The following is a 144179-nucleotide window of genomic DNA, read 5'->3' as shown; positions in this document are numbered from 1 at the left end:
CATTAACATAATATAAAGTGATAAATATCTTGGGTTGGCTATTTTGTCTGAGGTTTTCTCTGGGAAACTGTATTTTCTTACACGACAGTGTCAGAACTGCCATATGTATTGGGACCAAGAATCTGTTGAGCTTGGTTTCCAACAGAGACATGCAGAGAAAAGTAAAAACTAACCCAAGCATTTATACTTGCCCTGGGTAGGTTGCCAGCCACCACATCTGCTCTGTCACACTGAGGACTGACCCCTTCCTACTGATGTGACTGGAGGCTGTGACAATGGGAAGGAAGCTCGAGGGAGGGGTCACCTGCGCCATATGATTTACAATGGGGGCATTTTCCTACCGGGGTGATCCACCGTACGAGGTATGCCTCTTACTTCCCCTCCTGAAACGCTCACCCGAGTGCACTGACGGGGACAGCCAAGGACTGGGCAAAGCCCAGAAGGAGTTTACGTCCCAGCGGTCAGAGCTGGGCTGGGTTTTCACAGCCAGTGGGCATTTGAAGCAAAGAACTTGGAAATCACAGTTCAAGGACAGTGATATTTATGGCTACGCTAACTAATCTCTGTGCCAGGGACCTGACAACTATATCCAAAAAACATTGGCAAATACTTCTTTTGTCTTGTTTTGTTTTGTTTTGGTAAGAATTATAGCTGTTCCTGTTGCCATCTCACCTGGAACTAGTACCTGAAGAACCTTCATGAACTTCACTTCATGACATTTAGCAATGTCAGTGCTGTTATTGGACAGATGTACCAGTGAGTGAAATGAAAGCAAAGGAGGAAAAAATGAGTGGCCAAGATTTTCCATATTCTCATCAATATTTGTTTCTTGTTGTGGAGAGATTTTGCAAGTGGCAGGTATCAGTATTAAGTATTGAATTCTTCATTTTCCTTTTGGTGTCTTTATAAACAGGGATATTTTTTATAAAAATAGGTATTTTTCATCACTTCTTTTTAGGGTCATGCCTCTGTAAGGCTCACAGATGCTGAATTTGGACAGGACCTTTTAGCCGTAATATATGAAGCTCCAAAATTTCAGAGGCTCCATTAAAAATATTGTGCAGAAATTGGGATCTTTGCCATTGCTTTGACTGGCTCCAAGATTACATACTTGCTGATCCTTGGAAGTCGTCTTTGATTTGGAAATCATCTTGACAAATACTGCGATACATTGCTCTCCAAGGAGATTCCTGCTACTTCATCGTTTCGACGAGGCTGTAAATAACATAAGAGTCTTACTCGTCAAGTGCTCCTCCAGTCCCGGCTCAACTCGGACTACTCAGGAATGGGCAACAGCAAAATGTTAATCAAATTCCTTCAAATCTCAAAAGAAATGTTGAGTAGAGCTTCTCTGAGACTGAGAAAACTCTCCATGGGAAACTATCAACATTTCTATTTAACATATTGTGTCAACATTTGGCATCTGTGAATCGACTTGTGAAGTGTTCGGAAAAAACAGGAAAAGACAATTTTATGGATATGGGGACTATGTATCTATGTGAGTATACACACACATAAAACAAATATAGCTTTCTATCTAAAATTTACATACTACCTATATACAAATTTTTCCAGTTGCCGACTATGTGTGTATATGTGTTTAAGTGATATTTATATATGACAAAAGGAAAATTTTCAGCTCCAGTTTTGAGCCAGTCACTTTGAAGGCTTTGTTTGTTTAACAACACCCATTTTGACAAATGGCCTCTCCTAGCTGGGACCTGGGTACCCCGAAAGCCATTCTGGATGGGCTTTGGGACGGGACATCACTGTTGGTGCTTTCAGTCCTCTGGACTTCTCCCTGAGCCGTTGTAACTCACAGCTGCACTGCCCTCCACTCTGGCGGCTGCCGAGTCCTGTGCAAACATTTAGGGGAGAGCCTTGGCCCCATGGCCACCCGTGGCAAAAATCCCATTGACTTCCGTGAACCTGGATTCCACCCCTAGTCCCTGGAAGATTTTTACAGATGTCCAAATAACACACTGTGTACATCCCGTAATCAAAGCCTCCCCTATTGAGTTTATTTACTTTTACACTGTGCATGATATTAAACTCAAGCTCTTTAAATTCCTGCTCTTATTCTGGGCCTAGTGGAAGGACCCCCCCTCCTTTTTTCATTGGAATTCATCAAGGTTGGTGGAAGTACCTCGCTGAAGGTCCCTCACGTAGATTGCTTCCTACAGTAAGTTCAAAGGGATAAGACATCTCACAATTGGCTTGTATAACCCTATGAAAAAAATAGTCTGGCTCAAAAGCTGCCGACTTTTTCTCTAGAGGAGGCCGAGCTGCTAAGAGATCTGTAGCACTCCCCCTCAGTGAGCCAAACCCTGCAACTCAAAGCAGGGAAAAGTGTCGTAAATCCTTCCAAACAAGAGGCACCGCTATCTAGCTGCACGCTGATGTCCCAGCCATCGCTTTTGGAGCCAACATCTCATCAGCAAAGGTGACATTATCGCTGCCATGAAGGCAACCCGGAGCCCTACAATGAATTCAGGTCCCCTGTGTGACCTTGGACAAGGTGCGTACGCTCCTTGCCTTCACTTCCCCATCTAGAAGATGGAGCTAGTAACACTTGATTTGCTCATCATGTTTATTTAAATTATAAACACCTCCAGGCAGAGACAATCTCTTACAACGTGTCTATACAATGTCTAATAGAAGGCCCTTGTCTCAGCTCAACCTCTAGGTACTACATGAAGGCAAATAATAGTACTTGGCAGAGCGCAGATTTCAAATTAGAAATCTAATACCAAATAGTTCTCATTCTCTCCTGCTTTTGGCACTTGGCCCTGTTCAGGATGATTTTGTTTTGGTTTGGGTTTTTTTAAGAAGGTACAAGACCAAATCCTGAGGGCCCTCTCTCTCCGATTCCCATTAAAGTTTACATTACACTCACTGGCAGTTTGTCTCAGAAAAAGTGTCCTAGGATTTCCCCCTTAGATTTTTAAACAGCCGTATGGCAGAACGCAAGAAAGCATGAACTCTATCTGGTCCTGGAGCTGCAGCTGTAATCAGAAGCTTTATGATGAAGTTCAGCTGGAAGAGCAAAGGAGAAAAAAAAAAAAAAAAGAAAACACAAAACAAAACAAGGGAATGCCATCAAAGTCTTTCAAAGACAGAAATTCATTTTACCTTTGTCAATGACTGTGGTTTTCAAGGATAAAGATCAAAGCGATGACCGTGGGCAGAGCTATGACAAATGCCGAGATCAGTCTGTTAAACCCTAGCATTAGCGCCACAGTTAGACTGGTGTCTAGACTAGCAGTGGGTACTCGTGCCAGGTTTGGCAAACACGGCAGCGGAGCGCTTGCATCAGAGCTGCAGCACGAAGAGTGAGGCATCCACACTGCAGAGGGGAGGCAGCAATCAGACTCCAGCAGAGTGGAACTGGAAAAAGGAAGTTTAGAAAAAAAAAAAACCCAAAACAATCAACTAAAAAAAAAAAAAAAAAACAAACCACCGGGAGATTATTGCCTGCGCTCAGGGAAGACAGCTGAGAAGACGCATCCCCCCTCCCGGTTTTTGCATTGTGATTAATGTACACAGAAAGCTTAGATAACTGGGGGAAAGTAATGCCAAATTCTTATCAATACAGATGAGCTGGCTTCATATTCCTCCAGCCCTTTCATGTGGAAATGAGACTGCATTTGATGAGGCCAAGCCCATGTTTGAAATAGCTCAGCTGGGATGTGCGCGTGGTGAGGGTTCAGGTGCCTGCACGGAGAATCGCTACAGCTGGACTGAAAAAGGGAGACCTTTCCTGAGGGCAGAGAGCACCTTCAGCTTCCTCGCTTTTTCTCTTCCCCATGGGGAGGACAGAAAGCCCTTGCTCTGCGGGATAAATGCACGCTGAAGTCTGAGCTGATGGACTGTACGAGGAGGCAAGGTGGTTTTGGCTGGTGAGGGTCTCCTCATTCCTCCAGAGACCTCTTGCACGGACCCTTTAAAATAACACCCTGCCACATCCCAAAGGAGGAAGGTGGGTAAATGAGGGGAGTACGCACATGCTTACAGCGGCTTGTGTTAGTACGCTTGGGGCCAGCCCCGCTCTCACACGGCTGCCCTGGGGCACCTGCTCGCTCCAGGGCTTGGACGGAGGAGAGAGGAGCGACGGCGTCAATCTCCGTGTGTGGCACCCTGTGCCTGGCCGAGCCTGGGGCTCTCCGGGCCTGAGGATGGGTACAGGGATCAACTCCAGAATAATTGCGTCCTGCTGGACGGCCACCATCACCAGAGTATCTCAAAACTCCGCAGATACTTTAAACCAACCATTTCTCATCCTAGTTACGTTGTGTCCCGCCAGTCACAATGAGTTCAAAAGCAGCTGCAAACTAATGTGGGCAAATGCGATCTCCAGTGGATGAAGACAGACCGGAGGAAATATCCTCAAAAATCCAGCTGGTTTCAGCATGCTTCACGCAGGGGCTTGCATTGCCCGTTGCCAGGAATATGGCGTAGTACTTGCTAGAAACAATTAGTTAAGGCTTAGACTGGTCATACGCTATTCTCAGCTCTGCTACTGACTCACCTGCGTGGCCTCAGGCGAGTTGCTTGCATATTTGTGCCTTAGTTTACCCACTGGTAATAGCAGAGATAGTAACACTCTCACGGAGTGATGTGAGAATTAGTTAATTAATATTTGGAAAACACTTTGTGCCTTGACGTCTTTGTGCCTTTGTTTACCCATCAGTAATATCAGAGATAATAACTGTCTCATGGAGAGGTACAAGGATTAATTAATTATTTGAAAAGCAGTTCGAGATCCTTGGATGAAAGATGCTATGTGAGTAAAACATATCATTAAAAACATCTCCCAGTCCTCTGTGAAGTTAAAATAAAGCTGGAGCTTCTTAGTCATTCAAATAATTAAACCATAAATACTGTTTATTTTAATCTTCCTTTTAAAAAATAATCTAATCTAGGCAGTGATACCAGCCAAAGAATGAAAAATGTTTCAAATTCAGGAGACCTATCAATTTGAAGAGCTTGATTCTTAATTGCTTTTTGATTTCTATCAATGGAAAGTGAGAGCAATTGTATTTACAAATGCCTGCAAAAGCAGAGGGCAGCTGGGAGGACACCCACAGTTCCTCTGCAGGGTTTCAGCCTGCACATTCACATGGATGCAGCAGCTGCACACTGGCTTTCTCACACTATCGAGCAGATGATCCTATTTGACTTGTTAACCAAGAGGGAGGTGTAGACTAGCCTATCCTAAAGGCACGTCAAAGCCAGCTTAGCCCCCCAAACGTGGGTGCAACTTCTGCCCCCAGGGATGGCGCGAAGGGACAACTCGACCAAGCAAAGAGGCGGGTCATCACTCATTGATCCATTCGGCCTTTTGCATCCCGGGCAGCTTGTGCTGCTCCTCTCCTCTAAAACTCGGCACTGACTGTGTGCCGTGAGCCAGTGCTGCCCTGCCTGCTCTGCCCGGGCCCACAGGGAGAGAAATCCCAGCGCGGTACTGACTGGCACTGGAAAGGAACAGCAGGAGAATGGATGGACTCTATATTTAAAATCATCTTTTATTCAGAGGTGCACATGCCAAACATGCACATGGAAAGCCCTCTCAGTCACTTCCCTGGGGACTTACTGTATATTGGGGCATCAAATACATGCAAATTGGCCTGTGCTTTGTCTCTTTCTTTCTCTCTAGCTTTTGTGCATGTTTTCGTTTTACAAACTACATACGTGGAGAAGAGGTTTGCAGAACCAAGGTCACTGTTTTTAATTGAACTCTTTTAAGGTGCAACTCCTGCTGGGAACCCGCTGGCATAACAATCTGCTGTGCTGGGCACCCAAACCAACCCCCCACCCCCCCGATCCTTCCACCAGCTCCCAGGGCCTTGTCTCAGCCTTTTCTCGGCCTCCCACTCCTCTCTGCCCGTAGAAGATTTTGCAGCAATCGCCAAGTAACCTGTGTGGGAATGTGGGGAGGAAGAAAGGATGTAATTGCCTTCCTGAGCTCCAGCGATTTTCATTAGTTAAATGTCCTCCTGTCTTTTCCACGCTAGTCCAGCTTCTACTGAATTTTCATCAGACCAAAAGAGGCCTTTAGGGCCATTTGAAAGTAACCATCAGATAAAAACAATTGTCATCCTCCTTATGCGGCAGGCAAGGAAGCAGACACAGGTAGACTGGTCACACAGGAAGGAGGGGAGGGACCTGGTGACTCAGAGCTTTTGACTCCCAGCTGTCAGCTTTAGACGCCATTCCAGCCAAGTATAAAAGCACATGGTTATCTCTGAACTCATGAATAATCCCATTGATTTAAGCCATAAACTTCAGCATCAGGGCCTTAACCGCCTGACTGTGCTCACCAAGAGCGGATAAACAGGAGTGCAGGTCTACAGAGACCCAAGATATTCCTCTTGACATAGAGGAATAGCAGCAAACAGTAGTTTCCCCAGCACAGGTTTCTGTCTAAGAGAACCACCAATGGGGATGAAAAGGTGGCTTGGTCCCTGGCTCCTGTGCCAGCCCCAGGACCTCTCTCCACGCTGGACACCAGTGGACTCGTCCACCTCCCTCACAGTCGCCCTGTTGGATACATGCTCCTTAGCAGACTGCAGTGCCATTGACCTTGGCGGTGATTCCCCAGAGCACGATGCCCAGATGATGTGATCCCAGTCCCCAGGCTTTGCTGGAAGGGAACCAGGTTCCCCTGGGAGGAAAAAGGGGCATTTGCATATGTGATGACACCAACTGTCCTCTCCTGACTGTGATTTAGTGAGTTCCATATGCCTTTGCTCACACAGAATCGGGAAATGACCTGGTTGTGAAGGAGTCTCACCTACAAGGAGAGGCATCCCTCCAAACTCGGCAACCCAGTTCAGGATACAGTTTCCTCCCCCACAGCTGCTTTTGACCTTGCATTTCTAGCAAAGGGCTAAGAGATCAAGGGAAACAAGAAGGAAGCAATGTTCCTGTTGTTGATGGGAGAGTGAGTGAAGCAACCTAAATTATACATGGCGTTGCCTACCAGATGGTCGGAGCATCTCTCCCTTCTATTATGCAAAGTAATAGTTTCACAGACAAAGTAGAGGGGACTGGAGATACCAGACCATTTGGGAAACACGTCCCGTAGCTGACTGAAAAGCGTGTTTCACTTCTAGCTGGTAACATGGGATTTGAGCTGGATGCCTGGCGTTCAACCCTTCCCCAGGGGTAAAAGGTGTCAGCTCTGCCTCTGAGAGGGAGCAGAAAGACTGTGAACCCAACCAGAATTGGAGTAGTAATTTATAATGGCAGCGTTTAGGTTTTGCAGACCAGGACGAGAGGCGGTGGTTTAAATAAAATGTTCAATAAACCTGGGCAAAGCCCATTTTGCGTCTCACTTGTGAAAAACTTTCGGTTTGGTCCTTTGTCGCTGTGGAGACTTGAGTCGAGATCTCTCAGCTGCAGTAACGGCGGGGGTGTGTGAGCTAAATGAACTGATCCCCATTGCCTAATATGTCCAAATATTCTTCCCGGTCTGCATCCATCTGCTGCCTCATGTCATTATGGCATGTCGACATGAAAACTGAAGGTGTGAATGGAAAGCTACTTCTGCTGGCTTTAATTTACGACAGTTCAGATATGGGCGCAATGCTTCCCCGGGAGCGTGAAGCTCAGCATGTGCTGAAGCAGCGCTGGACCAGATTTTGGGGCTGAGGTTTCCAGGGGGCCTCCGCTGCCGGCTGGCTGCCCGCCCGCTCAATCTCGAGTTTGTTTGCAGTACAGACCCGGACATACCCATCCTGAGGGTGGGGACGAGAATATTTTCTCCACTTCATGATCGTACAGTTATTTCGCACAATAGTCCTAGTCCCTGAGCAGAGCTCCCCAGCACAGCATTAACACCTATTGAGAGCATGTAGAGGAATGAAAATTTTTCTTATAAGCCTTGCCAGATTGGCCCCCCACATGCCCGTTGTGCAAGCCCACCAACAGGCAGGTTGCATAGACTGAATTTCACTGATAATGGCATCGATACACACATAACATAACCAAGCCACTCACAGCTTTGGTTTCTGCATTAATGTGATGATCCAAAGGCTTTTAAAAGGGTTTTGCATAGATCTCATACCCACGTATAATTCCTGTCTTCTCTCAGATGCAGCTTTCGCTGGAGTCACGCAAGATATAAAAATATGCCAGGCTTCCCTTATGGCTTTTCGATAACCGAAATTCAACCGATTGAATCTCAGATTAGGAACGGTGGCCCTTGTTCTCACCCAGAGCAGTTCACTCTGCGATAAGAAGTTCTTTAAGAATCAGTGGCCAATGCTGGACCAAATTCAGCCACCTTTCACTTGGCTGCAGATTCTCCTAGCACAGATGCTGGAGTTTATAACACACCCTTATTTCCCCATCTCTCATTTTTCCCTAGGAACACAAAGGGAAACAAAACCAGGAAAGGCCGGAAGGGATGGAGAAAGCCTGCTTGTGCCTGGCACACTGCTTGGAGACTTGACAGTTTGACTCCAGCTTCAAGCCCTGCCTTCAGACTACTGCCTGACCTCAGGTAAATTGCGTCACAGCTTCCCCATCACTCAAATATAGTTAAATACAGCATTGATTCTACAGCATTTATGATCCGACAGGTGGAAAATGTTACCTTGGAGCTAGGCACTTGTAATATTGCTTTTTAAGGCATATACTCCAAAATTCAAGGCATGGGAAAACCAAGGGTTTCATAACAAAGCGTGGAAAAACCCCAACAAATATTGGCTCAAACCCTCCCTTTTCAGGCCACACCTAAAAAGCAGGTGAGACTATAATGGACAAATCCTCCTCTGGCAGCGGGCCGATCAGCCAGCACGCCATTCGCTGCGTCCCAACCTATTTCACACCATGCAAAATCACTGCGGGAAAAGGCTGACAAGGTTCAGACAATTCATAGCGCTGTACCTTTGCTCATGACGGTAACGCCAGCCAATTGCTAGCGTCTCGGTGTCTGGCCAAAGCGGATGGCAGACGGCTGTCTGAAGCTGGGACCTGGGAAAATGGGGATAACATCAGGAAAAAACAAAAACATCTGACATACCTACTGCTCCCATCTCATCCTGCTCTGGGGAGATGCCTGCTTGCTGTGGACTGAGTCAGTGCATGGTCTTGTGGTCCTTCAGTACTCCACGGAGCTACCGTGTGCTTGCAGACTCGGGGCTGTTGGCACATCTCGTCCTATCTGCTGTGTGCAAGGACTTTTCAGCCAACGCCGCAAACAGCGGCTTGGCTATTTTCACCCTGTTTTGGCTGTTTCGGCCTACCCGCGTGTGTGAACAAACACACAGCTTCCCCAGTGGGTCAGCAGGTCAGGATGGAGCAACAGCACCTACCCAGAGCATTTGGTGGCTCCTTTGAAAAATATCCCTAGATTTTTATTGGATCTTAGGATACCACGAAGTATCTCCCTGGATCTGGGCTTTGATTCTAGCGCCTTTCCCTCAGAGACCACAACTGACAGCTCTCTTCTCAGGGAGAGGGAGAAATGGGGCAGCGGTTGCGTTTTGAGAGTAGGGAGAGAGAAAGGCTGTTTGAGGCTACCATCTGCATGGGGAAGCTGCAGGGCTGGTGAGGACGATCAGGAATCACCTTATTTCTCCTTCTTTGCTAATTCTAAGGTTGCTAATTCCGTCTGGGGGACCACCACTCCTGGCTCTTCCATTGCTCCCCTCCCCAGGTCCCACATTCCTGGCTCTCCCCACCCAGCTGTGCCGTCCCAGCTCCACCCCAACCTCCCCGCCGCTCTCCAGGCAAGTCGTGGCCCTTCAGCTGCCGTGTGGCAAAATTCAGTTTTGCCTATGTGGCTGAGAAGTGCTGGCCCTTCATAAAAATACCAGCCCGCCTGCAGGGAACGAGGTGGAAGGTAGGCCGACGTTGAGGCCTTTTATTTCCTGCAGAGGAGCGTTCGCAAGACGCTCGTGGAGAGGACCGTGCAGATGAGTGATAATGTGAAAGGCAGGGCCAGCTCCCCAGTGGGGGGAAAACGGGGGTAGAACAAATAGTTATCCAGCTTTCCATCAGCTGTGGGGCTGGCCAGGTGACAGTTAGGTAGGCCTGCCATTTTGCATGGATGGCTCACCTCTTTGCCAGCCGCAATAAACATGGGCGCTGGATGCCAACAGGGCTGGGCTGAGCTTCACCAACAGATGAGTTTTCTTCCCCACCTGCTCCGTTGGTGCGAGTGGCCTCATCTCTGCAAAATAAGCCCATGAAGAGAAGCTGGAATTACCAAGTGGGAATCCGGTTTGTGTGCATGCTGAGAGCTGGCCAAAGAAGGAGAAAACATCAATCTCAAAAGGGGTTTCAAGATCTGGACATTTGGCTTCATCTTTCACTATGTTCAAACATGATCTGTCAAGTCCCATCAAGAAAAACAAGAGGGAGAATAGCCTAGCCTTTAAACGCCAGTGCTGCCACGGCTAGAAAGTTCGTGAAGAACATGGGAGAAAAATGATCCATGACTTGAACACAAATCTACACCCTGTAACCGAATGTTGTGGGGTTTCTTTCTCTCTTGTGGTGCTAAGAAATTTTGGCCAGAATATTAGAAAGTGAAATGCAAAAAAAAGCTCGTAAAAGTAGTAATAGTCCTCCCGCCAAAATTAAAGCTGGAACTGCCACGTTCCTCAGCTGCGTATGCTTTGTGTTTGAGAAAATTCATGGTAGAGCGTAAAGATTTTACCTATCTGAGCTTTGGATGGTTTCATTATTAGCAGGCCACAAATGAATTAGGTGGATGATGCAAAAATGACTGCCAATAAAATATTTATACCGATTTTTCATTCTGTGTGAAACGTCTTTTATATATATGTATATGCGTATATACTATAAATAATAGAAATGATGCTCATATTTTATACTAGGGATGTAAACACTGGTCCCAACAGCAGTGGCAAATGAACCACTCACATTTTCTGATTGCATAATTTGCCTAGAGGATGGATACATAATTACACTATAATTAAGTATAATAAACAGAGAAAATGATTTGAGAAGGAAAAATTATCACAGCCTCAACCACATCAGCCAGAAGCTCTCTTCTAATTAAGTTATTTTATTAAACAAAATGTTTTTAAGGTGGGTCCCCTTTGAAAATGTACATTATAGCCCATGTAATGTAATTTACTTTATAAGTAAAACATGGCTTGTGTATGGACAGATCGTATCTGATAGGACTCATGAAATACACAGCCACTGGGTCCAGTCCAGCCAGGTGCTGAGTCCCTCACACCCCCGCCTGGTCCAAGCAGCAAACCCTGAGTCCTGCTCCGGGAAATTGCGGCAGCATATAGAGCAGCCTTTTATTTGCACTCACTGATGGGCTCTTTTTATGTTACTTGTTTTTTTTCCTGATTTAAAGGGAGAAATGCTAGCAGGTAATTCTGACGTTGTCATCCTGTAATGACAGAGTAGAGGCAAAGGACAAGAAAAGAGATAGTTCAAGCTAGCCCAAATAGCTCATGCTATTTGGATTGCGAGAGTCTTCAAACACTATTCCCTTTCAAAGGCTTTTACCCTCCCTAATTCTGCTCGGTGTTTGCCAAGATATGAAGATGGAGTTATCTTTTACCTTACTGTGGCTGAAGAAATGCAAAACACTGGTTCGCGAACTATAGGACTCAGGAAGACGACATAATCTGGTACCTCGTGAGGCAAAGGCCATCAGAGACCCTCCAATTTCATTCCTCTTAGAACTACAGTTTATTTTCTTAAACACCTGCCCCCATCCGCTCAGGAACCACAGGAGCTATTACAGGAGCCTTGGAGCACTACTCTGAAGTTAGTTACCGCTCCTGTTCCCCCTCCCTAGAAAAAGTAAAAAATGTTCAGCTTTAAGTTTCAGCCATAAGATTTCTGTATATATATACATCTGCCTCTTTTCCACATTTCTCTTCCTCTTGTGAGTTCTTAAAGATTGTGATCAAGCCACCCCTTAGCCTCTCTTCCGAAAGCTCATTAGGTCACGCTGCCTGATACAAATCTCTGCTGGTTTCCTGGCTCTTCAAGGCTCGTACAGCCCTGCAGTGTTCTTTGGGAAGATCTCTGTATATCAGTGACCTGTCTTCTTAACTATTTACTCTCTTCTTCAGTTCCCAAGTCACTTGTAAGGTTTGTTTGCAATGGCTTATGTTTTCTTTCACGTCATTATGAAAAATAGCATAATCTCGGTAACACATCCCTTTGGTACCTGCTAGGAATGAGATACAAGAACGGACTTACATCCAGCGTAGGAGAAAACATCCCTGGCCAAGGAAAATCCAGGGGAAAAAGAAACGGTGTCCTAAAATACCAGTTGTCCACAGCAGCACAAGGTCCTTGAATTCAAAATGTTGAACAGTACGTTGTGAGAACATCTCCAAACGCCCAACGGAGATATGTCTCTCTATCTCTGTCTACTGCATGCACAGCTTATTGGGTAATGGAGAGATCAGTGTGCTGGTCAAGAGGAATCTTCTCCTGCTTAGAGTTTTCCCCTCTTAAATTCCGCTCTGCAGACCTTTGAACCATAAAATCCTGTAGGTTATTGACAAGATTATTGATGTGTGTATTGCAGGGTGCCCCAGGCAGGACGTTTAGGTCATCATGGGTCTGTATACTCCTAATGACTACTTCAGTTTCTGTCCTAATCCCATGCATTTGCAGTTGTATAGTGACCTGATTTCAACCAGGAGCTTCCATGAGAAATCACGTGGCAATCACAGACACTGTAAACTCAAGCCAAAGAGTCATTTTCAAATGCTTGGCAAATGCTAGACCACAGAAACTCAATGTGTCGTAAGATTCCACTTGGTCCCATCATCTGGGTGGGAAAAAGGAGGAGGATTATCCGTAGACCTCAAAGTGTTTTACGAAGGGAGGCAAATGCTGCTATTCCCATTTATTGGATAGGGCAACGGCAAGTCAAGACTTGCACAAAGTCACCCAATTAATCAGCCAGAAAACTGCCACTGAAACCCATATTCTGGTCTAAACAGGTTCTCAGACTGCCCTCATCACTGTAATATCTGAGTACCCTCCAGTAGTACATTAGGAGAACTTGGGCATGTCTACACTGGCCGATGCAAACAGCTGCCTGTCAATCCAGCCCCCCTCTCAGCCAACTGGACAAAAGCCATCTCCAGACTGAAGCTGTGTAGCCACGTCAACACCCTCCTGAGCCCAGATGTATGAACCCCACCACAAGTCAGGGTGAAAGCTCAACCCACCACCACTCTAACTCAACTCTGTGGCTTCCAGGCGTAGCTTGCTTATGGGGCACGAACAAAGCAGATGCAAGACTATCTTTGAGAGCAGATAGACCGTTCTTTATTCTAAACCCAGTTTCATCATCTGTAGTGCCCCTCAGAGTATTTCCTCATGCTTCAGTTCTCACTGAGCCACAGAGACAGGGCACAAACACGATGGTTATCTGGTTACAGCCTTATAGCTCCTTTGAAGAGAGATCTGGAAGATCACAATTTGAACGGAGATATTTGGATACACTGCCATAAAGAAAGAAAATCTCCAAAATATATTTAGTAAGTCAGGAAAAAGGAAAGTGAAGGAAAGCATCTCTTTCAACTCAGGATCTACTTGTCATGTGCAACAGTACTGAAAAATTGGTACCTTAATGACCTGAAGGAAGAGTAGCTGTTATTACAGGGCATTGTACTGGCAAAGTTCCTATACATCACAACAATAATTCTCTCCAGACTTCTCTTCCCTTCCAAAGTATGAGGAAACATCAGTGCATTTAGCCTCAACTCCCTGGCAGGCGGCATCACTTCCTCATGAAAGGCAGGGAGCTGACACAGCGATGGGAAGGCTGTCCTTTGTAGCAGCGACAAAAGCCCCGTGTGATCCAGTAAGTCTGACGTAGAGCTGAAAAAATGAGTCCTGCTCCAAGGAAGCTAAAAATCCCAAGGTGCCTTGAGAGCTTGTCTGGGACTACTCATGCTCCCAGGTTTAGAAATACTTTGAGGCTTGCTAAGTTCATACGAACCACTCCTATCTCTGGAAGTCCCCGCGCCTTGAATGGTTAGAGGCTGGGAAAGCACAGTGTGGATGCGTCCAGCTCTGCTCACCTTGATTTTGCTTTCCTCCCTGGGCACCGACTTCTGCTGTCTGCCGGCAACAGGCCATTGGGCAAGGTGGACTTTGATCCAGAGCTGTGATGTTCTTGCCTGTTTCTGGATCAGAATCCCTGCTGGCAGGGATCCAGCGGCTTCACCAGATCATCACCTTTCGCCTGGGGAAACCAGGGCAGCACGTAGGCGGCAGTGTTTCTTTGCAGCTTTGCATGTTTTGGACTTTTGCGCAAAGCCCCGAACTGCGAACGTATGCTTCATGCACATGCAGAAAGGGCACAGACGCTGCTTGAAAAAAAAAAAAAAACGGACCTGGTTAACTTGGCTACGATCATCCAGGAAGTTTGTGGCAGAGCTGCAAATAAAATCCAGACATTTTGCCTTTTGGGCCTGTGTCTTCACAACAACACGGTTCTTCCTCTGGGCATCCGGGCTTGTCGTCTTATCGGGACGCAGTGCTCAGCATGTCTCCTTAAAGGGGAAGAGTGCTGGGAAAGCCACGCTTTAATTCTTTAGAGAAAATGACACCACCTACATAGGAAAACCCCATAGCTTTTTCCAATTATTGCCATGCATGTATGTCTTTCCCTCCCTTTGTGATCTTTACCACTTCCTCACCATATGTAAAAGGCCTGATCCTGATGAAAATAGTCATGGTTCCAGAAGTGCCACTCAGATGATGTTGATTTACCTCCACAAAGGATGTGGCCCGATGCTTTTGGCCAGATTTTTCTGCAAGCAGCCAGTCACATCTCTCTCTCCCGCACCAAGAAAACTGGAGGAAGCTGTCTGACAATAACTCTGCTCGACTTTACCTGGCCCACCCAGGGAATAGCTATTTCTGGAGGGGCACAGAAAACCCAAGCCTTGTCCCTTTAATCTAACATCTCACGCATGTTGCTAAGCCTAATGTTTAATCTGAAAAAAACAACCTGAAAATAGCATTAAAGAAAGGAGAGGATTTGAACAGCACTATATTTTTAAGATAGTCTCTCTGGAAAACACTATATTTAAAAACTGACCCTTTTACCATGAGGTTTCTGAAACTACAGAGCCATCCCAAGCTTCCTGTGAGATAAGGCTTGTAATTTGGATCTGAGTAATGGAGTATAAAAACAATTGTCTTGTTCTAAGAGACAATGCGTAATCACCTGGCAGTGCCACACCACTGCCCCCACTGCAGAGTAACCAGAGGCTATTTGTGCTGGAAAGTAAAGTTAAGAGCAACGTGATGATGAAGGTAGCTCATCCTCCGTGCCTGACAGAAGGATGGTGTCTCAGGGTGTAAATCTTCTGGGACTTTAGACAAGAAAACCTACTTTTGAGCATTTATGGTCCCCTGTCTCCCACACTTGCGGGATTGTTGATTTAAGATGTAAGCCTGCAACTTGATGTGTCTGGAAGGGCAGCTGTTGAGCTGTGGTGGGCAGAGGTAGACATTGCAACCTCCTCTTAACTGAAGTGGCACAAACCTGGAGACAATTTTAACGTGAAGATCTCATTCCTTCATATTCACTTGACGTATTTCTACTAAAGGTATGGCAAAAACAGAGAGAGAAACACAGGAGTTTCTGTGGCTGTTTTATGCCAAGCATAAATATCTGTGTAGGAGCCTTTCAGACCTTTTTGCACTCCCAGAGCAAGGACCAGATCTGCCCTAGGTTTTTTAATTTTCTTCCAATTTGTTGGCGTGAAATCTGACAGCCAGGCAGATGTGTCTGCCTTGATCTGTTGCACTCTCCTCTGTTTTTCCAAGCCTCAATAGGGGAAAGTGAAATTGCTGTCCAGAAACATTAATCACAGCATCTCAGATCTGTAAATTCTCAAGAGTTTTCCTCCTGGAGCACTGGAAGGCTTTGACCCGTTTTCAAAAGTGGGTATAAAGCATATATACATAAGGAAAGCACACATACTTGTAGCATCTGCAAAAACATATGGTAGTTTCACATCCCACTAACCAGTTTCCTGGATTGAATACATATAAGTGCAGGCTTTGTGAGAACTAGCAGTTTTTGAATGCTGGGTTTCTGACTCTCATCCCTTAACCGCAGTCCTTCCTTGACTTTGTGAGAGATACCATTTCCCTCTTAATTTGGCAAGCTATTGCACAGAGTCTTTCTGGATACTTATTCTTGTATTGTGTTTTTTGCAGGTGAACCTACTCTCAGGCTCCCCTGACGCGCTCTTTACCCATCCTTCCATTGCACACAGAGGTGCTGTGTTATCCCGGCTGCTTAATCCCGGATGGCGAACAGCAGCCATTTCCAGGATCAGTAAGTCTGACACTTCAGATGTCTTGGGACTTTGCTGAGCTGCTAATCTATAGAGCTCATTACAAATTTTGCCATCTAAATCTTCTGTTTAATGAATCCTTTTTGTGCCAAAGGATCAGTTTTCCTTAAATATACTTTTTTGAAGCAGAACATTTAAAATTTTTGGCTGTTGTTTCTGACAACGATATCATTTTTCCTGTCTTATCAACGTTTTCTGTGCAAACATACCCACCTATCCGCATGTTTTCTGTTTTAGCAACCACACTTGAGTCCAACATGCCTTCTGCTACTGCCACCAAAGCAACAAACCCTGAAGAATGGATTTAAGCAAAGGCATGTAGATATGGGGAGACCCTCCTGCATGTTTCTGTGCCCGTGCCTACACCACTCCTGCTGCACATCAGTTTAAACTTCTGGAAACTCACAGCGATGGAGATCCCAAAGCCTCTCTGCACCATCAGTTCCAGCATCTCCCTCTCTTTATGGGTAGAGCTTTCCTTAACTGTTATCTGCTCTGTTTTGCTGCAAATAAAGCTAACTAGATCTTGTCTTTCCCCATGCAAACAGACCCAGTGATCACTGTACCCTTTTACCACACCCCTTTTTCAGCTATGGCCTTCACACATGAAGTCTCTCATAGCTGTCCACAGTCTTTTCTAGACTAAACAAATTTAATTTAAAAAAAAAAAAAATTCCTTACAGGTCATGTTTTTTGAAACCTCTTATCAGTCCTGTTGCTCTCCTCCAGACTTCCTCCTATATTTATGTCTTTATTTGAAGTATGGAGTGCAGAGCTGTGCTCTGGGCCTCTCCATCACCAGAATGACCTCCGCACAAAGGGTGCTCTTAATACCTCTTCTAATAGCAAGTATCTTTCTGGCCACAGCATCACATGGTAGCCTTAGATTTGAGTTTGTCCCCTACCAGCTCCCCCAGCGTATTGCCAGTACCGTGACCTGATTCCTTATGCGTATTTTAATTATAAACTTTCTTATTCATGTAAGACTATTTCTAAAGTTCATTCAGACCATTTAAAATCAATCCCCCTCCCCTCCCAAAGCTGGGATCCTGGTCTGTTTTGTTGTTTTAACCTACTGTAAGAGCCCTGTCTGCTCCACCACCCAAACTGTTAACAGAGATTTAAATGAACCGTGACCAGCACAGACTTTGTTGATGGTCCTCTCGCTTTGACAGTGAATCACGCGTACCTAATCTTCAAGGATGTTATTCCAATCAATGGTTGAAAAATAGCAATTATTTCTGTCAGATAGATATCATTTCTGATACCAGCAGTTGTCCAAAGAAGACCTGAAGCCACGAGCGATACCAGTGAATAGGCAAATACCTACTCATCACCTCTACTGAGAAACAGGCTCGAGTACCAAGCCCTGAAACTACACTCTCTCCTTTTTTTCATAAGAGGACGGCAGCGAAGCTGGATTATTCATAGCTCTGAAAGCAGGATGGGCACATCAGTATGCCCCTAAAGCCAAGATGATGAGCTAATCGACTTCGTATTGTTAGAAGAGTCCCCACCTACGCTTTCACACAAAGGGCTGATTAGCTCACAGGTATGCAAAACTCTGGGAGGATGCCATCTTTCATCGCTACCAGAAGATGTTTAATATATGCTAAGTTGCCAACAATTAAGTGTTTGTGTGTGTGTGTGTGTACTTGGTCCCAGGAGCTGCACACTGTGTTGCGCTAATCCTCCGCGCGCTGGGCACGGCTCTACTGCCATGTTCTCAGCTGCGTCGCGGGGTGACAGGAGCACAGGAGGAAGCGAATTTTAATATGCTCGTTCTGCTTCGAATGGCAGCAGCTGCGACAGAAACAGTCACAGACTGAGGGCGTCTGCATGGGGAGCCAGGGGGCGAGTCTACAGCACATGGCGTACTTCCACCACTCTCGCAATGTCCTGGTGCAAGAAAGCCGAAAGCAGTCCACCACCCAAGTCACTGATGGAAATCCTGAGCCCGAGTAGCTGAGCACTCTAAAACACCCTCTTCCCGCGTGCTGATGCGCTCCATCTAGGAAGGTCAAATAAGAAGCCAGGACTGTAAGTGCACACAGCAGCGTATTATCGCTTAGGCTGGTTGGTGTGATTCCCCTTCCAAACCAGGAGTGATGACGTGAAGCATTGGCTCGATGTTTGGGAGGTGCTTAGCACCTCCTCCCCATCGTCACCCCATGGGATGCATATGGGCACAGCACATTTCTCAATAAATGCTAGTTTTACGTTGCTTCCAATGTTATCTGTACTAGAAGTGCTGCATTGCCCAAAAGGGAAACAAGCAGGGTGGGAGGAACTGGGAAGAAAAGTCCTTTGAAGCAACACGGTCCCCTTTTCCACCGGTGGTGAAGCTGTGCTGTTTGGAGGAATATATGCAGCCCACTGTGAACCACCATTTGTCCCCTTTCAACGTCCATCAGCAGTTCTCAAAGTGCAACAAGCTAGAATGATCTCCTTATGTCACAGATTTATGTCAGAAGGAGACAAAGGATAATTTAAGGAAGAAACCCTCCCTGCTACGGGAAAGAAGGAAGAAAAAGTCAGTAATACATTTGCTGTCTTCCAGTGGTGTACCTTATCTCACGTGCTTAGGAAGCAATGTCTTCTCACTGTCTTTTTCTGCAGTCTTCTTCCACGATCTTTGCTGAAGACTGCAGGACATCAGAAACATCCCGTGCTCCTCGATAGCTTAACAGTTGTCTGGAAAAGAACGGGACCAAAAAAAGTCATGCATCGAAATGGGCTTTTGACAAATATATAACAATGTATGTTTCCCAGTATGTTTTCTGACTATGGTGCATAAACAGTAGAAGACACAGGAATGCATCACAAAAACATATGCCTGCAAATAGAAGCGCTTTCTTTTCTCTCGTTTATAGAGGGAGACATCGGCCACTGTAGTTTAGAGGATTTTTCCATGTGGGCCACCTGTCTTGTAAGGAGTGCAGATGCTGAGGGTGGGCCACCTGCATCTTCTCTTCCCAGGGATGTGTGCGATGAGGGCTGGTTCATGCTGTGCAAATCAAGCCCTTAAGGAACTGAGTGTAAATTCATGCCCTACAGCCTGTGGGAAAAAATTATCCCAGAATAACTTTGGTCTATTGCTGACAAAAAGTAACTGGTTAAATACCAAATGGTCCGCACCCCCATAGAGCTTTGCTGGTTTCGGAGGAGCAGTTACGGTTATATCAGTTGGGCTCCCGCACAGCCCCTTCACCTGCTGGGAGCTCCCAGCCCAGCCATGACTGCTCCGTCGCTGGCTGCTGTTCACAGCACATCAGGCGAGGCAAAGAGGGAGTCCGTTGGGGCAGGCAGCTCCCTTTGCTTCCTCTGGGCAAGCACTTGTACTTAACGCAGAGCATTTTTACTTTACAGAAGTCTGCACCAAGCGACTTTGTCCTAGTCACTGCACTACCTCGGTTATCGCCCGCACAAACATTCCCTTCAGATCAACATACCGGCCGGGCCAGAAATCACACAATTGATGTTTTGGTTTCCATTGCCTTATCTAAATCCAGTTACTGCTCAAAATGAGACAAAGTCAACAGACTTAATTGAATGAAAAGGCTGTGAGACAACCTAGAGATTTGTGGCTGTGTGTGTCCGCGCATGAGTTAATCACTAAGCAAACACTTTGCAACAAACAGAGGCGGGCTGAGCAGGATCGCTTTTTCTGCGGCCTGGAAGCTCCCGACACGCTGGGGCTGCGCGAGGCATTGTTGGGGCTGGCAGGAGGATTTAAACAGCATGGCAAACAGTGTACTACCAGGGAGAAAAGCTGGGGATGGACAATGGAGCAGGCCATGAACAAACACTTCTGCTTGCTGCCTAGATCAGGAGATAGCAGAGACCCTCTAGTACTGGCCAAGAATAATTGCTCCCCTCTAATTGTTGCTGTCTGGATATGTGAAATAGCCCTCCTGGCACCCAACAGCTGGGAGCAGGGTGTTGCTTGGTGTCCTTAGCTCATTTCTCGGGGGGCAGGTGCCAAACCCTGGGTCTCCCCAGCTGCTAGCTGTTGCAGCCATCGCAGGTTTTCCTGTCTGTACAGGCATGGCTGTACACGTACCGCCCGGCTCTGCAGTTCAAGAGGGAAAGATAGACGTGAAATATCTGGGAATGGCCAGACCGGGTCAGACCAGTGCTCCACATCGCCTGTCTTCTCATCTTCAATGGAGGCCATGAGCAATCTCTTAGGAAAGACCATTAAAACCTGTGTAGGGTTGTAGCCAGGATCTAGTCCCCACTGTGACAGTGCTGCACAAAGCTTCTCCAGAGCTGCAGGAGTAAACGGATGAAGCCTTACTCTGCAGTTGCAACTTTCCCTGGCAAAATCTGTGCCTCTCCTTTTTCCACTGCCTGCTCGGTTCAGAGGCCCTGTGTTGGTACCTGGTGCAGCCACTCTTTAGGTAGGCTGCCGTGGAAATGCTCAGGTTCATGCCACTGGTTCATCTCAGCCATTGCAAGAAGGGAGGCCGAAGCTGCAAACCTCCTAAAATAGTCATTAAATACCTTCTAATACGAGATGACTCACATACTTTCCCAGCTGGTGGGACTCTGTCAGGTGATGGAGAACCTGAATGAGGTTCTTCAGTCGTCAGTGACAGCCTTACGGACACCTAAAGGTGGCTTTGCCATGAGCAGTACCAAGACAGAGCCTCACCATTTCATCCATGGGTTTGAACACAATTTTTGGCTGGAAAAACTCATCCCACGCTACAGAGAGACACCACGCCCTGCACAGGCCACCCACTTGTCCCCACACGCTAGCTTGGGGCCAGGACATCTGGCTGTAAAAATGCAACTGTGGTGGTGTCCCCTAAACAAAGGAGGATACTACACTCAGCTAGATCCTCCCTCCCTAAGGGAGGCCACAGACACCGCCGTTATATTTGCAACCCATTTGACAATTCTTGCCCTTCGGCGGGCCATACGAGCAGACAGAACCCCCCTAGCAAAGCCAGGAAAGATGGGAAAGATGATTAGCTTTGTGATCAGGTGCTGCGCGGCCAGAGCGCTATGCAACGTCAAAAGAAACTGCTGCTGAATGGCCAGATTTCGGGATACAACAATAACACACAGCACTATATTTCATTCCTTTAATAAGTGCTGAATATGCGAAGGCTCCTTTCCCAGCTTCCGTCTCTGTCTTGGAAGCTGGGGAAGAGCTATGTGTATAATTATTTTCAGATGCCACCCACTTCATTGATTATCTGAGCGGGATGCGCAAATAATGGCAGCTAATGCCAGGGGCAGAGATCGGATGAAACTCGCTCTCTTCTGGGAAAAGTTGAAATAAAACCACCATATGAATGGGTCATTGAAAACAGGCTGGAATATATTCCCTATAGTCATTCCGAAAGTTCAAGGGCAGAAGAAAGGAAAAAAGAAAGGAAAAAGAAAAAAGAAGGTGTCTCTGTGTTCACTAAACTTCTAATATCTGAAAGTGCTTAAAAAAACACACATGCACTTTTTTTCATACAATCATGGAAAAACACACTAAGCTTTTGACTCAATGGTTTTGTTTTTCCAGTGAGTCCCTTCCAGGTTCCACGCGCCATCTCATAGTCACGTCGGCTGGGTGAGCTGCGAGCTAACAAACTTTAGAAGAGCTCTCTGTGATTTTGCCACATCGAGTTTCAAGTATCGGCTTGCTGGAAGTGCAGCGGAGAAGGGAGGAGGGAGGGAAGTGGTGCGAGCTTTGCCAACACACCTGCACAAGCTTTGGGCTCTCCTGGACACTCTGCGCGCTAATGATGTATAACCTGTAGAGCCTGGCAACGCGCTCGCTGAAGACTATAACAGACAGACTGTGCGTGCCTCTGATTTCTAATTTCTTAAAACAAGTAATAAACCGCCCCCCTTCCCCCAGCCCTGTGCTGTAGGTAAATGCTTAGGATGGAAACTGAGATATGTTCAGCTGGGCAGAGGTTCTACCAAGGTAAGGAACAAATGACAGTTTAATTACGGTATTTTAGGTCTATGTAATTCCTCTTCTGAAGCAAAAGGGAGGAAAAAAGCTAAAAGAAAGACAGAGTTCATTTCAGCTCCAATGTTCTGCTAATTTTTCTTTTGACTATTAGAGATGCAGCTGGATCCTATTTCTAATCCACTTTCAAATGTGCTTGAATTAAAATCCCAGATCACTGCTGTGTTTTCAAGTTGAAGTGTGCGTAGTAGCCAAGGTTTATATTGCAATTTCTGGAGTTATGGAATGATGAGCTCCAATAGAGGAAAGTGTGTTGTATGACTGAGTCCTGGGGAAAAAAAAAGGGTTGGCATCAGTGTTATTTGGAATTAGAGCTCCCTTGTAAGAATAAATAGCCTTGAAGTTAATACACGGCTACATTTTACATCGGTTCCACCCGCTGGAACTGGTCGGTATGGGAGAGCAAAGGCTGCCATGGCGGAGAGGTAGGAATAGGAAGTGCTATTTAATTATAAAGCCTAGATATTTTTGAACTTTCCTCTGAAATTTAAAAGTATCCCCACTAGCTTGGGGCTTGTTTTAATAAGAAATTCACTTTCCGACTAAAATAGCAGAGTAGGACCGCCCTTGCTTTGAAATACCTGTGCATTCTCTATTGCTACCTGAATCCCAGTCTAAAAGCTGACATTTCTCCTCCGGCATCCTGTTTACGTCTAAATCCAATAGCATAGTCTTGTTAGACTTTGCCACCTGGAAAACACCATAACTCACATGGAGTTATGAATCCCCATATTGTCTGGGCTTTCATATCTGCCGTGACAATTCCCAGCCACTGCCAGGTGAAGCCAGCCAGCCAGTATTTATGGAAAATGAACAGACTAATCATTTCCAATACCGGGACACAATTATGATATAATTGCAGCAGTTTACGTTGACATCCAAGTGGAAAGATATGAGCCAAAAATTGGAATAACGGCTCCACCCATCTACCACCCAAATGTAAACAGGCCAGCATGGTTAAAAAGAGGACCAGAAGACAGGGCTCAGGCGTTCTCCTTCAGCTGTGTTATGGTGTGCTTGCCAAGTTGCCACACAACCTTCCTGCCAGGCAATTTATCCAGCTGTAAACTGACCCTTACCTCACACAGAAAGTTCAGCAGCTTCTCTCAGTATCAGCGTCTTTTTAAACAGGGCTAGAAGTGCAGTACTGTCAGCGAGAGCGGAAGATTATATTTTGGAGAATGGGTGTTGCAGGGTCACGACTTAAACCTGTTAAGTACCTAAAATCCAGCTCAGCCTGAGCTATGATTGGCACCATTGTAACGCGTACACATTACTGCCAGCGTGGATATGGGAATACCTGCAAAGGGGAATGAAGTCTATGGGAATACAGCTGGAGACAAGGTGAACGAGACAGGTAGCTTTTTACAAGAGATTGGGGAGTGGCTCCTTTGCTGATGGATGATGGAAAATCCAGATGTGGACTGTGAGGAGCTTGATGTGATGTGGAGGGAAACTGGGGTGGGTTTTCAGTTGAAATAAATTGGTGTAACGGTCCTGATGCTGAGCAAAATCTGTTAGTTTACACTAGGTTTGTGAACTATTAGTCCCTTTCAGAGCACAATTTCTCACAGAAAAAAAGACAGTTTTTTCTTTCAACAATACCAGAGTCAATTCCATTCCACTATAAGGATTTTTCCCAGTGACAGAAAGAGAGAGAACAAATCTATGTGTGTTTGGGTAGGGGAATTCCTGAGAAAAGCCCTGAAATGAACCTTATATCTTACTTCCTTGCCTCTCTCCAAGTTGGCTTAAATTTGACTAAATCAAACTATTCCCCAAATTACATTTCCAATAAACTCACGACCCTGAATGAAACACCATCTGCTGTTTGTTGATGCATCTTTGTGTGCAATGGTCCGTACGTTCCTCCTCGTGGTGTCACCAGGAGAAATCAAGTCCTGCTTGGCTTCAAGTTCTCACTCCTAAACACAAGACCGGCTTGGCCCGAGTATGGCCTGCGTCTGCCTCTCTGGATATCACAAACGCCCTCAAACAGGCTGGCTAAAAGGAGGAAGCTCTCAGAGGCTGGGGCAGTTTACATTAGTGGAGGATCTGGCCTGCAAACACTTGCACCTGCGGTGTGAGGACAAATAAAGGACTATGCTCCAAAGCATGGAGAGCTCCCAGCCTCCTAAGCTGTGCAAAATCCCATTTCCTTTCTACTTATGCTAAATGTAAAAACAGAAACAAAGACACACACCTAAATAAACAGAAAAGCACAGACAGCAGAAGGGGAGGGAGGCCCTAGTACAGGTCATACGCCAACTAGTACAGAGAGATGTTTTCTATTTGCGGTCCTTCGTGTGAGACCTCGCCATATCACGTGGACGAGAATGTGAGTGGGAGACTTGTTGGACAATGTCGGTTTTACAAATATCTCACGATTGCAGAAACACCTGCTTTATATTATTTTTCTTGCTGGTCGACAACAAAATTCCTCCCTGGTCAACAGTTCTCAGCAGGTCTCGTTTCTTCCTTCTCTGTGGACGGCTCAAGTCACTGGTTTCTAAATCCTGGGCCACCACGAGCTCACAGCCCGACCTCCTTGAGTAGGAGGGGGAACAGAGTAGGCAGAAGGGCACTTCTGCGCAGAATCATGCCAAAGTGTTGGTTAGAGGACCAAAACCTGCTTACCGTCAGGTGGGGGAAGGGAGGCAGGAGTGTTACCCAGGCCAAATGGATGGATTTGTAAGACCCATCTGTTTTCACCATGAAAACCTCACAGCCCACACCTATGCAACACACACCACTCCAGTCACCACAAGTTATTACTCTTGGTCTCCACCGCTTCCTGCGAAGCTGTAATGGGTCTGAAACAGTGTCCAATGAAACCAAAGGGAGCCTTTCCATTAACTCAATGGGCTCTGGATCAGGCCCAACATCTGTTTGGCCCTCTCTGTATACAGCGCAGCCAATTTATTCTTTATCCATTCCTGGGCCTCTCTCTCCAATAGAGTCCATATTTTTCCTACTTATGGTTGTCATTAGCCACACTAAGCACCACCCCCAGAAGGAGACCATCCCTACCCCTTTGGCAGGCAAGCCCCTGCTGTGGCATGGCTACAAGCGCTGCCCCAACCCCTTATCATTCCAGTGAGATAACAGTCTTTCCTTCCTCCTTGTTCACATTTCTGGGCCACCCCTTCAAGCTGCCAAGCTCTTCTCTTCCCACCAAGGACAGGGCTGGTTGTGCTGTCTGTTGTAATGTAAACTTGACAAGAATCGATGCAAAAACTAAACAGAAAGGTCCAAGAGACCGTAAGACACCTGAAGAGCACTGTCAGAGCAGGAACAAGCTCTCTGAACAGACGTTTCCCACCTTGGTTGATGTCAACCCAATGAGTTCCCTGGCGATTCAGAGTATGAGGAAGAACAGCTAACAGGCAGCTCCATAGCCTTATATTAGGGTCCAGAGCTAGAGTAAGAGACCTAGCAATAATTCTCCAATGTGAATACGTACATTGCCAGTTCACAGCCCTTCAGTTTCCAACCACTCTCGCTAAATTTGCGATTCATGTCGCAGAGACCATGTTGGGACCAGGCACAGTTCTTCTCTAGGTCCCATGCTGTCAGGAATCGCACTAGCCCATGAGACATCATCCATTCACTAAGCAATATACGATATTAGTTTCTTTATGACTTTGCTGAGCCCTTGGATTCCAGGGCCTTTTTCCACCCGGATACCCGTGCCATGAAGTGTATGTCATTGCTAAGCAGAGCAATAGGCTTCATTGAGAAGCAGCTTCTTACAGCAGAAAAACAGCTCTCTACTGTTAAAACTATAGATTCTTCCAGACATAGAACTACAGCTTTATTTTGGGCCCTACCAATGTGTAAGCGAGAATCCCGTGTAAAAACAGCCCCTCAACATACCCCAAAATCATGTAGGTTTGAAAATGTGAGTGTGACGCCCGAGGCCAGATGTGCGGACTGGCAGGCTGCTGGCACTGTGCATAGGCACATCTGCATGTCAGGTAGTTACTCATCCCTGCATACTTCCCTGATAAAATCTGGATTGCCTAAAGCTGGTATTTTCACTCCAGTTTCCTTATCAAGGTATTTACCACCTCCTGTCTGTGCCTTGCAGACTGAGGGTGTTAAGTGCTCCCTTACTCGCTCTGTGGTGCAGTGAGCTCAAGCATGTAGAAGCTGCCGTACAGGATGGGATTTCTAAACCCAGTGGAGCGCGCAGTGGGTGGTTGCTGGCCTGGGCTTGATAGGATCTCACCCTGTTTGTACCTGGGATGTTGCTCTTTTGATCCTCACGCTGGCTTTCTGCAGCTGGCAGGCTCCTTCCTGTGTTTCGGGGTGTTTGTTGTGGTGTTTTCTCATAGTCTCGTAGCTGTTGTCTCCTGCAGAGGGTTGTACCCTGGTGTAGCTGTTGTACAGCTGTATGAAGAGAAGGATAGTTTGGGATGAAGTTATCTCAGGAGCAGCAGAAGTGTATAATGCACCTCAATGTATACATGTAACATCTTTTTCTATCCCAAAACAGAAAGCATCTCTCTCTAAGTAACAATAATGAGAAAGGCCTGCTACCACAAATGCAAGCTACCCTTGGAAATGGAGTAGTCGCTTTCCAAGAGCACCCCGCACCCCTTTCCCACCCATTGCTGATACCAATCATCAATTTTAGCCAATGGCTCTCACACCCTCCTCTTCCCACAAGAGACAACACCACTCTGAACCCTGCACGGGGTATCCGTGATGGCTCTGCTGTTCCCCTCCAAGCTTGATAAAAGGGGGAAAAAGGGGATAAAGAGGGACAGGTTTGGAAGTGCAGTATCTTAAAAATTATTCATTTCCTTCAGGAAAAATATTATTTGATTACCCACTGGGGAAACCTAAGCAACAGATATGTTTCAGTTTCATTTCACAAACATGGTAAATATTTCACCAGTTTAAGAATAACATTTGTGGAGATTGATCAGCTGGGTCCACACTGTGTTGGGGAAGGACATAGTTTATTTTGGGATGCTGATTCTACCAACGCTGTCCTGAACGACTCCTGTGAGCATTACACTACAGGAATGTAGCCTGCTATCAGACAGAGTTAAAAGGAAGCCTTTTACCTAAATTCAAACAGAATGAAATAAGATGCAATTTGATTTCAGAAATACCACCAAGTTATTTTAGCTAAAAAACCCAAGAACATAAGAGTTTTTCAGACTTCATATAAAAAGATTTTCTTCTGTCATTTCTGTTCCATTTTTTTACTGCTGTTTGGGATGCAGAAAAAAAAAAAGAATTCGGAACTATCACATGGAGTAGGTTTCTAAATTCCTTTAAATTTCTGTCTTGACGCAGGGTGGCTGAAGACAGAATGATCTCGCCAGCTGCCTTTCCTAGAGCAAGTGCCCAGCTGTTACCAGCTTGAGCAAAGTTATTTAAATCCCACCACTAGGTCCCCCATATGTGCAGTGCTCTTGGGATGCTGGACAATGCTCAATGGGACCCAGGAAAAAGACTTTTAATTTAGAGTATTTTAACCCCTTACGGTCTTTCTGCTGAAAGAGGCTAGACTTGGATGTCAGGTTGTTGTCATGCTTGACAGTGTCCATCCTGGCAAGAGCATTCTGAACCCCACCAGCTGGGCAAAACGAGCCCTGTCCGCTGGCAGCGGTGAAGGAGAAGCCGGCAGCGTTCGTGGGGCTGGTTTTTCCTATCACTTTGGTTTTTGGATGAGCCAGCACTGAAATCAGAGAGATGACTGCATATCTGAGGTGGCGTTAATTAGGTGCCAATTGCAATGAAGACATGATGACATGGGCTTCAACAGGAGCTGGTTGCCTAGAATTGTATCCAGGCCGTAACCTGCTTTGCATCCTCCCTCCGCTTGGTATTAAGACTAGCTAGGCTAAAACCAGTTCGAGATATGCCTGCTCTTGCTGTGGTTTCTCTTCACACTCTCTTAGGAGCTGCCATTTTTTGGAGGGGGCGTGCACCTGCTGCAAGCCCTGCCCGTGTGCCTCGGTGCTGGGTGCCCCAAGGACGGGGAGGAACAGCCCTGAGAGGCCTCGAGCAAGAAGCACGGGAAAGCAGATGCTTTGCAAAGTGCTGATCCGCAGTTTTGTCCTGTCCTGCAACCTCCAAAGACAGCACGCGAGAACAAAACCTAGGGAACCACGTAAGTGCAAGAGAGCAACTCAAAAATTACTCCTGTAGTGAAGAAACCACATAATATATTCAAGATGTCAGAGGTTAGCCGTGGTGCATGTGAATCATGCTGCAAATACCTCACCTTTAACTTTACCGTCGTAATTAGATTACAAAGTTTTTATTACGGTTTTAAATTCTGCCTTTATAGGTTGCTGCCCAGCTGTGCACTTAAATCTGGTTTTATCACACTTTCTGAGCTCATCACATTTAATTCTGCCCCTACAATGCTGGATTAACTTTAAGGGTCGCTGAAGTCAGAAGTCACTCACCCTTGCCCTGCTAATGGATTCACACCAGCCCTGCACGGCCCTCAAGAGCGATGTGTACAGTAAACGATATTTATTGGCGTGGTGGAGGGGAAGGGGCATTGGGCTTGTTTGTTTATTTACTCCACCGCTGTGCTCAGCTATCAGGATATTTGCACAGATTACTGCATTGATGAGATGTTGTTTACCTCCACGTAATAGCCCGTTGCAATGAAATCTTCTCGGCAGCACTGGCCTGAGAGCTAAAAAGGAGAAGCGGAGGGCTGACTAATGAGGTGTATACTCCTGTATCATCTGAGGAACTGGTCATTGTCTCCATTCGGAAATCCAGAAATCACACCCTGCCGTCACACTCACTCCTGCCAGAAAGCCCAGACCTGGGTCTTTACGGGTCCTGTCTCTGATATTTGAGGAAGTCCCAGAAGAATGAAAAAACATTATTAGTTTTTTTTCTAAGGGCAACTTCTTCGTTGTTTCCTATCATCAAGAAAGCAAGGCAAGGCACAAATGAAACTCTTCTTCTGAACAACATTCATCCCCAATTTTACCTCTGTCTGTTTTTCTTCTCTGACCAGCAAAGATTAGACGGGTTGGTGTTAGATACCACTCTAATAAGATGATTCATTGTCCTGAAAAAATCATTGTTTAAATGGGCAAATAAAGGGGAAATCATATTCTTTCTATTAAAAAAAAAAAAGGAGAAAGGAGGTACTGAACATCCAAAGTGATTTACATGAAGTCACAGGGGGGAGTTTGAAAGGGATCTGGGAAATAAAACTAGCTCCAGTGGAAAGGTCATTTCTCTCTTTCTTGCTGGGGAATACTTTGAACAGAATTAGAACAGACCTGAGCCAGAGATGGACAGCAGGGACTTTAATGAAAAATGGGGAGCAAAATTTGTCACTGAGTAATGCCATGACAATTTTTGACCTCTGCCATTCAGTGACTAGACACAACATTTTTGGAACTGAGGTTAATAATCTTCGGCAGTATGCAGCCTTCTCCCAAGGAATGCGTGGTGATTAGGGCAAAGAATTTCACATGGTCACAAAATATCTATCTCAGAGTCTTGGGCTTATAAAATACTCTATTTCCTCCATTAATTGTGTCCACGTGGAGCTGTAACTAAGTAGCTGAAACAAATAAAACCAAAGTAATATTGTTTCCTTTTAAAATATTTCACTTAATTTGTGGAAGAGGTTTGGGCTCATTAAAAATAGACCATCTCCCATGAGGGCTTTTTTCCTTTTCTTCTCCAAGTTTTCTCAACCAATCCTTAGTAATGTGTATAGCAGCACGCTCCTCGGCACGGCCCTGGCTGGAGCCGCTCTCTTGTTTGACTCAGCAGCTCCTGCCGTGCTCCTTTGGCTGAGCAAAGCGAGGTCTCGGTGTCTTCTGATGCGTCATTGCTCCGAGATGACCAGTCGGTGTCGCTTACTAAAATTTCCTCCTTCCCTCTCCAGCTCATTAGGAAACGCCACTGCTTCCTCCCATGTAAAGATCTGGCTACCATGAGCTATGGGTTTTTTTGTGGAAATGACAATACGTTCACTGCCACCAAAGTTGCAAGCAGTGCTTAGACCTCAGGTAGAGCCTACATGGCTGAAGCTATTGTGCAGGCACTTATCTTCTTCTGGTGGATCTTAGCCTGTCCCCTAATCTTCCAAAGCCTGCTATGAATCAGTTACAGGTGACATCAGAAACCGCTGTCATCACCAGACCGTGACAGTTCCTTTCCCCGAGCTAATGTCATTCACAAAGCAGGGGACAAAGCACACAAGACAGAGGTAAAGAGCAACATGGAGCAAGGGCGTTAGACTGCAAGAACAACTTCCAGAAGAGATCAAATGATTCCACAGCTTCCTTTCCTGTTTAACATCCTTTTTTCACCTTCATCAGGATACCTTTTGCTCTTAAGTCCACTCCTCCAAAATGAAGCCATCCGTAGCCATGACTCTCTGAACAAAAATGGGAGAAGATCTGGTGATTCCACACAGTCCCTCGCGAATTCTCCCATTGCTGGTGTGCTCTGATCTGGAAGGTGCTCATGCTGCAGTGCAACTGGGGCAATGCTGAGACCCAAGGGTGGCTGATAGAAGGATCTGACCAAAGGGGGCCAGACACGCAAGTGTTTGCAGAAGTTACAGGAAGCTTAGGGCAGAAGTTCAGACTGTGACCTTCTCTGTGCTGGCCTTTCACAAGGTAGTAATGCCCGGGTGGCACCCAACATCCTTCCCCTCTCCCCCACTGCTGATGCAGCCCCAAATACTCATCAGGCATCTAGAACAGACATGGTGGTATGTATGCTTCAGCGCTGTTTCATGAAGAAATTTCCACAAAATTGGATCTTTTGATCCCTCTCTGAGTTTCTCCTTTTCTCTTACAGGTTCAGCCACACTGTAGAAGAATTTATGCCAATGTTACCAGGCAACAACCAAACTATTCATGAGGGCATCCCAGCCAAAAGATGTAGCACAGTTCAGAGGTTCCCTCAGTGCTGGGTCACTCCAGCTCTTCTCAATGGTTTTGTTCTCCTTCTACGGGGGAAGCCACATCTGGAAAATTACTGGTGTCCTGCTGTTCACTATGGACACCACTGGGAACTGGCATATGGTCTTGTAAACTGTGATTAGATCTACAAAGTAAACTCTCGTTATGACCTCTCTCAAGGTCTTTAAAAACACATTTCCCTAACTGCTATGATTATATTCAAATTCTTTCATTTTGGTAATCACATCATCATCCACATTTTCCTCTCTCCCTCCTCCTTTTTCTGATCATAATCTTGTTAGGCACAATAGAAAAATCATTCCATAATTCTCTTTTCTCCCCACGCTTTCCAACTCTGGGCATGAACACACCCTGCCCACCAGAAAAACAATATGAATATAAACAGCTTCTCTGCTCTGGATGAGCTGAACCTGAAGTGTGAGGCTTTTCTGGACCATATTAAAAGGTAACTTTCATTGGCATCATCATTATTATTAATATTAGTATTATGTTAGAGCCCCCCCTTAGAGATGATAGCCAAGATCAAGGCTTGATGACTGTTCAGGTGCTGTACAGACATAGCATGAAGGCAGTCCTTGCCCTCAGCAGCCTGAAATATATCTGACCAACGCAGGCACAAAACAGAGCGCAGAACATCGGGCGAGACGCTTTGTCCGTGTGAGAACCAGACCCCAGCTCAATTAATCCGCTGTCGCTGCCATTCCTCTGCTGCCTCTCTGCATAATTTGAATTCTTCCTTCTGCAGTCTCTGCTGATCATCAACATGGCTGTACCAAACGCCTCTTCTTAATGCAAGGCGCGAAGCCCAGAATTGCCATCGCTCAGCCCCAGGAAACACTCCCAGCAACTGACTGGGATGGCAGTGAGGTTTTGCCCAAAATCCCATCTCCGCTGCAAGAGCCGTGGGAGAACTTGAGTGGGATGAAGACTTCTGCCACGAGCGTATTTACTCCAGAGTATAATGTTCCGCTCCAGGCAAGGAATGCACTAGCACTTCAAAAGAGCTAATTCAGGATCACTTCTCAGCCTGTAAGAGCCGAGCGGGAGAGCTGGACCTGCCGACTCTGCAGGGATCAGTTCAGGTCCTGCAGCACCTGGGAAAAAGGCACCCGACCACGGCAGGATGACTCGGCGTGTCCAAGGCATTCTGGCGTCCACCGAGGGTCAACGTGCAAAACCTACAGACCCAACAGAGGGCTGCATAGTGCTTATATCAGATCTGTAAAGAATCATGTGATATTAAATATTTAAAAGATTCTGGTTGTAACAGAATATCCCACTCAGATATATCATGGGAACCAGAGGTAAAAATAGCCAGCAGCAGTTCGCTGTGCAACAGGGACTGTGCAAGCAGGTCACATGCGCCTATACAGGCGTTTTCGGGATCGTGTTTATCTATGCATCGTAAATGGAGACACAGGCATCCGAACACTTGGTTTTATGGACTGAATCTCTTGGCTTTGATAAGATTTTTATCTAGATAAAAACCGAATTGATTGACATCCCATATTTCTTGAGTTTAATGAGCTCATAACTGCACTTTAATTGGTTTAATTACCAGAACATAGTATTACAGGTATGTAATGCAGACCTGTAATATAGAGTTATACAATATATTATATATGCTATACATAATGAAATGCAACAGGTAATATAACACAGTTTTTCAAGAGAATTATTACTAGGATTATCAGCAGTGAATATTCAGCGACACGAATAGAAATTTCCTTTAAGTAATGTCTTCAGGATTCAGCCCTCCTTGTATAAGCTTCTAAGAACAACATACATATGAGGAAAATGTGAAGGCTGTGAAATATGAAATTATTTGTAGGGTAGGGCAGGATTTGGTTTCAGCAAGCTCAGGGGCTAAGTTCCTCCAAGATGTTTGGGCACCTCACTCCCATTTCAAATTTCCACGTTTGCTTCAGAAACACAGTTTTTCCTCTAGCTTTTTCCAGGGCTGGCTCAACACTCACAGCATTTTCTCAATCTATTTATTGTCTGCATTTTGGAAATTACTATTAACACTCAGTGTTTTCCTAATATAATTGTTCAGATCTCTCCGGTGACACAATTAGCATCTGGGAGAAACACCGTAGCGTGCAATTGTGTCTTTAATTATCTTTCCATTGTCAGTGGAGATGCGATGTGCCAAGGCAGTTATTACACCTGACAAGGACAACGTATTTACAATGGGTGTTTATACAGGCTAATTCCTTATAAAAATACCTTGACAGAAAGTGCTCCACCTGCCTTCGTGCTCCCTATCGCAATTGCTAATTAATATTATTGTGCTGAAAATGATCCTATCAATTAAAGCCTCTTCTGTCATAACCACTGCTCCCTGCCTAGCTATGCCTAATTAACCTGCCGCTGACTCACACGCTGGGAAGGACGTTCATCAGCCAGCCTTCATCTTACTGGTTTGATTTCCATTGCCATGCTTGGTTTTACACAGAGCCCTCCATTCAGTCCACGCGTGTGCCTCCCCCTGAAGCACACTGCCCCATCGGTTTGCCTCTCCACTCAGCAACTCTTACACGCAACTACTGATTCAGGGTTTAAAGCTGTATTCAGGTTCAATGGTAAAGTTCTTATTGATTTAATTAGTTAAGAGGGCTCACCATAAGCATATATTTGTAGCCAAGTCTCATCTGACTCACTTTGCCAGTCACATTGCTTAAAATACAGTTGTGAGTGCGCTCCGTGCTTTTGGACAAAATTATTCTGCAGGACACTGCACATAACAGTTGCAGCTCTCCTGACTTTTCTGTATATTTGTCAAGCTAAAACGATGTTTATATCACTTGCATAAATAAGGCTTGATCCTTCAAACTGAAACAGAGCGTAACTGCTTTGCAGATCTGGTCTCAGGGAATTGTGATGGGGACTGGGAAGGACAGCAGCGAAAGCCCAGCCTTTGGTCCCAGAAGAGTCAGGTTCAAAGAGTGACTTTGCTCTGTGTAAGACACTTTGGGCTTAATTTTGGGCTTGTATCTAGGTACGTAATGATACAAACAGAAGTCTAATGGGATTGTCAAAAGGACATTACTCACCCCTCAGGAGGCTGCCTCTTCTGCCAAAGAGCTCCTACGTGGCTCAGCTCAAATTGCAAAACTTCCATGTTCTTCTGTTTCTCATCTGTTACAAGAGAGATAATTACAGAGGTGCTAAGAGGATAAACATAGTAAAGTCTGGGAGGTGCTCAAAAAAAGAGCATGTAAGATAGATGGGGCACGACTAGTTACTCTTGTCTCAAGGCATGCCTGAGCTCTATAGTGAGACAGTGCGGGCTTCTGGCCAACTGAAAAATCAGCCGTGACGTCTCAGTGGCCAAGGGCGCTGGGTGAGGGCTCTGAGGATATGGGGCTATCCGCTCCAGGTTTGCTTCAGATCAGCTGCTGGGAGATGCTGGACTCTCAAACTTTCTTGGGCCTTTTCAGTGATCAAGAAATCATCAGGACAACCCTGGATGACCACTTTTTAAATTGGATTCCTGGTGTCCCTTTGTGCAACTACGAACATCAGTGAATCACGTGGAGGGGAAAAAAACCGACCCTAATCTCCTCTTTTCCAACTCTCCAAGAAAGACTAGGTTAAAATATGGAGGAGCATTCCTACTGGAAGCTGCGGTTCACTCACCCCAGCTTGTTGCTTGTCCTTGGCAATAAAGCTGTTTGCCACATGTTGCCCGGTGACACTACAATGATTATGTCAGACTAGCGTGGTGCAGTGGGAGAACCCATCCTGCCAACCCCACAGGCTGGAGCTACACGGAAGGAAACGGGATTTTAAGAGAAAGGATGTCAAGGGATGAGCCACTGCCTTGGGACCAGCTCTGCATTGCATGCCACAGATTAAATTCTAGGCAAACGTAATGAAATCTTGTGGAGGGATGGCAAAGTAAAAAGACCACACGCACGTGCCTTCTGGCAGATAAGGCATTCAGACTGCTCTTTCTAGAACTAACTAATAATAACAAAAATAAACAGAAAAATGGAAACAAATAAAGCTTAAAAAGTGAATGCATCTTCCAGTGTACAAAATGAAACAGTGAATCACATGGTCTTCAAGGAACAGGAAGAGACATGGAAAAGTCAAGACTTTTTCACCCCCACGAAATCATGGCATCCTTGCAAAGAGAAGGAGAAGAAATATTTATTCTCAGAGAAACGCAACGGTGCCAGTATGACATGAAGCAAGTGGTGGGCACACTCTGTGCACGTTCAGCACTAACCAGGATTAAGGCATTGCAGAAGATGTTCTTCTTAAAGCTGTTCCCAGAACACCCTGGGATCCCGTGCCCGTGAGAAGCACCTTCCTCCCCGGAGGTCTCCCTCTGTGGCAATCCCATTCTTCTTCCTGTGTTTGGAGAAGGCCTGGAAGATGGCTAGGATTCACCATAGTGCCATTACAGGCAAATACGCTTTATGGGAATATTTGTTCTTGTCATGGACTCCCATGGGAGCTGAAGGTATGCAGCACTTCACTAGATCAGCACTTGCTAGTGTCACTAATAATAAAAATAATAACAAAAGGCAAGGCAATAAATAATACTGCAACTTCCTTCCAACTTTGAGGTCTATGTGTGTTGGGAGAGGAGGGGTCCCACAGGGCACCCAATTCTGCTTTCTTTGAAGGAGTAGTAAATATAAATCGTTGGTAAAACTTCAGAAGAACCATATATGCTTGTGGTTACGTAGGCTAAATATAAGGAATTCACACACATTTCTATGAAATATGCTGTTCTACCAAAAGGGAATCACTTCGCAAAAGCAGACGCTTTTGAGGGCACTTGGCTTTGAAAGGAAAACATCCAGAGGAAAAACAAAAAATGTCAAGGGCACTGCAACTGTGCCATTTCAAAAATTAGAGCAAGAAGCATTTGGCTTTTTCCCCTTCAAGTTTTCATGTAGATCGTGAGGCAAGACTGCGAAAAGCAGAAATGGAGACAACAGACTTGGGCTTCGTTTTTGGGAGGGAAGGTGGAAGAGAAATTTTTCTTCTGGGGTGATTATTAAACTCTTAGGTTTCAAAATTCCTTCTTGTCAGGGCATTCAATTTGGATTGTTGCTTGTATTTCTCTCTGTATTATCACCATCACCTTAGGAGCCAAGCACCACGTCTGCTGTACTAATCCTCACAGAGCCCACGGCCCGCAGTTGTGGAAACTGAGGCAAGGAGTAAGTAGGTGATTTTTATAACTTAAGAGAGAGCAGCACCGACAGCACTAGGTGACAAGCTGTATATTGCGAGCCTGTGATCCGCAGCTCTGTCAAAGAAAAACACCTTTTCTACTCTGTTTTGAGTCAGCCTGGGTAACGACAAGGAGTCTTTTGTTGCTGCCATTCGAGGAGTTGGCTGTTGGTTCGAGCTCTTGCACTCTCATTAAGGAGGCAGCGAGGGAGGAGCAGAGCGCCGATCCCAGCGGGAACACATGTCCTAGGTTGGCCCATCTGCAAAATAATTCTTCTGCGTGTCATCTAGGCCAAAAGCTGAGCCTGGGATCTGCTACGTGGCTAAATTCCCTCTCCGCGGCGGCCAGAGCAAGCGTGGTGACAGTTACGGGGAAGGAAATTGAAATGTCTTGGGGAGTTATGGCACGGAGAGTGACATCTGTGGCAATGGGCTCAATAAGTGAAGGATTTGGTGTAATACATATTACAACATGGTCATATTCTCAGAAAACTAGGACTTGCCAGAAAAACGAACAAAATCAGCCAGGCTTATGATTTGGTTTGATTGCTTCTAAACTCATCTCTAATCTTTTTCAAGGTCATCGCAACTGGGCTTCCATGAATCTTGGGGCCTAATCCACATCTGGTGCAAGCTGGAGTGAATCCATTTAATTCAAGGGAGCCATTTTAGATCAGATTGTGGTTATTTTTAAGGGTAGGTCATTTAGAAATACGTAAGTACTTATTTCCAGCTATACTTTTTGAATAAAGCAAATAAATCCAAAGCCTACCAGGATACAGAGCATCCAATTTTTATGTTTTTTTTCCAAGCCATGGGACAAGTTCCCCTGTGTTGAATCACTTATGCTGTATAATGCAGGAAACCCAAGGATGTAAATGGCATTGAGGTCTCCACGGAAGATTCCCCACCTCCATCTTTTGCCAAGAAGGGATATCCAGAAGGGTGCGAGGCTGGTCACTGTGCTTGACGGTGGTGGCAGCCAAACGTGCCACCAGGAGAAAAACTGGAGGAGAGTGAAGGAGACACCACCTCCCCTGCAGCCTCCAGAACCTCCTACATGCCAGCCCTGTTGCTCCTCCTTCAGCATCCCCGCACTCACACTGGCTTCTCCCACGCTCACCCCACTGAGCAAGGAGGTGCAGCTGCTTTGAAATAATTGGGGCCCTTTCAGATTATATTGGATGAGGATTTGGCCGTGGGATTCAGACAAGCCCGGGTCTGACAACTTGGATGAAAGATGTATCTAGAAGCAACAAAGACTTGAACAAATCCCGGCCCCCATCTCGATTTTCAAGAGGGGCTAGCCTCAGCTTCCAGAACCACAAATATCCCCTCTCCAGATTGAATTTTGCAGCTTCAAGGAGGAAGGCCAACCATGATTTGCCTCACTGCTGGGATGGTCTGCCTCTGAAGAGTCCTGTCATGCAAGAGAGAGTACCGACTTTGTGAATTACTTTTGCTTCTTCACCTCTAGTGATAATTCCTCTTCCCACGTCCTAATTTCTAGCCATGGTAAATTGCTTTGCTCTCAGTCCCATAGACCTGTATCCATGGGAACAGTCACAAGGTAATGAATGAATGCATTTCCCCAGGAAGGAGACACCATTCATAAGCTTAAGAATTAAAAAAAGGTGATTACCTGGATTGAACGCAGTTCGGTAGGTCAGAAGAAGCATCGGCTCACTGAAAGAGAAAGAAAAACACCCACTAGCAGCACTTTGTAGAGAAATAAGGTTAAGACTCAGGGACCAGCAGCTCTTTTGCTGCCTTTGGGACTGTAGCCTCTAAAGACCTCAGTGCAATGGTCTCCAAAGAAGATTGAGACCTCTGGGTATTATCCAAGTATAAAGAAAATTAACAGTATCACCTAACAAAGTACTGAGTAGGAGAAATACCTATTTTGCTCTATGTTTTGGGTTGGTTTTTTTTTTTTTTAACATCCTTTGCACTTGAATAATTGTCTCCCTTAGCAAAAATGGTGCACATAATATAGGCAGAGGCAAAAGAGTATTTAAAAGCTATAATTACTGCTGTTTAACAATTAGTAGTTCTATTTGAAGATGTTTTAAATAAGATTTATGGTACGTTTTCTAATTTTTAATTTATAATTATGGCTTAGCCTTGAGTATTTCTCCTCTAAAAAATTTAAAATAATATATAGTATACTTTTGGTCTGTAGAGAGGAATACAAAAACAGGAAAAAACATGTAGGAAGAAAAGGATAAATTTTTTTGTGTGTGTAAGCAAGGTTTAAATGGAATAATTAAATTTACCATAATCAATAAAATGTGTGAGTCAAGTTTATTGAAGTGGCTATTTCCCATTGCATAATTTCCCTGGGGAACTTTCATTTTTAATTCAAAAATAAAATAAAAAAAAAATAATAAAAAAAGCAAACCCCTGAGCACTTACTGTAAATATGCCAGCATATGTGTGAGGTTAAGAAAAGCACGAGCCTACACCCAGGAATCAAAGAGGGGCTTACCACTGCTTTGACACTAATTGTAAAAGCTGAACATTTTCTAGAACCATAATCAAATCTTAACTGCCATGGGGGACTCATTCAGCAGCTCACGGTAATTCTAATAAGATGCAGAGCCTTTCACCTTTAGGTCACCAGTTCAACCACGCTTTGGGTTGGTTAGTAAACAGAAGGTAAACCCCAAGTCCGGTGGAGTGCCAGAGCATCTAGACTATATGCCAGAGCAGCTGTTGGGCAGAAGCAGGAAAGGGCTTTCCCTTCCATCCCGGGCCATCCATGCTTCCCCTGGGATTGATGTGGACGCCTCCTCTCGGGACTCATCTCCCTTTGCCGCAGATCCTCCCCCTTCTGGAAAGGGGATGGGAAACCTTTCTTCTTGCTGTCCTTCCTCCATTTCAGCTGGAAGCTTCCCAGATGCCCCACAGCACCTACCACCAGGGACCCTGATTTTGCCTTGGGGTTTTTCAACACTTCCGTAACACCCCTCGCAAGAAAACATAAATAGCGATATCATCTCTGTCCCACTTCCATGTATACAATTCCTCTTAATTAATTAGTTCATTTACTTGAGCACTACATGGAAAACAGACTGATCAAACATGCAATTGAAAATAACAGGCCCCCACCCCACTGCCCTGGGCCGCACAACAAACAGCTCTGCCAATAACAGCAGCGTTTGAAAGCTGAAGCTGAGTCTTTGCCTCAGCACTTCACCTGGCTTCAGGGAGAGCTTCTTGCACTGCTCTGCGCTGCCTGTACGTGAAGTCACAACTCCAGCTGAGGCCCCTGGCACTGCCAACAGCCCCAAAGCATCTCAAGTTTTGTGGTAAGCACCCCACGCAGCCCCCGCTACACCAATGCCTGGATGGGTCCCGGCTCTACCATGTCTTCCTTGAGAAAACCATGAACGCTTGTGTTTCAAACTGTCTGAATATCGAAAGATGCCTACCTGATCCAACCAGCCTAAAGACGGGTTGCCACCAACAGAGACAGTCTCCTCTCTCCCTTAAACACGTGTCCCCCTTCCCACACGTGTGGGGATGACTTGGAGACTGCTTTATGGTACATAGTTTTAGTATGCAACCCCGTCTTTCTGGCTATGATGATATGTATGCTTCTGTGTATGTGTGTGAGTGAATATAATAGTCTGAGGCCTTAATTGTGTCTCATAAATACAGCTGAGAAGTTGAGGAGCTCTAAGGAACAATTCATTCATTGTCCTCCACACATCTGGGTTAATGTTTCCTCCTTGGATTAGTCTGTACCAGTGTGTTCCCTCTCTGCTCACCACAAGCTAGCAGTGCCAATTTCCCGCCGTGGCAGCTCCAGTGACAGCTGTTTACTTGGAAGCTCATGGATTTGATATATGGGTGCTAGCCACAAATTAATGGAATACTTTCCAGATGCAGTGTCTTTAAATATTCAAACAATAAGCCAAAAGCACTAAGCTGTTTTGGCCGTTTTTTCTCTTAACTCTGAATGTCTCTCAGAGATGATGTAAACACAATTTCTTGGGGCAATGACCAGAACACCTATGGTGTTTCAAAGGAGAGCAGCAGCATGAGGTGCTGGATGCTAGATGGTTGATGGTGCCATTTGTCATCTGAAGCCAAGACCTGAAATGGCCAAGAAGAGCAGAAAAAAGAAGAAAACAGAAGAACTGAGGGTAACCATTAGCAGGTTGCCTTCCCAGCTTGCTCTGGTCAGGGGCTGTGTGTGCTGGTCTGGGCTCCTGAGCTCAGGTGAGCTATCTTGGCATGGTGTCCAAAGAATGGCTCCCCAAAACACGTGCAGGTACTCATCTGGAGCATTCAAAACAACACTAAGAGTCTGCTGAGGATGGTTACAGTAGACAAGAATCACTAAAATGCCTCCAGCCTCTCCTTGCTAGGTGTCATCTAGAAATCCTTCTCAAGCAGAGGAGTTGGTACCTAGCTTGGAAATGGAGACCAAGATCTGCCCCAGGTGTGGCTTTCTCCCAAGCCAGATCTCCAGTGGTGGCATTGTTCCTGTGATCTCAGTTTGCATTATATTCACCCTAATGCTGAGGACTGAGACAGAAGTAGCATTTGTGGGTGAAGATCAACATACAAAAGTGGGCAAAAGTGCTTTGGGGCTAGTGTAATTTCAACTGTTATCACCTTCGCTCAAAGTTGACAACAGGTCAAATTGAAAACTTCAGTGAAGTGGAAGTTGCGTGGTAATGATTTATACCACCTCAGAGCCTGGGCCAAGAAGTGTAACTTACTTCTTGGCCAACTTACATCACTTTTTATTTCCTCATTGCATTTTCTTCTTTGCATTTTCTCATTTTCTTCCGCAGAAAATTGACGTGACCTGGACAGTTGAGCTACCAGGATATGGATTTTCTATCCAGTATTTAAAGGGAGGAACCTTTTTACACACTTTAATCTACTTAAAAATACCAACAAACACGAGTTGTGTGGCCTTACATTGGAGGAGGGCAAGAGAGCGCTCCAGGTAACCCCGTCTGAATTTGAAACCAGTTCAAGCCTGAAACGCTGCCTGCTTGAAGGTTTCTCCTTTATTCTCTCCAATGCTGTTATTAATTAGAGAATTAATAGTTATTAAAGTTATCATCAACTTCAGTGAAGGGAAAATTTCAAGTTCATTATCTAATGGGAGGAAAAACATCATTTCACAAGGGCTTTAAAGCAACAACAGTAATAGCAAACCACCCCAAACTCTAGTCCACAGGCAGAACGGACATCTGCTAGAAAAATATGATGATTCCCCCACCCACCACCCTCAAATTTAGGGATTTGTGGAATATGGGCCTTGCCTAAAGTTGCTTGGCAGAAATCCTCATGTTAAGTTCTTATTTAATGAAATCATGTGGTAGTAAATCAAACACAGAAACAGGAATAAGTAAATCCACCACATCCTTCGAAAAAAGTATGGTTTGACTCTGTCAGCTCAAGTTGCCTGAGCAATGAATTATCTGTATTTTTCAACTAAAAACCAATCATCCAACAGTCACCCACCTTCTTGTATAATTTCCTAATCTTCAGTCTCAAAGCTGAGACGAGAGCCAGCACAAAATGGCCAGTTCACTCACATAAAGAGCTCCTAAAACTAGTACTAAGCTGCCATGTCTTTGCAAAGTCTGTGCAAATGGCCCAAAATGCAAAATTTGGGGCCCCTTACAGTGCTCACCTGAACATTACATGAAAGGTGCCAAATGAGTGTCAAAAAAACCAAGGGAAAACGGGTGGAAGAGTGGGAAGAACATCATCAACATCATGATACAAAACCCAAGAGGTTGCCTTGATATATTATCTACAGAAGTCAACAGAAGTCTTTACACAGATCCACCCTACATGGTTTTCTCTAGGCCCTTGGTGCACCACACGGTCCAGAGCCTTGGAGAGGTGCTGGGTAGACTTTGTCTTCTGATAAATTCATTATAACTTGGTCACAACTATCAGAACAAGAGGTCTCTCTCACAGGGAGAGCTTGTGAGCCTTTTTCTTCTGAAACTTCCTACAGAAACTGTGTCTGTTGAATCAACAATATCAGCAGACAATAATTGATCTCTTAAATTATGATTCAATTTTCTGACCTGCTTTCCCTCGAAGAGATGTATTTGATTTTTGGTCCTCAAAACTCTGTGGAAAAAGTAAGTTCTATGAAATTTTCATTTTTTTGGAAGCAGAATCATATCTCCTCTGGAAAATCAAAACAAAACATAAACTTTTCTTGTCAACATTTGCCTTAGGAGTAATAAAACATGGATTTCATTCACTGGTACATCCAAGATAACAATCAGAAGACAGAGATCATTAGTGGCTTTATAAACAAGATTTATAAAGAGAGCGATCTTATATTTAAGGAAGCAGTTGAATAATGCATTGTATCAGATCCACCCACTGGCACGGCTGTCCTACCAATAGTTGCTCCTTGAAATTAATTTGGTCACTCAATTATCTGTGGAGCTCCGGAGCTCCCCAGTTTTTAAAGAAACTTTAATGACAAAACATACAAAATTTGGTATCCTACCTCATCCCCTGACGTTATGAATTTCTAATTAATGTTTTTGTTTTTATAACTGAGTACTTGGAAGTACTAATATATTGGTTTTGTGCTTGTCGATTCGTCTTGGATCCATTATTGTTTCAGCATTGTGATTCATTGCTGTGAAATCAATGTGAAACAAACTTCTCAGAAATCTTGGGATTTCTCAGAATCCCCATCTGAATGCCATTTAAAAAGATTTGATTTTGTAATTAACCATTTTGGAGGGAGTTAAAAAATGTAAACAGCTCAAATGTGGCATTTTTACAACCTTAATAAAACCAAACGCAACATTTACTAGGTGCACATTTTAAAGAAAAGAAAAAGGTTGCTATGGCAAAACAGCAATCGCTAATTTTAAGCAAAACCAACGGTAATTGTAGAGCAGCAAGGTGCATGTTATTGGCATAAGAAAAAAAATTCGCTCTTTGTACTTGAATAGGACAACTGGATAAAAACACGAGATCAGCAGCTGGAGACAGGCTGCAGTGCTCAGCAGGAACCAAAAGCAACTCTTCCGCTAGGTAGCAAAGCTTGTGCAAAAAGCGTCCCCATCAACCGTCATCTGTGCGCTCGTGAAAGACATTGAGTTTACTCAAACTGCTGTGGACTTTGGTAAAAATCGATGCACGGGCACATCCGTAGTGTGTTTCCTCGAGCTAAAAACACCGCCGTAGGGATCCTTTCCAGCTACCCCGAGCGTCACTGCCGGAGGGAGGCAGCGGTGGCCGCTGTGCCCTACCCAGAGGGAGGAGAGCAGTGAGCTCCCAGGGATGCGTCTACTTTTCTTATGGCTCAATTTCCAGAGGTAAAGAATGATACGAACTACAGCTGGCTGATGTTACTTGAACAATTTTTTTATTTGGGCTGAAATTTTTCCTCTGTTAATTTCATAGTCCAGCTTAAAATAGAAAAGTGACATGAATTCTAAAATTAGCAAATATTTTCATTCTTACACTAAAGAACATGTTTGTTTATTTAAGTTTTGAATGATATTTGTTTCCAAATGCCTTTTCTTTCACTAAAAAAGGCAAATTCCAGAGCGGTGCATTTGGGGCTGAACAAGTGATGCTTTTTAATTCTAGTTTTTCCCCTTTATTTCATTAACCGAAAAAAAACAGGGAAAAGAATTTGCTCCAACAGTAACCTCCTACAGAAGGTGCCTTGCCATTACGAGTGCCCAGGCTTCACAGGCTCCATTTATGCCTTTTCAGAGCAAAGGAGAGATGAACTTGGGTTAAGCCTTCCAAGATGACTTAACTCCTCCTCCTCCTCTCCCAGCAGGAGTTGGTGCAGCCATCAGATAGGCTGCAAGCGAACCCCGTGTAACTTTACCCATGTCGAGCTTCAGAGCGCTGCACACAAAGAGCATTACGTTTTATGGCTCCTGCAGAATACTAGGGGATACTAATTTTACAGGTGCATTCTAGCAAACTGCAGTCCCTAATATCAGAATGCCATTAAAAATAATGCACTCCTTATGCCCAGGCAGTTAATTTAATATTAAATCAATAAAACATTTACTAGGGCTGGTCAGGGGCCTGGTTGCTGACAGCAGACTCAGCTCACGGCAACAAATGTCTCCTCACCCTTTGCAGACAGCTGCTGGTTTATTGTAGAAGACGTCTTTGGTCCTGACAAATAGCCTCCCTAAGCCCTAATGAATGCAGAAATTCAAAACATTTGTGGGACATTTATTAGCAAGAAAATACACCGGTCTTTTGGGAGATTTGGATCGACAGCAACAATCATCCATGGGCCAAGTTCAGCCCAGCTTCTGCAGGGAATGCAAAATGACTTTCTTGGCTACAGGGAAAGAGACCGTAGCTCTTTCCGGTAGGTTTCATCACTGGGATAGGGAGACTGGCGTGGGAGCTCTTCCCTATGCTGAGTTTTCACTGGTGGAGTCATTTTAGACTCTACCAGGTTCCCAACAAAAATCCTGAGATGGCAGAGGTCACTGGGATGGGATCCGTCACATGCCATCTGCTGCTGAGCCCAACCAAATCACCCGGCACAGCCACCTCCCCCCTCCACAGTCACTTCCAAAGTAGCTCAAGTACAAAATACAGGATTTTTGCCAGCCTGTCGGACAGGCCATGTGCTATAGTGACATTAAGGGGTAAGATTAGGGACCTGTTTTGCTGGTTTGTTTGTTTTGTTTTGGATTTTATTTTTTTTTTAATAAAAGAATAGAATAGAGGTCAAGTTTTTATCAAGAAACTGAGAATCAAAGTATAACTTTTATAGCAACTGCAAATGACCTCCTCTCACACATCAAATAAAAAAAAAAGAAGATAAAATGGAAAAAGAGAGCACCAAAAAGAAAAAAAATGACAAAGCTTGCAGAGAGTAGCAACCTGGCACTTCTCTCTGAAGAGCTGACACTTCTGAGCTAAACAGATACCGTCTATCCAAATGGTATTGGTGTGGAAAGTCCAATAATCTGAAAAAAACCCCGCACATGTTGTTTCCCAGCATTTTTCTCAGAAGGCTGGTCCTGCCTCAAGCCAACAGAGCTCCATGGGCCCATGGCTGAGGACCTTCACTCAAAAAAAGCTGACTTGGGACACTGACTTCCATGAGAATGGCAGCACACACTGTTTTAGGCATAGTCCCCCCAGAAACGCTCCCAGCAGACTTGCCTCCTCCATGAGCAAGGACACAAGGTACTGAGATGGCTGGTGGAGCAGTCTGGTCCAGGCAGGAGGTGTCTGCCTGGAGGACAAGGTGCTTCCTGTGCCTTCCCTAAACCCTGAGCACCTGGGACAAGTCAGGGCCTGGCCCAGCTCTGACTTGTCCTGACACCGCTGACGTTATTTGTGTGATGAGCCTCTACGCTGCACTTACAGGAACGCTTCAGCCCTAACCCACAAAGCCAAGCCCGGTCAGAATTAATATTGAACTCAACCCCGAGTAGCTTCCCTTAGACATCAGCATTCCAGCACATGTAATATGATGAAAACAAATTTCATGCCATGAAAGCAGAAATATGGGTGAGGTCTGGGAGCATAGTTAGGATGTGGTTTTCATAAGCACTCAGCGCTGGCTTAACCCTGCTCCTATTACAGTCGAGGGTAAGAAAGCCCCATTGACTTCAATGGGAGCGGAATTAGGCCACCAATGAGTGGTTTTGAAAATCCCACCCTTAGCTTTTATATAACCTAGAAAACAAGAATCACATGCAAACCTTCAGAGGGTAATTGGTTCATTAAAATGTGTATCATTATTTATTTTAGCCACCATTTTTAATTTGAAGATTTGTGGCACTGATAGATGCGGCCTGACAATAGCTGGGGAATGCCCTCCGGTTGGGGACAGGAGTGTGACGCGGGGAGAGTCACAGGGCCAGCTGAAAGCAACGTGTTGACACTGTTCTCGGTTTTAAAAAAAAAAAAAAAAAAAAAGCCTTTTCAAAGACACAAACATGTTTATAGAGATTTCATTTTCTGGGGGACGAAGAACTTTCCATTGGAAGGACCTAACAGCCCACCTTCATGTTCTTTTGTTATTCCTGATTTACGATGAAAACATTTCTGCAACTGGTAAACAAACAAATCTCTTTATTTCCCCCCTGCCTTTAGAATGAACTCTAAAGACATTGTACAGGAAAATGTAGACTAAAGCTTTTTTCACCAGTAGCCTTGGACAGGGAGGTGCCAGTATCCTGGCTGGCCCTCACTGTCCTGCTGGGATCAGAGGTACAAGATGGGACATGGTGTGATGCAGAGCCAAAGGGGCAGCATTCACTGCATCAACCTGGAACGCGTTACTCGCCTGCCCACATTCTAAGAGAAGAGGAAGAGTACCAAAAAGACAGTGTTTATAGGCTGTAAACCCCTAAGCTGTTCCCTGAAGGAGAGCTTTGGAGCATGTCACCATTTCCTCAGGAGGTCTCAATAGGGAGCGGAGAGCAAGACGGCTTCCAAGGAGTCTGCACCCCCACGATCAAGCCTGGGGGTCACACAGAGGAAACCACCTTTGCTTGTCCCCAGTGCATGGGGACCTGGCATGTCCTTGGCAGAGTGGTGAGTCAGGAATGACTCATGAAGAGGACAGACTTGTTCTCAGGCACTCAGAAAGCTCAAACGGAAGAAAAGGACAATCAGGACACAAAGGCACCTTAGTTGAGCAAGAGGAGAGGCTGCTGGGTTTGTTCACTTGCAGCAGCAGAGCAAAAAGCAGGGAGAATGCAGTATTTCAGGGCTTTTGCCATCATCAGCGGGGTAGAGGTATACGGCCACTGACTTGTTGCTTTCTGACCCCAAGTGCTCCAGCTCCAGCTGAAGGTGGGACCTCCCCACGTGTCTTGAAAGGAAAGTGCTGTCAGCTTAATCCCAATGCTGTCAGCAGAGCATTTATCAAGATGACGTATCAGGTACGGACAAAACCAACACGCATCCTTTTAAGCAATGCAGTTAGTCCTCCCATCGCTCCCAAATCACTGCTCGCCCCTCTCTGCCCTGCCCTGGTCCTACACGTGCTGATCACAAGCATTCTGCTGATGGCCTGGCACCACTGCTGCATGCTCCTGTCGTCAGGGCATTAGGCCCCCGCTGCGTAAAGCCTTACACGCACCCTTTACACCAAGTCCTTGCCCGCAGTAGGGCCCCGTGGGTCAGGCTCAGCCGCTCCTGGTCAGGCTCAGAGGACAACAGTTCTGCAGAGACCAGGTACAGTCTCCGCTCCTGTCATTTAGCATGGAAAAAAAAGTCACCACGCACAAGCCATTAGCAGTGCTGGGTGCAGGGACTGGAGCCCCGAGGGAGACATTCCCACCCTGCCTGGGTTCAGGCTCCTCATGCACCTCTGAAAGCACAGGGGGAGTTTCTCAGCTCCTTGCTGAAAACTTCACCCATGGTGAGGAGCCTCCGGACTACGGCCGAGGCCCTCGGCGCCCATAGCCCAAGCAGCCTCTTCATCCGCCACGTGGGACATGAGCCCCGGAGACTGCAGGCTACTGGGGGAAAGGATGCTTTTATCAACCATTTTTGCCATAGCAGACACAGGGGGCTCTTTGCCAGGTACCTTCACTCCTTCCCCTGCTTTATTTGCACAGATGTTTTTGCCAAGGCTTGTCATCAAGTTGGGGAGGGGGCAGTTGGAAAAAAAAAAAAATAAAAAAAAAATGACCGAACAAGTTGAAGAAATTGCAAACAGTAAATCTGGCGCTCGCTAGGCTGAGCCCAATAAGTTGCTGAGGTTGTACTTTTCAGATTCGGTTTTAGGCTCTTGTAAATTTTCGGTTATTTTTAACCCACCTTTCTGAGCGAGCCTAGGAATGAGAAAGTAATCGTTTCATCAACTCAGGCTATATAAATCTCCTTGGGGTTTATTATTTGCTGTTTCATTTTACTGGCACAAGTGCTCCTACAAAAGTACAATAACCAACTCGTTGATTTACAACTTGGAAGCAGGCACACGCTGAAAAACCAAGCGCATAGCACCTGAGGAAAAGTGCACCGAGTTAATTGAAAAGCTTCAGGAAACTGGAATTCCTCGCAGTGATACTGTCACATGCGTCAGTCACCAGATGTAACTCCAATTTTCTGCTTTCATAATAAGAATTCAATTGATATCCCCAGAAATAAAAATCTGCAGCCAGAATAGCAGCACATTTATCACGAGCAGGTTTAAACCTTAGAAGAGCCATGTACAGTCCTTAGCAGAGGGGTTCATAAGGGCTGTGGGTGCTTTTTCTTTTTTACATAAGCGTGCTTTTGTGCATGTACCTATACGTACAGACACAGACATATATATCTCCTAAGGAAGTCTAAGATTAGAAAGAGGATGTTGTCTCTGGAGAGTTACTCCCATATCCCAAGTTAAACATCACTGCCCTCCTTCCTTTTTTATCCATTTTGTTCTTCCACTGACCCCACATCTCCGTCTTTCTCTCTCACACATGGATTTTTCCTGCAGTCCTGACCTGTGCCATTGCTCACTGGGTAAAAGGGGATGTTCTCCAGGTGGACCATTGCCTTTGGTTAGAAACACAGACATGCTGTGAGCAGCACCACGCAACGCCGCAAACTCCTTTATGTGCACACCTATATACGCCCCAGCACACGCACACCTACATATGCCCGTTTATTGCCTTTTGGACATCTACGTGTTGCAATCTTGCAAGGTGTGGCTAAAATAGAGCTGTAGGGAAACACCAGGCAATATTAACACATCTCTCCATTTCCTAGAAGCGGGTGGTAACAGACGTGCTATCGGGGGGAATACAGCCAGATGCTGCTAACCAGAAAGTCCCATTCCTGAGGGCCAAGGGAAGGAGACTGCCGGCTGTGGCTGTCCTCGGGGAGCTCGGCCACGGCTCTCCACATGCTCCCTTGGGAAGAAGGGTAGGGAAAAAAAAAAAAACCTACAACATCTATCTACAGGGAATGGCATTTTTTTGGGTCCAGATTCAGAGGTTTCCAGCTCAGGGAGGTTTCGCGCTACCTTTAGTGGGGCTTGTATTTTATCAGGATGGGGTTCATTGTGTGGTGTTGAATAAATTGCAAAAAAACCACCTTCACACCCCAGGTTCTAGATCTCCCTTGGACACCAATATGTAGCATTGAAAACAAGGCCACTTCGCTTCCTATACCGAAGAAACAGGCTCTCCATCATGCTTTGGTGAGAACTTAACTCAGTCTTACAGGCTCAGAGGTATACAAGGTCCCCAGCAGGGATTTAGCTGTCCTTATAAAGCTGGCAGGCACTTGGATAACGTAAACATTCCCATGGAGATCTTACATACCTTAGAGGGGGAAAAAAACCCTTTTGTTGTTTTCCAACCAGTTTTAGGCAATATCTGACTTCATATACTCAGATTGGATGGAGTTGGTTTGTTTAAGAATTTTCTTTTTAAAAAGGACAGCTCTGATTCTGGACAAAGCACGAGTGACCATTTCTCCCATTGCGTAGCTGCCATCTGCAATTCCCTTCCAGACAGAAACCAGAAAATGCAATGAAACTAGTGTCCTCAGTGGAAGTTAAATTCCTGCAGATATTTTGTATTCAATAATCTTAATATATTGCACCCACATGTGCAGAAGTATATATCTATATACATGCGTAATGTCAAACCAAAATATGTATTATAACAACATCATCTCAATGGGGCCAAACAGCGAAAAATCAGAGATTCCCCTTGACCAGAGCTTGGGACCAGTAGCAGCATGTTTGCAAGACCAGCACCTTCGATATCAAGCCAGGTTGTTCTGCTGATAATGCACACCTCCCTGCATTTGCTCTAAAGTCTATGCCAAGTTGATTTTATTTTTTTAAAACAATCGACCTGTAAAAGTTACAGCAGTTTAATTATGTCAGCTAACTTTTGTCCTGTCACCTTATTTAACAGGCTTGTCTCCATTAGTAGCACACATATTGTGCTCAGGAGTAAAGCAAGTCAAGTGTAAGAAGCCAAATTACTTCTTATATTTATTAGACCTTTGATACGGGTTGATTTCTCCTGCCAGGGGAACACCGAGACAGGCTGCAAACCTCCCTTCTGTTCATGAGGGCTTGGTGAGAAACATCTCCCTCCTGCTGGGCTATAGGGAGACTTCTCCCGTCAACTGCCCCGCGTGAGCCGTGAATGTCTCTTCCTACAGCTGCTGAATAACTAACTCTAAGTTTGCAATTTCAGATACGAAACTTTTAGGTACTTTATGCAAAGTGTCCCTCTCTCATTTAAGACCCCCTAGTTTTTCTTTTTTAATCATTTGCCCAAATCTCACCGATGCCTGTTTTTCAGGAGGCCAAATGGGTGAGATTTTGAAGGACGTATCTTGCAGGAACGATTGATCTCCTAATGAAGTAATCACGGGGGAGCAGTGAGTGCCCATAACGGTCTGCACTCCACCAGAAGAGCCAGTCCAATGAAGCACTTTCATATTAACCCGCCTCTGAAGTTTAGGTAAACTGCCCAATCACTTAGACTTTCAATTTATTTTTAGGGAACTATTTCCAGTAAGTGGTTCAAGATGGATAATAGTTTAACTGGAAGTTTGGGAATAAAAAGCTGGTCACAGTAAAGCTGGGTTCAATTCTTGCCTCTGCCAGAGGCTTCCTCTATAAATCTGGATGTGCTGCACTGGGGGGGTATTCACCCATCTAACTCAAAACATCTAATGTCAATGCCTATATTAAGAGCATAAAGCAGACTTCTAAATCACCTCTGCCCTACTGACATCCTCGGGGCTCAGTTTCTCAGCTATGAAATATGTCCTGGCTTAGCAACATGAAGAAAATGGTACCCAAACTGAGCTTGAGCACCAGCCCCCTGGGCTCAGCAGCTCAGGAGAGACGCAGGACATGCACCAGGCAAGAACAAATTTCTGATTTTAAATTTTTCATTGGCATCTGCGATTTATCTACTTTCTGATTTAAAAAAAAAAAAAACCACCCAAAATTATAAGAGGAAAATGTTTCAAGTACATTTTTATAAATCTGCTTTTTTCCCTTTTTTTTTTTCCCCCCTGTCTCCCCATGGTTCTCCCTGGGATCTTGACAGTGCAGCATGACTACAAAAGTACTTCTGGTGACATTTGTGAAAATACTGACACAAAATTTTGGAGCTTCATGAACAAGTCCCCAAAACTATCAGTGTTTTTGAAATGAAAGAAGTAGTCTGTGTAAGCTACTAAAGGAAATTAAAATTCTTATATTTGGCTATTCTTGCCCAGAGATACCCTGTAAGGACTTTTTCTGGTTCACCTTTAATTCTGAATGACTGAGAATATTGCTTCCCACATGTCTAGAATGAAATTATTTGAGAACTTTGTCCGAAATGCCTAAAAAGGGAGAGCAAGGACACGGACAAGCATCCAATATTGCGTAAGGAATTTTAAAACATGAGGCTTCACACATATCAGTTTCGGCTCTGAACAATAAACATGTTGTGCATTCCTGGGGCTTTTGGGGGTTGCTGCCTTTTTCTTTTTTTAAGGACTGTAAATTTTCCCTTCACAAAACGTCCCATTTGGGATTGACACTATATCAGTATCTGAAGATTGTGCTACTGAGCAGCTACTCAGAATGCTGCGGTGATAAATTAAACCAGAGGAAACGGATCATTTCTACTATCAGGGTCACTGTTGTCAACTCCTAACAGGGCAATTGACTTGTCAAGTTGTCTTTGAAAGCCCGAGCTCAGATTTCATTGCCTTTCACATTTTTTTCAGAATTGTATACAAGGGTCTCTGAGCCTGTCTTTCACCCAGCGCTTCGGGAAATTCCAGGCACCAATCCTGCTCATAAATTGCAGAGGAAGAGATGAAGCGAGTCTCAGCATGAGACTCTCCTACTGGAGCAACCGTGTGGAAATATTAAATACCAGAAAAGATACAATAGGGATGTGCATGGGAACAGATGGGGATTTGCTTGTGTGTCATTATCAGATAGGAGCAAGATCTTCAATGGTGAAAGGTCATTTGGAAAAGCCACGGGACACCTCTAGCATCAAGAAGAGAAGAAAAAGAAAGCTCTGACACTGAGGCTCACCGTATTATTTTATATAACAAGCAAATCCACCTGCTAGAGAAGCAAGACAATACCTGTAAGCAGACCAAACCCACTAATAATGTTTCCTATTTACATTTTTATAATTTATGTAATATAGATTTATAAATATATATATACACACTAGTTAGAAACCAAAACAAGATCAGTACTGCACAGCAGGATTCACTCAGCAGAAAAGACTGCCTCTGTTTTAATCAATTTCTAGGCTAGAAGAAAGAGGTACGATAGGAAGAGTCACTTGTTTGAATATCGCATCACAGCATAACAGCAGAGAAGAGAGGAGAAGCATGCTTGGGTCATGCTGCTACCCAAATTAGAGTTTCAGTTTTCCAAAAATGCCTTGGAGTAGTGCAGAAACTCAAGTGATCGCTTAAGGGAAATGCCACTATTATAAAAAATGCTCGTTCCAAAACCAAAATTGGTCGGTGGTCAACTAAAAGATTCCTGTTGTTCTTAAAGATTTCTTTTGGTGGTGGTGGTGTTGCTGCTGCTGCAATTAAATTGAAAGGTTTCCATGGATGAATGTTAACATCCCTGTTTTTATTACTGATTAAATAAATAGTTCAATCCCCTCCACCCTGCCCCCAAACTAAGCTGCATCCATTTTTCCATGAAAGACCTCAGTTTCAATGAAAATCATTTCTGGAAGAAAAATGTTCTGTTGGAAAATAGTGACCAACCCTTATAATCGTGGTTGAAAATTCAAACACACCCAGATGTCCCGTAAGCCCTTGTTATCTTTGGGACGTCTGAGTTTTTGTGGCATCCTCATATACAGCCATGGCACTTTGAACGGAGAAGGTGAAAGCAAGAATATGCGGAGGGAGTTTCTCTGCTTGGCCCAGCAAAAACACCTCTTACTTCCAGCCCCCAAAAGACCGGTTTTCCTCCCAATTCCATGCTCTTTACCACCTCACCCCCAGTTTACCCTCTTGTCATTTCCTCTTGCCCTCTTCCCGCTGTATCACGTTTCCAGTTCAGAATCTGTAGATCCACAATTGTTTAAAAAGCAGCTCAAACTTCCAACTTATAAACATCGCTTCCTCTGTCTCCTGAATTTATTTTAATAGCTGATATTTGAGCCCAGGGGATTGTTTTAACTAACACTGTATAGTCAGAAGGAATCACTTTCCTCCAGGCTACCTCTAGGTCAATAGCATAAGGCAAGACCCCCTCACATTTCATTACCCAGGGATCAGATCCCCTTTCCCAATCCATCACTCTGAAGCTCGTTCCTCCTATTCCTCTCAGATTTGCCTGCATGATTCATGCGGTGCCAAATCAACAGTATATTTGCTTTTTTCTCAGTTCATTGTTTTTATTTGCTTCCATGTTCCCTGTCGTAGTTCAACTCATAAATCAACGCTGGTTTATTTTTTACAAACCCGTTGAAAGTTGGAGCCAGTTTCCACTGTTATGAAAGACTCCCAATACTACACATCCTTTAACAGGTGGAAAATGTCTTAAGAGGCTGTTTGGATGGGAACAATTTTCTAACTTAAAGACAAAGTAGTATTTATTTATGACTTAATCTAATTCCAAAACAAAGTAACAGTTCCCTGCACCGAATTATCTCCTTATGATGCTATCCCACTAACATATGGTTTTATTAGTTAAATAAAAAAATGTAATATTGAAACCATTTCTAGTTATTAAATTTGTGTAACTGATTACAGCGAAACAGTGTTCCTGAGATGCTTTAACAGACCATTTTCCCTTCCGAAGGCCACTAAGTGTCTGTCCTAGCTAAATTTGGCTTTATAAAAGCAAGCAAACAAAACCCAAACGCACTCCCCCTGCCAACCCTTTTACTTAACCTTTACTTTTTTGATTGAGAGTGAAGAGCTGTTGATTAACCAGGTTATCAGTGGAACAAAAAAACCCAACCCTTTTCTGGTGACATAGACTTGGAGAAAAAGAAGCTGCAAAGAGGACCCCCCAAAGCTGAGTTTTGTGTGCATTACCAAGTTCAAAGCTTGGCTCAGCAGGCCGAGCCCAGATGGTTCCTGCTGGGAGCAAGGCTCACCTATCCCACCTGGTCAAGTACAGAGGTACAACAGAGAAGAACCTGCCTTTGCAGCTATGTCCCATTTCTCTCCCGCTTGCTAAAATGTCTACCGGAGGGCAAACTGCTGTCGTGAGTGACAGGTCTCCCCCCATCCTGATGACTGGACAGGGTGGTTCTCCTCTCCTCCCAGCTCTGCGCTACAGTGGGATGTGCTCCCTGAGACCATCTGGTGCCTCTTCCTCTCCCTGGCTGACTTCAGCTCTCTGCTGTCAGCCAAGTGGGACTGCTTCAAGCCTGTGCGTTTCTCTGTTTCTTCCTTGCATGAACGACATTAGCCACTGGGAAAAAATCTGCTTCTGGGTTAGGACGCTGAGGATGTTCACTGGCAGCTTGGATGACAACCATGCAATGCAAGTCAACAGCTTCAGCGTCTACAGAGCAGGAAAGGAACAGAGGTTGTGGCCCTGATGGCTCCTGCTTGCAACAGCAGCTCCCTTCCCATCAGAGAAGCGATCTACACCTTTTCCTACCTGGCAAACGTGGGCCCTCGAAGCGCTGTGTGTGCAAGGACAGCAGGCTTAAAACGGAAGACCTGCCCCACTAGGATGGGACAAAGATTTTCCCTGCTGCCAGAGCATGCTCAAAACAGAAAGTCCAGAAGTCAGAAGCTTCTGACATTGCTGACCTCAAGCTAACGTTGTACTGTTGAATTGAAACAAGTAATGTCACAAGATGTTGAGAATCGGTTTTCACTGAACGTATAATGTTTAATGCATTGAAAATATTTCCCATTGTGAGTTCCGATGAAAACCTTGGCAATTTTGTGTGCTGTGAAAGTTTTAAAAAATAATTTAGAATAACTGAAATATTTCATTCCTGTAACCTCTCATTAGGACTTGGACACATAATCATTTTCCAATGTTTTTACTACAATGAGAATATGTTTCTACACAGCATATTGTTTTAGATGGGAAAGCCATAACATTTAAGTGAAAAAACGCCAAAAATTTTCAGTTTGACAATTTTGAGCTTTTCTACCTTGCTCTTTCTGCAGATGAAAAATTGACTGAAACTGACCCTTTCTTGTAAGACGTTTCAGATTTGACACATCAGCATTTTCCAACCACAACACATTTACTTTGAAAAAAACTCAACCAACTTGGACAGTCGCTATGAACTTGTGCTCTTTGCTTGTTCCCTTCCAGCTCTGAGATCACTAGGGATGGATCCAATATTAGGTTTCCACACGCCAAGAATCCCTTTGTCCAGCACACAAGCTGCCGTCTTGCAGGAAACCCACTTCTAGCCTCCTGCTTGGTGGAGTTAGCAACCTGGCCCTGTCCTTCAAGCCTTTACAAAAATCCCTGAATAAATCTGCTGTAAAGCTAAGTAGTCAGTTCTTCCCAACCGCTGATACAATTTTTCACGAAGATCAGCTCTAAGTTCAGATCAGGTATTTACAAAGTCACACAAGTTCATGCCATTCAACAAAAATGACAAGAGACGCAATGGAAAATGAAGACGACGGGTTACAGGCCATCACCTGTTTCTTTCATGAAAAATCAACACATATTCCATAATAAATTTTCACGGGCTCAGTTCCTAATTTATCGTAAGTCATTATACTAATCCTTGTCAATTGGTTGAGTGAGAGACGGCGGGTAGAAGCAAGACGAGACCCATTCAGATGAAGACAAGAGTATTTATCAATGAGAGCAAATAGCCAGTGGCCCCAGATTCACTGCCATAGGCTGGTGGATTCACGTCTCTGAAGCAAGACCAAGGAGGCATTTTCTGGACCGTGCACTCTAGTCAAACACACTGTTACAAGCCTCATGCTCCCACGCCTAATGAAATTCTGTAGGCCAGAAATACAGATTGTCCAGCTAGATATTTCCTAACGTTTTAAAATGTATTATTTACTTCTACTTTCTGTCTGCCAGAGAAAGAAGCTAACTCTCCCCACAAACCTTAATTAGACGAGTTAGAACGGCTGGAAAAAATAATCACATTTCAGGCACAGAAGCCTTTTCTATGTGGGTCTGTGTGCCCAAAAGCTGTTCCAGCTGTAGGAGTTGACCTAACAAACAAGATTACCTGTACCTGCGAGCCTTGTCTGCCTTATGTCCATAGACAGCCCGGGCTACTGCAGCACCACTGCTTTAACTGTGTATTCAGACATTCCTGGCACAGCGAGACTTTAAGCTTGGTTTTTACCTCTGGAAGTAACAACATATTGGAGGCAATTAAAAAAAAAAAAAAAAAAAAAAAAAAGAAAGGGTGCTTGCCTTCTATTTGTCCCTTTCAAAGCCTCCCCCACTGACAGTAAAATTACATAAATCCAATTAGGGGGGAGCTAAAAAGGTTTAGATTTTTATACACTCATCTAAAAGAGTGGATGGATTATATGCTACAGCCCAAGAGACGCACCGCAGGACGCCGCTGGTGGACATGTACCCGGGTCTGAGAATTCCTGCTTGCTGCCATGAAAACGAGAGGTTTGTTGCAATGCGCAGAGACCCATTATTATTAATTTCCTCCAGCTTCTGAGCAATTTTTGAATTGTTCCTCAATTCTTTAAAGTGATTTATGGGTTATAGGGAGAGAAAGAAGCAGGGGTTTTGTAAATAGTCCCTCCCTTTCATTCCATTTCAGCTCATTAATTGCTCATTGTCTGTAATTGGAAACATAAAGTGCATTCCTACTTGGATCGCATGCAGACAGCTGCCCTGATGTGACTTAATGTACAATAAACCTCCAGTGTGGTACTCTGGGCTTGCTTGTTTTAATAAAGTTAACGTATACGGACTTTGAAATCCATGCAAGTATGTCTAATGGGCACTTTTGGGTGAAGAGATTATTTAAGTTTCTGCTTTGAGAACATTTTTCCTCTATGGAGGTGTGCATATTAAGGCAATGACCTGAGTTCACATAAGCATCCCCAAGATCTCACCCTTCCAGTTTAAAGTCAAAGTTCTGTGTAGTATTTTGCCTCTTCTATGCCAAGGCAGGCCCCAGAATTCCCTTAGAAAGGAAAGGAAGAAAGAAAAATAAAGAAACAGAAATGGCTGTTTCTTAAATACAGAGAGTTTTCCACTTCATCAGGCTTATCTCTGTTTCTAAGCCTGTGTAAATGCAAAAAAGCCTAATGCAACCACATGATTTTATTGGCTTGACAGCCAATTTCCCAGGCTATAACTTGCCTTTAGGAAATGTGGCTAAGAAAGCCAGGAATAGTCCATTAATTTTCCCATTGCTGTGAGCATGCAGAAAAGTAATGGTTCCCACAGACAGAAGGGGAGAGGAACAATTCCTCACTCCATACCTGGGTTCAGTTTTAAGGAGACTCCCATTTGACTAAAAATCTTGCTTTTGATTTTACAGTGAGAACTATTTATAAAGACCACAGTTAAACAAAACTTTTCCAGTAGTTTCCGAGGAAGTCAAATGAAAACAAGTTATTTTGAGTCAACCTTTCTGGAGAGAAGTAGGTAAAGAGAAGGCTCCACAATGAACATTAGTGACAAGAAACTGAATCCCTGGAAGGACTCTGGGCACATTTGGGAAAACTCTTCACATGGGGAGAGGCATCCGAGGGCCTGCAAATTATCCTTGTTTGCCACACAAGTTAAGCTCAGGATTTTGCCTGAAGCAGCGTAGGAAAAGCACAACTGATTTCTTCTGCTAGCAGATTCGTGGGACTGCAAACCTCCAGCAGCAAGCGGGAATAAGCAGCTGGAGTGGGAAGCCACGTCCCAACCAGCACAGCTATTTGCAAAATAAATGTCTGCCTGCAGCACAGCTCCAGCTCCCTCGTTCAGAGAGGCAGGGCTTTCCCCTCTGCTCCCCGGGGGGGTAGGCACGTGGAAACTTAGTGATAGGTGCTTAAATTTCACTGTTGTCAACCAGTCTGGAAAAAGGAAGACGTGCTCAGACGGGTGCTGGTACCCGAGCACAGCAGGTGACAGAGAAAACCGAAGATGCTCAAATCCTGACTCTGGCGGCCTGTGAGGTGCACAAGATCAATAAGCTGAGGGAAGAAGAAATAGTTAAAATTTCCAGGGAGAACTGTGTTTATTTTAAAGCTCACAGTAGTCCTTTAAATAAAGAAATAGAGTCCTTCATCTCCAACTGCATATAGACCCGAGCCTGAAAGTAGCTGTTTCGGGAGACCTATTATTAAAATAGAGACCACATAGTAAAGGCTGAAACAGATGAGAAGGTACTTTAGATTCCAATGGTAAATTCATTAGATATATTTCTGTCACTTGCAGGAACATTGCTCTTGCTAGGTATTGTACAGAAAAACAGCAAGAGGCAGCCCCCCTCCTGAACCCCTCAATCGTTGCAAGGAACATAGAAATACATGCATGAAACATCCACTTAGAGCCCCCCCCCCCTTTTTTTTTTTTTAAAACAAAGCAGAACAAAACAAATTAATTTATGCCCTGTACCCTATCCTGGTTGTTATTTAAACTTAGAGACTTTTTTTTGGTTTGCTGAATAGTAAACAAAAACTGGCATGGGGTGAGAAAAGTGATTGCCTCAATAGAAAAGTGCCCATTTATGTCATCCCACAATTATTTCAAGCACTATGGTTGAGGTTAGTCCCTCCAAGGCATGTACAAATTGCAAATACACACAAATAATAATGCTCGTACTTTTGGAAAATGTGAAACCCTTTGTTTTGGAAAGGTTGTTCCTATTATTTGTGGCTTGCAACTGTCATCATTATTCAAGCCTTGTCTTCTTTCATGATTGTTCTGCAGCTACTGAGTGCTTGAGAACTTCCCCAAAATTAATATACTTCAAAGAACCAGACATTTTGTATATAGCTTAATTACAGCCTATATAATTAAGTTTTAAAATGATAAAAACTCTTCTGTGCCATAACTGTACTCAGGCTTCGGCTCACAGGCAAGCTACTACATATCATCCGACAGAGCAAAGGGCCAAGAAATTCCATTTCATTAATTGTTTCCTCCAAATCTGAAATGTAATTACATATTTTGCAGGGACCTTTGACACTTTCACACTGTGGCTTGGAATCTGATCATACCCTGAAGTAAACTGCCCAGCTGGTCACAGACTTAGGAAAAAAGTTCACCAGTGAGGTAGACCCGGTCTTTTTCAGACTCTGGAGAAAACAGGAGTGAGCTGCACGGGTCTGGGTCAGGTTTCATTAACAGAGCCTTGAAAGGAAGGAGGAGGAGAGGAGCTGAACTGTTATCTCAAGTAATCTCAAGTAATCGCTCTTAGAGCGATCAGAAAAGGCAATGGGAGAGAACCACGGCTGGTTCATGTAGGATTTTTGAACGTTCCTCATGTTTAATCTTCCTGGGTTTTGCGCTCCTCATGGTTCTGGACTCCTTTTGAGCACAAAACCCAGCCCGGGTGAACAGACAGATCTGATCCATACAGATGTAACACTCCAGCACCCACCTGCTCTTGGAAACATCCCATGAGGTGGCACCAGGGGCCCGACACTGCCATCCTCATTGAGGGTGGGCACATCCTGGCCAATCAGAAGTGACAGTGATTTTATTAACGAATACCTCCTTACTAATGAGTAAACCACAAACGAACTCACCGCTTGAGAATTCACTGACTCACACCAGTGGCCCCAGCCCACCGTTAGTGTTGTTCAGATGAGTGTGATGGGTACGCAGGCACGCACGCAGACATGAAGTGCACGTGTGCTAGAAGCATTAGACCTCTGTGCAATCAACCCGAAACTTCTGCAAATGCTAAATTCACATTAAAGTACAATTTTTAACATAACACCATGTAGGATTTTTTAATCTCAAAATGCTTTTCATACATTGCTTTGGATGCCTGAACTCCTAGACAAAACACATTTCTTCAAAATGTCACTCTGTTCCCCCTTAGTTTCATGAACGGGAGAACAGCACCCTATTAGAAATAAAATCGATGAGTCTCCATGAATCATTACTTGGAATTTGGAAAGGAAAAAAGAAATTTGGCAAGCCTTTAGTCAGTAATATGTGCTTCTAAAACCTACTCTTTGAAAGGGCCAAGTTATTACATTGTGAAAAGTAGTTACTCAGCACGTGCTGTAACTTTTCATAGGGATTTTTAGGCCAAATTTAAAGAGTGCTAATGATTTTGAATGCCAGACTTGAGACCCTACAGCAGGATGAGGTTTTAACAAGACTTGAACAACTGCCTTCCCTCCCCCAGGTCGTGCCTCCTTTAAAGATTTGGGGTTTTGGTGCCTTAAAATTAAAGTACCCCACATCTCCAGTCATGGAAAGTCTTGGCCTTTGTCTCTTTTTCAGTACATTGAGGGTAAACTCCCACTCAAGGCAGTGGGAAAGCTCCTGGCATTCACCAAAATATTCTGGCATAGTGGCACCGTCATTCATTATTAGGAATAAGGAGAAACCACAACTGCAAGCGGCTTGTTCAGCAGTGGGAGCATACATAGCGACGGGGCACGCCAGTTCCTTTCAGACAGCCTAGTTCTGGTACTGGGAGCAATCTCACCACGGAAACTTGGAGCTAATTTATTCTGCTTCTCAATTACCTCACCTAACTCAGCTATCACTACAGGGAAGCTTGCTGAAAGGTTCTCCGACAGTGGCTTATACCGAAATGTTTTAGAAGATGGCATAACCTGAGGGTGATGTGTGGTAAGGGCCAGCACCTACTCACTTATTCCTCTTATCCATTTATTATTTTAATAAATAATTAAAAATACTTGTGAAGGCAGACTAGAGATAACATATAATTAATATTAGAACACAATTCTCGGAGCGTGCCAAATATCATAGACAGGTGCTATTGTGGGGAGAGCAAGGAAGGCGAACCTGATTCCTCCACTTCCAGCACTCCAGCTCACGGCAAACCTGCAAAGCTGGAGCACCACAGTGAAGAGGGCAGGCAAGAAATCCAGATTTCATGAACCCCCAGGAGCCCCAGCACGCATCCAGCCAGCAGTCAGCTCCGAGCCCCTGAATTACCCCCAGGTCCCTCATCGGCCATCTGGTTCCCCAGCGATGCAGCTCCGCTGCAATTTGAACCCTTCTTTAACATTTCCCAAAGAAAGGGGAGACGAAAACAAAAGGATCATTTACTTCCTCTAATTGAGAAACAAGATAGGAAGACCGATAAGCCAAGGAAAACTGGCACAACTCCATGGACTTCAACTGATCCTAGAGAGCGGGGCGATGAGTGCCGCATAAAGAGTACAAGTGTGCTACTATTACTGCCTCATGATAGTAATACCAGGCTGCTATCTTACACGTTTCATCTTGGGATATAAAAACGTTTTACAAGGAAGGTCAGTATCACAGAAATGAAGTCACATCGATTTACTCAGAAGGAGCTACCCCAATACTTTTTTTTTTTCCTTGTCATTCACAATGTGATTTCTTTTTTTTTTTCCTTGCTAAGACAAAAATAATATAGTGCTAGTTGTTGCCAAATATCCACTTTTGAAACTTGGGCCCAGTCATTTTTAGCTAAGCAAACTTGGCACAAAACGAGTGTTGCCTATGGACAGAGTTTATAACGTGGGAAGTTTGCCAGGATCCTATTGCAGCCTACTTTGAGGTCTGGTGCTTCACCTTCTCACCCTACAACAAAGATTAAATGGTCTTCTAACAAGGAAAAAAAGAAAAAACACCTGATACTATTTTTCTCTTCCCTCCCTAGGATTCTAGGAATTACAGTTCACAGGAGATGAATTTCAATAATGCCATGAGCAAAATCGTGGCTTTGCCCGAAGCCAGCAGTACTTTTCCAGGCTATGATTATTTATGTGCAACACACATGTGTAAACACACATGCACGCACAGCCATCTTTTACAGGCCTCTGGTAAAAGAGCTCTCCTCTCACTGGTTTAAGGGCACAAAGAAAAATATGCTGTTAAGAAAAGGACAAATAAATGCTGTGAAATAATCCAAAGCCACAGGGACTATTCTTTTAAAAAGATACTCAGCAGCCCCGGGGTGCGCAGTGCCTGCTGCATGGTGACTCAAAGGAAGGACTGCAATACACCACAGAGCCCGTGCATCACCCGACCGGGGCAGAATGGACCCCCAAAAAGTCCCTCAGGGAACAGACCTGACAAACAACAGGTCAAAGGAGTTAGAGAGATTGCATTGCGCATTACGTGCTCTGCTTTGAATCTCCTTGCTGACAAGGGAGACAGAAGTGGGAGGCACAGCACTGCCTTCCCTGGTCCCTTCTTGCCTTCAATGTATTCGCTGCTTTCCTCTCTCCACAGGGGAAACTACACAGAACCAAAAAGAGCTCCGAGAGGAGAGTTACGGCTCTGTCAGAGCCTGCGCACAGCTCCCACCTCAGCAACCTCACTAAAGCATTTAGCATTTTCCTGGGTGTGACGCCGGATGCAGAAAAAGAGCAGGATGGGGATGTTTCCCTGGACCAGCTCTCCTCCTTTGCCTCTCCGAAAGAATAGCCGAGACGAGAGGGGAGGGTGTGGGTGGGAGGGAACCATGGAAAGATTGATGTAAATTCATTTTAAAAAGCCAAACAGATGAAAATAATTTTCACAGCCCCACAGCTGTTCCATGTATTTTTTTTGGACCAAGCCTGAGCAAAACGCGGTGCAGATAATAGCCCCAACTTCGGGCAGATAAGCGCTGCATAATCAAGTCGGCAGCGTAGGCCCGACATCTCCCCTCGCTGGCAGCCGGCCTGCTCCATGATGGATGAGCACCTCTCCCCCTTCGGGGCCCTCTTCCTCCATTTCACACAGGTTGTCTGGGGCAAGACACCATCTTCAGCATGTTGCCATTTGCCCACCAGTCCCCACTTTGCACCTGAGCCCCGGGTGAATTTGAGAGGACGGGCAGCCATGTTCCGGGCCTTCCCCGGCTCCCTACCCACACCTTTCAGCACGAAACACGTAGGGAATAAAAAAAAAACCAAAAAGAGGGAACGGACACAAGTCCCAAAGCCGCGCTCTCTGAGGAGACATTGCCAAGCCTCGGACCACAGAAACGACAGACGGACTTAGAGTCGCGTTTATCCTCGGTTATTTTCCTATAAACCAGCCCTGCCAACAGCCAGCCAGTGCTTTCTGCAGCTTCCACTGCACTTTGTGGAGCAAGATCTTACACTGGCTTTTAAAGGCTACAAAAATCTCTCTGTTTTGGAGCCAGACAACACATGTCCAGGAACTTACTGTCGTGCTCCACATCCTGGTGGCTGGTGGAAGGCAGAACTGCCTTTTCCACCCCGGGGAAAGCAGGAGAGCGCCGGCACACCGGCTCCCCGGGGCCCCCGTGACAGTGTCACTCGGCATCGGTCACCACAAACTCTCCCCCCAAAGTCACCCTGGGCCCATCCCTTGTCCTCACCGGGCTCTGGGACCGGCCTCAAAGAAATGATGGGGAATATAAAATGCTACAATGCTTTCAAGAGCCCAAGCTGGCGCCTTTGCCTGCCGAGAGGTTCCTAAATGGCATCGAAAACCTTGCCCTGAATGTTTTCTCTGGGACCGTTTCATTAAATGGAAGTGTTCAAAACTGCTTTTATAAAAATTGCCGAGGCTCTGGAAAGCAACACCTTGAGCAGACACCAAGCATGGCGCATGGAAAGCAACTGCTAAAGGTGACACCAAATCGGACAGCTCGCGTAGGCTAGGCTTTGAAGCAGACTTAAGGCACCTGGGCTCAACAGCTTCCATTCCTCACTATATTTAACCCAAAAGCACACCTGAACCCCTCAGGACAAGGAACAAGAGGCCTGGAAGGGATCCCCCGTCCTCGGGGCGCTCCCCTCGGCACAGCCCCCCTTCAGCACAAGGCTATCGCGTTGCACGTTGTTTATACACAATAGCACAATATAAAATCCATTTAGGAGCTGGGCTCACTCGCTGCTATTAAAGAATCCATCAGTGAATTTCATTTTTTATTGGTTCAGTTACAAAACTCACAGCGGTGTGTTGCGTTTGTTTTTCCAGAGCGCCAATAAAAAGATCTTTTTGATTAAAAAAAATTGAGAGAGAGAGAGAGAGAAAGAAAGAAAAAAAGAAAGAAATGAAAAGCTGACCTGGTATAACCCATGTGAGCGCTGAACCTCAGCGGTGCTATATAAAAAGAGCCGAGAGGCAGCAGAGCCAGTTGCTGAGCAAACGCTCGACTGTGGCTGTAACCAGCAACGACTGAAACCTGTTTATGACAGAATTTTTGCTTCATAAAAACCAGCGCAATCAAGCCCCGCTATATTAAACCAGGTTTTGTCATAGACCGATCACTGAAGGCAAAACATGGCAGATGTGGAGCCGCAGGAGTAAAACACAAAGCTCTTTCTCCGCCTTTCCACAGGCCCAGTCCTGCCACACGCAAACAATACGGCTGTCTCCAGGTATTTATGGTGCTACGTTGCCATATTGCTCCAGAGATGTCAAGCAATCTGTGCTTGGTTTTTCTTTACAGACTTCCCACCCCTGCCACCCCCTTCCCATTTCTGGCCATGCATACATCTCAAAATCAGCTGCCATTGGCACGTGTGACCTGCAATCCTATTTGGCCTTTGCCCAATCCTGCAGGTTACGCCCACCTGCAACTGAGCTGAAAATTATATGCGAGGTGAAAATTACCATTAAATACGGTAAAGACAACAACTCCAGTTATATTAAGATCATACAGGCACCACACCGTGGTGCAGTCACAGAAAGTGGTAGCCACATCGCATCAGGTGCTGTACAGAAAAATCGCGGATACGGCCTAAATCGGGGCCACTCACTCCCGCACAGTGAAATGACAGCCTGGCTTGCATTGCAGTTGTGTCCTAGGTTTCCAAGCGATGCCTATGAAGAGCAAATATAATATTAAGTAATTCAGCCATAGAAGTTTAATTTCCAATTATACGGACTGGTTGCAATTCTATGTAACTGCACAGATATTGTAACTGAGTAAAGACAAGGATTTTTGACACTTCATTTCAGTTCCTAATTATTTTTTTTTATCAGCCTTAGAAAAGTAAAAAAATAAATCCTATTTTATTCATAAGTGTTTGTCAGCTGTTTCTATCTATTACAGATGTTAATGAACTGCTCACTTTGGCCATTCATTATTAGCTACTGATCCACCTACTGATCTCCTGGCTGGCCACCATAGTACTAGGAAACGATCTCACAATACCATGGGTGCTGGTGTGAAGGCACGGCTTTTGCTATGGGTTCCACAGACCTTCATAAAGCAGAAATATCTTCTTGGGCAAGCAATGAGGCAGAAAGTGCTCGGCCGGAACAGCTGTCCAGAACTGGAATGAATATTTGCAAACACTCACTTTGTCATCTTTGGCTATCTTTAGAGATGCTCTTTAGAAGACCATGAATCCTGCTGAAAATCAAACAGCTTACGTGGCTTATGTGTCACTAAACCTCTCACAGGCTTTCAAAAGTCTTCACTCTGGGGCTTGTCTAACTTGGAAAACAAATTAGGCCAGCTATCACAGGACAGTACTTATCAATATCTGCATGGGTGGATGCTGATAGCGCCTTTATCGTGTTCAGCTTAATCCACTTGGGAAACGAGCCATTAAATAATCCACGGAAGACGGCTGAGCAGGACCATCCACTCTGGGCAGTATTGTGCTTCGCATTCAGACGCCAGCTCCCTCGCCCGAGCGCTTGGCCTTCTGATAAGGGGGTGTCAACTGAGGGGGAAGTTTGTCCCAGACAAAATCCCCAAACTCTTGCGAAAAGTCACCAAACTGTGTAAGAGCAGGAGCCTGTGTTTTCTTTCTTTCTGCTTGTGGGTGAGAAAAGAACAGCCTACACAAATAACATGGTGCAGGAAACCCTTGGGGATTAAAACACGATACGCCGTATTTCAGCAGGGATTTAGACAGGCCTCACGGAAGAGGGAATGCCTCCCTCACAGTCTCTAAATTACCTTGGTGCTTTTCTTGCTTTCTTCTTTCACCATGAGCTTTCGTTTGGAGAGAAGTCATTTACCACCAGGATGTGCGTAGAGAAAGCAGCAAAATTAAGCCACTATTTTTGCAGAGGCCTTTTCTTTCCACCCCATCAGCAGAACAGATCTTAGGTGGACACAAGAAAACTATTATGCTAAGCCTGTTCCCAGGACAGGAAAAGTCCTCTCCCATCCTCATTAACATTGTACAAAGTATTTCAGGCTTGCAAGTGCTATAGGATAGGCTTGACAGACATGACTGTTGACCCGAAATATGAGTGCGGATTGGAAAACAACCGGCTGAAGCTTTCTGAACACGACCATCAGCGTGACTGCCAAAGAATGCATCAGCACCCGTTACTTCATGAACCAGCATCTGATTTGCAGAAACACTTACACAGCTTAAAAAATCATATCCTGATTTCAAAGGGGCTTAGTCACCACAAAGTGATTTAGGTATCTCAGTACATTTGAGGGGCTGGCCGTCGAAAGCGCAACTTTCAATGGAAAGGAGTCATTGATTATGAATTTTGATGAGGGAAATTCCTGCTACGACAGCTATTGCAGGAGACCAAAGGCTCCTGCGAAATACATTTCCTCTGGCATAACCCCTACACCTCCACTCAGAGTGAACTGAACCAGCAACATCAAGTGTCTGATAGTAACTGCAAAGGTGGGAAGCGTGGAGAGCCCAAGCCGGCAGCAACATCAGAGACTGTGCTGACAGAACAGGGCTGCACCTTTAGGACGTAGGTAACTTACTGCATGTGTATGAAACAATTAACACACAAACGTCTTTGCCCATAAAACCACAAAAGTCATCAGCACTAAGACTGAGCTTGCACACGAAAGTCCAAAGAAACAGAACGTTCACATAATACAGGAAAATCATTGATTCAATTCAGCGAACAGTCCCAGAGAGAACAAGAGGCTTCAGACCACATTGGTGAAATAAGATTACAGTTTTCTTGCATTTTGTTCAAGCCATTCTACAGGGATGGACTGCATTAGCTCTAACCTGGGAGACTGCTGCTCTAACATGGAATCCACACATTATTTTAAGGCAACTATTTTCAGAAAGGCCATTGCCACAGTTAAAAGCCCGAGCTGTGTGCAAGAGACCCATTCCTGAGCACCTACCATCTCCCATTTTCTTGCCATTGTAATTCTGAGAAGTTAACTACTGAAATCCTTTGCTGTGAATGGGAAGAGCTACTATACCAATACCCTAGCAAAGATCAACATAGCTTACACCTGGGGAGAAGTTATAATAAATCCCAATCACTGCAAAAAAGTAACAGAAATGCGTGAGATATTCATGTCCTTTTCAGTAGACAACGTGGCATATGGGGAGGTAGAAAAATTGAACTGAAAGGGCAAATCCAAAAGGCTTGGATTCTGAAGTCCAAAACAGCTCTAAAAGTGAAAGTGCAAATAAAGTTGCTAATACCCACAAATCAAGCTGCAGGCCAAACACTTCATTATTTGAAAACCTTAGATCCGTGGTTGGAGTGGCATTATTTGAATTTAATGGGCACACAGTAAAGTGCTGTTTAATTAAGCACTGAAAACTTAACATGACCTTTTAAAATACCCTTTAATCTGCCATTTGCTTTAACATCTATTAATAGCTAGAGCTTGCTGGAAGTGCTCTAGCACTCCCAAGTTTTCGAGTGATGAAAACTCAAAAGTTTTCTCCATGAAAATTTCCATTTTGTTAACTCTAAAAATCACAGAAAAACACCTTAAGGCAAAATATTTCATTTTGAATCAATTCAGTATTAATGGAGAAACTCCACATAGGTAAGGTCATCTATGATGACATATTGCCTCATGTAAATCTAAGTTATGATCACTAAAAACATTGGCTTTTTTTGGCAACCTAGGCTCTTTGCTTGGACTATCCAAGAGGCAGTACCAAAATCCTCCTACCTTGAGCCATTTGGAAGATGTCTGGAGGAAAATGGCTCTTGCCTCATGGTGGCCTCTCATTATCGCTCATACCTGGACAAGCCCTTGCGGAAACGAGCAGAAAAAAAATCCTCTTAAGAGATTGTAAAGAAAATCTTTAAACAGTAATAGAAAGATAATGTGCAACAACCAGAGTAGACGAGGGCTTATTTTTTAAAATTTGCAATAGAAACAGCGGGTCTGAAAGCCAGCTAAGATGATACTGATGGTCTACCCAAGTAGAGCTATGGCACAGTTTGGGAGACACTGTGATTTGCTCAATATGACCATCACGGCTTCCCAAACCAAGGAAAAGTACTATTTCCAAAGCGTCAGAGCATTGTCTTCATTTATAATGCCATCTGAGCAGGCTAGTGAACTCATTCCTGCTTACCAATAAATTTTTATTTGATTTTCCACTGCGAGATTAGATCATGCAGGAAAAGTTCACCAAATACTGTAAAAAGAGATGAACTCACATCGGTCATTGAAAAAGAAAAAAAACAACAACCCTCTGTCAACTACTGGAAATGAATTAACTTGAATACTCAAATACATAAACATCTCTGCAAAAACGCTTTGGGATGAAAAAAAACTATTTATTGTGCCCTCCAGGGAAATGTACCTTGTCAATTCCTTGTCACTAAATCACTTGCTAACAGTTACGGTGTGAGGTAAATTGCCGTTTAACCCCGATGAGTTTAAAGACCTTGATGCCTAATGAATTCTCCTATTCATACTGGAGGTTACATCTGCACTAGAGCTCTCTCTCTTAACAACCTGGTGCTGAAAAGATCTGATGTAATTTTATTATTTACTAAACAGGTGTCAGTAATCGTATTCAATGATGTCAGGCAGCTTGATGGGAACTCATTTTAAGTTGACTATCCAAGTCTGCACTCCACGATCATAAAAATGCTCTCCCTTAGGTAGCAGCAGCCTGGCAGCACGTTCACCTCAGTGATAGTGAGGGGTAGTTAATGCCAGCGTGAACGACAACAATTACTGAGGATATTTCATGATTTGACGGAGCTAATTCTGCAAACCCCATTAACGCAGCTGATCTGCTGAGCCTTTGGGGTTTGCTCCTTGGGAGGACCTTTGGCTTGTGCCACAGGGCACCCTGGCGAGCACATAGCCCTGGGCGCTTCCCTCCCCACCAAAGCACACCCGCGGCTACACCGAGGGCGATGGTGCTCAGCAGAGCTGCACCACTGGAACAGAGCGAACGGGCACAGTGTCTGGTTCATCCCAGCCACCGAGGGTAAGAAGCCAAAGGGAGATTTTATGAGATTAAGAGATAATGAAAGAGCTCCTGCAGTGTCTCGCCGCCATAAAACAGCCCAAAAGGTCCCTGGATAATTTCTGAGTCACTTCTCGAGTAACCCAGGGGCTGAGGATGGCCCCTCAAAACACCCTTCCTGGGCGGGCCGATGGAGAACGCAGGGCTGGATTCCTCTCCCCTGAGCCCCGGGGGCTGCAACAGCCCCTCGAGGTAGCGCCTGCTGCAGTTATATCAGCTCTTACATGCCCTTGGGGACCTCGCCACCGCCAACAGCCCCCAAAACACGAGGGCACAGCTCTGATGCTCTCTGTTACACCACTTATAGCACCTACACAAAACTATACTGTCCTCAAGCTCCAGCTGCTGCAGTGGGCACTGCACGTGTCCCAAGCAACAGGCAGCTCCACAAGAAAGAAATAATGTTTTTGGCAGTCAAGATTTTATTCCAGGAGTGTTTTAATTTCAATAAGAAATAATATTTGGTGTTAACAACGTGGTATTTTAATTGTTTTATGTTCAGTCACTGGTGCAGCATTGGGCTGTGGTGGGTTTGCAAAAGGTCTTGGCTATATAATACTGTTCCCTTGGCAGGAGGGAAATTTGAGGCAAAAAAGGCAGGAATGCTGGCTGCTGGTGAACAGCGATGCTTGGGCCACAGGCAGCATGAGGGTCCTAAGACCATATATCTCCTTAAGCTCCTAAATGAAATAATCCTAAGCAGGCTATTGAATATTTCTGGTTTTAGACAGAAAATGTCTGTTTTAGCTAAATGAAACATTTCACAGAAAACGTAAAAAAAAAAAAAAATAACAAAAATCTGCAACACAAAGAAGATTTTGGCTGAAAACTATCCCCTTTCAGCCTTGCACTGAAAACATTCCAGGTTAGACTAAAAATGTTTAGTCTTTAATGACAATGTTAAATTTTCCATGGAAAAAAGAAATGTTTCCCAGATATGTTAATAAGCGACAAGCTGTATTCCTCACTGCTGGAAATGTGTTCATTTGACTATATAATTTTGGGCACTAATTTAGCATTTGTAGCCCTGGAGTTTTAACAGCAGATCACTTATTTTCATCAGACCCGTATAACAGCGTCAAAACTCTATACAGGCATTCGTGCAGATATAAAATCAATTCCTTCAGTTTAACTTGTAAATTAAAGGCAACACGAAGTGACATTTGAATTCAAATACAAGCAAACTTTCTACTAGTTCTTAGATCTCCGTGTGGACAGTCTTACTTGGCCCTAGGAAATGCTGGTAGTTTGGTTTAACACGCTTTCCAAAACTCGTTATATTAAATCACACACTTCTTCTGACCTGAAGAAGAGCTCATAAGCCTGGAAGTTTGTGTCTACTTTTTCCAGCTACATCAGTCACATCTAATAAAACACATTACCAAAGATCACGTCTCTTGCTGCAGAAAACGAGCGTTGAATCAATAGTTTTGATTGCGCTTTGTAAAACCAGGTTCCCAACAATTTTTTTTCGCATGCAGCAATGGATGGCAGCAGTAAGTTTCAGTCCTTTTGTTTGCTAAAATAGAACATTTTCTACTCTGTAATAACTAATTTTCCAGGTCCAAGCCTATGTGTTTTTTAGATTTTTTTTTTTCCCCCTTTCAATTTTGTTACTGGGTATTTAGCTCTTCCTTCCTTAATGGGAATTTAATAAGACCCAGCTGACAAGTGCTCAGTGAAGAGACCAAGCAGCACCTGAAAGAGATGGGATGTAACATTCATATGAAATGCCTGAGTACAATCATTATTATTAAAAGGATAACCAAATGAATTCATAATGATGGGACACTCGTTTCAAAGTGTTTCCATAGCTGTTACACATCAGGAAAAATAGGGAAGTTACCTCATTTTCTCCAATCCTAAATAACCTTATAAACTCACCAAAGAAATTAATTAGCCAATATTTCTTGAAAATTCATAACAAAGTTTCCATTTTTCCGTCAGATAATTCCTTAGTGCATTCTGGTTTTTAAACTTCCTTCAAGTCTGGATCATTTTGATGTGTGAACAGACATTTTGTGTTTCCATGGGCTATTTCCACAGGTTCAAATATCTTATGTAATTGACATTTTCCTGCTTACAAAAGCTGTCAAACTTAAAAGTAGCAGTTGATTGATAAAACATGGGTTTTGTCTGTAACTTAACTTCATTGTTGGGGCTTATTGCTCAAGCTCTGAATAACTCCTCTCTTCAAAGTGACATGCATTCAGGTTTTTGGGGGCATTTGGTTTTTTTCAGCATCTGTGCTTTAAGCTACTTTTACAAATGAGCAAACAGCAGCAACTGCTTTTTCTTTTTCTTACAGGTAGATCTCTTCAACAGTTTCCTTCCACTTTAGAATTACTACTCTCTAAATAAAGGAGTGTAACTTGACTTTAAAGTAAAGTCTTCCAAAGTCAGCTTAATAACCATTCAGCAACATTCATCCTTTCCAATCCTGACTATAAAAAAAAATAAAGAAGAATAAAAGAAAGCACTGAGGAGAGCACTGACATTTGCAGCATCCACAGAGGACAGCAACTCTACATGCCATAAAGCCGACAGTGCAGATGTTTTTTAATAGTAACAAACCCCACAGTAGTTACAAAAGGACCATTTCTTCTAGCTAAGAGACAAGCACAGAAGTGTGATGCGGAGCCAGGTAGGGTCTTTTTGCTTCTTTAGTGGGCTTTGGGTCTTGCTTGTAATAAAGACGTGAGCAAGCTGGTACCATGCTGAAATGACCAGCGTTGGCACTGATGGGGATGCCTTTGCCTCTGCACCAGCCATCGCCAACGCGGGAGGTGGGTGACACCAGGTTTGAAAGAACCGCAGAGCACGACAGAGTCGCAAAGGCTATGCTCTGCCCACGCAGGGCTCTCCCACAGAGAGCACCTCCAACAGCCTTTTCTCCTCGCTTGCACAAGCCCCCTCTGCTCAGAGATGGCCCAAAGCTGCTCTGTAGTAGCCAGCCTGTGCTTTAATTTTGCCCTACTGTAACCAGCACAGTCTCAGAATTAAGTTCAATTGTCCTGAATAGGGATGGATTAAAGCAAGTGCCAAATTTTTTTTTTTTTTTTTTTTTTTTTTTTTGAGTCACAGCCCAGATACAGTAGTTTCACATGCCTTTGGCACAAAAATGTTATTGCTTTCTGAAGCAGTTGTTTTTTCAGTGACATGACTTCCTGCAGGGGCGTTTTAATTATTGTTGGTGTATCACCGAACTTCGTTATGTATTGCTTTGAAGTTGTTCTTTATATCTGACGGTAAGAGGATGGAAAACAAACATGACTGTGTTTATTCTCTTCCCCTTGCCCTGCATTGGTTTGGTGCAGCCTTTGCTTTGGATTACACAAACACGGGGCGGATGGAAGAGGAGGTCCAAAAGAAGAGGCCAGACGAAGCGCATGTACCTGACACCTTTACGCTGGCAGGTGTTTGCTCTGAAGCTGCCCTTCTTAACAGTCAAGCAGATATCACATGCATAAACCCCCAAATGGCAGGTCAGGACCTGAAGACAGAAAATTGCTGAAAACTAAGGGATGCATCCATGTGTTAAATGACTATTGCCACCTGAAAAAAATAAAATATTTTAAAAAAATCACGGCTCCTGAACTGAATGCATCAGCGTTGTACGGAGTTACAGGAGTTGCTTCACTGCTGCAGAGAAGTACTATGCGCAAGCATTCGCATATAACTGCACGAAGCGATATCCCAGCCACCCGCCAAACAGAGGCAAGGAAAGCTTCCTCCTCGTACTGCCAAGGTAGGGTGGAAGGGCTCGACGCTAGCCAGATGGCAGCAGAGTATGCACAACCTACAGCGGGCTGAGGAAACGCGTCCCAGCCCGAGTCTCCTCTTACTTCGATATTTCTAATGGATTTAGGTATCAAGGGATGGGTGGTGACACCTCACTGCACTCAGAGTCTTCACTTCAAACACAATCCACTTTCTCCGCATCCAGTTAAAGATCCTCAGATTTTTATTTGCATTAATCACGAGAAAGGTATTTTTCTTTTTTACAAGAAAAAAAATTCAGAAAAAAAAAAAGATAGTTCTTAAAAGGCAGCGTGCCAGCTGCCAGATAAAATATTTCAAACAGCCTGCTGCAAAGCAAGTGCCCAATGAAACTGTGAACTGGGCCATTCAGCTGGGGGAACCCCCTCTCCTCATCCTGAATGAATTCAAATGGTTTGAAAGTCAGACAGGAGAGATCTTGAAGGTTCATCAAAATCTCCTTCCTACCTACCAAAGGCACCACGAGGAGGTACCACGAGAATAGCTTCTAGCAGAGTCAGTTATTATTAATAGTTTCTTCATTAACAGGGCAATTTCAGTCCCATTCTGCCTCTCCCATCGAGGACGGAAGTTCTCATCTTTCAAAAGCAATCTGAGCAAGCCACGTGAAGATTTCGCCATTTGTGGCTTGGGAAAGTAGAGATGAAAGACTTGTAAGACCTTTTACTTGGGTTTGTTTTCTGCTCTGGGATGATTATGACATTACTCACCACATGTGCCATCTTCCAACCCCAGGAGATCGTGCTGGGGAGACCCAGTGGACTATATAACTAATTTCTGATTTTAGAGCTCTCGGTGTCCATGTGGTTTTCACCACCACAGCTGAGGTCCCAACCCAAGAGCTTTTAAGGTGGATACTTAAGGCAATATTTACATTGGGAACTTCAAGGAAAGGTCACAATCCTGCTTCAGGGCTACGCGCAGCCCTAAAGACTTTCTGTTTCTATAAAAAATTAATTTTAAAAGCTTTTTTTTTTTGGCCTTGAATCTTGTGCCATGCTGAGGAAATACCTTAAGATGGAGGATGGACGCACACTGCATCGTGCAAGAGCTCCGTGAGTGCACTCGCTGCTCATGGGAAACAAAAGTCCGAATACACAGAAAAAAAAATCCTCCAGCCAACTCTCCACTCCCACTTCCCAACCCTGCACACCTGGTGTTTAACATACACAAAGGGAGGCTCTTTCCTTTTCCCACAGCCTGAAATCTGGAGTTTAGCAGTAAAGCCGAGCAGGACATGAACCTGGCACATCCTCCGCTTGCTGGTCCTTCTGCCTCCTCATTTGCTAGGGCTTGATTTCAGGTTCAAAGCCTTTCCACCGTCACCCAGTGAATAAACCTCATTAAAAGAGGAGGACAGGAGTCAAACTCCCGGTGCCGAAACCTCTCAGCTCATATGCCACAGTCACACTGCCGGCCCACGCTCATGGCCGTGACATGAAAAACCATATTGAAATCCTATTGCTTCAGACCCACAACAATCTTTGAACCCAGACAGATGTCCAGAGATGAAAGGGGAAAACGAAGCTGCTGAGTTCCCTTCCTGCCATGACAGACGCAAGTCGACTACTTCCTATGGCCAGCCCCACCCTCTGAAATTCTCAGAAAAAAGTGAAAGAAAGTTCAGCTAATGAGAATTGCAGCACTGTTCACGCCACAGTAGTTAAGGTTGTATTCATTATAAATCCCCTTTTCAAGGTTTCTGTCACTCAGCCATAAAAATCATTCTGGGTTGAAATTTAGCATCCAAGCTTTCTGCCCAAGGACAATATTTTTGACAGAATTTGGAAACAATTGGTTTGGCAAAGTGCATCTGAAGTTTTAAGGAGTGCAAAAAAGAATAGTGGTTAGTGGTGTCAGATGCTATTATTTTATGCTCTTATAACTTAAAAACAACTAATTTAGGTTCTGTGGTTGTTATTACTCCATAATTTCCTCTGAAATATTTGGCCCATTCCTAATAACAAACTCCTGCAAATTGCTAGCACTGCTCTAAATAGAAAAATAATAGCGTTCCTGGGCCAAATCTTCAGCTGCTATAAATTACCTTGGTGTCACTGCTGCCCATTTACATCAGCTGAGGTGTTGGCCCCAGGTGTTTAGCAAAACTCATTTTTGGTGTGTGCATGTGTCTGGTTGGCTCCATTAGTCCTTAGCTGGGCAGTTCCCAGGAATTTAGAAAGCAGATGGTTAGGTAATGTCTTCAGGATGGGACAGAAGCGATCCTGCTCTCATCAAAGCCCATTGCTAAACATCGCTTGACTTCATGCACTGAAGTCAGCACCTCCACCTAGAATGCGTAAAGTTTTCTTGGGGAGCACTGTCACACCAGGAAGTTACGCTGGACATGTCCAAACCCAAATTTAAATCAGGCTCCCTCGGTGCAATGAATCACACATACGGTTAGCTGCTCTTATTTTGCCTTTGGAGAAGCTGGCCTTTAATTAATCCCGAGTACATTTCATGCAGGACCACATATTTCGGTGGACGCTGCTTCCCAAGGCACAGCAACTGAGGGGTGTTATGGTCAGAAGCTGGTTCTCAGGTGCCTCACAGAAGTCTGGTATTTGCTTTTGAATTCATGCAGCTTTTCTTTTTTTTTTTTTTTTTTTTTTTTTTTTGAGTGGGATCTTGAATGCTATGGGTGAGATTTTCCGAGAGGCTGATCACAATAATAACCTGTCCCCCTCTCCTCCTCCTTGCAGCCACATAAATGATATTTTCTTATTGAAAATGAGTGCTTTGGAAATGCCTGGGTAGGTTTTGAATAACTGAGCGGTTCCTCTCCTATTTGTACTAACCTGCAGAGCAAAAACCACACGCATTGTACCATATCATTGTGATGTTTTAACAAAGCACTTTGCCTACTGCAAGCCTTCTGCAGCTCCTACTAGACGCCAGTCATTTCCTCCTCTTTGCTGTGCACGGTAGATGCACACACAGACTAATTAACTGGTTTTCCTCACTCCTTTTCCAGGCTTCTCATCAACACTAAAAACCAAGGCGGATAGAGCAGCTGCCCACCTCTGACACACGTCTGAGAAGACGCCTTGCAAAGCTTCCCGGTTTTCAAACACGCTCATCCTTCTGCCTGCCCCAAACAGCATCATTGTCCGAACTGGGACCTCTCCTCTTCCTTCGTGCAATGGTTTCAAGATGGTCTCTGTTGTTTGGGGTACGTTGCTGCATTTGCATTTAGCAATTTAGTAACTGCATCTAGCCAAAAGCGGGATGAAGATTGTGGCTATTAGCCAAAAGTGTAAGACGTTCAAAAAAATATTTTTGTGCTGTGAAAGTTTCTCATTCATATGTCCTACCAGCGTATTTGCATTAGAACCTGAAGGTCTTTTTTGTATATACCACAGAAAAATAGTACTTCTTTATCTTCCTAGTTGGTGTAATTTGTTAGTCAACCTGAGAAAGTTTATCTAGCTCTGAACCCCTAAAGCTTAGTGATCCCTTCTGTATATCCTTCCCACTCCCTCAAGTTTAATATCCACATTTAAAATAAGCATTGCTCAGAGGAACAAAGAAGAGCAACAGTAAAGGTTAACAAATGACCTGGTACAGGTCACTTGGATCCCTATCTAAAACTCACACTATTTATGCACTTTAATCCTGGTGTAAAATTCCCTGCCCCACCAGTTCCCCTTTGACAACACATAGCCCCTATTTAGCAGGCAGAGCTCCAGTGATGGGATGCTGAAGTCAGCGTAGCTGCATGTTTTCAACATGAAAAACAACAGCCAGAGATGGGCCGACTCTCTCTTCGTGTCAATATGAGAATTATTAGGCGATCCCACACCTATTAATTGCTCTGTGGCCATAACAGCCTCCTAGGCTTAAAATGCTATGAGTTTACAAATCAGTCTTCCCCTTAAAGGTTGCTTATCTAGATACAAAAGAGACAAACAAGGAGGCTCCAACCAATTACAATGATTAAACGGCATCATTTTTCTCCTGGTCTTTGAAGCAGAAGGGCAAGGCCCTCGAGCAGGGCACAGACGACTCCTCCGCAGCCCCAGCAGTCGGTGCTTCTGTCCACGGCGCGGGGAAAGCAGCAGGAGAAGGTGCTGCTCAGAGGCGACAGGACACCCACGACCAGTGCAACGGGGACTGACCGGTGTTGGTCACCGGGGACAAACCCATTCACCTGACAAGAGTAGTAAATTGCACAGTGTCAGATGTCAAGAGAACTTCCCAAAAACTGTTTGGAAAGTCCAGGGACTGTTTATGTTGGGGTGGGGGGAAAGGTATCCGTTCCTCCTTGCAATGGGTTAAGCAGCTCTTACCCCTAAGATAAGCTACTTGTGCTAAAATGTCAACAACTGACCTAAATTATTTAAGATACAGAGCAAAAGTGGCCTCCGCTATTCAAGTTTCAGTGGACAGCCTAGGGGAGGAAAAAAAAGAAGAAAGGGATCCCTTCTCCCAAAAAGGCACTATACCATCCTGTCAGTCTACGAGATTCTTCTGCCTGGGCTACTCCGTCTTCCTGAATTATATCAAAAAATATCCCTGAAGTTTTGAAAGTGGCAATCTCAAAGCAGCATAGAAAGAAATCCCTTCCTAAGAACAGGTTAAAAATTCAGTGATAAAAATAGTAGCTTCCAGCTTTGACACGGCAGCTATAGCTTGTTCCTGTCAAGGTGGCTTTAAAATAGTATTTCGGGTTGCAGCTACAGAAAGCCCCTCTCAGCTACTATTTCAGAACTCTGCTTGGCTTTTTCCTAATCCCTGTAACAACAACGGCAAGCTCCTAAAAATACCAAGGAAAAAAAAAATAATATAAGAGCTCAATCAATCCATTACTTTCAGAATAATATTTGTAGATTCCTTATTTCCCTCTGCGATACCATCACTTTTAATCATAAAAGTCAGGTTAAGGTTTTACTTGGCATCTGTATCTCTTGTGGTGCAGGGAAAAGAAATTTTGGGCTTCCAACAGCTGTGCAGAAGGGCCTCAAATATTACATCATTTATCAGTAGTGTTTCCAGAAAGAAAGGAAACATTCCATGAAAAGATAATTTACTTGTCTTAATAATGTAAGCAGAAATTAAAGTGGAGAAATCCCTTCTGGCAGGATTTTTGAAAGTTACCTTCATTTTCATCATTGCTGACTGCACACATCTACTTTGAAAATGAATACGGTTTCTGCTTCAAAAGGCAAACCCAAAAAAAAGCACAGGAAAGGAGTGGAAGAGGAACCCTGTGATGTAAAACCTCATCGACTACAGTATTTTCTGGGAAGTTTACCTGCTCTGAAGTCCATACAGAAAGGGCACCTTGGAGAGTTTTAGGGAAACGTTTATAGCACATTCAGTAGGAGCACACGTCAGGGGTTTGGCTCAATATGCATTTAGGCAAAGAGAAGAAAAGCAACGGACCCCAAACTGTACAGTGTATATATATACACACACACACGCTAATGACTTTTTCCCAGTCAAAATAATTGGAAATAGTTCAGGGAAAGAGCTAAAAGGGAATGAATGTGAAAAATAGTATCATGATCTCCAATGAGCATACGGCCAAGCTCTCCTTAGAGTTGCATCAATGCAGTCCCATTCCAGCCTGGGAAACCTGTGCATCTTCAGCCCAATAAACCAAACCAGGAAATCCCCCGAGGGGTTTCCACAACCATTGAGGTGCTCTCAGGCTCTTCAGAAGCTAAATAAATATGGGTTAAAGTCATCTGACTGCTGGGTGGACACTCTTGCTACCGCCCGCCAGCGTTGCCAAGTAGGAGTACGATGCCATGGGCGCACACCATGTCTAAGGAGAGCGTTGTCCAACTAAACAGCTTCTGTGCAGAAATTAGCACATAGCCAAACCTGATTCTCTTGCCTAATGAGGACTCAGTTAATTATTGCAGAGAAAATGCCCAAAAGGGATTGGGATAAAACAGAGTCTAGGTCAAGTATAACTACACTCGGCACAAGTTACTGCGTAATTCTTGTAGAAGTGACAACAAAGTGGGTCCCGGTTGCCATGCCCCTCGTTACCTTTACTTTATGCTCCTTCCACCTCAGTTTTTAACTGTTTTGGCAGAGTGTGACCTTGGCCTGATGTCTCAGCTGATTTCACACTGTAAAACCAGCTGAGTTTTGATAATTTCCATGAAACCCATGGTATCTATTATGGTTTTACATTAATAAATATGTAGTCATTTCCAACACTGTTTAGAATTAGAGGGTTCCATGCACAATTTCCACCCACATAAACTAACTTTTTATGAACGCAGTTCAACGGGAGAGAAAAATATCTACAAGTCATACTCAAACTGAAATACCCCACTGCTGTTGCAAGAAGGTGGTTAAGGTGGAAAACAGCCCACTGAGATAAAACTATGTTGATTGCACGGTGGGTTTAAGTATTATTTAATTATTTTTTTATATCAAAGTAGTTTTTGCAGACCCGTGTGGGAACTTAGTCATTTGGGGTAAACTGATATAAACTTATCTACTGAAGCTATAACGAGGTATTCATTTTTGCCAGAACAATGCATTCGAAAGTCCTTGCTTAGCCACTGAAGGATGAGATTGGCTTACCGGTTGCAATTTTTAAATAAGATGGATTTATGTTTTCCTGGTCCCTACAGTGCACGTTTTCAAACCTTTCTGTGCAACTATGAGGCACAGAAACCCAAATATAGAAGCACCATCAGACCAACCTATTTATCAGGATACTCTACTGATTATTTCAGAAGCAGAGCTTGGCTTCCTACCCAAAGCGCTGCCAAGCTCCAAACCAACTTTTTGACAGCTCCTCTGAGGCGGTGGAGAGGGAAGGGTGTTTCTGACCCCAGCCCAGCATGACTACGCTGTGCTGCCTCAAAGCCACGTGGGTCCAAATGGGGAAGGTGAAGACAGGGGAAAGTGAAGACAGGGAACAGAGAGACACGGGCACAGGGACTTCGCCCTGCACACAGCTTCCAGGCAAGCTGGGAAGTTATAACGGATTTTTTTTTTAATCCTTCCTCGACAAGAGATTGTAAAATATTAGATACTTTAACGAAGATGACTGATGTTACACAAGACTGTGTTGCCCAAAGTCACCTTGACCACCACATATTCAGCCCTGGACACACTAAACACGCCACGGCCTGAGGAACCACTGACAGGAGATGGCCTCTCCGTGGCTAGGAGTCCAGGTCCCTGCCCCAGCCACAGAGCTAAAGTGATAGAGGCTTTTGCCCCAGCCCAGGTGGCTCTCCCCGTTCGAGCAGCCGCACTCAGCTCCCCAGCGAGACCCCAAAGCCCCGGCACAGTTGGGAGCACCAGCACTGCTTCGTTCCCTTTGTGGGATGGCTGTAGTGGAAACCCCGTAGCCTCCTCCCGGGGGCTTTAGCTCAGGAAGGGGTGACCGGCCCCAAGTAGTTGAACGGATGTACAATCCCCTGCACAGAAGCCCTTTATGTGAAATCAATGAACCACTGGCTGTTTTAAATCTCAAACAAAATACAGGAGAGTTTTGATTGTGGTTTGAAAAGAAAACTGAAAGGAACGTGTTGGAAGGGGAGCAGATCTCACCTAACGAGATCCCTGCGAGTGCTGGGGATTAACACACTGTTTGTGATTCCTCCTGAATACTAACAGCTTTGTTGCGCAGCTCACGACAAGCCCAAGAAGCTTTCTAGTTTCACTGCATGATTTTAAACCTCAGGAACTCCTTGTGCTCTTGAAAAAAAAATAAAAGGCCAGTGTGAACTGACCTATCTGACTTGGCTTCAGAGTGTCTGATGCCAAACCAGAGAGAACAACAGAAGGAAATGGAGGGTTTTACGTTGGTCCTACTCCACAAGGTGCTTGACACCATCTCCAGACAGCAATGTGGCTTCATGGTACCCAAAGAACTACTCCCAGCTCTTTCCCCCCCCGCACACACTTACGATTTCTAGCAAGTCACAGCCTTTGGTCTTCTCCTCTTTCTGAAGGGCTGGGATACAGCTGAAAGCTGGTCCACTAGGAAACAAAATGAGGAAAGGAATAAGTTGGCAGCATGATCCCTTGGCAGCTCATGCTGAAGACAACACTCCCCTCTAATTCCCAGCCTCGCAGAGTTAAGATTTCAAGGTGATTGCTGCCTCAGTTCCTGCCACCCCAACTTGCAGTGGCACGTCTGTGCCTTACTGGGGGATGCTCCAGCAGCAAAGTCCTCTGGAGGACTTTGATGGACATCAGTTGACACAGGGATAGTTCGTTTTGACCCGCTGCTGTGTAAAGCCTCCTTGGATAGCTATGATACAACATAAACCACAAACTAAAATGGACTGACTAACTGTTCCCGGAAGAGCTGAGATTTTACTCTAGGTATTTACGCTGCTCTTTGCCATAGATAAGGAATTATGATAAGAATTCAAGTGACTGTGTTAAAAAAACCCCAACCAGGCAGTTTACAAACTCAAGGGGTTTCTCAGGAAGGAACTAGAGAAAAGGTAATTTTGGTGTCTAAAAAGCAGGGTATAGGACTTTGAGTCTGGGTTTCCTCTCCTCCAGTTGCCTGTGGGACTCTGGGCAACCCAACTCTGGATCGTTGCAGCTCTCAGTTCTGCAAGAATTGAGGTGATCGGAAAATAAAGAATAGTAATAATTGAAATACTTTTATCATCACAAAATTTCATTCTATTGAAACAAAGACGTTTTACAGAAAAAGTTTCAAGCCAGTATCCTTCTTCTGACACCCAGGACAGGTTCTGGGCATAGCCACTTTAGACAATCCTGCTGGACTGAGGGAACTGGCCGTGTTTTTCGTCCGCCTACAAAGGGAACTAAAAGGACATGAAGTCTCCTCAGTCTTACACCTCCAGGGCATCCTCGCCACACACATGCTGTCCTGGAGGTATCAGTCCCAGCCCTACCAACCTCCCTGCTGTGACGCTACCAGGGATCCCAGGAAGACCTGAGACTTGAGACAACCTCAGGGTTTTGCAAAATTGGAGGTAGCAAAGCAGTCAACACCACGGAGGGATTTTAGGACAGCTTGAGAATCTGTTCCTTCAAAAAAAGCCCCAAACCTAAGCAGTTCCTTCTCTCTAAACAGCTGGCATGGCTTGATTTTTGTAAAAGGTGCAGAAAATATCTTGCCCAGCACATTTTGAAATTCTCCTTTTTAAAATCTTGAATCAGAATGAAAACTTAAAAAAACAAAAACCGAAACAAACCCACAACCCAGCAGGGCAGCATTTCAATTGGAACAGAGCCTCCAAACTCGACCAGCTGCAGCCAGGCCTGGAAGGAGCCCTGGAGCTGACCCCTCCCCATCCCTCCTGGCCAAGGTCCATGACTCTTGGGGGGAGCCATCTGCTCCACAGAAAGGTGCGGAGCACATTCTGCTCTCCTCTGCTCCCTCCCCACAGCAAGGAAGTAATTTAGCTCCCAAGCGCTTGTCTGATCTTTGGGAGGTGCTAATTTTAATATTACATTCCTCCTTCTCTTTGCAGGCCTTTGCTCCTCTATTTTCACAGTGGAGATAGCATCGGCTCCACCGATCCCTTGTGGCATGTACAGAGATAGCATGTGCTTCTCGAACTTTTTGTGTTTTGTGATGAGGCATCTGGACACTGCCTGGCACAATGAGATCTTGCTTTTGGTTTGAGCACCTGCGAGCAGCTATTACAGGAATCGTGTGACGGCTTTTAAAAAAAAAAAAAATCAACGATTTTGACTTCGCAGAGCTGCCTGACAGCCTCGACAAACTGTTCCCACCCCAAAGTCCTGATTTTAGGAAGGTTTTGACATCAAACCGGGCTAAACCACCCAATCTGGTATCAAAAGGCTCGCTTTGGACTTGAAGGAGGGCTGGGATTTCAAGCCCAGCCTCTCCGATCCGAGTGCTTTGCAGTGAACAGTAGCAAATACTCCTGTCCTTACGGCTTGAGCAAGGAAAAATCTACTTTTCAGGGGTTTGTGCGCCGAGAGGACTGGATCGTATTTCTCTCACTCCACCTCCCTCCCCCCCCCTTTTTCTTTTTCGCAGTGACATTGGCATTTCTTTGGGAGATGTTTAATTGCAGAAGGGTTCAGCAGACCCTCCCCACTTAGAGCCCTGTTTGCAAGTGTCAACCCCAACTTGGAGTTCAACCCGCAGTCAGAGAAGCAGTAAAGCTGGCAGGCTTAAGTACTACAGGAATGCTAACATGGCAGATCTGAGAGAGTTAATTTGGTCAGAATGCACTCTAGTAATGTTTATGTTTTAGATAAAGTGCCTACAATGTTGCAGCTTGCCCTTCTGACCCCATTTCCTCATTCGTGTGCAGCCCAGAGAAAGTGATACTTAATTCCAAATCTTTGCTTTTATTAGCTCCCAGAGAGGGGTCGGATTTCATCCCGGCCTTATCTCTGTTATAAACATCCTGTTACCATTCACATCAGGGGGATATCTTTGGGAAAATGATTAAATACGTTCCACCAGACACAAACCGCGTCCCCCGATGGGTTTTGCGCAGCCCGCGGTGATTTTGCGCGTGTGCGTGTTGTCGAACAGCGCAAGCCTCATCCTTGCGAAAGGGGCGGAAATTTGACACGCACGTGTGAAAACACGTAGAGGCCCTTCCACAAAGCAAGGCTATCTGTGCATTTGGGAGAACGGGCCTAAGCGCCATATGGAGTCCTAGCCTAGCTCAAACAGCTTCGCCACAGAGGTCTGATTCTCCATTCTTCTACCTTTTTGCTCGGTCTGCTGCAAACCACCTCTGATTATTTAAGCCCCAAGCCAGCACGACAAGCAGTAGTGCCTCTCCATCTCCGCACTGATTTCAGGATGGCAAAAACACTTGGGCACATTCATGCAGTAGCATTAACAATATTCACTTTATAGTTCTAAAAGTCATTTAAGCAAACAATTTGATGAAGTGCTGCATGCTCAAGGCAGCAGGCTCCTGGAGGACACCTTCCTCCTGCCCCACAGGTTACCATCACGTATCATTGCTCCACAGCAGCAGCTTTTCAGCCAAGGCACATACTCACAAACTTCAGCTATGGAGTCCACAAAAGGGACTGAGAAAGCAATAGGACAGAAAATAAGAGAAATAAGTCCCTGATAATATATTACACTTAGCATATGGCAAAGCTGGACATACACAGGAGTGCAAAGATGGGGTTTCCAGGTCTTAAAGAAGTTGCATTTCCCATTTTCAGTGGTAACTGACAGGTCACGGAGATACGTGGGGCAAGAGGAGCAGGTTTGCGTGGGACAAGTACGTGTCCAGAGGCTCCGCGCGCTGTGGATATACCAAGTGCTGACACGCAAACTTCTTGCGACATCTTGACATCTTGTCTAGCTCTGCCTTTTGGCACTGACCCAGGACACCCACCCTTCGGTTTCTTTCTACAAGTGATCTGGGCCACAACCATAACACACCCGTATGTTTAACATTAAACTCTTGAATTCAGTCGTTCGGGAAGATATTTTCAGTGTCACAAAGGGTAGGTAGGAAACCAGTTGTCCATCACTTTCCACCAGAGCTGGGTGCCAAATTATGTGCCCTTTTGATCTAGAAAATAGATACCTTACTCCAGTAAGCCCCTGGATTTCCAAACGTGCTCAGCAGGCAGCAGCACTCCTCGATTTGGAGCCACAGTTCAGCCCTACATTCCCCAACACGCATCTGCAAATCCTTCCATATGGCAGACAACGCTTGGAGCTGGGGGTCAACCCAGCTCCCCACCAAAAAACCATTCAAATTCTGAAAACAAACTTAAACCTGGGTCTATATGACTTTTACAAGTTGGACTTGTCAGACTGAGTCCTGTATTACCATATACATGAAATTCAGGGCAAAACAGCAAAAAATGCTTCCAGCCCAATATCTGGAGTATCACTGGTTGGAAAGTTACAATTGTTTTGTGGGGAAGTTAAAAGGAGATATATCTGTCTCCTTTTCTTTATGTATATAAAAAATACATCTCTTTTGGGAATTCTTTTTAACGAGTTATTGACAATACAAAGAAAAACCCACAACAACAAAATATTTTCTTTTGTGTTCCATAATCAGCTTTTAATTCCTTTTAGTTTTGGAGGTTTGACTAAAACCAATAATTTGGGAGTCTAATGAAAACAAAACCCAAAAGTGAAAATTTTAAACAAACTGAATTTTACATGGAAAGTTAGTTCCAGTTTGTTTCTTTCTTTTCGGTCTGACCAAAGATTGAAAGATATGAACTAAAACTGAATGTTTTGCAGAATTTCTTTCCCCACTCTTTGCTGGAGGCTATTATACATCAAGCAGCTTTCCAATTTGATCTTTTGATTTTAACAGCCTTTGTATCTAATTAAACGATACACCCTCCAGGGGACGAGGAAAGGGAACGGCCCCTTGGTTCTCCAGCCCTTTCAGCCTTTTCTTCTCCTCGCTGAAGCAAGAACAGAACGCATTGTGCAACAGGGGATGATCGCGATAAGGGAAAGGTCCGTCTTTGTGCAGACCTCAGGCTGCCCTGATGTCTTGCTCAGCCTTGGGTCAGGCGCGCAGGAGCACCGTGGGGCCCTGATGGCACCAGCAGACAGCAGGGACCATCCCACCGCTCCCAGCACTGCATAGCCCATGGTCTTCTGTACCGCCTGGAAAGGGTCACGCTCAAGAAACCAAATAAGATGTCGATGGCTTGTGCGTGAGCAACCCTCTCTATGAAGGGCCTCTACGTGGCCTCAAATAACAATGAGAGCACTGCCCTTTGGGATCATCAGACAGACCCAGCCTCCTCGGGAGAGGAGGAGAGGCAGCAATGTGGGTTCAGAAAGGTAGAAACACGCTCAGAGGGGTGCAGAGAGTACACGCTTATCTCCTCAACAGCCACTCCTCCCGTCCCCAAATGGGGTTAAGCTCCTCCAGCAAACACTGTTCATTTCCCTAGTTGGCGCACAGCCAGAAGATTTTGCCTTCCAGTCATGTGAACTTTTCAATTTGTGATTCTTACAAGCTGAGCTTACACGAAACTGTTTCCTGAAACGAACTGTTTCTATTCCCCCTCCATCCCTCTCTCCACCCCACCATTTCTGCTAGAGCAAAACCAACCCCATTTATTGATCGGCCGACAACAAACAAAGGCTCAGGAAGTCCAAGGCATCCTTTAAGAGCTACGGCGACAGGGTCTCCTGTCATATTTGCTCAGTTTAACTACACTTCCCTCAAACATTACATCCCTTAACATGTACTTAAGCAGGTCTTGGCCTTTTGGGTACATTTTCTAATGACCTTTGTTTTAACCCGGTGTATTCACTGGTGCGAATGCTGTGAGCCACATGCAAGTCATGAGTTTTGTTGAAGTGGGAACTTGATCACCAACTCCAATAAAAACCAGATCAGGTCCTGTATCTTTACTTCCAAAAATCAGCCTGTCTGCTGTTTTTACCATGGCTGGATATAGGCAACACAACATTATGCCCTGGGGTGTTGTTTGAGACCTGCACCATTGACATGGGCAGAAGAAAACTACACGTGCAATTATTCAGTTCACCCGGGACCAGGGCACACCATTAAGTAGAAAGACTTTCTAAAGGAAGGTGAATGGGCAGCGGAAGAGAAGATCTGTTGCTGGTTGTTGCTAGACACAGCACACTGTGAGGACTGACTTGACTTACGCAGTGAAGAATCACAATCAGATCAGGACACCGAGGCATCCCTGCCTGCAGCACGAGAAGCATCTCTGCTCTGTGGCAGCAGGGACGAAAAAAGCCAAGAGAACGTGAGGTCAGAGAGTAAAGTAACACAAACCTGGTTATGTCACAGGCAGATGGTGGAACCTCATCTGGAAAAACATGTGAGCATCTGCTCATTTTTTCCTGAAGATGAAGTAGATTGGAAGGAATTAAAGACACTGAGGGGTATAAAGAAAATGAAAACTAGAAGAATGCGCTCAAAAGAGTTGATAATGTAAAAAAAAATAATTCTCCTTTTCAAAAAAAATCTCCTCTGCGAAAAACAGCGTTTTCCTAGGATAGGGTTGTTTCTTACTTTTATTTTATTTTTTTGAGAAAACTTCTATCCTTTTCTAAGGCTGAGAATCTCTTGCTGAACTTTTTAATCAGACCTGAAGCCTGACATCCTCAACCCATGCCAGGTCTCAAGAGCAAGTGAGCAGTGCGTTTTCTAGGCATATATTTAATTTTCATTGATTTAACCGGGATTTAAATACGTATTTAAGATTGGGGGTTTTCAGGACTTGGGCAACTAAATCTCTTCAGTCCCACCGAAAACGCTGAGCAAAGCGTCCCGTATTGGCCACGCGCCTCAAGAAACCCACAGCCAGCTGATAGGAAGCACCAGGCACCGGCATTGAGGGAGATGGAAAGTCCCATCAGGCTGGGTTTAGACAGTCCCGGGAGCCAGGGGAACGCAGGCTCTGCATCTCTCTCAATAAATCCTTTGCTAAACTGAAAGCTCAAGTGCAGCCCAGGGAACAAGCACAGTCCCTCACGGGACACCAGCGTGCCACGATGCCTAGTGCCCGAGTGCAGCAGGTAGGATTCGGGGACCTTTTGCCGCCCACTCCGGCGTAGCATCTGGATTGGCCAGCTGCTGCAAGGCTCGACTTATTCGAATGATAAAAGGATTACTGGAGGTCAGCCCCAACTTAGCAGAAAGCCTAAGCCCAGCTTGCTTCACAGCAAACTGCCTTCCTTTAATGGTGTGCTCATTACAATCAAGAATGCACAGGGTTTTCTACAGATACAGCTTACGCTCACTTTGTTTTTTTAAAAAAAACAACAAACCCTTCTTCCAATTTAATACTCAGCCTCTGATCTACCTCTTCCCTATATTTTCTCAATAAGCATGTTTTGGTATTCAACCCAAGGAGCTGTCAGCCTGGGTTGGAAATGCTGAGGCCTGACATTTCTAGATTAAATGTCAACCAGATGTTTGTGCACTTCCCTTACGAGCCTTTCAAGAAGCTTCCCAATTTGGTATTGTGTTTCGCTATTAGGGGAAACCCAAGTTCGTACCTTACTAGTTTGAGCTGAAAGAGACTGAAAGCCTCAGGGGGAGAAAGAAATGACAGGTACCTGAGCAATAGCAAATATGATTCCAGGCGGCAATCCACAATAGCTGGTGTCCATCTATTTTTTTTTTCTTCAAGATGTTTGAAGTCTGACTGAAATAAATTTGTTTCAACTCCAGAAACTATTTTTATATAATACTAACATTTTCCCCTCAACCACTGAAGGGAAACACAGAATGGGACATTGCCCTTCCCTTAATCCTCCTGGCCGTGGTGCCAGAGGTGGCACCGCTTCGACAATGGAGAGCAGGATACAGGGGAAAAACTGAAGAGAGATTTATTCATGAAAAGAGAAGAGAGGAGGGAGAGTATTATTGCAGCTGTATCTGTCTCTAAAGCCCATACCTGGGATGCAGGAGGACACCCTGGGTTTCTTCTGCTCTCAACCTCGCAGAAGAGAAGCCTCAAGTTCCCGCTCTATAAAATGGGATTTATAGTTGGATTTTTTTTGTGTTTGTTGCATCTTGTATGGTCTTCACAGCAAGGAACTCGCTCTCATTATGCTTCTCTCACATGTACTGCAACAGGGCCTCAGGCAGAGATGGGGAACTCTAGGTGCCAATGTAGTCAATAAATAAGGACATAAATAATAGAGTTACAACATGTGGCTGAGAACTGGCTCTCATCCCAGAAGTTCAGAGTGAACTTTCCTGTTTTTGTTGGTTTAGTTTGATTCTAGTTTCTTGGTCAAAGTAACAATTTTTTAAACTGAATTTTCAAGATTATGAAAGAAATCAACAGGGAGACCTGGACAATGACCTGACAAATGGGCCATCATGAACGTCTCCGAGAGGCAAGGAAAGAGTCAGCTAATGGCTGCTCATGGAGCAGGCAGGATCTACACCCCCTCCCAAGCCAGATCCTTCACTTACAGCTGCATCCAAATTCCAGAATCCAAGTTTTTTGGATCAAGCCTATCTATAGAAAAAAAAAAAAGGTCAGTAACACATGTACATAGCCTGCAAGAGTTCAGGTTTGTCATAAAGGCCAAATTCTTATTCTCTGCACGTAGAAAGCTCCAAAATAAGTTGTTAGAAATAAGACCCCCCAAAAAATCCCCACTGGGGTGAGCGTTCTGCAAGAAGTAAAAACCTCCCCGGCCTCCCAAATCCACCCTCCGTGCGTGCAGTGGGAGCCGCACTGATCGGCCAAGAGCTGGTTCCTACCCATGAAAATGCAGGCAAGGTTTCCCGCTGAATTTCATTACCGAGAAGGAGGAGCAATTCCACCAGACTCAGTAAATGGCTTCCAGACCATGGCGTGGTGTGACCGCGATGAGAGTCTGACCTCGCGTGCTTGTGCGGCGGGAGGCTGGGAAATATATTGGGTGAAATCCTGGCTCTGCTGGAGTCGGTGGCAAAATTCCCATTGACTTCAGGCAGGTCTGGGATTTCACCCGTTACTTTTTTGGATGTCAGGGCAGCAACCCAGTACGGGATCCCATTCCAGCCTCCCGGCTCTGTTTGGAGCCACTTGTCAGGGATCAGTGACCCCTCTGGAGTGGCGATACGTTCCCTGGCAGGCTCGCGACATGCTGGTGAGCCGAGGGGAGGTGAGCAGGTTGGAGGACTCTCCATAAATGTGTCACCCAAAACGAAGCGGAAAGAGAGAAATCTGATAATTTAGAGCAACTCCTGTCTTATTAGGGACTGGATTTCTCTGCTTGGTGGTGGGGCAGGGGGGCCACTGCTGAAGGCTTTTGAAAATAAAAATACTTAATCACTGCAAGGGCTTGGTGACTCATTGTCCTGTGAAAAGTCTCTTTTGACAACACAATGGCATCTAAAAAGAATAGACAGAAGAGATGCTCAGAACAAAGAGATATTGAAGGGAATAACAAAAGGAAATGAAACCAAGGCAATTAATCTATCCACACTGCTACAGAACAACCCCATGGTACTGTCTTTGCATGAATCCAAAGATTGGGAAAGTGCTAAAGTCAGTTCATAATCCTCTGACAAAAAACACAGGCTCTATCCATCTCCTGCTGAGGTGAATGAGAGCAATTTCAGTGTGGCAATCAGTGCATATAGCTTTAACGTATTGCTTTGCCATTCATTTAAAACTAAAATACTTCCTGTGAAGTAAGATTTTTGTAAGTCACGGCCATATTCACTGCTGGGAAACATCTGCTCAGGACCTGTTTTAGGTGACACTTGTTCTCTGGGAAAAGTTGCCAACAGCTCCCCTGGATAGCCACGTAGACGGAAAATACACAGAGTTTGTTTTTGTTCATAAGATGCAGGAGAAAAGTAAACCTAGAGTGTAATTTCTCTGGTGTTTGCAAAGTGTAATTTTTCTCCCAGGCAAGCCAGTTCAGAAGCTGACCATGTCCTGTACAGAATAAATACTTATGTCATTACGATCATATCCGAGTGTTTGAAGTGAAAAGGCTGATGTTTAGCGCAGCCCTAACACGAATAGAATTGCTAGAGAACAGACATAATCCAGCATCTAAATTGCAAACCAGAAGTCTCATTGTTCGCATCACAGGAAGGGAGAACATTAAACGTCTCTCCCAGTAAACCTTCCTCGTTCCTAAATATGAAAAATTAACACCTACCAACTTCTTAGACAAGACAACAGCAAACCTTGAATGAGCCACGACCTGGTCTTTCATTGACGAATCCTGACTTTGTTTGCTTCGAGAAAAGAAATTCTTTCTAGTTACCAAAAATCACAGCTATTTAAATATCACCAACTGCGCAACCACAGACGAATCTTTGCGACTTGATGCATACTTCAACAGAGATCCAGCGCTTGTTTTTGTTTACAAATAATTAAAAGCCCCACCTGTAAAAGCTGCCTTGGTGAATTTCCATTGCTCAAATGATTTTTTTTTTTTTTTTTTTTTTTTTTTACAAACCTGACTTCTTTTGTAGTGTTGAGGCCTGAAGTCAAAAAAGTTCTGCGTGTTTATAATCAACAACTAAGACCAGCTTAATATATAAACACCTCAGTCCAACACACACACAGGCAAGAACATGCAGAATCAGAGTTCATCTTGCAAGGCAGGAGATGCTGGAATGTTAATATATAGGACCAGAAAACACATTCCAGCGCGCTAAAATAATTTGACTGTTCAGGAACAATCTTGCGCTCCTCGGAACTAAAATCAGTTAGTATTTAAGAAAAGGAAGCTTGTTGTATGGCACTGGTAGCTCAGCATCCTTAGGCTCAGGAATATCGATGTCAAGAAACACATCAGAGTTTCTTCCACCCCAGCCTGAGCAAAGCCAGAGGTGGCTTCTTCTCAGTGCTCGGTGTTAGTCAGGTTTTTTCCCCCTTCGCTTCTTGCATCAAAGCAACACCAAAACCCCACAAAACCACCAACACGAGTCTCAAACTACACGCATCAATCCTGCCTCAATGCAACAATAAAGGTACCCAGCTAAGCGGTAACCAGACAGGTAACGTGGCTGGATGCAGCCTCCCCGGCAGCTTTTGGCCCAGACATATCACGACACAAGCTTTGTGCACCTCCAAGTCACCCTGGGAGCAGAGATGGTGCTCGGAGATGCAAAACTACAAATGCACACAACAAAATACCCATGTTTTGGAGTAGCAGTTTAGAAAAAAAAACACAACCACACAACAAAAAAAACCCAACAAAAACCAACCCCAAAACTTTCCATGATGCTTCTGCTTTTCCTTTGTGAAACACATTCCCCTTCAGTCTTATGTTTTCCTCTCTTGTTTAGCCTGGGGTGAGTTTGTCAGGATGAGGGAAGGAAAGAGAGGAAGCACTTGAGAAAGCAATGGTTGAGCTGTTTTCAAAACTGTTTGGTTTTTATTTTTAAAAAAGAGCACAACAAAGCCCAACATGAATATTCCTACAAATTAGTTTTGTTTTTTTTTTTGAGCCTTTAAAAGTGAAGTTAAAAGGACAGCAGTAATTCCCAGCAGGCGGCAGACAGACCTGGTGTTATTGGTGTCCAGTTCACAGGCACCCGAATCCCCCAGCCTTGTCCCAGCGCACACGCAGCACGGTGCTGCGGAGCAAACACCAACAACTAACCTTAAGACCTCACCACCTACAGCAGACAAGCAGGAGGGGGAAGCATCACTGTTGCCATCTTATCAATAGAGAAATGAACTACAGGGTAGAATACAACTTGTCTGAAGTCAAAGAAGGAATTGTTGGTGGAAGCGAGAGCAAACTCCAGCCCTCGTTACATTGTCTCGTTACATCACCTTCACCGCAGAACACAAGCTTTTGCTGGGTAGGGAAATAACTCAGAGCTTAGACCTACGTCCACATAAAATCAATCTCTCTGCATTATTTGCACATGTGGAGTGGAGCATATTCCTCAGAGAGGCAAAATGGATCAATATTCCTATATTTAAGACGCAGAACTGGACAAGTATTATAATACATTTGCAGTGTCAAATTCTGTTACATCCAGGAACGCTTCATTTATCTCCAAATGCCTCTCAGTTACACAATATAATTAAAAGCCTACAGCCAATCCCCATGGGCCATGCTCCAAAGCAGACTCCGCATGCACCAGACCATCCCTGAGCTCCTTGCAGCTGCTGAGCCAAAGCTCTTGGTGGAGACGTCAACACAGTCAGCCAAAAATCTCTCTACACTATTTATTTGCCACCAAAGTACTACCTATTCTAAGAGACAGACATTACAGGATTGCACCTACTGAGGTTGCGCCTCCTGCCCTTTATCCTCCATCAGTAGGCAAGGCGTCACTATCACACCTCACGTGTGGCACCCCTACTGCAGGACAGTACCTTGACCATCAACATCTGCTCCACGCTTCAGTTTTGGTGGCAGGACAGGTCTTCAGCCCCTCTGCAGAAAGAAAGAAAAGAAATGGCTACTGTTACAGGTGGTCTTATCAGTGGCACAAACTCCCAGGGTTCCCCCTGGTCATGGGCTAATATATTGGCTTAAACTGTGCCACTTGTAGGAGTTAATCATGCGCGTGCCTTTGCTGGTGGTTTCTCAGCTACTCTGACATCAGCTGCTGAATAAGCACCAAACCTCCTAGCTAGCTGCATTGCTTCTGCTGGGTTGAACCCCAGGCCCTTGTCCTGCGGGCACAGCCATGCAGCTGGTTGCTATGGCTTTTTTCTTAAGCCCCCTTTAGCACCTGTGGTGTGTGTGCGGGTGGGTGCCTGGGTGGGTCTTTGCACAATGAGGGCAGGTGTTTCTAACGAGAGCAGCAAAGGAGCCAGGGCACCGCAGGAGACCTGCCTCCCTCGCCCTCTGCCTCCCCAGGCGCGCGTCTGGAGTGGGGCTTTGGAGCGCGCCTTGGATGTCTCAGAGAAACTCCCTTTGAAAGGCTGCTTTCACACAAATAAAGAAATGAAAACCTCTGTATAATGACCCCTCGTTAACGCACTAAAACATTAACAGAATTGGCTGGAAGTGCTTATTTTGTAAGGAAAAAAAAGCAAGCTGTTGTATTCCATATATGACCAAAGTTGATATTTTTAACCACTTACTAAGTATCAACTTTAGAACAACCTGCTTTAAAAATGTTGATGACTTTTTTCCTTCAGATTTTTAAAAATAAAACTTCTTTTCCCCCCAAATTAGGGCAAAACATGTATATGTTAAAACATACGTGGTATAGTTCCACAACAAAACTCAGCACCTCCTGCTTAGCTCCAGAAGTCTTGTAACATGCTACTGTCCACCCACGGACCTCCCGAAATATAAAATATCCTGAGGACCTCGAACGCTGTATATCTGTACGGTAGATCGCTCTATATATTAGTGTTTCTGGACACACTTTGTCAGTCCACCCTCTACTTGTTTGAAACGGAGAGTAAGCAAAATTAGATGGTTTAGGCAGATGCTAGCATGCTCTGAACTAAGTTTAAAGTATTTGGACAGTAAAATACTCTTTATTTATAGTGTAGCGCTTCTTTCACAGTTCAGGCATAGTTCAGTCCCAGTCATATAAATAATACTCTGACTATTATAATAGAAAAAAAAAAAGTGTATAGACCAACTTATTACACCAACCAGATAAGCCCTTTAAGGCTAGGATAATTTATTAACTACGCTGGAACATTTACGAGCTAATTAGCCAGAGCTACAATGATAATGAATTTTATGGACGTTGAAGAAATCATGCAGATGAGCAGCCTGGCGAAACACAGAACGTCAGACAGCTTTGGAGACCACTCGTCCAGCATTAGCGAAATACAGCGCTGCGAGAGCCGGGGCTTTGCTGGCAGCCAAACCAGCGCAGCGAGCAACCCCTGCCCGGCGGGGAGATGGGTGCGGGGAAGCTCCTGCAGCGCGACCTCAGCCGGTCCTCACCAGTCCTGCCTGGCAAACGTAAGACATGAAAACATGAAGTTGGTTTGGATGACAAGCAGTTGCCACCGAAGCGCAAAGGCACCAGCCTCGAGGCTGCTTGGCCCAAAGATAGGTGGGTTCCTCATTTTCATGTATTTCAGGAGTAAATCCTTCCTGAGATTAAAAAATACTACCTCAGCCCTGATTTCTTTTGGATTGAAGTTAGTCAAAAGAGGTAATTGCTTTGTTCTCTCAGCAGTGATGGTTTCCTGGTAACCCTTGAAGGTAAGGCAAGATCTGCTGCTGGGGGGCACACAAGTGGCTGCTGTGGGGTGTGGGAGGAGCAGGACAGCACGTCTGGACCTGGAATGAAAAGGAGTCCAGGAGAGCTGGTTGATTTTCAAGGACAACCTTCTCCACGCACAAGAACGGTCCATCCCACCAAGCAGAAAAGCAAGCAAAGGCAGCAGGAGCCCACATGGCTGAACAGGAAGCTCCTGACAAAACTGAGACATAAGAAGGAAGCGTACACGAGGCGCAAGAAGTGACAGGTGACCTGGGAGGAATACGGAGGGTGACCAGACAATGGAGCAGGTTGCCCAGGGAGGTTGTGCAGTCTCCATCCACGGAGGGGCCATGCATCCATCCTGACTGGACACGGCCCTGGGAAACCAGCCCTAGCTGTCCCTGCTCAGGGTCGGGGGGTGGACAGGACGATCTCCAGAGCTCCTTCCAGCCTCAGCGAGTTTGTGGCGTTGGTCCACGGAAAGTCCTGGGCACAGAGCTGTGTGTGAACTGCCACCCCACTGGTGTGCTGAAGGCGCCTGAGGCAGAGCAGCCAGGGAGGTGCCTCCATCCACGCCAGCCCCAGAGCCCTCTCGGGAGGGTCAGTGTTTACGGCTCGTTTTTTCCCAAGTGCAGACAGACACGGGTGGGAATGCCCTGCCTTTTGCACAACCGTCCCGTGGTCAGAGCTCTCAGCTGCGTGTGGGGAGCTCTCCCAGGACTGTTTATGTATTTTACAATAAACAACCTTGGGATAAAAGAAAGCAAAACAAAACCCAAGCGAAATAATCTTGGGAGTCGGAATGAGAAGGCAGACATCTTACCTGCTGGCTGGGTACCCTGGGTGCTGCGTTACAAAACCATTTTCCTTCACCCCTGTGTGGCACCACGACGCTGCGCTCCGTGGCACGCTCTGTCTCCATCGGGGTGGGGGAGGGGATTCAAGAGGAGAAAGAACCCCCCACCTTTCCTTGCCCTCCTTCTACCCAGGGTATTCTCCTCCTTGGTTCACGGGGAGCTCTCTGAATCCTCCATCTGAGCTGAACACAGGCCCTCAGCTTTCGCAGCCAAGCCTTTCACCTGGAGGCCATGCAACGGCATAAGCAGAAACAACCAGACATCTAAATGACTCTGCAATATATGTGTCCACTTTCCTGTTTTTTCTTTCTTGTTCTATTTCCCTGCTTTGCCGTACGGCATGAAAGCAAACAGCTCGGAGGTCTATAATCCTCTCGCTGCTGTTCCTACGTTGTTATCGCAGGGCGGAAGGTCTGGCTTTGCAGCCACACGTTGCGCCTCGCACCTCAGCGCATTGATTTAGCAATAGCCTCCTCTGATTTACGGGTGCAACTCACATTAGAAGGGCTTCCTGCACAAAAAAATACATGATAAAATGTAGCACGGTCAGTAGACATTCATTTAAAGCCACTAGACCTCACCAGGAATAGTCTTGTGCTTCAAAGTTAAGCACACGCTCCGGGACTTCACGGGTATTTAAGCACCGCCCAGCACTGCGCTGCCCAGATTTTCAGATGGTGTTTCTAGAGGTGTTTGACCAACTACGGTTGTGAAATGAAGGTAAATATGCTTTTCAAAAACATCTCAAAACAATGCTTTCGTTGCTCTCAGTAGGAGTTAGTTCCCAGGTCGTCAAAGAGCTTTGGGTGCTTCCTCTGACTGAATCAGGAGATTTAAATCCTGAAATGAAGCGGGGCTGGGCAGAAAAAGCTCAGCAACTCAGTCCCTTGAAGGATCTGGACCTGAGTGCCTTCTGAACATCTCCTCTGCACAGCCAGGAAAGGTGGCGCTCAGGCTTAGCAGCACTGAGCGGGGAATACCCAAACCTGCAGCTCAGGGACCTCACGTGGCTCTTTCCCCTGTGGTGGTACCGAGGGGCACGCGCCCCACACAACAAAGAGAAAACACTCGCCATGACCCAAAATCTCTACTCTTTGGGACAGAAACTTTGTGCCTGTTAATTCATCTAAGTGCCTGCTCATACAGGTAATTATGGATAGGAAAAGCAGGTGGGAGGCACCTCACCAGCGCAGAACTCTGCCCCTGGGTTTCCCCTTCCAACCTGCCCTCACGGCCACCAGGAGGCGGCTTTTTTAGGGGCTGCTTCATTGGACTGATTTTAGGGCGAGATGAATTGATGCCCATTTCCCTGCGCCAGGGCGACAACTTCCCACGTGGCTCTAGGATCAGCCCCCGTGGGTGGATAAATTTAGGTGAGGCAAATTCTCTCCCTCCCGCAGGGACGCTCTATCCTATTGAAATCAAGCAGGGTGAGCCACCCCGGTGCTTTGAGTGTCCCACCAGCCTCTACCATTGATTTTTACACAAATAAACGCCCATTAATATACGACCTTTTGTCTTTGTACGTGTCTGCCTGGTGTTTGGTTTATTGGGGCACCGCACGATGTTTCACAGTATGGGCAGAGCCGGCTGAAATTCCTCATGGAAATTCCTGTACCTCAGATGTAACGACTTGTAAATGCACAAGTATATGTGTGTGTGTGTTGGGACAGAATTCAATGAAAAAGAGAAATCCAATGAAAAGCGTCGGCTGTCAAAAAACATTCTTTGAGGTTTTGCATTTTCTTTCAGTTCTTGAAACACTGAACGCAAAACTGTTTTTTACATTATTACGAGGATCTTTTATGCTCTGCCCCCTCTTTTTTTTTCTTCCCCACTGGAAATTGCAGAGGCATTGGAAGTATTTTGACGTGTTTTGATCACCTTTCACATCTCGTAGAGTTTTCCAGTCAAAAAAAGCTGGAAAACAGGAAAATCTTAAATGAAATATAGGAGGCTGGAAATGCAGCTAAACCATGGCAATGCCACAACTGAATAAGGAAGCTAAAATGTTTTGCTTTATAGAAACCAAAATATATAAATCTTTCAGGTTAACATTTCATTTTGTTAAAAAAAAAAAAGAAGAAAAGTCTTCCTATATTTCCTTCTCAGTCTGACTGGAGATGAAAACTCCTGCCGTATTAATCTCTTCCTAGATTCGGTACGCCAACTGCAAAGCTACGGAAAGGTGTGCTGTAAATGACCTAGCATTAATTGCAGTAATTTCCCCGTGGCTAAAAACGGGTGGCGCTGGGCCTTTTATTCCCTTAAATTCTCTTCATCCTTTTCTTTAAATAGCTGAAGTGTGAATGTCGCTTGACATTTCTTTTTCTTCGGGGAGCAGTTATACCACCCGTGACCCTTGGCTGTGTCTCCCAGAAGCTGCAGTCATTTTCAGCTAAGGGTAATTGGCAGCAGAATACACTTTGTTCTGTATAGTGTTAAAAATGGGCTACTTTGTTTTGCCAACCTTCCTGAACTTCCTTTCAGTTCAATGAAGGAGTGCAACATTTGTATAAGAAAGAAATATTGTCTTCAATGGGAAATGTATTCCATGTGTGTTATAATTTATATTATGACAGATCTTTCTTAACTTACAATATTGTTATTCACCGGGTGGAAAGAAACTTTATCAACTTCTTCCTTTCTTTTTTTTAAAATGCATTCTTTGAGACAACCATAATTTTTATTTGCGGAAATATGTGATAAATTTGAATAATAAATTTATATTAAAACTCCCATTTGTATTCGGTTTCCTTCATAAATCTGGGTAAGATGTCAGCTGAGCGGTTCATATATAAAATATTAGAACAAACATTGCCTGTCTAATTGAAAAATCTGTCTTCATCAAGGACCTGGAGCTGAGCTTAAGAATGAAAGATGGAGGCTTTATTTAATGCAGTTCTGCCCCAACTGTCATGAATGCTGTCTTTTTCTTCCCCTTCACCACCTCAACATAAATAGCAAAGCTCTATTCCCCAACTGGTCTTAAAGGCAGAAATACAAAGATAGGCAGAGAAAGGAATGGTCGCTGGTGTCCGTAGAGTGGTTTAACGTACTTATGTTCCTGAGCGCTAATCCTCCTGCACTTAAAGGATGGGAGTTGCGATCCCTACTGTATTGGCTGGCCCGGCTTCAAAATTTACAGCTAATGTAATAATCTCCCGGGGTCATCCCATGGGGTCATTCCTGCTATCATCAGAGGATGTAACTACAACAGTGGGGAGAGATAAAGGCGAAAGCAGAAAGGGAAATGAAAAAAGGAGGCTGGGAGGCTTTTGCAGACCAAGGAAGGGAAAAAAATTAAGAAAGGAAGGGAAAAAAAAAAGAGCGTATGTGTGTTTGCAGAACTGCTGGGATTTCCCTTGCTGATTTAAAGCTTAGAGAGTGAGTGTGAAAACCTGCCAAACCCACCGGTGTCCCCTGATCCAGCCAGGCTTTCGCGAGAGCGACTACAAAGCCGGCCACGGTTTGAAACGGAGACGGGGGAATCGGCGGCCCCTGGAGCAGGCGAGGGCGAGAGCCGGCGGGACTCCCGGTGCCGCCTTCGCTGGGCGCCGGACCAGAGCTGAGTCCAGCAGCACCCCAGCCCGGGGAGCCTGGCCAGGGGGTGCCCGCTCTGCTCATGGGGACGTGGGGTTTGACCCCGCTGAGCTTCACGGAGGTGCAGCAGGAGCAGCAGGACCCTCGCAGTTTGATATACCAGGAAAAAAAAAAACAAAAAACCCCAAATGTCTAGCCCGATAATTAATAATTCAAGGAGGTCTCTGAAGCTATTTCAAAGTTCACATATAAGTATGCGTATGAGGCTTTTCCTTGCTGCGCTCAGGAAACACCGAGGTGAATGAACGAGAAACAACATTGTTTTTTATAGAGCAGTCAACAAAGGAGATAAACCCCTACTTTTCTAAAGCTGGATCCTCCCCAGGGCCTAACAAACAGCTTGGGGAGGGTGGAGGCCGCACTGCTATGGACAGGGAGGAGCTGTATCCAGATGTGGACTCCACTGGCAGAGCCATATTCGTGCAACACTTTAAGCTGGATCAAGCCAGAGATACAGCCCTGGCATCTCCTGCAGATGTGAGCAGCTCCCGAGATGCTAGTCCACAGCTCTGGAAAACTGAGTTCAGTTTTTATCCCATCAGATACTTTCCCTGCCGCTTTATTCAAAGCACTGAGCTCCTCTGAACCTTGGTTTTCAGTTTTCTGCAAAATATATTTCATTTACTTTCAGCTGTGCTCCTGGTGCTACCACCACAGAGTGAAGGATCTTTGCACTGATCTCGGTGCTGCTTTGTGTCCAGCCCTAAGCCAAGGGGCAATTTGAGTAATTATGGAGCAATCCAGACAGAAGAAAGAACAAACAACCCTCAAGGAGAACTAAGAAGACGTAGCATGCATGAGAAACAAAATCTCAATGTAAGCAGTGGTCACAGGACTATTCTGATGGACGCTGAAGATGGGCATAACATCAATATGAATAATTGTCATGTATTGCTTAGTCCTGTGGTCACTGAAAAATTTATCTTCCAGCTTTTTGAAGGAAATTCTGGACCCTCGAGCACCAAAGAAATGGTGGCATTTCAAAAGAGTTCAATCTGTGTCTGGGACTCTCCAAGCACCTCACCAGCATCTTTGTGAAAGGAGGAGGTGGAAGGAGAGCATCTATTTTGGCATTTCAAACCCTCCTTTGACTCCAGTAGCCCCCCCACACACTGTAAAACTCCCAGTAATATAAAGTGTTGGTTCATTAGAAATACAGGAACAGGGAACCGATGCCTTCAACACTAATGATACAACCAGTGTAAAGAAAACCACAAACTCACGAATCTGACAAAAAACTACCAGTCCATCAAAAGAGAACAGACGTCATTCTTACGGCACTCGGAAATGAAACCAGTATCAGCCTGAGTTCTCAAAGTGCTGGAGATCACGTCTCTCTTCATGGTAGCTGGAAATTCATCCAAGGCATAGGACAATCTCATTTGTGGCCCTAACAATTATTCACGTAGGCAGTACTGCTACGGTGGAATCACAGCCCGGCAACGCCTTCCACCTTGCAGGGAGAAAGTAGGGAGGGAAAGGGATGACTTGCGATAGAAATATTTTTTCTTCAGCCAAAAAGATAAAGGGAAAAAAAATACTAACCGCAACACAAATAGTCAGCAAGAACCTAAGAAAACTGGAATGAATATTCTTCAACTCCTGAACAAATTTGCAAATTAAAATGTCTCATTTTCTGGTTTTGATGAAAAACAGAAACACTCCAAGGAAAGCAGAAACTTTCTGTAATTTGCTTGCTTTGGCAGAAATGAAATAGTTTCTGATAATAATTTTTACGAACACTGTTTTTACCGGCCTTCACTCTCACAATCACTTTATTAAAAACTTGGGAAGCCTCTTATTAAAAGACGTGTAAAGAAATAAGCTAAAAGCAAATCACCTCTGTTTGCATGAGACATTAAGGGATAGTGGAGATATAAAGGAGGTGACTTCCAAAGTTGGAGAAAATCTGCCATACTTGGGATAAAATTCATCTGACAATGGCGACTTCAACTGCAGCTGATCTGGAGTCTCAGTGCAGAGGCAGTGGCTACTAGTTGGCTGTAGGGGGCAAGCAACCGTGGCCGGGGATGGGGACCACACCACCACTTTCACTTGTGTGCTCGGCCCCTCGAACCTTTGTCCACTGACTTGCTCATGACTGAGAATTTACCACAGTGGTAAATATCAGGGGTGTGAGTCTTTAATTACGTTTCAAGAATACCATAACAGAGTGGGAGCTGATCCTAGAAATGGCTACCAACCGTGTTAGAAACGGCTACTGATCATCCCGCTTCACCGACAAGACGTGATGCTCATACACCATCCAAAATGTGAACGGCTCGGCATGCAGCACAGCACTACTGCACCTCTCACAGCATGTAAATGGGTCAGTTTGTTCTCAGGTCTTACAATTAACGACATACACTTTACGTTTATTTGTATATACATATGACGAGGAATATAAGAGGTTAACGCTAGCTCTGGAGGTAACCAACTCTGGACGATACCGTTGCTGACGAGACCAGTGTTAGCAGTTCACCATTTCAACTCGATACTGTAATTTACGTAGTGACCCGTCTGTTAACCCTGCCCCACTCTCCCTGCACCAGCAGCAATTCAGGTGGAGCTGAATAACCTCTGTCATTGTCCTGGCCTGCCATGAGGTTTCTCAGCTCAATGCCACACTTGAATGACACTCTGTCATTATGCTATATTTAGGTAATGAAAGGTGTAATTAGCTTTGTTCTGCTGCAAGCTGATCCGACCCTGTATGCATTATAAAAGGTAATAAAATAGGTGCACAGATATAAAAACCTGAATAAGCATATTATTCGGTGTAATTTCATGAGCCAAAAACCGATGAAAGAAGTGGGGTACGGGAGCCTCAGCCACTCCAGTGCCCAACCAGACCTGTCGTGAGAAGCCACGCAAAAAGCGCAGCGGAGGTATGTCGAGGCACCAACAGAGGCATATTTAATCAGTCCCCCGCTGTTGCAGCTTTTATATAATTGATGGCATTTTGCAATGATTGCTTTCATATTACACTACTGTATCTTATCTCCCCATTGTGAGGGGAGCAGCTTTATGTTATTGTCAGCGGCCCTCCAGAGCCGGCATTATCCCGGGCCCATGCCCTTTGTGGGGCTGTCGGCTTGTCATTAATTGTTCTGCCTGGCCTTTGTCTGGGACTTTGGCCATCTGCTTTATCGCACCCCATCAGCCTTCGGTAGGAATGAATGGAACTGATAATATAAAAGTCCTGGCAGGAGAGATATTGGGCTAGAAGCTCTGGATGCCAAATTAGTCAGTCCCCGGGACATCACGCATTTTCTTAGCATGAGTAATTCCAGTTGGGAAAAGGAGTTTTGCAGTATTTGCAAAAAAAATGGTGGCGTGTTTGATATGGATGGTATCCTTACCTTTGGTGATTTACACTAGGTGAGTGGCACACCTATCTTTGGATGGTGCCTTAGCTTTGTAGGCAATATGCTCAAAGCTCTGCTTGCCTCCAAGCCAGTGGAAAATCATGCAATGGCTCATGCACCCAGGCCTGGATCCTGCACATGAGATGCTCCTCCATCCCTGCTTGATCCCGGACATGAGATGCTCCTCCTTGACCCCAGCTGCAGCAGGACCAAGGCTCTGCAGCAAAATATGTCAGGAAAAAAAACGCCCCACCTGCTCTACCAGAGGTTGATGTGGTGGTATCTGCCAGAGGTTGGGAGCAGGTGAGAGGCTTGAGCAAGGACATGAAGCCCTGAAAGCATGGGCACCTGAGCCACCAGCTCCTGGCCAGGCAGCTGGTTGTGCCAGCTTGCTCACACATGCACAGACCTGCGGGGTCCTGGGCTACCCTGCCTCTCTCCGAGGAGAAAGGGAGAGGAGACAACCCACCCATGGCACCACTGCAGCCCTGCGAGAAAGGGCAGAGGTGAAATAAAATGCGCCCCATGGCTTGTGGCCCAGACAAAGAGCAGCAGGACTTTCAGATCTGGCAGGAGCTACGCCATGACTGCAGCATTGGTAGAGTACGTAGGGTCAACCTCTCGTGCCCACCTCGCACGTTGCTCGCTGGATGTGGCTGCTCTTGGGGATCTCACGGAGCATTCACTGCACACAATGGGGGACTGGGGGTGTCTGGCCCAGCATATGCAGAAAACACACCTCGGAGGAGCGGACTTTGGGGTGTCACACAACATTTTCACGTCGTGGCCCTGATCAAACGGCTCTCGGAGTCCTGGGAAAGATGCATCCCTCCCATGGACTCCAGTGGGCTTTAAAGCAGGGCCTGTGATCAGCAGCGTATGAAGTCTCCTCACAAAAGTCTCCCACAATAAAGATGTTTTACCTGATGCAGATGCTTGTAAAACATTTCTCAAGCAATTATAAACAGGTAATGCTTAAATTGCGTGGGAATATACGTACACAAAGTGAAACGATTCTGTTTTCTTTTCGCTAATGAACAGGACCATGGGTGTTTGCTCCCTGGTGGGAAGAAGGAGTTTCTCAGACGTATTTCCTAGGCGAGGCAGGAGCTGTTGGTGAATATAACCAAAGTATCAAAGGCAAATATTCCAGCTATTGTCACCTGGTATGGCTGTGACCACCGAACAACGCATGCAAACCTATCCTTCCATCCCGCTTTACCACCGCTTGCTCTTCTTTCCCTTTGGTGGGTCTCTAACTCCTATTTGTCTGCTGTGTATGAAGGAATAAATATTTTCAAAAGCTTGAATGTAGTTCTCTTCTAAAAAAAGCACTGACTCTCAGGGGAGCCTTTACACCAGCACTAAACGCTCCTGAACGTGTTGCCCTATGGTAACAAGGGTAAGAAAGACATGAAAAAGAGCCCTTTAAAATTCACAGTATTTTTTTTCTTTTTTTTCTTTTCTTTCTTGTGTGTGATATTTAATCAATTCCTCCAATTATCTTATTTCCCATTAGCACATTGCCTTTATCAGAATAAATCAAGTTTTCCTACCCTCATGCCCAGTTCCCACATTCCAGGACGTAGGAAAGTCCACAACGCAGCCAGGAGCACGAAGGCAGGCGGGGGGGAACACAAAGCCAAAGCCACCAGAGTCTTCACCCAGGAATTACAGGACAGAGAGCCCTGTGTTTCTTCGAAGGCCAGAACAGATTTCCTAACGATCCTCTTGGTCTTAAATCTTCTGAATTAGTTCATCTGGGGCTTAAGTGCCTATCCAACAAAATCAACACACCAGCTACAAGCAGCCGTAGAGATGATCCGCCCCCCCCCCCCTCCACTTTTTCCCCCCCTGCGAAGAGCCAGACAAAGCCACAGTGAGATACTCCATGTCTGCAAGCCCCAACCTGCCGTGGGCCCAGCTGGACACGGCCTCGGCGCAACCCACAGCAAACACCTCCCCAGAGCCGCGGCGTGACATTGCAGCCGCCCACACTTTCACTCAGGAATGCCTCTGGTCTCAGGAGATGATGGATATTTTCTCCTGATGCTACCCATGGAAAAACAAACAAACACACACACCCCTTCTGACAGCCCCGTAACCTGGCTACTACCGGGGGGTGCGGGGTGGTGGGAAGCCGCTCCCTGCGAGTAGAAAATAACCCCCGGTTCGGGCAGGCGCGGAGAGCATCGGGGACCCGGGCTCATGAGCTGCGCTGCCCCAAACTTCCTCCTCGACCTTGGGAAAGTCGATTCACGGCCACGGTTTAGATATTAGCGGGAGCGAGACACACGAGCGCTTTTCAATTCTGCCCTTGGTAAAGTCGGGGTGACGGCTGGGCACTGCCTCGCAGGGGGGCTGTGAGAAAAATACAGTAAAGGCAGTGAGACAGTCACAGCCGGCTGGGATGGGGGCCACACGCATTCCTGGAACAGATTTCCTGGGGGTCAAGTTTCTCTCGAGGTGGTATTTCGAAAGCTAAACATAAAGGGGTAATGAATTACCGCTTGGGATAAACCAGGTCCTTAGCTATTCGGAGTTTAGATACGTCTCATAATGCTTTTATCAGGGCCGGCTCCTGTGCTTATTAAAAATGCTAGTAACGTCCTGTTCGACTGGGTTTCTTTGGCCCTTAGTGATATTGCTTGCTGAACACAATGAAAATGTGACACTTCAAAATAAATATGTTCTTTCCAAGGAAATCTGGCTCTGCCGCCTGATAAATTCCACCATTCACTCAGCTTCTGGAATTTAAAGAATCCCTCCCCATCCTTCAGCTGGTATTTTCTTAAAAGTAACTATCAGGAATTATCAAACGTGGGGAATTCCCAAAGGCCCTAACATCCCAGCTGGATCAAAGCGTGGCGGTGATAAGATCGGTGAGTGCATACATCCCTATTCTGTGGAAGGGAGGTGGGCGGAAGAATAAATACAGTAGAGGCCGTGCCAGAAGCTAATGCAATACAAACACTCAGCTACCCCAGATGCGTTTTCAGCAGGCTTTGTCTGTGACAGACCATCTTCCCACCTGCGGAGAGGAGCGGTTCAGTCGGAGTTAATCTGGCACCGGGTCACGCTCAGCACCTCTGCTCCCCTGCCCAGCCCTTCGGGCCCAGGGAGGGGCTTTGCGCCCAGTTGTCACCCCGTCTCCCTCTCCCAGGCAGAGCAGAGGACTTCCTGAGCCAGGCAAGAAGGACGAGGGCAGACATCAGGGATACTACGTGTGCCGCTGGGCGCAAGCCGGACGCTGGGGAAGACAGTGCGTGTCTGAAGAAGATGCACTGAATGTGGTTTTCCACAGTTCCTGCACAGTTTACATTCCTTTAAAGCTCCCACAAAGCTCAAGTGCCTTTAAAGTCCTTTAAAAGATACCAGGTCTCTCATGGTTTCTTGCCAAAAGGTAGCCGAGACTTCACATTTCATCTTAAGTCAAGACAGTTTTAGTGATTTCATGTTTCTGCAGCAGATGTCGATATCTGCCACGGAAAAGTGCTTTTGGAATACGAGATTCCTACTTTCCAATCAAGGCTGTTTGGGCAAACTTTGCAAACACAAATATATGCATATTCGTGTTCACGCATTTATTTCAATTACAGGTAACGATACCTGTGAAAGGAGGGGCTGGCGCTTACTGCCTGTGTAGTTTTCTTTTTTACTTTGAGTTTTCCGTAACGTAGACAAGAGAAAACAAAAATAATGAATTCTGCCTGCTCCTGAGGTTTCCCCCTGCCAGACCCACATCCCACCCCCGAGGTGTGGTGCTACCGTCTGCACGCAGGTAGGAACTACAGTGCCTCGTCTTCTCTATCAAGGTACTTAGCAGATCCCCAAAGACACATTTTTACCAGCCTGAGTTACTAGGAATCCACAGTAAAGGGGAAATCCTAACAGTGCCGGAGAAGGACTCAGCTGAAACATCACAAAATAAGAGCAGGCGCTGCTTTGACAACTGCTACTGATATTAGAACGTGTTCGGAGAGAAGATGCTGCAAGTTCTCAGCTATTCAGTGGTGTTTATCTTCCTGCCTTTTGAAATTTGTGGCCATTGCCTGGCAGTTGCCAGACAGGCATTCATTCAAGCTGGGTCAATTCCTTTTTCATTTCACTCGCCTGCCTCCCTGTAACGGCTGGGAAGTCTGTTGGTGTAGAATGGCAATGTCAGGGGAAGCATTTTGTTATTAGTGGCTTCTGGAGGAAATGTGCTAATAGCCGTGCCACTATTATTTGTTTCGCCAGTTTGAACCCAGGTAAAGCGAGAGAGCTGACGTCAGGCCCAGGGCAATGCGGGGCTGGGGGGTAACGCAGCGCACGCGGAAATTGCTAACGCCACCATCTGCTGGAAATGGAGATGTATGTTAGGGCTTTGCCTGTTATGGCTTTTATGATTATTTTACTGCTTGTTGTAATGCCAGGGTTTCCATTTTTCACGTACCGATTGCTTTCAGGTGCATCAATTCATACAATACCAGCAGAGGATGCCTTTCTTAAAAGTTTTTCCAAGGACTGGGAGAAGAGATTTTTAGGATTTTCCTGCTCTTTGGGGTCACTCACAGTGTAGGTCTGTTAACGCTCTCTATCCCGTTAGCTGTTTGGATGCTAACATGATGAATTAATGTTATTTAAAATGTGCTCAGTGCTTCACAGGCAGCGCACACATCACAATGTGACAAACGTGAAAAAAAGAGCCCAGCCCATAATGATATTATCACACCGAAAGTTTGGGTACAAATACATTAACAATTCTCCCTGGTGGCAAAAGAGTTCTGTTATTTTTTGACATTCCAGTTTGTACGGGAAACGCGAAGGCGCTCGTGCTCGAAGACAAACGTGATTTTTCCAAGATCTTATATCAGGCTGCAGTCTTCTGCAAAAAGGCTTTTCAGAGGAGGAATGTGTGTGGAAATGGCAAAGATAGGCAGGGAACTACTAAAGATGACAGAAACAGGATACGGTGCCAGGAAGTATTTCAAAGACCCAGCCAGCAAAATAGAGTCCGGCTGCTTTAAGCAAAATTTGCAAGTGCGTACTAAAGTTAAGCATACGCTTAAATAGTAGGCTGAATAAGGACAGACTTACGCACATATTCAAGTTCTTTGATGAACAGCTTCTTATTAGTGGATTGACTTTTACGCAGCTGGAAGTGCTGGAGCGAGTCACTGGGATGTTAATAGAGAGCGTCTTCACCAACCAAGCTCAGCCAGCGGGTGGAAAAAGTTGTGGAATGGCGTTAAAGAGCATTCCAGAGCAAAATTAGCTCTGCTTCATATTATATATATTTCAAAACATGGGCAAACTGTTAATAACAAGATGAGACATCAAGGCATGCATCAAGGATAACGAGTTAATCATTAAATTATTCCTGTCTGTTTACACTGTCAGACAAAGTAGCAGTCAAAACATTCAGAAAGTTGCCTCAGTGCTAGAAAATCCACGGGGAAAATACCTTTTCGGCACTTAAAATAACAGTTTTCGTGCTACTGAGTCATCAAAATTAGTTCTGCATTGTTAAACTTTAAAGGAATTCTGCAGATAAAGGAGTCAATGAAATCTCTTCAAGACGTACAGAATATTCAGTGCCAATTGTGCAATAAAAACGATTTAAAACAAAAAAAACCCTTGATTATTACTTTTGGTACTTTCTCATCTTCTCTAACACCAAGTATTATTGCTTGTGAGCTCGACTAAAGGATATTTAACAGACTAACAGGGGGAGAGGGATCTAATTAACAACCACACTGATTTATATAGAAGATTAGACCTGCCTCCCTGTCGCTGCTACAGTTCCACTCCGGAGAGGACACTGTTTTTCCTTCCCTCACTAGGATCATCGGTATCTCACTCAGTGCCACAGCCTTGTCAGAAATGATGGCACGGGGGTTATTTCTGGCTTTACTAAGATTCACCTTCTCATTTTAAGTAATGTGGCTGACAAGCCACCGACCTGCCCTGGTGAGCCTATGGTCTGCACCACGATGGGAAGGATGAAGGAGAATAAAGGGGAAATACAGATGTCTGCCCTTTGGTGACGGAGCAAAACTGCGGGGAAAAAAGTCCCTGTAGAAAGCTGCTGCCCAAAATGGTCACATCTGTCTTGCTCCCGTCAACTGGCTGGTGAAAATGGCAGAGTCTGGACATCCCTGTCCCTCCCGTGCAGGGAATGGCGGTGGCAGGGCCTGAAGGACCCGCCAAGGGCACCTTCTCCCAGTTTCTTAATTAAAAGTGCAGAAGTAGAATATTTTTGACATTCATCTCTGTGTATTTTAGCAGCTCTGCTTCAGGATTCACAAAGATTTAGGGGCACTGCAAGAAGTGTCCTGGACAGCTGGCTTTCCTCCTAACCTGACTGCTGCAAAATTACGGAAAATGGGAAGATGCTTATGAAAAGGAAGATGTAAATCTAGAGTAATTTTCTGTGTTTATTCACAGAATGTCTGTAAATAACTCTCACTGAGTTACTCCCACCTTAGGTGAGTATGCCGTCCCCAGCCTGAAGAGCTAAACAGTTCGGGTAAAACTACAAATTACTTTGATCAGTCAAATGCCCTCCGACATTTCTTCCGTCAGGCACTCTCCTGATTAGTTCCTTAAAGACGTTCTCACTTATTTGCTTTTTGACTGTAACGATATATAGTGGACACTACTATTTCACTCTTTATCTGGTATAGCAGGATGGCTGCCCGGAAGACACAGGGAGGTCTACAACTCCCTATGTTGTCCGGCCATTCTGGGGAGCCAGGTGACACATTGCAACGTCACAGGCTACAAACACAAGCCCAAACACATCCACCTTTCTCGGGAAACCACTACGGCGTGTCAGAGACCCCCAGCCGTTCAAGATCCTGCAGAAGTGACCGTTTGTAACCATAGCTTTTCATCCCGTCTGCAAAAAACACCTCTGGACCTAAAACGTCATGACTGTTACAGCTGAGCGCCCTGTCCCTGACACACGGCGCAGCCCTCGCAGCCCCTCAGCAGCCCCACGGCTGGGCACCGACCCAGTGGGCAACACCAGCGCGTCCCAGCCTTCCTGCGCTCCCGCGGCTCTTGTTCCAAGGCTTTTCTCCGTCTGGCGGATCCCTGGTTATCTCCCCGCAGGGCTGTGTTTCTGCAGGCAGGGTGGTGGTTCCCCTTGGCCCTCTCGCGCGGCTGCCGAATGCCGATGAGATAACTGGTCCCGGGCAGCCCCAGGCGGCCGCGCAGGCATTAAGCCCTCAGCCTGCAGTTTTTCAAGCACTGAGAGCAGGTTTGTGATTATCAGCAATTACTTAACTGGGTTGGGTATTTCCACTCCTACCCTTCTCTTGTTTGGTCACAAGACGTTTAATTAAGGAGATGAAGAGAATTTCATTATATTCTCATTGCTGCCTTTCAAGGGTGAAGAATTGCAGAAATGCAACAAGCCCAATTTCCTTGCAGTCAAGATTAATTTGAAAGCTGTCCAGTGAAAGTATATTTTTTCTTAAACTACAACATGCTTGCAGCTACTAGGATAGCGGAGGCTGTAAAATATCTAACAGACATAACGAATGAAGTTTATTTCTCCCAAGTGAGAACTCGTTCAAGAACGTTTTCAAAAAAATTAGCAGCGGGATAGAGTCTGTGTTGGTACTACCTGCTTCACCAGATTCCTTGATGGTTATTATTTCCTTGCCAAAAGCATTTTAGACATTAATTGGTGTGCTCATTTACTGGGTATTTCTGAGTAATAGTGGTGACAAGACGTTAGTGCCGTTTGTGGTTTTATTTGATAAAAGTAAGATTTTTGCACCGAGATGAAGAGTAACCTTTAGTTCTCTCAAAGCCGTGTGGGTCAGTATATTCCTGGTGGGAAACAATTTGGTCATCACTATAGACAACAAACATAACTTGGGAAAGAACGAATGGAAAACAACTAGAACCGCACCAGAATGTTTAGCAAAGTTTGAAAGTATTTTATAAGCACATTTTTGCTTCATAGAAAGAGAAAGCAAACATTGAAAGCTACCTGGTTTTAAAACTATTTTCTATTAGAGGTTATTTTGAGCACCTCTAAAACTGTCACAGAACAGGACTTTAAACAAGATCGAGAAGATAATTCCTGACCTTTGAGTATCACGAACATTTACTCGAGTAAAGAATGATTCACAACAACTGCATGAATGCACGAGGGGGACTCCGTCTGCAGGAACTTCCACGACGAGTCCCTCAGCAGACCCCACTGCTGGGCCACTCCCTACGACACCGTACCGCGTCACGACATTTCACAGAGCACTGGGCACGCCATGGCCCCGTGGAAGACCTCTGGGATATGGAAGTAATGTTAATCACTGGGGTCCGAATCCAGGAGGTGACTGCCACGGCAGTACGTTGCTGTGCTCCAGATAAACTTACGGAGGTAAAGAATAGAGTCACACCCAACTCCATTACTGCTGCAGCCCTTTACTTTAACTTTAACATAACATATTACGCAACTGAACGATAGCAGAGTCCAAAGGCAATGAGATGCACTAGAAATTTCAGTTTGATTTGATATTCACATGTTATTGAAATCTGTGATAAGGGAGCGGGCAAACCCCCACGTGTCCACAAGCGGCACAGAGGAACCAGAGGCAGAAGCCAGACGTGGTGCTGCGCACGTAAACTGGCTATTCCCAGTCCACTTTCTTTTTCGGACCGCTAAGTTATTGTTTTCCTTTCTTCAGTGCTGCATCACTACCACTCTTCCTGGGAAGCTGCATTTGACACAAAAGGGCAGTATTTTAGCAGACGGAATGTGAGCGGCAACAGTACTGTACTGCCACCGGGCACATTTCCTGCAGAATATCCTCAGATTCACCTGCACCGACAAAACATACCTCCAAGTAATCTTGTGCATAACCCTAATTTCATATTTGTTTTGATGGTGTTTTGAGAGCTTAAGCCTCATTTTCCTTCTTATCTGCTAGCACAGTGAAATGATACTGTGTTTTCTACTGGCATATGTTTGTTACCGGTTTTGGGGTTTTTTTCAGTTTCATGGGAGTCAAGGCAGGAAAAACCTGGACTCGGGAGCTGAGTGGGTCTCAGGGAGAAGATGACAGTACTGTGTCTAGATATCCATTTCTGAGACAGAAGTGAGATGCTCTGCTCAGTGCCTTGAGGAACCATACCTTGTTTTATCTCCATCTTTTGCACTGTTTTGGGTAACTGATCGCAACTTAAATATTTTGCTTCAGAAGAGCACGTGTCCTCTCAAGAGATACTGCAAGATAGAGGCGGATTCCTAGGCTGGCACAAACAGGCAGATGTTCCTTTTGAACACGCACAGGGAAACCAAATGCTCTCATAATCCTACAGGATGCCCAAGAGAGAGTGAAGTGTTCATTTCCCCCCCCCGCCCCTGACCCCAAAGCAGCGAGCACTTCTTAAGGCTGACTTCTCTGGTTATCCCAGAAGTAGTCGTGGGTGATTGGATCCCAGCCTTTTGCAGCGCAAGGACGTGTTGCCTTTTTCACTCAATTGAGCTGATTTCATGTTCCAAGGGGCACAGGAACATACGGCACCTTGAGTGGGAATGAAATCCCTGGGTTTGCCATTCCTTGCTGTTGATGAGACACGACCTGACAAGGCTGATACCCGATTTCCGTCTCTGCCGAAAGCCCCCCCAGCCCACCCCGGGGACGGTGCCCCGCTCCCCTTCCTCCCCAACCTGCTCCCTGCAACCTGCCTTAAGCGGCATGTGAATTACACGTTACGAGTGGAAACACCACGCAAGCTGGCTTCCCGCAGAGGTTATTTACTTGTTTGAAATGTCAGCTGGGCTATTTTTTGCCCCCCTCCCTCCCCTCCTCCTCCCCTGATCCTCACCTAGCAAAGCAGATGAAATGCCAAGAAGAAATGTCACTCCGGCAAGTAAGTTTGCTTTGGGGCATAAGTTGCACTTTGATAATGGTATTTGTTCTGTGGGTGGTCAAATTCCCTTCCACCTCCCCTGTTTGGTCCTAACCATTATCTCACGCAAAGATAAGGTTCATTAGTAGCTCCTCTAAGCTGTGGACACTGCAGGGCTCATGAAGAAGCATGTCCATTGGTGATAGTGCTTATTAATGATTGCTGCTTTTGTGCATCTTTTAGATTTATTCTGCTGCTTTCTCTACTGGAAAGTCTTTAAAAAACTTATAAAACTGGGCACACTTTTGAGGCATGTGTATGTATGCAACCCATGCATATGCGTAAGTGTACTTACGTTGTTTATTGGTAAAATTTAAAAAAATTAAGCACTACCTGTGAGTCCAAGCGCAAGCAAAAGTTTTACTAAAAATCTCGACTTTCTAAAACCTAAAATCAATTCAATTTCATTTATACCATTTATATTTTTGCAAGCTTGGTCTGAAATTCATGTATATATCTCATTTGCAGCTTAAATGATAGCATTGCCCTGCAGTTCTGGTAGCAGAGATAGATATTCCTAGTTCTGTTGGTTAAAAAGAGCTTCCCAATTCTATAGCTTATGAAGATAACGTCAAGAAAACCTAAAGAGATTTGTTATCATTTCTCTTAAAACTGATTCAGGCTTTAAAGCTTAACTCCTAAAAATATTTAATTGCTTTATGTTGGCGTAACTTACTCCAGATGGAGGAAAAAAGAGATCCTGGAAGGCACCCTGCATCTACCCTAAGAGGGCTGCATAGTAGCTCTTCACATCCCAGCCTGTAACTCCCTGGGTAGAGCCAATATGAATGACAAGATGAATAAGAGGAGATAACATAAGCTCATAAAATAAGGAACAGTACAGGGAAAGTACGCTGGAACAACGATTTATCCTTTTTTTGTATAGCACAAACAATGAGCTTTCGACATGAAAGGAATACTTCCCCACAGCACACAAATCTAGATAGGGCCACTCTTCCCCACAAGATTACCCCGCCATCGTGAATGCAGTGAAAATGAAATAAAAAAATAAACTCTATCTATCGGAGAATAATAAACACAGCAGATACAAAAGGTAGTATTATAGAATTACAATATCTACAAGTGGTAAGTATTTAAAAAGTAAACAAAAGCTTCTGAAAGCACAAAACTTTTGAATCTTCCGAGCATAAAATCTACATTTTACTGCTTTGGGGACGGGTTAACTTTTGTGTGCCTATCGCACGCTTTGCTTCCCAAAAATGGTTTCTCTTGGCTGCTCTTAGGGGCAGCTCCTGGCCACCTGCGTCCCTGGCTGAGCCACACGGCCCGATCCTCTGCAGGCGCTGCAAGGAAATGAATGCCATCTCAAACTGCACCGTCAGGTTTCCTCCCCAGAGCTGCACCAATAAGCTCATTAATGGTAATGAGGAAAATAACAATAACTGAAGAGTGCCCACATTTGAAAAATACCCAAATTTTCACCTTTGTTGTCATGGGCTTTGCCACTACGGTAGGTTAAAGGACTTAATTTGAAGTGAGACCAAATTTTGTTCTCAAATTCATTTCATTTACCCCGCCAGAGGCAGCGGGTTGCGAGGGCAGCCGTGAGAACAGAATTTGTTTTCTATGCGAGCCTTACAGTACTAGCCAGACACTGGAAATTTCTGTTATCTCAACGTTGATTTTTAGCCCGATTAGGGAGAAAAGTTACCTTTGGTGGCTTTCCTGATGCCCAAACAATGAGGCCGTATAGCACTGGCATCCAAGCACCATCTCCTCTTATCTGCTTAACCGTTTACACAATGAGTGATGTCTTTGGGATGGAGAGCACATTCCAGTTTGTACACCAGTTCATTCTTTCCAAAGCAAGCAATCTGGCAGTAAACCTTCGATATTTTAGCAAAGCCTCTGGGGATCAATATAGGAATTGTACATATACGCATACATATATGCAAAGACGGGCATGTTTATTCTAGGCTTATCTAGCCAGGCTTTACATAATGATGTTGGAAATAGGGAAATCAAGTGAAAAATGCCAGCTGGCAAAACTTTTACCTTGCCCTTTGCCTGTTTGTATGTAAAAAGCTTTTTTGCTTTACAGTCAGGGAAATGCATACGAGTGGAATGCACATAGGGAAGTCTGCTTGAATCGTTGCCATCACTAGAAGAAACTTATCTTGTTCCCCCAAAGAGCAACAGTCCTCTCCTCTCCCTTCTTGTTTTAACAACCAGCAGTAATATCGCCCTATCTTACAGCTGTAATCTATCCTCTAAAAAGTGAATCTGAGATAATCAGCAATAAAGCTGCCTTATCTCCGGACTCTGACAAATATCAGCTTCTCCACATGCTCATGCCGAACGTAAACTTTCTGAAGCATGCTCGCAAGAGAGACGTAGTGCGAGTCCTTCCAAAACAACGAGGTTCCTCCTTCCCTGAAATGAGAGCGAGATGGGTGTCTAAATGCCCCGGGATGTCTCTGAGTCACTGCAGAGACAAACACCCTGGCCCAGGGACCTAGTCCTCGAGTGTGAAGGAAACAGAGACCTGGCTGAGAAAGAGCCGCATCTGATTCATGCCAGGCCTTATATATATATACACACACACATATATATATAACCCTTTTCCATATGGGATCACAAAAGGAGATAGGAGAGCACAACCCATCCAGAGCTGTCACTGCAATCCAGGCTGCAGACACTGACACATACTTCTGTCTTGTTAAAGTGCTCTAACGCAAACGCTCTGGATTTGGCAGCGGAACGGCTCTGTGGGGCAAGCTCTCATGGAAAAAAAGATAAAATGAGAGAAGATAATGATGCTAAACATGAGTGCGTGCAATTATAAGTCCACAGTGCCTATGTCTTTCATATGCAAGCAGATATGGTTACCTCCTTTATTCCCGACAGTTAAAGGCAGCGTTTGTGTCATAGCAACTCTTGACAAAATGAATGAGTTACTTGAGATTTTTTTCAAGCTGCTCAGGGGATTTGTTTGCCACAGCGATCATTCAATCGACCAGGACATGAGCAACCTGGCTTGGCTGTCTCCGTCACAGCCGTACTCCCGAATCCCAGCAGCGCCCTGCTACGGGCAGGGTCCCCTGCGCAAATGTCAGCTACGGCCGCGGCACGTTAGCTGGTCGGGAGCCTCCTGTGCTCGAGGGCGGGTGGGTGGCAGGGTGGTTTCGCTGTGTGCGGCTACAAAGTACAGCTTTCCTTGTATAGCTGCGTTCGGTTTTACTGTTATAGCACACGTTGCAAAGCGTTTCTATTCTTGACATGACCTCGGTCATCACTATTATTTTTACTACATACATTTGCAGTGGTGTGGCAAAAGGGGGAGGGAGAAGAGCATGGGAATCCCAATTGAGCAAAACGCTGGAGTTCCTCAAGTCCCTCCCCACACGATTCCCCATAAGCCATTCAGCTCCCCTCCAGGAAACCATGTCTGTGCTGTTTTACCACCCAGAAGCTGACGTGAGCTCTCACCGACTTAGATGCTGCAAGTGCAGCCCAGAGAAACTTGCAGTCTAAGCTGGAAGGCAAGAGATGCCCTTTTATCCTTTGCAGCTATTGCATATGTTGAGATTTTTAAAAGAAAAGGCTGTTAGTCACCATCAGCAGATGCACAGACAGAAAATCTTCCTCCAAGTTCCTACTGTCACAGACTTTCACTATTGCCTAGTCCACCACATTTTAAGCAATGCGACTGTGCTGCCGTCCACCTGGTCCGCATGGACTAGGAGCTCCTCAGGAGCATCCCTTCTTCTGCATCCCTTTGGAGAACGCCTTATGAAAAATTCAGTGCTCCAGGCATAAACAACCAAATACGAATAGATCTATCTACACAAGTCCCTAAAGTGATGTGCACGTGTCCCAGCCGACAGCCTTCTTTCGGCTTGGAGCCAGAAATGTCACCTCAGGGATTTGACTTGCCACCTTTTTTAATCAATCAGTTAAAAGCGTAGCAGTGTCCTGGGATGAAAAGAAGAGGGAGAAGGGAAAAGCAATTTTAGTCGCCTAATGGTGAAACGTGGCTGCACCGCTAGCAAGGAGCTCACGGACCACGCTTTTGCACAGCAGTGTCACAGGCTTTGGGGCCAGTTACGAGCGCACCAGTTCATCAACCCCTCTTGGCCAGGGCCCAGAGCTGACATCAGCTGGACACTGTTCAGCCTTTATAAAGTAAATTACACTCCAGGAGGCTGTCACTCTTCGCACAAATGAGCAAAACCTGAGACGAAGCCATACCACAAAATAACGTGCCGGTGCAGAGATAGTCGCTGAGGCAACCCTGCGGAGCTCAGCTCCTGGCTGTGGATGGCGGACACCCGGCTGCCGCTCCTGCGGCCCCTGATGAGACGGGCTGGGAAAATGCTGGGGTTGCTGGTGTTACTGGTGTTGCTCTATCCATCAGCAAGCAGTGCTTACTTTTCAGGCCTCAGTCTGAGGACAGCCTCTGGTCCGCACTGTAAAGCAGTTTGAGATGAAAGCTGCTAGCCATCTAACGGGTACGGTTATGAGCCAGCAGCTTAAGCAGTTTCACAGTTTGCTTGGGTTTTTTTAATCTTAATACCAAAAGAACAGCATGAAATCCAGGTCTTATCCTCCGTTGTTCCTAGCAAGAGGAATAACTCATATTTCCAAGGAGCTGCTAGGTAACAATTTCACCTGGACGTGTGAGATCAGCTTTCACCAGCTCCTGTCTTGAAAGGAAGAGTGCTCTTACAGTGAGAGCAGAGGTCAATACTTAGGAGATCTGGTCTCAGCCCCACGACAAGAAGGTATGTGACCTTCAGCATGAGTGTCAGCATCCCAGGACTCAGTTCCTCCCTCTCCATTGAAAAGTAAAACATGCCTTTACCATTTCACTTTAACACCCCGTGAAAGCGTTGTTGCCCCTTATTACTCTATCGAGTAACTCTTAGAGGGAAGTGAAAATTGTGCTTTTGATTGCGGTTTTATGAAACGGGATACCCATTTTCTCCTGAATGGCCAACGCAAAAGTGAAAGTGAGTTCCGTGCAGTAACTGTGATTGAAGACCTGAATGTGCGAAGCGCTCTCGCAGCGCTTTGTGGGCTGCCTGACCTTCAGCTGAAACCACGACATTTTTCACAGTCCAACCAATACTTTCGGAAAAATAGAAAGCAGCATAAGGTACCGCAGTTAGATTTGCCAGGTATGAGACAACAGAAAAACAATGTAACTTTGAGGACACAGGAGGGTTTGTTGCCATTCCCATTGGTAGTAATAATAATGCCTTGCATTTAGCAAGCGTTATAATATCTGCCAAGCATTAAGCAGACTCTGTAACTTATCCCCAGTGCTGCAACGCTACCATACAGTTCCATATAGGCCACTTTTGTTCCCTTTAGGGCTCCCTCATGTAGACATAATGAAGAGTCTTTCTTTTGGTACGAAAGAAAGATGATGTGTCTCTGATGGTTAACCCTCAGGACAACCCCATGAGAGCAGGGAGAAGTGGGAACGGGCTGAGAAATCGCGGCAGGGCTTTGCAAAGTCCTGCAGAGCTGAGCCGGACACCTCCTGCCTCCCCAGACTTCGCTTCTGTTCCCTCAGACTACACTAACAAATCTGAGCAGAGAAAAGGTCCCATCACACAGCTCATTACATGTCAGAAGAGCCCTGGGCTTAGCTTCAGCCCTAGAGAGGACAGTCCTCTATGTGACTTTTGCCCAGAAGCGGACTTCCAGGCAAAGCTAGCGTGTTTTCATACAGGCAAACCTTCTCCGGAAAATGGGTCAGCACTGAGATAGCAAAATTTGCCGATGGGAACCAGTGATTTAGTATCATTAACACCAGTGAAGACTACAGGGAAACTCGGAACAGCCTGGGACAAGCAGGTGAATGGGAAGACAGAATTCCCTGATGACAAGTGTAGGTAATGCCTACTACAAAGTATAATGGAAAATTACTCATACTTGCATTTGGCATATACATTACCTGTCATTGCCTGTGGCCAGAGAGAACTAAGCTTAACCAGCTGAAAGAAAAATCTCCATACCTGGTACAGTGAGCCAAATGACTAAATAAAGTATTAAGAAGCAGAAGGATGTGACAGAGAACCAGACTGAACGTACTCTAGCAATGGGGTTTCTTTAATGTGAAAGGAGTTAATGGCTGCCTTCAACTGGGTCATTGGTCTACAGCAAATAACAGCTTTGCACAAAGCCAGCGGGTGTCGGATGTCTCTTTTTTGTGCGTGTGAAAGGAGAAAGTCATTTATGCGGGGAGGTAGCTGGAAACAATAGGAGCCACCATCCTTGCCAAGGTCTGATCTGGAGACAAATTTTTGGGCAGAGGGGGTTACCCCGACTGCTAGTGAATGGGTGCGAGCCCTGCTCGGCAAGATCGAGGAGGGGATGTGTGGCTGAGAAAGGAGCAAACCCAAGAGATGACGGGCTGCAGAGCAGCAGAGCTCCCCGTGGCTCTCTGGCAGAACAGACTCGAATGTTGCGAGCAACAGGACTTTCCACTGTTTGCCCCTGTTGTGTTTGGGGCTCAGGCAGTCACGAGCATTCCTTGCAAATAAACAGGTTGTGTCCCGGTGCATACCTGGCTTGTGTCATCCACTTCTCCTCCTAAAGGAAAAAATCTTACAAGGCCCTAAATATTGATTTACCTCTCAGACCAAAGGGGAAACTGTTCGCTGTATTTGCTAACATACCCTTATCTCTGAAGAACGGCAAGTAACAGATTCAGAAGAGGGCGTGGGGTTCAGGAAGGAGAAATGAAATGACAAGCAGCAGGGAAGTTTCAGTAGAGAGTCTGAAAAGCGTAGGGTAAGTACAGTGAGTAAGTGGGGACGCAACAGGAGCATTCCTCTAATGAGTGGAAGGGGGTGGGGAGCACCTCATATGCATTTTGCATCCCCTAACACAAGGGCAAAAAAAAAAAATAATCAGTGAAACTAAAAAGAAAGAAAAAAGAAAACTAAAAAAAATGACAATGCCTTCATATATAACTAACCTGGAAGATGCATTGCTACAGAAAATCACTGTGACCAAATACAGAGAGACCACCGAAACAGGATTCAAAAGCTATAAGAACAAGGGCATGCAGATGACCAACTTGTTTCTAAGCAGATCAAAGTCCCCGTATTTCCAGACATAAACAAAACATAGGCTGGCAGAAATAATCCATAACTATCCATAAGGTTTTTTTGTACTATCCTAAAAACACCTGGAATTGATCAACAGGTTAAAGAAGATACTGGGCAGAAGTACTGGACATTACAGAGGATGATGAGGAATGTATTATCAAGAATAAACTTTCAAACATGCAAACTACCCCGTGACTTGCATTAGAATAGCAGAATGTCTCTAAACACAGGGAACTTCAGGTAGAGGGATAGCACTTCAGGGGTGTCGAGCAGACACAGCTAGCCTTCTGGCACTTATGTGCTCTGGCCTTTTGTAATACCGTTACAGTTTGGGACCTCCTGACTTTTCATGGTGCTTTCATGAGTTCCCAAAACAAGTTGGATGTCCCTTCAAGAACGATACTTCTTAGCATGAGTGAAAGTGGCAGAACCAGATTCGAAGCACAAAGAGAGAAAAATACACTTGATGTACTTCAACTGCCCAGTGCACCTCTCACAGGTCTGGATGTCTTTGATTTATTCTCCCACACCCACACACCAGGCCTCTGGAAATGGGAGAGCTGCTAACTGCACCTGAAAAATAGCAGTTGCTGTAAAGGAAGAAATGAAACAAACCTTGCTTTTGTGTGCAAGGGAAGTATTAGCAGGAAATCTACTGAGTCAATGTTTTAAAAAATGTTCTGTTGCAATGACAAACAGAAAGGTGGCCACATCTCTACGCATACCCATCTGTACCGGAATGGAGCCCCACAGATTATGGAGGTCTGTGTTGCAACAGCTGTTCCAGCCAGGAAGCCCTTTGGGTGCCCTCTTGTTGTCTGGACGACACGAGAAAGCAGAGAGATCTTGACATCAGCTCATGCAGTGAGCTGTGTAAGAGCTTTCCAGTGGCGGACCTTCTGTAGCACGAGAGCATCCTTCCTTGTCCTTTTAAACCAAGTGACAGAGCCCACCTCAAGGAGTTCTGATGGGGAGCGAGTGCTGTCTTTGGGTGATGCTCCACGTTGGGGCAAAACCCTCACTGCAACCCTCTTGTCCAACAAGCTCAGACAGTGCCAGTCCCTGCCCACAACTCCCAAAACACATGTGAGAGCGAAGCCCTTGCCCTGGGCTTGGGAAGTGCAATGGGCTGGGAGCGGGTTTGTCCCTGGCAGGAGTGGCTTCCCAGTGGGACCTGCTCTGAAGGTAGGGCTGACCCGCCGAGCAAACTGCCAGCAAAGCCCCGTCCAGCAGAGAACTAATTTAGCCTCTTGTACAGTTGATGAATGAAGAATTTCCTCTTGGGACTAAATTACAGGCCTTGTCAGGGTTGCTCTTTCGTGATCTGTTATTTAGATGTAATTTTCCAACAGGGCTGGAACACATAGCCATGAGCTAGAATAGTATTTGCTGTGAACAGCTGCCACACACCGTCCTTCACATCCCACACCCTTTCCACCCTCCCCGGTATCCCCCCTCCTTCCCTCCCTCCCTCCTGACACAGACGAGACCCACTAGGCACAACTGCGTTGCATTCGTTAGATCCTCATTGAGGTCCTTAATTAAACCACAAGAATGGCATTTGCCCACCTTCCCTGCGCCCCTGCTGTACAAAGAGTCACGTCGTGTTTGAACACGCTTAAAAACAGATGAGAAGGTTTTTTTCAGACACTGATGATTACAACCCTGTGTCAATTCTTTTTCCCCTTTGGCTTGAAGATAGACTTGTGATCCTCCTTTGGCTTTTTGAACCATTGGAAGCCGTGTAAACACACAGCGTGTTAGTAAAGCTCTGTTGACCTAATGGCTGCCGAGTACAAACCATTACGTTAAAACTCCCGTATCTCACGAAGCTGCAGTCTCACCTGTTTTGAGGTCATTAAAACGAGGTCTGAAACCAAAGGCAAGAACATTCTAGCTAGTCATTGCCTAAAGAAGAAAGGGTAGGACTGGGCAGGACTATTTAAAGGAGTTTTATAACAGTCCAATAATTGTTTCAGGCTTTAATCCCAGGATGCTATCTCCAATTAAGAGTCTGACTGTTTTAATGCGGAGCAGTAAATCTGAATGCTGAGGGAACACGTTACAATACAGCTCACAGACCCATCTGGGAGTCACTCTGCTAGACGTGCATCATAAATCCACAGGGCATGGAAGCCATCCAAGACGTAGGGCTCTATTTTACCCACTTGCGCGCACTCACGCCTTTCCTCTACGCAGACTGGGGCTCTGTGCTCAGAAGCAGTGAGCTGGAGAGCCTGCGTAATTCAAAGTCCTGTAGGTGAGGAGCTGGGATCCACTTTTTACGAGTGACGATGACCAAATAGCCTGAAATAATTTTCAAATGTAATGCTGGTTTGGAGCCTAAACAAATCGAGGAGCTGCTGACAGCAAATTATATAGCTTTAGAATAGCATAAAGGAGCTCAGAGGAGAAAACGCTGAGGGATGAATTTGAGCTCATTTGCACCAGAGGTAGACCAAGTTCGTATTTTATATCCTTGCTGATGATAGCTGGCACTTTGACATTATCCAAACGTAAGCCCCGTGTGATCACTTGGACATCTGTAGGACGGGTGTGCGTGGGCCCACAAGCCTGGCTCGGTTCATATCCTTGGGCCAGCACGGTGAGGAAGGAGTCCTAAGCACAAGTATAAGGAGATCCTACCACAGGCAGATGCTGACCAGAGACCTTCTGGGGGACCTTGAAGCTTCCTGGTATCTAGTGGTCTTTCCTTTGGGTGAAATCACAGCTGCTGGTGTAGCTGGATGGGCACAGAGCAGAGCTGGCACCTTCTGCTTGCCTGCAGGGAGCCTTCGCTCCTCTGCTTAAGCTCCTGAGGTCCTGCTTTGCTCCAGATGGAAACCATAGTGCTCTCGTTTGACTGCACTGGAGGCAACATCAGATTGCAGGAGAAGAAAGAGGACGACAGGCCCGAGCCGCACGGGTGCTCTCCCAAAAGAGGCACCTCATCCGTCCAGCCCACCGGCTGTCGGCTACAGCAGTGAACAAAACGAGAGCGCTGCTCTCCGGGAAGGGGGGTTTCCATTTGCACTTGGTCCCTCTGCCTTCCTGACTCCAGCAGCCCTGGCCACAGGCCCCTGAAATGCTGTTCCCTGGGGGAGCCTCATCCCCCCTCACCCCCAGCCTTACAGGCAGCTCTAGAACAGGGACGTGGCCGTATTTACGGACAGGCAATAGAAATAGTGCCATCTACTGACAAGTAGGAATATGTAGCCTTCTAGAGAGTCAATGAGGTTATTGTGACTGTGACATGTGCAATGCCATCGCAACCCACATCTTCATATTCTGGGATGAGAGGGCGGGAGCATAAACGTTATAGTGCATTTACACCCACTCCTGAGCCTGGACAACGTGCGTTAGCGTGGCAAGATCCCTGCAAGAGCGCACCAGAATCCTATTTGCGAAACCTACTCCTTTCTCTATGCATAAACCTTCCACCAGTCTTTGTGTGTTGGGTCGTTGGAACGTTTACCAACCCGAGGCACAAATTAGGGTCCCACTTCCCAAAGTAATGGGAGAAACAGCAAAACAGACAGACCTGGCTCCCAAACACCATCAGTCTGTTCCAACTGCAGTCGCTCGTGAGCGGTACGCTATATGTAAGCAACTTTTACGGACATGCAGGTGTTCCTAGAGGCATTAAATAATGCATGACTTCATCTTACCTACAGTTTGGACTACCATGTCATTTCTGTTTGTTCCGATGACAGTGACTTTGATGCAGAACATGGTTTTTTTTTTGGTACAACATTACGACAGAGGATTTAGTTCTGGACCAGCTAGCACAGCTGCATTACATACGTGCCCGTTAGCAGCAGGCCAACCCAGCACTCCCCCTACCAGGGCTCTGGATGCTCAGTTAAGTGACACACAAGCCTTTTCCAGCAGAGAGTCTGCACAAAAAAGATCTTGCTTTTCAACAACATGCAGGCAGTTACATTTCAATGGCACAAAATTCATTTGAAAGGTTTTTTCCAGTTTCTACAACTCCCCATGAGACAGCCCTGCCTTCTCTATAACCCCAAAAATATCCCGTACTTGAGAAGAACCAGGCAGGAGGGCTGCATTTCTACCTCTTAAGGTCCCATGGCTTGTGGCGTGTGAAATACTCTGCCCTGTTTAAAAGGAAACCAGCAGCAGCTCCCAGAAAAGCCTCGGAATACAGCCTGGTGGCTTTGTGCTGAGCCCTGGCACTCACAAAGCCCCGCTCATGCAGCCAGACCTACAGCGCCTCGGTTGGGAACGAGACTTGCCTTTTCACGGCCTCCTCCCCATGAAATTTGTATTTCCAGAATTTCCTTTTTCCCAGGTCTCCAGGATCATACCTGCCCTCTGTCTGCCCTCCTTGAAGTGAAAGACTCCAAGCAGTAGACGAAGACCCTTAACGACTGTGCCGATTTCTAAATGTTGGCTACTGCTGTGCTTTTTGTACGCAGGTGCCCGAACAGATGGTGAACGGCTGCTCACACCCGGGCAGGGGAAGGAGCAGCTACAGACACTGACAGTCACGTCCCTGGCTGCTGAGGAAAATAGGAGCCAGCCCCATTTTTCATGTAGTTTCTTTACCAGCACCTCCTGCTCACCTTACTTTCCCACAGCTCCTCTGTAGCATGAAGCGACAGTAGAAAGGTAAGGAATAAGCATTTTGGAAAAGCCTCGGCCAGTGCTGGTGGGTCCTCATTGCTCCTCTGCTTCATGCACGTGGAGCAAAGTTTCCAATAGCAGCTTGTGGTGGCCACAAAGAGTCCCTATGCCCCAAGGTCAGCAGAAAGCACAACACTCATCACAATGTCAGAAGCAATATCAGGACTGAACCACCCAGCAGATATAATCCCTAAGTCAACCGACGTATTATTAGAGACCACTTTGTCAATAATATGGGAAGAAACCCTTGGATTGCTTTAAATTCTTCCAGCAGAAAATAGCCTGATCTCTTTCCAGAAAAAAAGTGGTTTTGAACAAGGTAAGAATGTCCTCTGGATCTGTTTCCCACCTGCATCCTGCCTGTGTGGCACCTCTCCCTGCTGCCACCTCCGGATGCCTCGGAGAGGAGCAGCGCCCCGTCCCTCTCGGCAGAGAAACAACTCTCAGAGCAACACGGAGGAATCGCGCCAGCCTTTGCCCATTTGTGTTAAGAGAAGGGTTGGCCACATTTCTTCTCAGCAGTGTCCCCAGTTCTCAGGGTTGTACCATGAATTTCAGAGCGCGTTTGGTGTTTTCCTTCAAGACCCGTCAGATGAGGTCCTCCAGAATACCGCTGCTTTTTCTCACGCCCGCCTTTTTCTCTCTAGTCTTAAGGTGATTGGAAGGTACTTTAACAACTCAGAACCCAAAAGTCAGTGAAAGACTTCCCCAAATATAGGGGTATTTCTGTTTAATCCCACCACTTTTAGGGCAGCCTCCGAGCCGACACATGCCTGTTAACAGCATTGGCAATCCTGCTTGAAGCGTTTGAGGGCAGCTTTGATTCTTTCCATTAATGGCCTCTTAAGAGCTACACCCTGCAGCTGCCACATTTCTTGCAGGCAGAAACCCTGACATTTAGCACTGCTTTATTTAAGGGGGGGGATTGTTCTTGCTCTTCCCCATTGGCCTCAGCTAATAATTCTCTGGTGATTTTATCTCCATTTTTATCTGCTGCAAACCTCTGGGTGCTTGCTGTATTCCCCCAGCTAGCAGCGCTGCTATCGGTGCCAAATATTTCAAGCTGTCAGGACATCACTGAACCGAAATTCCTTGAAGCCAATGGTAGCCTAAAGGTGAAGCATTTAACTATATTGCATTGGGGTTAATGACTCTGACGGCCCCCGCATTCACTTATTAGGGGTGGCCAGTTGCTGCTGGTGGCAGCGCAGGGACAGCCTTTGCGTGGTCCAGCATGGAGCAGCTCCACCTTCCAGTTCCTGAAGGGGACGGGAGCGTCCGTGACTTGCCGCCTCGCTTCAGATTCCTCAGGATTTTCCTGAAAATGTGATCTGTGTTGCATTTTTTCATACTTCTCAGTTAGTCTCTAGTAGGAGAAGGGGTGGGGTCAGATCTGTTTTTAGCGTATTTTTCCTTTGGTTTTAAAGTTTATTTAAACTGACTCACATTTAATTGTCCTAAGGTAAACAGATGAATCACCCAGGGGGGAATACACCTCCAAAGGTCAGGGTTCACGGCAAGTTTTTTTTCTTTCTTTCTTTTCCTTGGGCTTAAATAAGGAAAACTGGGTTTGTGGAAAATAAAACTATTTTATTTGGGAGTTCAGCAGACAGTGACTCAGATTTTTTAGTTTCCTGAACTTTTTACTTTTATATAAGTAAGGCTCTTGATAAACAGGTATTGGGCCCACACCTGCCATGGAAAGAGCAGCGGGAGTTCAGTGCAGAGCGTTAACAGAAACTCTCTTGTTCTGCTGCTGAAATTAGCTGGTTGGGTACAGGGAGATTCTTGATAACTCCTAATGCGAGCCCTTCAGACCAAGTGTGCTACAGGGCCCCTTTTTTCCCCTTTTGGAAAGATCATAATCAGTCAATGAGAAAACACTATTAAAAACCAAACAGAAGAAGAAAAGAGCCACAAGTTAAATTTTGCTTCTGGAAATTTAGCTGTGATGCCCTGAAATCCCTCAACAACTTGCTTCTCCAATTTTTCTCTCCTATTAAAAACGATTCATGGTAACGGGCTGCTATTTCCGACCTTGCTCATCTGTGTGGGATGTGTCTCCAGCTCCGTGTTGATAGTGTTGGCTATGGAGGTGCTAGCTGGTGTGGTGTGAGGTTGCCAAAAACCAGGCCGTACATTTGTATTTCCCAGCATTTTTACTTTGATCTGGTTTTCAAGCTCGGAGCTTGCCGGAGTCTATCTCAGGTCATGCTAACAGCACCTGTATCCCTGCAAGAAACACCTCGCTTAATTGAGTTTTTTTGTTGTTCCCTTCCCTTCCCTTAGTAATAGAGAGAAAGAGACAACAGTAAAGCGCTGCATGAACACATGGCTGTAGAAATCACACTACAAAAGGAGCGATGAAGAAATATTTGCTGCAGTGGCTGCAGCTGGGTTTGAGCTCCTGGCTCGTCCTGCCTTTCCCCCTACCAAGCTAGGTAGGGCTAGGACCGTCATAAAATCTGATCAGAGATTTATAAGTGGAAATGATAAACGGAGGGTTTCTGAGCTTTCATCCCATCCCGCTCTAGGAGGAGTGACAAGATTCTTTGGATATGCTCTCTAGATCATGAGTCCGTCATTCCCTGCCAGGCAAAGCTTGGGAGACATCTGCCTCCCTCTTGTGCTTCACCAAAAGAGAGGTCCCAAAAGTGCCTCTCATTTCAGGAACTGAGGTGCATCATTCTGCCAGCATGGACAGGCAGTTGGATACAGCAGAATTTTCCCACAAATTCTTGATTTGCAAGGCTGTGAGTGCTTTCCACTTCCCTCCATTTCCTATAAAATATGGTGGGTAACAACACTTCCATTGAGATCCCTCTGAGATACTCAACTACCGTGATCACACTTTGATCAGATACATTTCTCTGTGCAAAAACATAGGGAAATGTTCATTTTCCCACTGCTTTTCTCTTGATATTTTTGAGGCTTTTGAAAATTGGAAACAAAAGGGAAAAAGTCCACATTTCTAAATCATCCAAAACGTTCACTTGGAAAGACACACATCAGAAGTTTATATGACCAACAATGCATTTCACAATTTTTTTCTGCTTTCTTAATTATCAGCTCTTTTGTCCAGCTTGCTAGGAATATTTAAATGTGAACTGGCAGTTAAGATACTTTGTGAAAAATAAGCATATATAACAGCAGCAACTCTAAGGGCAACTCCTGCTACATTTTGGTGACATTCGGTGAACGACAGATAAAAAAATTCATTGGAAGAACATCATCACTTGGGTTGTAGTGTAAGTCAACGGACAATATTCCAGTGATGACACTTTGGGTTTATGTGTATGTAACCAGAAGTTTTCCCTTACTTGACTTAAAAGTGATATAGTCAACTTCAAGACTACCTAAATCAAACAGCATTTGTTTGCCAGGTCTCTGAGCATCCACAAATAGTCCCTGCTGGAGACAGAAGACCCCTTTGGTGTGTTCCAGTATGACCATTCCCATGCTCTTTTGTCCCTCTACGCTCAACCTGAATGCCTGAACAGCAGAGCACTTTCAATAGCCTCATCCCAGAACAGAAGACTTTAAAAATTAAGTTTATAAATGCAGAGATTAATTTAAGGGAGCTAGGTTTGAAAATCTGGTCCCCAAATCCCCAGGAATTTATTTATCCATTGTCTCTGGCTTTCACGAAAGCCAAGTTTGAGCAGCCCCGGGTGCCTACAGACACTGAAAGAGGTGGAAAGTCACAGCTATAGTTGCTTGGTACACGCTGCGGTGGTAACCAATACTTAGTACGGAGTCCATAAACCTCTCTCTGACTGTACGTGAAGCCCAGCTGCAGCTTCCCTGGGAAAAAAGCTAACCATTTCGGTATTTCATCCTCTAGCCCTTTCAGGTTGCTCAAAGCCATCCCCAAAGCCACCATGTCTTGCACCTGAAAAGAATCTCTTGATTCCAGACCCACTAAACATCCCCCACATCATCTGTTTATATTTGTTTTGCACTTGTTTGCTCTCTCAAACCATCTTAACCAAAAACGTGTGAGGCCCCCATGGTTTTCCCTTCCTCACGCAGAAAGCCTCGGTGTTTGCAGAAACCCCGCAGCCCTCTTGCGGTGCCGTTCTCCTGCCTCCGGAGGAAGGGAAAGCCTACAGCCAAGCTCTCTCAACATTTTGGAAACCAAAGGGAACACATAGCAACACGGGGTCTGTTTGTATTTACACTGTAGTTACCAGAGCCTCCTTGGGCTTTTCCCCCACGCTCTCTCCCTCTTGTTCTCCCTCTTTTCTTTCGAACAGTGGATGTGTACTCCGTACCACTGAACTGCTCTGTGTGTTTCTTTAGTTCTGCCTCTATTAGTAGCTTCCGTCCGCTCTTCCAGCCCAGAGCGCGGAGACCTGGCAGCGAGGAGATCAAACAAACACAGCTGCTCCCGTGTCACTCCTGCCGCCAGCCGGCTCGCCGCTCGCCCGCTCCCCGAGCCCACGGCGGCCAGGGTGCAGGTGGAAGCGGATGGCTTTGAGGTCGAGGTGTAAATACCCATAATTAGACATGAATTACATTTAATACCCATGACGGGATCTGGTGGGAAACAGGTGGGGCAGAAGGCTGAAAGATGCACACTGGAAAAAATTCTCCTTACTCGCCTTGAGCTCAAGCCCACGGAAGCGCATGGAAAGAATCCCCTGGAGTTGTGATGGGCTTCAGACCAGGGCTCTGTGCAAAAGCAAGGGGAGCGCAGTAGGAAAAGCTGCATATACAGTATGGATTGGCAATTTTAGCAGCCTTCCCCTTGGCAGGGAGAGTTAAAGGAGAAGGGGGGAGGAAATTACAGACGAAAAGAAGAAGAAGAAGAAAAAGAAGAAAGAAACAACTGGAAGGCAGGGGGAAAAGCGGAGGAATGGTAATTTACATCTTCATTTCAAAGACACTCGTGCTCTATTTTGACTCACCTTGCAGAAAGTAACAAAACAGCGTGGGTTGCCAGAAATAAATGTTATGGCTCTCACGTTCTGAGTTCTTCTCTTCTCATTTTTCTGGAGAGCTATTTCAGATATTTCTTACAATTTGACCTTTGAGCTGCTTGGAAGATTTACTGAGTGCCTCAAATGCAGTCATTTTTGCAAAACTGATGTGTAGCATTAGCTATAGGAGAGTGTTCCAGTGATGTGCAAATAGGTCAAGGAAAAAAGCGAACCAATAAGGTAACCAAACAGGAATGTAAACTGAATGGAGCCTTTTATGCAAAGGTGAAGGGTTCAATTTTTTCCAGAATTATGAAATATTGAAAAGCTTGTGTCAGAGCCCCCATGCTCAAAACCTTTTGATAAAGCAGAGATGTTTTTAAAGCTACTCAGGCTTCACTGCATTTGTCCTTGCACCTCTAAAAATATTGGTCTTGGAAACTCACCTGTAAGTACAAATACATGGTCGGAAAACATAACTTTATCATAACACACAAAATCTACAGTAAATCTTGAATTAATGTTTGTGCGATACAGTTTCAGGCCGGCCAATGTTATCACTTCTACTGGTTTTGGTGTTTTTTTCTGGGGAGAAAGCAAATCATCTGCTTTGGGCTACCCTGTCCCTAATCTCCTGTTCTTCCATCTAAGTTTACCCACGCTCCTTATAGCGTATGTGGGGCCAATCCCCAGCTGATGAAAATTTACTGAGTGGTTTTGATACCTACTGAAAATCTCACTGCGTCTCCTTAATGGACACGGAGCAACAGCCACAAAGACCCCACACTCACAGCTTTGCCTCAGCAATATTCAAGGCTGAATTTACAATTTTTCTTTCCAAGATGACTCATACCTGTGAATGTATTTCTCAGTTTTCATGACCAGAGTGCCATGTTTTTCTCTTGAACAGTCAGGCAAATCCTTCCTGGAAGTTTGTGTTGATATTTTAAATCCTTTTGATTTCTTTCATTCTGACACTTAGCAGTTGCAGTGACTCAGGCAAGAAACAGAAGCAACACCCAGTGACCCAAACAACTCAAAAGATACCATCGACATCAGAGAGTCAAAAGAAATAGGAAGGGATACATGGAGTAAGACACTTTTTTTCCATTCTCATTTAAAATGATCCAATAATTTCAGGGTAATGCCAAAAAAATGGGAAAATGAAAGCCTAGTCAGAAGCAGTTCTGAAACAAGAAGGCTAAACAGCTGGACAAAGTATTTCTAACCGGGCTGCTCCCTGCTGTATTGTGTTTTGCTTGTCCCTATGGAAGAACACCAAAGGGGAAACAAGGTAAAGCCATATCACACCCTCCTGCAACTGTTTTTTTCCATTCAATAGATTTCTGTCTCCAGTCACAAATGAAGACCCTTTTGTGCTCTCGCAAGTGCCACTCACTGAGAACATGTAATTCCCATTAAAAAGCCAGATTTGGACACAGGTAGTTAAATGTATTGCTTAATTGTGGTCAAGGTACATCCATTTTATCCCATTTTAATGCTGATTTCTCTTTGCTAAGTAGGTCAGCACCAGAGAAGCCAAAGCCTTTCCTGGTTTGCAAAATCCTCCCACCCATTCGTGGTGGACCCCGCAGTGCCTACATCTGGACTATGGTGTGCCACAAATCAACAGCTGCCGAAATAAATACACGGCTAACCTGAACAACCAGCGAGATGCTGAGTGCCACTTATGCACCCCATGTGACAAAAAAATTCCCGTTTCAGCATTGCCAAAGGCTGACAGTCACAGTCGCTCTGTACCTAGGGCCCGTCCCTCTCAAGATGGCCGTGGGCTGAATCCCACTGGAGAGGTAGCGCTGCACCGCTGAGAAGGTGTTTCTCTTTGGGGAAAGATTTCCTGGCCAGTGCCGTGGATGAGAAAATAGGCAATGGCTGAAAGACACCGGCGTTGGATTAACACCAAACAAAGAGCCGAAAATTGTCATGACTAGCCTTCTCATGGCTTTTAGTCATACCTTAAGCCAAGGAACGGAGACACATGTGATAATTAAAGCAAAAAAGATCTTTTTGAACCTTAAAAGATTTGAGTTTGACTGAATTTGAATTTTAGACAAAGGTTCACATGGGTTTTTATTTCACCCAAGCCAGTTTATCCGCCTTTCCTTTTCAGACAGGCTTAGATTTTAATCCTCAATAACCGTGAAGTTATTTATGCTAGTTTGTTTGTTTGTTTGTTTCCAATTAACTTTTAATTCATTTTTGGGTCTGAGCAGGATATTTATTTTTCAAAATGCTGGGTGTAACCGTTTATATAAACAAATCTGCCTCACTCATTTTTAATCCTTTTGATGTTGATTTCCATTACTTTTAGCCCCATGAGTGATGGGAGACTTTCCTACATGTCCTGGTAACTCTATTCTCAAACTGCCATCAGTGACCTGAATGTCCATTTAACAACTGATTAATTGATTGGAGCACGTAGAAAACAGTGGTCTTGCACCACAACCGGGGCTTTTAGTGCTAGAGGCAGCTGAAAAGTTGAGCTACATTGAGATTAAAACAATTTATTTTTAACCAGATGAAAACATCTGCAGAACATTACCACTTTCATCAATCTGTCCCTATATTTTTTATTTCACCAGAAAACTAAAATCTCCAGTGTTTCAGCCCAAATGGACAATTCAATCTAGCTTTCAAGCTGAGCGTACTTGAGTTTTGTGGGGTTTTCATCAATTTTTACTTTGTACTTTTTAACGAAACATTGTAGTTTTCTTCAGGAAAATCACGACAATGGCAATAACAACAAATAGCTCATTTTCCAACCCGCTGTATTTTGTACACAGCTTTAGAGTCCATCAAACGTGGGCTAGAAATACAAGAGAAAAAAACCCACTAGCTGGCTGTCTATTGGAATTGCCTTATGCTGGGAATATGGTCCAGTGATCCTCATAACTGCACGAAGAGTCCCCGATTGCATTAAGGAACACGTTTGTTAAGAAAGAAAAAAAAAATAAAATCAAACCAGGCTCAGGCTGTTCGGGCTTTGTTTTTTGTTGGTTTTTTTTTTACCCATAAATTCGGTATCCCTGGGTTCAGGTTCTCCCTAGTTTTTGTGCAAGCAAACTGTAGGAAGGGTAAGGGATGAAAGCCAGGAAAAGTTTGCATTCCTTTTTTTGAGTGATTTCAGGTGTTCTCCATTTCTAACTGCTAGAGGTGAGACCAATAGTGTTGGGAGGTGGTGTAATGGCTTGATCCAAACTCGGAGCAGGTAGCAGAACTGTGGGAAGCCATAAGAAGCCTTCTGCCTCCTTACAAGGGTATTTAACAGCTCATGTAACTCTCAACCAGCCTTTACTGTAGGAAATTTAGGGGCAGAAAAGGGTCCCATGAGGTCTGCAATAACAGCTGGGAGTGTGACCCTCTGTCTATAAGGACACGGAGCAGAAAGGCAAATGCCGTCCTGCTGCAAGCTCACAGCAAACTGCTCCATTTGCCACCTCCAACCCCCCCGAGGAAGCTCTGGCTAAATGGCACAGTCGAGACCCATTTATTTAGTGGACAAACTTGTACCTGAGCTGTACAAAGTGATTTGAGATTTACACACACATGGAAGCCAGCAGAGATGAATTACTCCTCGGGTCTGCAAAGCACTGTACAAATGCAAGGCAGCACATAAGCACTAAGTATCATTATTTCTCTCTGTTTACCCACTAGCTGGGTTTTTCATACCAACTAATAGCCAAACCATTGTAAAGAAACTGATATAAAAATATTGGAAATACAGACGCGTGTACTTTCAGCTACCCAGAGAGCCCTTTTCTATCATAAGCTGTCTCCGGTTACAGCAGAGCTGAATTGCTAATTCAGGTGGAGTATTTTCTTCATCTGCAGGATGACTCACCCTGCCAGCAAGCAAATGTTTGGTCTCTAAAGGCGAAGGGTGGCCATCCGTGGCCATCGGCCACTACAGCAGATTTGGCCAGTTCTGCTGCGATACAGATGGAAGACCTTGACTCCAAGAGACAAAGTTCAATGCAGCCTAATCAGAAGCGACACTGAGTCACTAAGAACCCTCTGCCTTTCTTTGAATGTTAAAGTGACATATGCGTATCATCCCCTCAAAAGCACGGACGCAGCACTCCTTTACCCTGGGAAAGAAGGCTCCACGTACATGCCACAACTAAGCAGCTGACTTCAGTTTTCACAGTAAAGACGCTCGAACCCAGGCTAGTCCTCCCACGGAAAAAAAACTCTCTGTTCGCATTCAGAGTTGTTGAGGTCCTTCACATCCAAGACCAAAACAACAACCTTTTCATCATACTTCACAGTTTCCTGCAGCTACAGGTGTCTCTGCTTCCCCACTGTTCCCTTGGTTTGCAGGGTTTGCAGGGCCGGCGCTGTGCCACAGGCATGAAGCGATTGGCTTATTTGCCGGGACATGATGTTTAGTAATCCATCATGCCTTGGTCATACACACCAATTCCCTTTCCTTCTCTTCTGGCAGAAAAAAGGGGCAACAAATTGATGCAAATGTAATTCATGTCTACTCTCCAGCCCCTCCGGAGTGCCAAAGTAGATGTCTTCTGGGAAAGAGAGTGAGATCCAGAGATTTCCAAGCCCTTCAATCCCTAAGCTTTAAAAGGAAAACAGTTCCAGCTTGTGGTATTTAGGGGTTTCAGTAGTTGTGGTGAAGAAGGGAGGTGTGCGATGTGTCTATTTGTTTGCTTTCTGGCTACTTGAATGGTCCTGCCATTTTCCCAAGAGTTGAAAGGCCGATACTATCATAAAGATGACTACGAAGGCATATAAATTTCATATGCGCTGGTGAATGAAACATTGGGTGCTTCCAAACACTGGGTGCGTTCCCAAACTCTCCACACCTCCGAATGCGGTCAGGAAACCTCATAAGAGCCGACTCCACTGTAAATGGTCTGAATCCAGTTGGGCCACAAACCCCATGAGAAGAAAGTTTCTCATGCCACAGTGAACAATTTTTCCCATGTAGACAAGGCCTTAATTAATCTTTAAAGTGTTCCAGTTTTAATTTTAGGTCACAGTTGGGGCTGGTTCTTACCGTGGCTCCTGTCCAGCAAAGCTCTTAAGCACATGCCTAATACTAAGCGTTTAAAGCAGCCTCATTGACTCCTATGGGATTGCTCACATGCTCCAAACTATGCAGATGTTTAAACTTCTGCTGGGTCGGGGCCTGCCTCCGAACCTGACTGTCCTCCTCTAGTCACAACAACAACGCAACCTAAGAGAAACTGCTCCCGAACCGACCTTCAAAGTTTTGTCTGAAGGCATACTGGAAGGGCCAGACAGCTGGCAGGCTTTGCATTAGTTTGTTCACCACAGTATAAATTACCTCTGATTTGCTTAATGACTGTTTGGAATCAGGATGTCTCAGCCCCGCTAATACAATGCCCCATGGGCAATAATCCTCTTCTAAGAAGAGTCACAGGCGAAGTACGTTTTCAGCAGAATAAACCACTTCACACAGCTCTAGGTGAACTACGTGCTGTGTAAGTACCCTGGCCCCGCTGAAGATCGCAAAAGCAAATCGGTGCGTGCTTGCTTTATGCGCTTAGTTTTAAGGAGCGTGGTTTATTTCTCGGTAAAAACAACATTTCTTAATGAGGCCATATAGGCCAAAACATTGATTAACTGTGGCTTTTAACAGCTTACTCAAAGAGGTATGAATTTAATTAGGCCTCGTCAAAGTAAGAAGAATTAGTGTTAAGCTGTTTTATAACTCAGTTCTCCTGGCTGGAGGACAAAACGAAAGGAATGATTTTTTAAAGGGAATTATTAGAAAGGTGATTAAGTGATGCTGTCATGTTTGCTTGGGCTCCAAATATGAATTTTGTTTTAAAAAACAGAAATATGGAAAAGGCAATTGTAGAAATGCTGAGGGCCCCAATTTGTCCTGTTGGTGTTACTGTAAGCCCTGATTCTCTGCCTTGTGCTACATGAAAGAGCATCATGAAGCAACACAACCAGTTAATGTGAAGTTCAAACAGGCAGTATCCTATTTGTTTAGAGGTCTGCCAAATGATGTTCCAGAGACACAAACTAGCTGACTTCAAAAAACACTTTTTCTCACCGAGACAAACCTTCCTTTCCTATTTCTGTAGCATGCCTAACAAAATAGGCGGTACCAAAGTTCCTCCCCTGTCAAACGTGAAACATCTGCACCTGTAAGGATCAGAGCAAAAATGAAATTTAAATAAGGCCTATTTTTTAATCAGTGTTGCTTCTTGAAAGATATTTGGAATTTTTTAGTCACCGAAGCTTAAAAACAGATTAAAAAATGTCTGAGGGGTTGGAGAGTTCCGAATAGGAGTCCGTTCCCATTCTGAAATGCCACTCCTGAGGATCTGCCGAACATCCTCATGGAAGCAGACAGACATTACCGACTCTCATTTTACAGAACAACCTCCTCTAGTTGCCCTCACTTCCAGCTGAGGCCCCAACACACCACGAGGAGCTGACCCACTTCCTTCTCCTGGCCTCTCTGAACGCCCCTCTGGAGGCATCTGCCGTCAAACAGTGAAGCCACGTGATGTTCCCCCACACGTTCCTGGGGCTGCACAGCACTGGCAGAACTTTCCCTGACAATTCGCAACTTGTCCAAGCTGTGCACACAACGAAATCCAAGTGCACGTACCTCAGGACTTGAAAACCTAACCTGTGATGCTTTTGCTGGTGGGAACGGACTTTGTTCTTCTTCATGTCTGTCTCTTTAGCCTTGGATCAACTTGGGAAAAAATGTTTTAAAAAGGAATGGCAGAAAGGCTGCTGAAGAGGAGCTCTAAATAGAAAGGGCCTACTCAAACACAGCGGGCTTCGGAGAGCCTGCAGCAACAAGTGGGAAGGAGAAAGCAGAGGGAGAAGAGATGCTCGAGAATACTGCAGTTAAAAAAGGAAAGGATCTGGAGTCTAAGGCTGCTCAGAGGAGAGGAAATACCTGAGGTATTTCTGGGAAAACAGCCGCTGGAACCAAAGCGTTTCCACTTTCAGAGGCCCCCAGGGCTGGCGGCACATGCTCGCTCATGTCCATGCTCACTCACGGGCCTGAGGGTCCATGATTTTTGCTGAGCAAAACCTAGAACTTTTTAGGACAACTGTGGCTTGTTTCGTTGATGTAAGTGATAGGTTGAACTCTGCAAAAAGTAACTGAAAGCAGTAGCATACCGAAGGACAGATCCCATTTTCAAATGATTTATGGTTATTACTCAAGATGCAGGCCTAATTGAGAAAGCCACGTCATCTCAAAGGAAAGCTTCTAGCCCTGCAAATCTTCTTACCAGCGCTAAAAAGCCACCACCGCTATTTATTTAATCCTTCTCATCTCCAATGAAATATAAATATGGTGAGTTTCAAGAACACATATAACCCAGCTTGGAGGAACAATAAAGGTGAATAGTCTGATGGTTTATCGGCATTCACCAAACGGTTGTGATGTGGAATTGGCCCCTTCCAGCTTCTCATCCCCAGGCAGAGGAAGGGGAAACTGTGACTGGAAAGCCTGAGAGTTACACGCTCTCCCAGGAACACAAAGAAATGCAAAAAGGCTTTGGTGAGCAAATACCCACCTGCACATGGAAGAGTCCACACTGTGAAATGGGAGACCGTGGAGCATCAGTGCAAAAGCGGAGTTAATGAAGGTATGCGGTGTAGTTCTGACACAAAAAGCTGTACAGCTGCACCAATGCTTGAACTAATTATTCCTAATTAGGGTGGGCATGGAGCCATACTGTAGCACGTTTGGAATTAAGATAATAGTCCTGCACAGGCCCACAAGGTGCCAGGTATGTCTCGCTGGTTTTAGGTGCAAGTAAAATAGAGGAACCTTTTCTTTAGGTGGCACCGTGCAGCTTGCAGTTATTTGTATAATGGCAGGTTGTCTCTACTAAGTGATCAACAATCAATATAGAAGGGATGCATATTAAAAACTCAAATCGTCAACTGTGAACTACAGAACCACAATTTCACCACCGTCCAGGGACTCTGGTCTGTTAAGTCAAGCAGAAGCCCTTGCTGGAATTGCAGCCCCATAATTCAACATTTCCCTAGCTTTACTTTGTAATTATCCGTATTATCGCTATTTTTATGTTATATATAGATCAGCATTTTGGAGCTATGCCCTATACCCCCTGCAGCTGCTTCAACTGCATCTGTTGTTGCCTTCACAATGGCCGCTACCTCTTCCTCTTCCCACTCTTCCAGGAGCAATGGAAACACATCCCCTGTGTAACACCTACTCCAGCCTTCTTCCAGCCGGCTTACGTGCTAGTTTTCTCACTCTTTTGCCCTCACCAGGAACAGTGTTCGCCTCTCTGGGAGCTTCCTGTTTATCTCAAACCAAGAGAGATGCCAGAGCAGTAAATGGGTGTCCTGGATACATTTGCACGGTATATCTCTTTTCACATGTAAATATTCATGAGGCAATTCCTAACCTCATGGAAGCTACTGATAAATATCCCCTTGCCTCGCTGCGAGAACCGAAGACGTGGTGTTCTCCCTACAGCTCCTCAGCCCGGGTATCTGAAGGCTAATCTACCCCCACAGGGCCATGACCACAAAAGCAACACCCACGGCCAAGTAAGAATATTCTATAAGATCTGCAGCATTGGGTGTTATTGGAATGGATGGTTGAAAGAATGATTTATAACACGAAATACTGCATTTACCAGTTGCTTTTATGTATATGTATGTATATTTACATATATATATTTACACATATATATTTACATATATACACACTTATATACGGCATAGAAAGTTAGATTGGTTGGCTGAATCCACTTGACACTTTAATATTGCAATAAGGAGTCAACAATAATGTACCAAAACATGTAGCTAGTTAAGCAATTCCCATCGCTATTTTTCGTAGAACAAATTTATAACGTCTGCTTCAGGTTTGCTCCCCCAAAATAAATGTCCCTTGCCCTGAAGATTTTCTGATTTTTGTGTGTTTTCATTTGCCGTTTTGACTGCTGAAAAGGGGTCCACTCTAGCTGATTTTAAATGTTAATCGAGGTTCCCAGTAGTGTGAAGATATGGTTTGGGTTTTATGATAGAAACTTCATCTAGAAACGAATCACTGAGGTCACAAAGCTTTTCTTTTCTTTTTGACATAGTCATTTTCCTCTACTAAATGGAGGAAATTAAAAATTAAAATGGAAATTTTATGTGAGTAAATAATGTGACCCGTATCTTTTAGGTAGTGCATTATAGCAGTAAGATTAAACTCTAGGAGAAAATGCTTCACACAACGCACCGAAGGAGGAAGACAGTAAGAAAAGATTTATAGCTGCTTCCCATGCATGTATGTGGTTCTCCAGTACAGAGACTCATCCCCTAATTTTGGAGGGGGAATTTCCACAGAGATTTGCTATGGGAATCTTTATCTCCTCTGAGGTTCTACAGACCCATTGGCTGGTGCGCTAGGGTGGAAACGTGGGAGCAAGAAAAGATTGCTGCAGAAGAACCACAAGACCATCTATGGTGTCATCTGAATGCCCCTAGGGTCCAAACCCTGGCCTTTCAGTCTGGAAGGGGTTTTCCTATGCACAAGCCTTATTAACCATGTTGGAAAGTTGTTTTGCAAATACACAGTGTATTTCATGTGTCTCTTCTGACTGTGCATGCTAGCAACCCAAGTTCCTGAGATCTGCTGATCATTCAAGGAGCCATAGCAATTTACTTAAGCAGTCACCTGGACTTAGGACACAGGGAGTAGAGACTCAGCTGCCCAGCAAGCCTGATTTCCCAAATACACCATGCATCTTGATTTGCTGACAACGAGGAATTGCACTATTCAGACACTAAGCAGGCACGGAAGACAAGCTGGAAGACACTATCGCTGGGAAGGGCCTAAGGGGAAGCTAGAGAGAAAAGCTCTGCAGTGGCATAAGGAGAGAGAGGAGAGGCCCTACAAGAAAAAAAGATGCAGAGAAGGACCCCCAGCTCCTGATGGGGAGGTTGAGGGGCCATTTTAATCTGACAAACACATAGTTCTCTACTGAAGCACAAGAAACAAACAACGCCAATAGAAGTCACGGTGGTGATCATTACTAAGCAAATGCACAGCCACAGCCAGGAAGGTTTCTTCTCCTCCTGCCTTACTTAACGCCGTGTTTATCTGTGGCTGAACACACTAATTGCCCTGGGAGAGTTACAAGAGTGAAGATGCTAATGGGGACCTAGAGCTTCAGATGCAGATCCTGTCCTGACATAGGTAAGTCCATGTTCTAACACTTCTAGATGTGGTTTAGTTGCCTTCTGTAACCAGCTGATGATACCTACACTTAACTTATGTTTTCCCAAAGCATCCATTTTTCCCAGGTCTTTTGGTTTTGGAGTATCTTATTTTCTTATTATCTTATTTAAAAAGGCCTGATTTTCAATGCGTAACCTTTCAGCACTTCCTAACAGCTGAGATTTTCCAGTATCCAAAAGAACCAGGAGTGGCGCTTCCACCGTTCCCTTGGGAAAATCCTCACTTTACATTTCTCCCTTTCCTCTATGTTTCTGTCCTTCACTCCCAAGAGCCAAGCAGACGCCCGGGCTGTGGTGCCTCCTGGTGCTCTCCCAGGCTGTGCTCTCCCAGGCACAGCCCCCAGGACCAGTAAGGGATGTGGTACCTGGTCACTTTTCCGTATGAGAGCAGCACTGGACTTTGAGGAGAACCTGGGCTGGCCCGGCAGCCAGACATGTTCCACTCAGTAGGGTTTTCGTGACTCCAAACACAGCAGTGGAAATTTGATAAACCTCAAGCACCAGAATTATGAACTGACACCTTTCGCAGCCAATTCCTGCTTCCCAACATCCACTGCCTTCGCCTGCTTCGTTTATTTCAATCAAGGGCTTCATAGTGCACAAATAACTCAAAAAATACAACTGCTGTTAAATGATATGCAAGAAAAACTACACTCTTAGACTAGGTGTAAGCCATCAGGTTCCTGATCCAGTAACCTTGTCCACTCAGGTACAGAGGCAGGTTATTGCAGCAAATAGATTATTATCTATTTGCTGCATGTAATAATCTGTAATCTATTTGTTTTCCTCTAGCTGAGATTTGCAAAGCATCCTAGGAGTTACTGATTAAATGAATGAGAAATCTTTGTTTAAGCCTTCTATTTATGTTTGAAAACCTACCCTTAATAAATCTCAACAATAATATTATTATATGCACTTACAAATGAATTTTCTGGGCAGCAGATTAACATAAAAATTAAATGCTGTGCTATCTGCTGTTACTATCTAGGTTGGTACCTATCTCATATTGCTCTAATATCTGGCCTATATTAATGTAATATCCACGCACGGCTGCTTCTTTATAAACACACGTTTGTCGGTTCACACAAACACTCTGGCAAAAACTTTCATATTAATCCCTTCTATGATATTCAGTGAGGATCTATAAAAATGAATTAAAAGACTCATTTTTCTACCCTTAGGAAGATTCCTTCCTCCTATCATTTTGCCATCAAGGTTATAATTAAAGACACTGGCTGCTGTGGCCTGTATACGTAATTGCAATATATGATCAAGGATTGTAAGCACCAGGATAAATGCATTATCACGCTGTCTAATTATCGTGTTATCTGACTGACAGGAGGCTGTTTTATCTCTCTCTAGAGACGAAGGACGTATCTGACAGACACCAGGACTTTGCTTTGATGTCAGATTTGTAAACGAAAGAATCAAAGACTCAAACCCTTTCCAAAATGGTTCCAATGTGGTTTAATCCCGCCAGACAATTCCCTGCCTCGCTGCCAGAGCCTGCTTTGAAGTGGCATTGCACAGCGCACGCTGCTAGCGCGTCTTCCCGAAAGCTGGAGCGCCGGGAGCAGCCCCACGTGCCGAGCAGAAGGCCCGTGCCCTCCGTCTGGCACACCCGCCCCCTCATTCGCAAGATCAGAGGGCGGAGAGGGGATGTGGTGGGGCTGGAGGAACATGGGCTGAAGTGCCACCCCCAGCACACGCCTGGGGCGTATGGCCAGGCGCTTCCTGCTTTTGGCCGTGCTTATCATCAACGCTTGCTACATCGGGTTCATCATGCCACCACCGCCAACCCCCCAGCACGTCCAGTATCTCCTCCACCGCTGGGACCTCCACAGCCCGCTGAGAGCTTGCGTTGCACAGGAATACAAAAATCACCCCCCTTCCCCCTTTCCACCCCTGCATGACCTGGCTACGTACCACCAAAGCATTTCTCCATCCCATTAGTGATAACAGCCAAGCGCTGTTAAATGTCAGAGTAATAAGGGACGGCTGGGAATGGGGGAGACAGGGAAGGGGCACCAACGGTGGGACAGGCAAGGGTGAAACAGGCTAAAAAGGAGGGAGGAGCACAGAAGTGACAACCTTAAAAGAACAAGCGAAAGTGTCCCCTTCTGCCTGTTCCCAGCAGCTCCAGACCTTGCGTCCCACCATTCTTGGCTCAGCAGAGACCCGCGGATCCCCCTCCCCTGCCGACTGCTTTTCTGCTCACTGGAGCCTATCTCCCCAGTGACCTACTGCTGCTACACTTCAGACAGTCAAGTGGCTCAAGTCCATGCGATAGCACAAAGGTTAATTTTGTCCCTCCGGTGCACATTCGTTGTGTATAATCTCTAATTACATGATCCGTTTTTCTTTAAGTAGGTTTTTCCTGGGGTGTCTGATTGCCACCTTCAGCCCGCTGTACTAAAAACAACCCGGCATCCCCGCACAGCAGCAAAAGCCTCCAAGATCGCTGCGTCAACAAATCATTTCAGAAATGGTTTTCATCATTTGAGTAACTGCATAATTACAATACAATAACGAACTAGATTTGTACTATTTCCAGCTTTTTCTTACAAAAAGAAATCATGCCAGGAGCCTGGAAATAGTTTCTAATCATGTCTGTGGTATAGGAATGAGCAGATAGTTTTGTTGTCAGGGTTTATGGTTTTTAATTTGGTTAGGTCCATCCTCCTCAGCGCATTCTTCACACACCCCTTGGCCATTTATCAGTCACAGCGGAGAAGGATGAATCCCGTGGAGTCCAGAAATGTCCGAAGTCTGGAGCACTGAACTTTGCAAATGAAATATTTTTCCAGCATGGGGGTTACGTGTATATTTAAACCTCCAGGTTTTCAGAAGTAAAATGAACTAACTTTCCTCACTGCATCCCAAAGCCCCCACCTCCCTGCGTCAAACCCCGACAGAGCAATCCGTGTCTAGAAGTGGGAAAAAGGAACCATTTCAGCCACAGGATAAATTCCCTCACGTCACCCTGGCGTCCTGCAGGGTACATAGGAACCGATTTTTTTTTCTGAGTTTTAGATCCTCCAAGATCTTCCACTTCCTCTACTTCCCTGTTATTTTCACTTCCTGTTATTTTGACTAATGTATGATATTTTAACAATCTGACTTTTAATCCCTGCCTAATTTCTCTTTGTGCCTATGGTTTTTTGAAGTAGAGAGATAGAGATATCGCTGTCATTTGCAAGACGGGGACTTGTGTATTGCCACGCTTAATGAATGCCTCTCTAGCAATTGCCTGTCTTCAGGGATATAGGTGAAGGAATCCCCCATTTTTTATGCTGCCACAGCTGATTTGTGATCACTTAATGACTACGACCCAGAGGTGTTTTGGGTGCCAAACTCAGACCATCGGGTGCAAAGCAGCCAAGCATCTTTAGGGACCAGAGGCAGTGTTTGTGATACAACAGCAGCGAAAAACCAGACATGGAAGAGGTGAAGTTGCAGCAAAACTCCCCTACGGATCTGCCTACTGTAAGTGATATTTCTCCTTCTGTTTCTGTACTTGAGAAAACAGCCACGAGAGCTCCTTCATTTGCACGTGCAGCTATAGGAAGCTCGTATCACTTTATCCTTCTCCCCAGCAGGAACAAAACCTCTTACCATCTCCCTGTGGACCCTAGGAAAGCAGATAGCTGCTGCTGGGCTTCTACCCGTCAGTGAGTGTTTTCAAGCCCCAAAGAAGCCTTCTGCCAAACCGGTATATCTCGAAAAATCCTTGTTCAGCCATAAGCAACATCCTGCCATTGCCACAGAGGTGCCTACAAACACATTTGTGAATATAAACATAACAGCAAATGCCGATCCGTGTGTATAATCATCAAACCAGAAACAACGATGAAGATGAACTTGAACTTTCTTAAAATCATGACGGGTAACCTCGTAGTTACCAGCTCGGCACAAGAACAAACTGATCGGGGGGCATCGACACAGGTAGAGAAGAGGGTTGGCTCAATCCGTTGACGCATCTCGATTTTTTGCTCTGGCACAAACACGTTTATGACTTTTTGACACTTGAGAGATGCTGCTGCTGTTCTCCACAAGTGTTGTTAGAAAAGTCTGGTTATATTTATACATACATATAAACATTGTAAGATTAACTCTTTAGAAATATTCTGAAGATTTTTATAGGTGCTCTCAACCCAATATAATATTTTTTCCTGCCTTACATATATAACCTAAGTAACTTTGAAATTTCTATGACATCAAACTGCAGCTTGCATTTCTTTTAAATTGCACTTGTACAATCTGTTGGCCATAAGCAACTGAAGTATGGTTGCAAGGGATTTATTGTCCCTTGCACTTCTAGTAATAAAAGTACATTTAAACCAAATTATTATGCTGCTGAACTCTCCATATAGGAACCTTATTTTTCAAAGCAAAAGGGAAATAAAAGGGCAACAATCAACACTTTTTTTTATATATATATATAAATGTATACATACCCACTTACACACATTAAGAGGCTAATTATGTGATAAACTCAAATTGTCTTTATTGTTATATGATCTGCAAAT

At 45.0% G+C, this 144179-nt stretch overlaps 1 long non-coding RNA gene across 1 annotated transcript; it reads right to left on the bottom strand.

Moving 5' to 3' along the window:
• Positions 1–26586: 26586 nt before the first annotated feature.
• Positions 26587–93314, bottom strand: LOC141740210 (uncharacterized). The gene is made up of 5 exons (XR_012585912.1): positions 93204–93314; positions 81350–81422; positions 38107–38150; positions 34325–34409; positions 26587–26721 (listed from the first exon to the last, which is right to left on the bottom strand). It is a non-coding gene; the product is annotated as an uncharacterized LOC141740210 (long non-coding RNA).
• Between the last annotated feature and the right edge of the window lie 50865 nt (positions 93315–144179).

Source organism: Larus michahellis, chromosome 3 (assembly GCF_964199755.1).
Source record: "Larus michahellis chromosome 3, bLarMic1.1, whole genome shotgun sequence".
Taxonomy (NCBI): Eukaryota; Metazoa; Chordata; class Aves; order Charadriiformes; family Laridae; genus Larus; species Larus michahellis.
The sequence above is the reverse complement of the archived record's forward strand: the minus strand, read 5'-3'. Positions and strand labels throughout refer to the sequence as shown.